The 106308-nt window shown below is 41.7% G+C and overlaps 3 protein-coding genes and 1 long non-coding RNA gene across 5 annotated transcripts in view; 1 reads left to right on the top strand and 3 right to left on the bottom strand.

The window, feature by feature from the left end:
- The first annotated feature begins 10484 nt into the window (after positions 1-10484).
- On the top strand, positions 10485-31093 carry LOC117518821 (prostaglandin E2 receptor EP4 subtype-like). 2 transcript variants are annotated; one of them, XM_034180061.1, is made up of 2 exons: positions 10485-11376; positions 30106-31093. In XM_034180061.1, exons 1-2 carry the CDS (start codon positions 10564-10566, stop codon positions 30439-30441), a joined length of 1149 nt encoding a protein of 382 aa, XP_034035952.1. In that variant the 5' UTR covers positions 10485-10563; the 3' UTR covers positions 30442-31093. The 2 variants fall into 2 exon arrangements, with proteins under 2 accessions (XP_034035952.1, XP_034035953.1); XM_034180062.1 differs by lacking the exon at positions 10485-11376 and adding an exon at positions 20691-21579.
- Positions 31094-39250: 8157 nt separating this feature from the next.
- Positions 39251-41724, bottom strand: LOC117518820. The gene is made up of 2 exons (XR_004563085.1): positions 39991-41724; positions 39251-39931 (listed from the first exon to the last, which is right to left on the bottom strand). It is a non-coding gene; the product is annotated as an uncharacterized LOC117518820 (long non-coding RNA).
- A 111-nt stretch (positions 41725-41835) lies between these two features.
- Positions 41836-98454, bottom strand: slc35e1 (solute carrier family 35 member E1). Its single transcript, XM_034180059.1, has 6 exons — positions 98086-98454; positions 82858-82928; positions 68243-68380; positions 58955-59080; positions 46785-47030; positions 41836-43787 (listed from the first exon to the last, which is right to left on the bottom strand). The coding sequence occupies exons 1-6, from the start codon at positions 98411-98413 to the stop codon at positions 43563-43565; spliced, it is 1134 nt and encodes a 377-aa protein (XP_034035950.1). The 5' UTR covers positions 98414-98454; the 3' UTR covers positions 41836-43562.
- Positions 98455-105641: 7187 nt separating this feature from the next.
- Positions 105642-106308, bottom strand: part of LOC117518114 (mediator of RNA polymerase II transcription subunit 26-like) — a 4225-nt gene continuing 3558 nt past the window's right edge. The window contains exon 3 of the mRNA XM_034179177.1: positions 105642-106308. This exon is cut by the window's right edge and continues 695 nt beyond it. Coding sequence (XP_034035068.1) covers positions 105642-106308 — 667 coding nt within the window.

The raw sequence follows: 106308 nt of genomic DNA, 5'->3' as shown, positions 1-106308 counted from the left end.
CAGAAAAACCCCAACGGTCAAAACAACCCTCTGTGAGCAAGCACTTGGCGACAGTGGGAAGGAAAAACTCCCTTTTAACAGGAAGAAACCTCCAGCAGAACCAGGCTCAGGGAGGGGCAGTATTCTGCTGGGACTGGTTGGGGCTGAGGGGAGAGAATCAGGAAGACATGCTGTGGAAGAGAGCAGAGATCAGTCACTAATGATTAAATGCAGAGTGGTGCATACAGAGCAAAAAGAGAAAGAAACACTCAGACTGCTGGGGGGTTCCCATGATGTACTAAGTCTATAGCAGCATAACTAAGGGATGGTTCAGGGTCACCTGATCCAGCCCTAACTATAAGCTTTAGCAAAAAGGAAAGTTTTAAGCCTAATCTTAAAAGTAGAGAGGGTGTCTGTCTCCCTGATCCGAATTGGGAGCTGGTTCCACAGGAGAGGAGCCTGAAAGCTGAAGGCTCTGCCTCCCATACTACTCTTAAAAACCCTAGGAACTACAAGTAAGCCTGCAGTCTGAGAGCGAAGCGCTCTATTGGGGTGATATGGTACTATGGTACTATATATGCAAATCTCTTCCCATCGTTCTTTGACGAACATTATTTTTAAACATTTTAATAATTTTCTCTTGCCTTTGACAAAATGGTGATCCCCTGCCCATCTTTGTTCTTCAGACTCAACATTTCTTGGATACTGCTTATGTAACAAATCATAATTACAATGACATTGATATTACCTGTTTGAAATAACAGAATTATTTTTTTAACCTCCATTACAAGCCCTAAATTGCCCCATGTCAACTTTAGTTGGAATATGCTGCAGGCTTGAAATGCAGGAATGGATGTACATTAAAATATAATGCAATGTGAAAATACCCTCGGTCACATGAGCATTGTCTTCTTTATAATTTTGCAGTTGTTTATTTGGTATCCTAGTGCACAGTGTGTGTGTGTGTGTGTGTATATATATATATATATATCCTTCTCTGGGCCCGAGCTCATTTGATAATGGACAGACACAAAGTGGCAAAGTGTGCTGTGGTCTGAGTCCGCATTTCAAATTGTTTTTGGAAATCATGGATGTCGTGTCCTCCGGACAAAAGAGGAAAAAGACCATCCAGATTGTTACCAGCACAAAGTTCAAAAGCCAGCATCTGTGATGGTATGGGGGTGTGTTAGTGCCCATGGCATGGGCAACTTACACATCCGCGATGGCACCATCAATGCTGAAAGGTACATCCAGGTTTTGGAGCAACACATGCTGCCATCCAAGCAACGTCTTTTTCAGGGACGTCCCTGTTTATTTCAGCAAGACAATGCCAAGCAACATTCTGCACATGTTATAACAGTGTTACTTCGTAGTAAAATAGTGCGGGTACTAGACTGTCCTGCCTGCAGTCCAGACCTGTCACCCATTGAAAATGTGTGGCACATTATGAAGCACAAAATACAACAACGAAGAACCCGGACTGTTGAACAACTGTCATACATCAAGCAAGAATGTGAAAGAATTCCACCTACAAAGCTTCAACAATTAGTGTCCTCAATTCCCAAATGCTTAAGTGTTGTTAGAAGGAAAGGTGATGTAACACAGTGGTAAACATACCACTGTCCCAGCTTTTTTGAAATGTGCTGCAGGCATCCATTTCAAAATGAGCAAATATTTGCACATAAACAAAGTTTATCAGCTTGAACATTAAATATCTTGTCTTTGTGGTGAATTCAATTGAATATAGGTTGAAGAGGATTTGCAAATCATTGTATTCTGTTTTTCTTTAGATATTACACAACGTTACAACTTCATTGGAATTGGGGTTGTAGCTTTTATTTCCACACATGCGTGTGCACTGGGAACACTGCACATTCTATTCCAAATCAAAACATGAAGAAAAATTGAATTTATTACTTCTCAGAAAGTGGAGAAAAAGGAATATTAGGATGTAAAAAAAAAACAACTTTTTTTTTCTGTGACCCTTATTACACCTGTTAGCTAATATCTGTGCTAATCCTTTATTTTATGTTAGCTATCAAGTATTTGTGTTATTTGTTTGGAAATTCTGACAAATATAAATTAAGTTTTACTTCATGTGTCCAAGTTTCAGACACACGGGGTTCTTCCCATGTTGGTGAGAGCCAGTAACATTAGAAATGTGAGACTAAACCACACCCTTGTTAACACCCACAAGGTATAAAAAGTGTTGTATGACTCATTTTAGGAGCCTTTTCACAAAATGGACACTGTCTGTGAGGGTCCCAGGCCTGGTTTTTAACGTGACCTTTAATAAACTCAAAATGAGAAATACAGTGGTTTGGTTTTTGGTAAGGGGCAGAATCTTGTATAAAAGAACCGGGTAAAAATAACACACCCTTACAGCAGGTGGCCCTTATTTCAGGATGTAGGCGGGTAATGTTGTACATGTTGGTTGTCGTGCATTTCTCTCTAAAACTCTGCGTAAAATGGGTCGTTCCAGACATTGCTTAGACGAACAGCATACTTTAAAAAGTTGATGAGCAAGGGGAAAACATATAAAGAAATGCAGAAAATGAGCTTTAAAGGAGAACTTCCATCCATCCATCCATCCATTTTCATCCGCTTCATCCGGAGTCGGGTTGCGGGGGCAGCAGCTCAAGCAAAGCTGCCCAGACATCCCGATCCACACACACCTCCCCCAGCTCCTCCGGGGGAACCCCAAGGCGTTCCCAAGCCAGCCGAGAGATGTAGTCCCTCCAGCGTGTCCTGGGTCTTCCCCGGGGCCTCCTCCCAGTGGGACGTGCCCGGAACACCTCTCCAGCGAGGCGTCCAGGGGGCATCCGAAAAAGATGCCCGAGCCACCTCAACTGATTCCTTCTGATGTCGAGGAGCAGCGGCTCGACTCCGAGCTCCTCCCGAGTGACCGAGCTCCTCACCCTATCTCTAAAGGAGCACCCAGCCACCCTGCGGAGGAAACTCATCTCGGCCGCTTGTACTCGCGATCTTGTTCTTTCGGTCATGAGCCAAATCTCATGACCATAGGTGAGGATTGGAAGGTAGATCGATCGGTAAATCGAGAGCTTTGCCCCCCTACTCAGCTCTCTCTTCACCACGACGGTCCGATACAGCGACCGCATCACTGCAGATGCTGCACCGATCCGTCTATTGATCTCACGCTCCATCCGTCCCTCACTAGTGAACAAGACCCTGAGATACTTAAACTCCTCCACTTGAGGCAAGGACACTCCACCGACCTGAAGAGGGCAAAGCACCTTTTTCCGGTTGAGAACCATGGCCTCGGATTTGGAGGTGCTGATTTTCATCCCGGACGCTTCACACTCGGCTGCAAACCGCCCCAGTGCACGCTGAAGGTCCTGATTTGATGAAGCCAACAGAACCACATCGTCCGCAAACTGCAGAGACAAGATTCTGTGGTTCCCAAACCAGACCCCCTCTACACCCTGGCTGCGCCTAGAAATTCTGTCCATAAAAATAATGAACAGAACCGGTGACAAAGGGCAGCCCTGGCAGAGGCCAACGTGCACTGGAAACGTGCACTGGAGAATGTTTGTGTAGGCTCTCAGTTGTCCAGGTGGTTTCCATAGTAGAGAAGCTTGAATCTTCGACTGGACTGGGTTGCTTGACGTGAGGACGTTTCGCTTCAAATCACAGAAGCTTCCCCAGCTAAAATTCTTGCTCTGGTAGTCTGACTTCTGTCTTGACACTTGTAGAGAAGAATAAATCAGAAGCCAACAAAAGCTGGAGTTTTTAACCTAACCAGACCCCTCCTACCGAGAGGCCGACTGCTATAGGCTAGTGCCTAAACAATAGCTCTAATTAGCACCTATTGTGCACTAGTTAGCACTCTCCTAATGATGGGATGGAAGCCTCCCCTGATGGCTCCCTTGACGATCCTCCTGATGACGTGACAGAAATTAGTTCACCCTAAGGACAGGATCCCTAGTTACAAACAGAGCAATGTAGTGTATATCAGATGTCAGGAAAACTGTAATGAACACTACATAGGTGAGACTAAGCAACCTTTAAACAAGAGGCTATACCAGCACCGCAGAGAGGTCGCCAGTGGACCTCAGTCTGCAGTTCATCTCCACCTGAAAGACACTAACCACACGTTTGAGGACAAGGAAGTTAAAATCTTAGCCAGAGAGAAGAAATGGTTTGAGAGAGGTGTCAAGGAAGCATTCTTTGTAAAACAGTTGAAACCCAGCCTCAACCGGGGGGCGGGTCTCAGACACGCTTTGTCCCCTGTTTACAATGGGGTACTCAGGTCAAAGCAGTTTCAGTCTTTTGTTCATGGTAATGAGTCATTCACGTCATCAGGAGAGTCGTCAAGGGAGCCATCAGGGGAGGCTTCCATCCCATCATTAGGAGAGTGCTAAGTAGCGCACAATAGGTGCTAATTAGAGCTATTGTTTAGTCACTAGCCTATAGCAGTCGGCCTCTTGGTAGGAGGGGTCTGGTTAGGTTAAAAACTCCAGCTTTTGTTGGCTTCTGATTTATTCTTCTCTACAAGAGTCAAGACAGAAGTCAGACTACCAGAGCAAGAATTTTAGCTGAGGAAGCTTCTGTGATTTGAAGCGAAACGTCCTCACGTCAAGCAACCCAGTCCAGTCGAAGATTCAAGCTTCTCTACTGTGCACTGGAGAACTTGATTAGCATTTTACTGTTTTGTCTGTCCTCTCCGGGAACCATCACCTGGAGAGGTTTGTGTGCTGCTATGAACCTGAGAGCTATGTTGTATGGAGCCTTTGTGCCCCTGCTAGGGTCTCCCATAGCAAATTGGTCTCAGTCAAGAGGCCAGACTAAGAATGGTTCACAAGACACCACAGAACGAGGCAAAAGAAATGTGACCCGGAGGAAGCCCGTGGCCCCCGTCTGGAGCCAGGCCTGGATGTAGTGAGTCAGTGAGTGTCTGGTGAATGGGCTTACCAAGAAGCCCAGTCGGGCACAGCCCGAAAAGGCAACTTGGACCTTTTATCTCCACCCTGTGGGCTCACCACCTGCAGGGGGAACCGCTGGTGTCAGCTCCGGAACAACTCTCCTTGATAGGGGTTGGAACTTATTCTTCTCTGGAGTTGCCCAGGGTGTGAGGCACCTGGCATGTGTGGGGATACTCACGAGTCCCCGGGTGAGCGCCGCTACATTGGAGTTTACCCCGATAGGAGTTTACCCCTGCACCTTCAGGTGGCGGGAGGACTCTGACTGTTGTTTGTGTGCATACACACAAACAGTAGTCTGGAGTATTCAGCCTTCTTGGAGTCCCTGAATGGAGTCCTGTATGGGGCTCCGGTGTAGGATGCCATTGTTCTGCTGGGGGACTTCAACACACACGTGGGCAATGACAGAGACACCTGGAGAAGCATGATTGGGAGGAATGGCCTCTAAATCTGAATGGTCGTTTGTTACTGGACGTCTGTGCTAGTCATGGACTGCCCATAACGAACACCATGTTCGAACATAAGGATGCTCATAAGTGTACATGGTACCAGAGCATCTTAGGCCAAAGATTAATGATCAATTTTGTGATTGTATCATCTGATCTGAGGCCCCATGTTCTGGACACTTGGGTAAAGAGATGGGCAAAGCTGTCAACTGATCACCATCTGGTGGTGAGTTGGATCAGAGGGTGGGGGAGGATTTGGCCAGACCTAGTAAGCCCAAACAGATAGTGCGGGTGAACTGGGAACATCAGGAGGAGCCCACTGTCCGACAGATCTTCAACTCACACCTCTGGCAGAGCTTTTCTAGCATCCCTGTGGAGGTTGGGGGCACTGAACCAGAATGGGCAATGTTCAAAGCTTCTATTGCTGAAGCTGCAGCAGGGAGTTGTGGCAGGAAGGTCTTAGGTGCCTCAAAGGGAGGTAACCCTCGAACACTGTGGTGGACACTGGTGGTCAGGGAAGGAGAAGAAGTCCTTCCGGTATATGTTACCTTGGAGGACTCCGGAGGCAGATCTAAGGTACCAACAGGCCCAAAGGACAGCAGCATCTGCTGTGGGGGAGGCAAAGCAGCGGGTGTGGGAGGAGTTCGGAGCAACCATGGAGAAGGACTTTCGGTTGGTACCAAGGTGCTTCTGGCAGATCATGAGGCACCTCAGGAGGGGAAAATGGGAACCATCCAAGCTGTCTACAGTAAGGATGGGACTCTGTTGACCTCCACTGAGGATGTAATATGCCTAAGTCTACATGAATTTTGTGGACTTGGAGAAGGTGTATGATCAGGTACCCCGGGAGGTACTGTAGGAGTATGGAATGAGGGGGTCCCTTCTCAGGGCCATCCAATCTCTGTACTCACAAAACGAGAGCTGTGTTCGGGTGCTCGGCAGCAAGTCAGACTCGTTTCCAGTGGAGGTTGGCCTCCGCCAGGGCTGCGCCCTGTTACCAATCCTGTTTGAGGTATTCATGGACAGGATATCAAGGCGTAGTTGGGGGGAGGAAGGTTTCCAGTTTGGTGGGCTGAGGGTCTCATCACTGCTTTTTGCAGATAATGTGGTCCTGTTGGCTTCGACCTGTGACCTCCAACACTCACTGGATTGGTACACAGCTGCGTGTACCAATCTGCTGAGATGAGGATCACCACCTTTAAGTCTGAGGTCAGGTTTCTCAGCAGGAAACTGATTGCCTACTCCGGTAGGGAATGTGGTCTTGCCCCAAGTGAAGGAGTTGAAGTACCTCGGGGTCTCGTTCACGAGTAAGGAGACAATGGAGTGTGAGACTGGCTGGAGAATCAGCGCAGCAGGGGCCGTGTTGCATTCGCGCTACCATACTGTTGCGACGAAAAGGCAGCTGAGCCAAAAGGCGAGGCTCTCGATCTACTGGTCAATCTTTATTCCTACTCTCACCTATGGTCATGATGGTTGGGTCATGACCAAAAGAATAGGTACAAGTGGCTGAAATGTGCTTCCTTAGGAGGGTGGCTGGTGTCTCCCTTAGAGATAGGGTGAGAAGCTCGGTCATCCATGTAGAGCTGCTGCTCCATTTGCAATGAAAGGAGCCAGCTGATGTGGTTCGGGCATCTGGTAAAGATGCCCCCTGGGTGCTTCCCTAGGGAGGTGTTCCAGTCACGTCCATCTGGGAAGAGACCCCGGGATAGACCCAGGACTAGATGGAGAGATTATATCTCCACGCTGGCCTGGGAACGCCTCGGGATCCCCCAGTCAGAGGTGGACAATGTGGCCCGGGAAAGGGAAGTCTGGGGTCCGCTGCTCTTGCTGTTGTTCCCACGACCCGATCCCAGATAAGTGGTTGAAGATGAATGAAAAAAAGATGAATGAATGGATGTTTCATCTGTTTTTTGGGGTTGTTTCTGTTTTGAATTGGAATAAAATGTGCAGTGTTCCCAGTGCATTTGCGTGTGTGGAAATAAAAGCTCACTTTTTTAAACACAGTGCTATTATTTTGAACTCAACTGTAGATTCGCTAGTTTGAGGTCATAACAAACTATAGACACCGGTATAAAATAAATAGAAAATAAAGACTGCTAGTAAGTACCTTTTATAGGAACAAAATATTCTCAGTCACTGTTGAAACTAATGATGTTTGTAAGTCATTTTAAATGCATTACCTTTGTAACTTTCTGGAAACCAGGCAGACAGCCTGGACGTGCCATGATTCACTGTGAGCTTGAGGACATTCCGGAGGTCACTGGCACGTCTTAAGTGGGTTGATGTTTTTAGTGTCTGCAGTAGAGATGAGCAGCTGCTTGCCTCGTAAGACGGCCCTGTGGTTTGTCTTTTAAGGTTTGCTGGCAGACACAGATCCCTCACTGCTGCTCGTCATTGTAAACAAAAGTCCTGGTGGAATTGATGAGTGATGGCTGGAGTCTGTGTGGGCTGAGTGCACTGACATGTTCGCTGCTCACAACCGTTTACAGTCACCTCTGTTTGGGATCAAGCTGTGTTTTCAACTTTGGATATAAAGGAAAACCGTGACGGCAACAACACACCAAGCAACATCACTATGGGCCCCTTCACACATAACACGAAAGACGCAGAAAACGGAAGAAAATCCGCGAATCAAACACGAAATGGAGAACCACGAAACATTCCACCTGCTGTCGTGAGGGATGCATGGTCGCACAGGTGTGCACGACACACCGGTGACGGTTACGTTGACACTGGTGCACGTGCACGAACACAGTGCGAGCAGCTGGAGTGTGTGGAACCACATCGCGCAGCTGCTGTGGAAAACATGGGGGCGTCCTGTGGGGTGATTTCCTGCATGGCACGATATTCACCAGCATTGCAGTGCACTGGTGCAGTGGTCAGCTGAAGCAATATGTGTTTTAATTTATTTCCACGCAAGGACAGCATGCCGACGCCCGTGTTTCATGCTGTAGTTATGCGACTTAATATCCTACAAGCCAGTACAGGTGTTCCTGAGCTGTGAGTTGCGTGCACAGATATCTGAACAGCTGCACGTCGCAGGGGGACATGCCCACCTCTGTCAGCGGACCTCGCAGCTGACAGAACAAAAAGGCTCACTCTCTGTTGCTTTGTTCTGTGAGTTTAATTTAATGTATGTATTATGTGTTTGTCCTGCATCTGTCTGTCTGTGTTTTTAATTTGACACCTTGCATGGATGGTCACGTCCAGCTGACAGTCTGCAGTCAGCTGAGAGGCGCTGTGTGCCACACATAGTGGAGTCGGTCATTATTATTATTATTATATGACTGCATTATGAAATATTTATAACAATCGATCACAAATATTTTACTGATCAATATGACCTTTTAATGAAATCTCTAGCTCCATTGTTTTTGTTTTATAGCTATTGGTTGCTGACCTTGACCTTTGGCCAACCTGTTCCATATGTGTGGAGATACTAACCTAAAAAATATTCCTACCATGTCTGGTGAAAATCCGTCAAGCTGTTTTTGTATTTTGATTTTTTTTTTTTTGTTTTGATAATACACACACACACACACACACCACAAATGAATAAATTAATTCATTCTATTTTTTTGTTTCTCTCTTTAGCACATATATAATTTTACTAGCGTGTTGCCCGTGGGGATCCATGGGCTCTAGACTGGGTAGAGTTTATAAAATAGGTAGCTGACATTTTTCAAGGGTGGTAATAAATTATTCAAAGATTCAATGAGTTGGAATGATGGATGAATCCAGAATGTTTTTAGAACCTCAACTGTTTTAAGAGGAAGATCTCAACCCTTTTATTGCCTGTTAATTATATAATTTTATTGTTAATTTACTGTCTTAATGTATTTATAAATTGTTTGGGTTTTTGTTATCATATACACACTATTATTATTTATTTTTTGCCATTTGACTTTTAAATGGACCACAGTGGCAATATTTTCAGTTTTTTTGTAATAAAATCACGCATGCACGCATACACGTACACAGACGCTACTTTGCTTTTAATATATAGATGATTTACCACCCTCTGCTGGAATGGAGTGTGAGTCCAGAATGTAATTAACATCCATTGTTCAGTGTTGGTAGCTAATATCTGTAGTTTCCCCAAAAATCTGTGGTCTCTGACGACACCAGAGTCAGACCACAGGTTGGGAACAAGGGCTCTTGAGCCAGAGGATGCAAACATGAACATTTTCAAGTCACTGAATATGTCTTGGATTTCATCTACGTCAATCATTAAATACAAACTGCATTTCTGTAGTACTGTATGGCAAATCTGTCTGGAGTGTGCAAAAAGGAGACAAGTGAGGGGAGCCACCAAGACACCAGTGACAACTTTGAAGGAGTTATAGATTTATGAGTCTATATGAGTACAGCCTTTGTCTATTGTACCAGCAGTCAGCTTCATGGTGGATTGGAATAGAGGACTTTCATACAAGAAAACGGAGTAGATCAAGGCTTTAGTCTCCCACGTGCCTTCTGGCAGAGTACTCTTTTCAGTTCCACCAGACCACAACTGTTGATACAACAGAATCAAACCCACATCTGCATATAGCAACAGAACCTTCAACATGGGATGTGTTGGTGGAACTACCTTCATTTTCTGGAGTGGACTACATGACTTGCTTGTCTTAATCTTTGACCTTTTTTATCCCAAATACATAGCAAAAGGTGCTGTGTGTCTGTAGCAGGTTTGGATTGAGCTGGAATGATTTTGGAGATAAAGTGCCCAATGTTTTTGTGTGAGTACATGAAAGTTGATGAAAGTGACACTTGAGCTCTTAAGAGCACGTGATGCAGGTCTGCTGTCTCCATCCAGATATGCTTCTTTTTTAACTGGGAGAAAACATTCTCTTTTTGACCTCTGAGAGCCCATCACAGACATTATGCACGGATGTGATGACAGCAACATTTGGCAAACATGACATGGGGAGGAAACTAAGGACTGACGGATAAAGACATATCTATTTCCTCATAACTGAAGCTCATCCTTCCCGCCAGGGACTCGTATGATGCAGTATGTTTGAAATATTCCGCCTGCCTTGCTCTCTAGGCTGTGCGTAAAAATCTTTTGGAATCCACCCCCTCCGCAGGGGCCACAACTCTGTTGACTTCAGAGAGCTCCAGAGAAAATACACCCAGAAGCTCACGGCGGATCACTGGAAGCCTCATAAGCAAACGGCTGCGTGTGGAAGCATCCGACGATGGAAAGCACCAACTTTACGCACGGCTCCGTTTCCACAAACCACACGCTTCTTCAGCATTCTTACCCAAGCGGCATGGAGACGGCCATCACTTTGCCCATTTTAATGTTTGTTGGCGGCGCTGTGGGAAATTTAATTGCAATCATCGTCCTGTCAGTGTCGAAGATGGAGCGAAAATCCTCTGCGTTCTACACGCTGGTGTGCGGCCTGGCGGTCACAGACCTGCTGGGCACGTGTCTGGCCAGTCCTCTCATCATCGCCAACTACCGTGACCAGCACGTGCTTCAAGACCAGCGCCTGTGCGACTTCCAGTCTTTCGTGTTGCTGTTTTTCGGTCTAACCGGACTGAGCATCATCTGCGCCATGGCCGCGGAGCGCTACTTGGCGATCTGCTGCCCGTATACGTACCTGCGGTGGGGAGTGGACCGCTGCTTTGCGCGGAAGTTCCTTTTCTTCATTTACATCAGTCACGTCCTCTTCTGCAGCCTCCCGATGATGGGCATGGCGAGCAGCAAGCTGCAGCCGACCAGCACCTGGTGCTTCATCGACTGGACGATGCACGAAGCTCCGGCCGCCGTGTACTCCTTCCTTTACGGCTCCGTCAGCCTGGTGCTCATCCTGGGAACCATCCTGCTCAACCTGTTGGTGTGCGGCGCGCTGCTGCTGATGCGCCGGAGGAGCGCGCACCGGTGCGTCTTCAGAGCCAGCGTTCAGGAGCACTGGAGGGCGCTGTCCTCGGCCGCAGAGACGCAAATGATCGCAGTGCTGGTGATGACCTCCGCCGTGGTTCTGGCCTGTTCGGCCCCTTTAGTGGTGAGTCCAGCCTGACCTTGTGTGTGTGTGTGTGTGTTTCTGGTTGCACTTTTTACTTTTACTAAAAAAAGATACAGGAGTAAGTATAAACTCAAGTCAAGTCCATTTATGGCACATTTACAAAAAAGCCAATAAACTGGTGGACGACTGAAATCACAATAACAAAAAGGAAATTCAAACAATGCTGATCATAATGTTGAGTAAAAATAATAAATATAAATCATATTAAACACCTAAGACCACAACAGCCAATAAAATCAAATTTCCACAGAAATTAAGCCATCTCAAAAGCTCGAGACAACAAATGCTTTTTCAATGAAATTTAAAAACACCTACAGATGGTGAAGACCTTAGTGGCAAAGACATTCCACAGTTTTGGTGCAGCAATCCAAAAGGCATGGTCTTCTTTAATTTTTTTTTTAGATGCGCCTGTGGTTGTCATTTAGGCAAAGAAAATTTCTAGCCATCCAACATTTCACTTTTTCCATACAGCTGACAAGATGAATGGCTGCACATGCAGCATCAACCCACTCTCACGGCAGTGGGCTGGAGCACGTAAAGCGGAGTGTTGAAGCAAATACAATACAAACTAGAGCTCCAATTTCACAAAATTCAGCCTCGGAAAAAATTTTCAAGGTCCGAGGTCGCGCAGGCAGCAGCTCAAGCAAAGCCGCCCAGACCTCCCGATCCACACACACCTCCCACAGCTCCTCCGGGGGAACCCCAAGGCGTTCGCAAGCCAGCCGAGAGATGTAGTCCCTCCAGCGTGTCCTGGGTCTTCCCCGGGGCCTCCTCCCAGTGGGTCGTGCCCGGAACACCTCTCCAGCGAGGCGTCCAGGGGGCATCCGGAAAAGATGCCCGAGCCACCTCAGCTGACTCCTTTTGACGTGGAGGAGCAGCGGCTTGACTCCGAGCTCCTCCCAAGTGACTGAGCTCCTCACCCTATCTCTAAGGGAGCGCCCAGCCACCCTGCGGAGGAAACTCATCTCGGCCGCTTGTACTCGCGATCTCGTTCTTTCGGTCATGAGCCAAATCTCATGACCATAGGTGAGGATCGGAAGGTAGATCGATCGGTAAATCGAGAGCTTTGCCCCCCTACTCAGCTCTCTCTTCACCACGACGGTCCGATACAGCGACCGCATCACTGCAGATGCTGCACCGATCCGTCTATCGATCTCACGCTCCATCCGTCCCTCACTAGTGAACAAGACCCTGAGATACTTAAACTCCTCCACTTGAGGCAAGGACACTCCACCGACCTGAAGAGGGCAAAGCACCTTTTTCCGGTCGAGAACCATGGCCTCGGATTTGGAGGTGCTGATTTTCATCCCGGACGCTTCACACTCGGCTGCAAACCGCCCCAGTGCACGCTGATGGTCCTGATTTGATGAAGCCAACAGAACCACATCGTCCGCAAACTGCAGAGACGAGATTCTGTGGTTCCCAAACCAGACCCCCTCTACACCCTGGCTGCGCCTAGAAATTCTGTCCATAAAAATAATGAACAGAACCGGTGACAAAGGGCAGCCCTGGCAGAGGCCAACGTGCACTGGAAACGTGCACTGGAGAATGTTTCTGTGTAGGCTCTCAGTTGTCCAGGTGGTTTCCATAGTAGAGAAGCTTGAATCTTCAACTGGACTGGGTTGCTTGACGTGAGGACGTTTCGCTTCAAATCACAGAAGCTTCCTCAGCTAAAATTCTTGCTCTGGTAGTCTGACTTCTGTCTTGACTCTTGTAGAGAAGAATAAATCAGAAGCCAACAAAAGCTGGAGTTTTTAACCTAACCAGACCCCTCCTACCGAGAGGCCGACTGCTATAGGCTAGTGACTAAACAATAGCTCTAATTAGCACCTATTGTGTGCTAGTTAGCACTCTCCTAATGATGGGATGGAAGCCTCCCCTGATGGCTCCCTTGACGACTCTCCTGATGACGTGACAGAAATTAGTTCACCCTAAGGACAGGATCCCTAGTTACAAACAGAGCAATGTAGTGTATATCAGATGTCAGGAAAACTGTAATGAACACTACATAGGTGAGACTAAGCAACCTTTAAACAAGAGGCTATACCAGCACCGCAGAGAGGTCGCCAGTGGACCTCAGTCTGCAGTTCATCTCCATCTGAAAGACACTAACCACACGTTTGAGGACAAGGAAGTTAAAATCTTAGCCAGAGAGAAGAAATGGTTTGAGAGAGGTGTCAAGGAAGCATTCTTTGTAAAACAGTTGAAACCCAGCCTCAACCGGGGGGCGGGTCTCAGACACGCTTTGTCCCCTGTTTACAATGGGGTACTCAGGTCAAAGCAGTTTCAGTCTTTTGTTCATGGTAATGAGTCATTCACGTCATCAGGAGAGTCGTCAAGGGAGCCATCAGGGGAGGCTTCCATCCCATCATTAGGAGAGTGCTAACTAGCGCACAATAGGTGCTAATTAGAGCTATTGTTTAGTCACTAGCCTATAGCAGTCGGCCTCTTGGTAGGAGGGGTCTGGTTAGGTTAAAAACTACAGCTTTTGTTGGCTTCTGATTTATTCTTCTCTACAAGAGTCAAGACAGAAGTCAGACTACCAGAGCAAGAATTTTAGCTGAGGAAGCTTTTGTGATTTGAAGCGACACGTCCTCACGTCAAGCAACCCAGTCCAGTCAAAGATTCAAGCTTCTCTACTGTGCACTGGAGAACTTGATTAGCGTTTTACTGTTTTGTCTGTCCTCTCCGGGAACCATCACCTGGAGAGGTTTGTGTGCTGCTATGAACCTGAGAGCTGTGTTGTATGGAGCCTTTGTGCTCCTGCTAGGGTCTCCCATAGGAAATTGGTCTCAGTCAAGAGGCCAGACTAAGAATGGTTCACAAGACACCACAGAACGACAAAATGAGGCAAAAGAAATGTGACTCGGAGGAAGCCCGTGGCCCCCGTCTGGAGCCAGGCCTGGATGTAGGGCCCGTCAGTGAGTGTCTGGTGAATGGGCTTACCAAGAAGCCCAGTCAGGCACAGCCCGAAAAGGCAACTTGGACCTTTTATCTCCACCCTGTGGGCTCACCACCTGCAGGGGGAACCGCTGGTGTCAGCTCCGGAACAACTCTCCTTGATAGGGGTTGGAACTTATTCTTCTCTGGAGTTGCCCAGGGTGTGAGGCACCTGGCATGTGTGGGGATACTCACGAGTCCCCGGGTGAGCGCCGCTACATTGGAGTTTACCCCGATAGGAGTTTACCCCTGCACCTTCAGGTGGCGGGAGGACTCTGACTGTTGTTTGTGTGCATACACACAAACAGTAGTCTGGAGTATTCAGCCTTCTTGGAGTCCCTGAATGGAGTCCTGTATGGGGCTCCGGTGTAGGATGCCATTGTTCTGCTGGGGGACTTCATCGCACACGTGGGCAATGACAGAGACACCTGGAGAAGCATGATTGGGAGGAATGGCCTCTAAATCTGAATGGTCGTTTGTTACTGGACTTCTGTGCTAGTCATGGACTGCCCATAACGAACACCATGTTCGAACATAAGGATGCTCATAAGTGTACATGGTACCAGAGCATCTTAGGCCAAAGATTAATGATCGATTTTGTGATTGTATCATCTGATCTGAGGCCCCATGTTCTGGACACTTGGGTGAAGAGAGGGGCAAAGCTGTCAACTGATCACCATCTGGTGGTGAGTTGGATCAGAGGGTGGGGGAGGATTTGGCCAGACCTAGTAAGCCCAAACAGATAGTGCGGGTGAACTGGGAACATCAGGAGGAGCCCACTGTCCGACAGATCTTCAACTCACACCTCTGGCAGAGCTTTTCTAGCATCCCTGTGGAGGTTGGGGGCACTGAACCAGAATGGGCAATGTTCAAAGCTTCTATTGCTGAAGCTGCAGCAGGGAGTTGTGGCAGGAAGGTCTTAGGTGCCTCAAAGAGAGGTAACCCTCGAACACTGTGGTGGACACTGGTGGTCAGGGAAGGAGAAGAAGTCCTTCCAGTATATGTTACCTTGGAGGACTCCGGAGGCAGTTGCAAGGTACCAACAGGCCCAAAGGACAGCAGCATCTGCTGTGGGGGAGGCAAAGCAGCGGGTGTGGGAGGAGTTCGGAGCAACCATGGAGAAGGACTTTCGGTTGGTACCAAGGTGCTTCTGGCAGATCATGAGGCACCTCAGGAGGGGAAAATGGGAACCATCCAAGCTGTCTACAGTAAGGATGGGACTCTGTTGACCTCCACTGAGGATGTAATCTGCCACTGGAAGGAACAGTTTGAGGAACTCCTGCATCAGACCAGAGGGCCCTCTATAGTAGGGGCAGAGCTGGAAGCTGATGAAGAATTTTCATCAATTTCCCTGGTGGAAGTCACTGAGGTAGTCAAACAACTCTGCAGTGGCAAGGCCCCAGGGGTTGATGAGATCCGTCCAGAAATGCTGAAGGCTTTGGTTGTGGAGGGACTGTCTTGGGTGAGACGTCTCTTCAACATTGCGTTGCGGTCTGGGACAATGCCTAAGGAGTGGCAAACTGGGCTGGTGGTTCCCATTTTTAAAAAGGGGGACAATTACAGGGGCATCATACTATTCAGCCTCCCTGGTAAAGTCTACTCCAGGGTGCTGGAAAGGAGGGTTCAACTGATAGCCGAACCTCTGATTGAAGAGGAACAATGCGGGTTCCATCGTGGTCATGGAACAACCGGAATTCTGGAGGGTGCCTGGGAGTATGCCCATCCAGTCTACATGAATTTTGTGGACTTGGAGAAGGTGTATGATCAGGTACCCCGGGAGATACTGTGGGAGTATGGAATGAGGGGGTCCCTTCTCAGGGCCATCCAATCTCTGTACTCACAAAACGAGAGCTGTGTTCGGGTGCTCGGCAGCAAGTCAGACTCGTTTCCAGTGGAGGTTGGCCTCCGCCAGGGCTGCGCCCTGTTACCAATCCTGTTTGAGGTATTCATGGACAGGATATCAAGGCGTAGTTGGGGGGAGGAAGGTTTCCAGTTTGGTGGGCTGAGGGTCTCAACACTGCTTTTTGCAGATAATGTGGTCCTGTTGGCTTCATCGACCTGTGACCTCCAACACTCACTGGATTGGTACACAGCTGCGTGTACCAATCTGCTGAGATGAGGATCAGCACCTTTAAGTCTGAGGTCATGTTTCTCAGCAGGAAACTGATTGATTGCCTACTCCGGTAGGGAATGTGGTCTTGCCCCAAGTGAAGGAGTTGAAGTACCTCGGGGTCTCATTCACGAGTAAGGAGACAATGGAGTGTGAGACTGGCTGGAGAATCAGCACAGCAGGGGCCGTGTTGCATTCGCGCTACCATACTATTGCGACGAAAAGGTTGCTAAGCCAAAAGGCGAGGCTCTCGATCTACTGGTCAATCTTTATTCCTACTCTCACCTATGGTGATGATGGTTGGGTCATGACCAAAAGAACAGGTACAAGTGGCTGAAATGTGCTTCCTTAGGAGGGTGGCTGGTGTCTCCCTTAGAGATAGGGTGAGAAGCTCGGTCATCCATGGGGAGCTGAGAGTAGATGCCCCCTGGGTGCCTCCCTAGGGAGGTGTTCCAGTCACGTCCATCTGGGAAGAGACCCCGGGATAGACCCAGGACTAGATGGAGAGATTATATCTCCACGCTGGCCTGGGAACGCCTCGGGATCCCCCAGTCAGAGGTGGTCAATGTGGCCCGGGAAAGGGAAGTCTGGGGTCCGCTGCTCTTGCTGTTGTTCCCACGACCCGATCCCAGATAAGTGGTTGAAGATGAATGAAAAAAAGATGAATGAATGGATGTTTCATCTGTTTTTTGGGTTTTTTTTTTCTGTTTTGAATTGGAATAAAATGTGCAGTGTTCCCAGTGCATTTGCGTGTGTGGAAATAAAAGCTCACTTTTTTAAACACAGTGCTATTATTTTGAACTCAACTGTAGATTCGCTAGTTTGAGGTCATAACAAACTATAGACACCGGTATAAAATAAATAGAAAATAAAGACTGCTAGTAAGTACCTTTTATAGGCACAAAATATTCTCAGTCACTGTTGAAACTACAGATGTTTGTAAGTCATTTTAAATGCATTACCTTTGTAACTTTCTGGAAACCAGGCAGACAGCCTGGACGTGCCATGATTCACTGTGAGCTTGAGGACATTCCGGAGGTCACTGGCACGTCTTAAGTGGGTTGATGTTTTTAGTGTCTGCAGTAGAGATGAGCAGCTGCTTGCCTCGTAAGACGGCCCTGTGGTTTGTCTTTTAAGGTTTGCTGGCAGACACAGATCCCTCACTGCTGCTTGTCATTGTAAACAAAAGTCCTGGTGGAATTGATGAGTGATGGCTGGAGTCTGTGTGGGCTGAGTGCACTGACATGTTCGCTGCTCACAACCGTTTACAGTCACCTCTGTTTGGGATCAAGCTGTGTTTTCAACTTTGGATATAAAGGAAAACCGTGACGGCAACAACACACCAAGCAACATCACTATGGGCCCCTTCACACATAACACGAAAGACGCAGAAAACGGAAGAAAATCCGCGAATCAAACACAAAATGGAGAACCACGAAACATTCCACCTGCTGTCGTGAGGGATGCATGGTCGCACAGGTGTGCACGACATACCGGTGACGGTTACGTTGACACTGGTGCACGTGCACGAACACAGTGCGAGCAGCTGGAGTGTGTGGAACCACATCGCGCAGCTGCTGTGGAAAAAATAAAAACCAGCTGGTACGTATGGAACAACATCGCGCCGCCAATGTGGTGAAAAAGAAATAAAGAAAAAAAAGCTGGAATGTGTAGAACCACATCACGCTATGGAGAAACAAAAAATTAAAAATACATGCCACCCGCGGGATTCGAACCTGCAATTTACAAAAGCTCTGATTAACAGACAAACTTTACCACGACACTACCATCACTGTCTTATAACAGGAACGTAAAATGCCTAAAATCAACAAGAAGATAAACATATTAAAAAAAGAGAAATTAGAAGATGTAGAGAAAGAAGAAGTCGTTAATTACGACAAAAAAGCACTGTAATAACTGAAAAAACATGGTGGCGTCCTGTGGGGTGATTTCCTGCATGGCACGATATTCACCAGCATTGCAGTGCACTGGTGCAGTGGTCAGCTGAAGCAATATGTGTTTTAATTTATTTCCACGCGAGGACAGCATGCCGACGCCCATGTGTCATGCTGTAGTTATGCGACTTAATATCCTACAAGCCAGTACAGGTGTTCCTGAGCTGTGAGTTGCGTGCACAGATATCTGAACAGCTGCACGTCGCAGGGGGACATGCCCACCTCTGTCAGCGGACCTCGCAGCTCACAGAACAAAAAGGCTCACTCTCTGTTGCTTTGTTCTGTGAGTTTAATTTAATGTATGTATTATGTGTTTGTCCTGCATCTGTCTGTCTGTGTTTTTAATTTGACACCTTGCATGGATGGTCACGTCCAGCTGACAGTCTGCAGTCAGCTGAGAGGCGCTGTGTGCCACACATAGTGGAGTCAGTCATTATTATTATTATTATTATTATATGACTGCATTATGAAATATAACAATCACAAATATTTTACTGATCAATATGACCTTTTAATGAAATCTCTAGCTCCATTGTTTTTGTTTTATAGCTATTGGTTGCTGACCTTGACCTTTGGCCAACCTGTTCCATATGTGTGGAGATACTAACCTAAAAAATATTCCTACCATGTCTGGTGAAAATCCGTCAAGCTGTTTTTGTATTTTGATTTTTTTTTTTTTTTTTGATAATACACACACACACACACACACACACCACAAATGAATAAATTAATTCATTCTATTTTTTTGTTTCTCTCTTTAGCACATATATAATTTTACTAGCGTGTTGCCCGTGGGGATCCATGGGCTCTAGACTGGGTAGAGTTTATAAAATAGGTAGCTGACATTTTTCAAGGGTGGTAATAAATTATTCAAAGATTCAATGAGTTGGAATGATGGATGAATCCAGAATGTTTTTAGAACCTCAACTGTTTTAAGAGGAAGAACTCAACCCTTTTATTGCCTGTTAATTATATAATTTTATTGTTAATTTACTGTCTTAATGTATTTATAAATTGTTTGGGTTTTTGTTATCATATACACACTATTATTATTTATTTTTTGCCATTTGACTTTTAAATGGACCACAGTGGCAATATTTTCAGTTTTTTTGTAATAAAATCACGCATGCACGCATACACGTACACAGACGCTACTTTGCTTTTAATATATAGATGATTTACCACCCTCTGCTGGAATGGAGTGTGAGTCCAGAATGGAATTAACATCCATTGTTCAGTGTTGGTAGCTAATATCTGTAGTTTCCCCAAAAATCTGTGGTCTCTGACGACACCAGAGTCAGACCACAGGTTGGGAACAAGGGCTCTTGAGCCAGAGGATGCAAACATGAACATTTTCAAGTCACTGAATATGTCTTGGATTTCATCTACGTCAATCATTAAATACAAACTGCATTTCTGTAGTACTGTATGGCAAATCTGTCTGGAGTGTGCAAAAAGGAGACAAGTGAGGGGAGCCACCAAGACACCAGTGACAACTTTGAAGGAGTTATAGATTTATGAGTCTATATGAGTACAGCCTTTGTCTATTGTACCAGCAGTCAGCTTCATGGTGGATTGGAATAGAGGACTTTCATACAAGAAAACGGAGTAGATCAAGGCTTTAGTCTCCCACGTGCCTTCTGGCAGAGTACTCTTTTCAGTTGCACCAGACCACAACTGTTGATACAACAGAATCAAACCCACATCTGCATATAGCAACAGAACCTTCACCATGGGATGTGTTGGTGGAACTACCTTCATTTTCTGGAGTGGACTACATGACTTGCTTGTCTTAATCTTTGACCTTTTTATCCCAAATACATAGCAAAAGGTGCTGTGTGTCTGTAGCAGGTTTGGATTGAGCTGGAATGATTTTGGAGATAAAGTGCCCAATGTTTTTGTGTGAGTACATGAAAGTTGATGAAAGTGACACTTGAGCTCTTAAGAGCACGTGATGCAGGTCTGCTGTCTCCATCCAGATATGCTTCTTTTTTTAACTGGGAGAAAACATTCTCTTTTTGACCTCTGAGAGCCCATCACAGACATTATGCACGGATGTGATGACAGCAACATTTGGCAAACATGACATGGGGAGGAAACTAAGGACTGACGGATAAAGACATATCTATTTCCTCATAACTGAAGCTCATCCTTCCCGCCAGGGACTCTATGATGCAGTATGTTTGAAATATTCCGCCTGCCTTGCTCTCTAGGCTGTGCGTAAAAATCTTTTGGAATCCACCCCCTCCGCAGGGGCCACAACTCTGTTGACTTCAGAGAGCTCCAGAGAAAATACACCCAGAAGCTCACGGCGGATCACTGGAAGCCTCATAAGCAAACGGCTCCGTGTGGAAGCATCCGACGATGGAAAGCGCCAACTTTACGCACGGCTCCGTTTCCACAAACCACACGCTTCTTCAGCATTCTTACCCAAGCGGCATGGAGACGGCCATCACTTTGCCCATTTTAATGTTTGTTGGCGGCGCTGTGGGAAATTTAATTGCAATCATCGTCCTGTCAGTGTCGAAGATGGAGCGAAAATCCTCTGCGTTCTACACGCTGGTGTGCGGCCTGGCGGTCACAGACCTGCTGGGCACGTGTCTGGCCAGTCCTCTCATCATCGCCAACTACCGCGACCAGCACGTGCTTCAAGACCAGCGCCTGTGCGACTTCCAGTCTTTCGTGTTGCTGTTTTTCGGTCTAACCGGACTGAGCATCATCTGCGCCATGGCCGCGGAGCGCTACTTGGCGATCTGCTGCCCGTATACGTACCTGCGGTGGGGAGTGGACCGCTGCTTTGCGCGGAAGTTCCTTTTCTTCATTTACGTCAGTCACGTCCTCTTCTGCAGCCTCCCGATGATGGGCATGGCGAGCAGCAAGCTGCAGCCGACCAGCACCTGGTGCTTCATCGACTGGACGACGCACGAAGCTCCGGCCGCCGTGTACTCCTTCCTTTACGGCTCCGTCAGCCTGGTGCTCATCCTGGGAACCATCCTGCTCAACCTGTTGGTGTGCGGCGCGCTGCTGCTGATGCGCCGGAGGAGCGCGCACCGGTGCGTCTTCAGAGCCAGCGTTCGGGAGCGCTGGAGGGCGCTGTCCTCGGCCGCAGAGACGCAAATGATCGCAGTGCTGGTGATGACCTCCGCCGTGGTTCTGGCCTGTTCGGCTCCTTTAGTGGTGAGTCCAGCCTGACCTTGTGTGTGTGTGTGTGTGTGTTTCTGGTTGCACTTTTTACTTTTACTAAAAAAAGATACAGGAGTAAGTATAAACTCAAGTCAAGTCCATTTATGGCACATTTACAAAAAAGCCAATAAACTGGTGGACGACTGAAATCACAATAACAAAAAGGAAATTCAAACAATGCTGATCATAATGTTGAGTAAAAATAATAAATATAAATCATATTTAACACCTAAGACCACAACAGCCAATAAAATCAAATTTCCACAGAAATTAAGCCATCTCAAAAGCTCGAGACAACAAATGCTTTTTCAATGAAATTTAAAAACACCTACAGATGGTGAAGACCTTAGTGGCAAAGACATTCCACAGTTTTGGTGCAGCAATCCAAAAGGCATGGTCTTCTTTAGTTTTTTTTTAGATGCACCTGTGGTTGTCATTTAGGCAAAGAAAATTTCTAGCCATCCAACATTTCACTTTTTCCATACAGCTGACAAGATGAATGGCTGCACATGCAGCATCAACCCACTCTCACGGCAGTGGGTTGGAGCACGTAAAGCGGAGTGTTGAAGCAAATACAATACAAACTAGAGCTCCAATTTCACAAAATTCAGCCTCGGAAAAAATTTTCAAGGTCCGAGTCAAGTTAGAAGTGGCTTTTCATAAGCTAAGTTAGATGTGATCAAATGTCAGCAGTATGTATTTAGTTCATGCACTTGAATCAAAAATTTTTTTGTGGTGTTAGGCTTTTTTCACCTTTTCCGGTTTCTGAATTCTTTATCAGATCATTTTCACAGAACATTGGCTATCTCTGCTAGGCACAATTTGTCATTGCTTTTTTGGCACTTGGTTTGTGACTGATAACTGGAAGACAAAAAGTAAGTCCCTTCGGCTGCTCCCTTGTTTGCACTCGGGGTCGCCACAGCAAATCCAAGGTGGAGCTGCATGTTGAGTTGGCACAGGTTTTACGCCGGATGCCCTTCCTGACGCAACTCCACATTACATGGAGAAATGTGGCAGGGGTGGGATTTGAACCTGGAGCCTTCTGAACTGAAACCAAGTGCATTAACCACTTGGCCACCACTGGAAGACAAACAGGCAAAAAACTGGAACCTCCATTCAATTTTGGTGATGTAGGTAAATCCATAACAGAAAAATGAGAGTGACGACTGAGATATAATGCAGCGGGTCAGCAGCGGCTGTATTTCCTGAGGAGGCTGAGGAAATTTGGCATGGCACCCAAGATCCTCAACAACTTCTACAGTTGCATCATTGAGTCAGTCCTGACCACCTGCATCACTGTGTGGTACGGCAGCTCTATTGTGTGGGACCGCAAACACCTGCAAAGAGTGATAAGGACTGCGTCTAAGATCACCAGGACCCCACAACCCTCTCTGCAGAGCATCTACCACCACAGAGTCCACAGGAGAGCTGTCTCCATCATCAAAGACCCCACTCACCCCAAACATGGACAATTCACACTCCTCCCCTCAGGCCGCAGGTTCAGGACTGTGAGATGCAGAACCACCAGGTTCAAGAACTCCTTCTTTCCCACAGCCATTAGACTGTTAACCCTCTGGGGCCGACGCCGTCATATACGATGGCTAAGACCAAGCTTTACTAAATTATAAATAACTTTTTAATGATATGAGATAGAAACTTACTTTTTTTTTGCTGAAAAGTTAACTCCGCGGACTTTTGAGCCAGCCATCGGCCATCTTTGTACTCCTCATAGAAGCTGTGTGATGACATGCACAATGTAAGTGTCCAATCCGAATTGGTTCACCGTCACATGGTTTTCCAAAATCCAATCGTAGGGCAGATTTACCTCACGTGAAAAGCCAAAGATCGTTTTCAGGAGTGATGTGTTACTAGTTGGCCCATTTGAATAGCCCCCTAGGTGCTCCACTGAGTACATACTATTAGTACATACTGCGCCATTACGCACAGCGAAAGTGAAAGCAGACGGAGAGCCTCTGATGACAATCTCACGTGCTCAAACAAAGAGTGTGTAACTATCAGGATTGCTCCACTAGTTTGCATGTGAATGTTACTGGATAACTCTGTTGCTTTCTCTGCATAAAGCACTGTTTACCATATCAATGGACAACAAAACACATAGACCATTTTGTATATATTGTTTAAAATGTGCATTTGTGTTTATTGTTTGAACCTTTTTGTTGCGCAGTCTTTCACACAAGCCCTCAAATTACCTTTATAAAGTGTCAAAACAGTTGTTTATTATAGTTTGCTGTGTGTCTTGAATAAATGTGTGTGGACAATTATTTTTCGCTTTATTTTTTCCTTGCCTATTTTTGATTGTAAACCTTTAGTACACTTATAAAACACAACAAAACATATATATTCTGAAAGCACAGGTTGTCCTGAAAAAAAGAGACATAAAACTTGATTGTGGGATGCAGGGAGAGCTGTTGACAGCAATAATAAAACATTTATGCCAGGCAAGTGAACTGTCCAAAAAATGCCCTCGGACCCCCGAGGGTTAAACAGCTGACCCCCCCCCCCCCCCCAAAGGACAGAGCCCCCCCCTCACTGGTTACTTTATCTCCTATTGGACACTTTACTATATTATGGGCACTTAATTCTATTGCACTACAATACCTGTTAACTTGAATCCATTGGCTCAATTGCACTAAATTGCACAAAACCATTTACTGCTGAATGTTGCACAAAACAGTGAATGTTGCACACTGATGCACTATCATGTACATATGATGTAGGCCATCACACAAGCATATTTTATATTTCCCTTCTTACAGTGTATATTTATTTTTATTACATTATTAAAAAAAATTTTTTACATTTCTTGTTATATTCTATTGTTCTTATCAGCATGCTTATTTTATGTTATTTTTTTCCCCCCACGTATATTTAGATATTTTATTCTACTTAGTTATTTATATTATATATATATATATATATATATATATATATATATATATTTGGGCATCCAGTTTGGGCAGCAAAGTAAGAATTTCATTGCACAGGGAAACATGTTTCTTTACTGTGCATATCACAATAAAAGCTCTGAATCTTGAATCTTGAATGTACACCAAATCTCTACATTCAGTATTAAATTCAAATGTCCACAAAATCCACAATCTGGATCAGATCTGGATCAAATTTTTTCAGGTGATAGTGAGTGCCAGTCTGCACCTCACATTCAAATATGAGACTAATTGGGGCATGTTTGATTAAGATATAATCTAAAATATACATTAAATGGGGTTTTCAATGTTAAATTTAAATGGCCACAAAATCTGTAATCTGGATCAGATCTGGATTAAACTTTGTTACTCAATAAAGGATACCATCCTACATAATGCTCTCAAATATGAAAGAAATTTGATCTTTTTGACAGAGTTATGAATTTTTGAAAATTTGTTCAATGTTAACGGTAGGGATGGGTATTGATGAGATTTTATCGATATTGATGCCATTATCAATTCTGCTTTATCGATCCGATTCCTTATCGATTCCCTTATCGATACCTCTTGTGAATTTTCTGTGTACTAAAAGTAGGCTTTACAGGTTTTCTATGTCAACAACATTTTATTGAGTCTTAAAGTAAATAATTATGAAACTGGTCACTGTATCCTTGATCTCTGGACATAAATAAAAATAAACAAATTGGTAGTTTTTGTCAAAAGCATTTCCTTTCAGACATTTTGGCATGAATGTTTCTCCATACCTCTGAGCTGAGCTCAGCCTGCTGCTGCATGTCAGTGCAGGATGTCTCATTTTGGGAGGAAAAAAATGTTTTGATCGATTGCAGTTTGTTTGTCTGGGGCTATTCCAGACAATAAACTGCAGTGAGTGCAGCATCCATTTTGGTGAGAAAAATCCCCAACTTTCCTTATTCAAATTCATTCCAGTAGTATTCTGCTCTTACTAGGATGCAGCAGTTTTTTATCTTGGCAGATAGCTCTGGAGGAAATCACTGAAGAAATTAACAAATTGAAAATATGGTTTGACCAAAACAAATTGTCATTAAACTTAAATAAAACAGGGATGAAGTGGAGGTGTCACTAGGTGTTCACAGGAAACAGTTATTTATTTCTATATTTATGTTCATTGTTAGTTGGTTTTATATTTTCTGTTGTTGTTATGTGTCGGACGCAGGACGGAGAACCGACCAGCGTTTGAAGGACCCAGTATAAAATAAGCAGAGCACGGTACAAAGGATAACTGAATTTAATAACATAACAGTGATGTGAAAAAAGTACAAACAAATAAGTGCGCGGTCTGGCGAGGTGGATTAGCAGTGCACTCCTAGCAGCACAAACGGTCCGGAGCCAGAACCAGTTCGGACCCAAGGACCCCGCCGACAACCCCCAGGTGGCTGCGACAAACCGAGTCTGTGAAAGAAGAAACCATCATGTAAGTCCACACTCCACACACAGAGACCACTCAAAGGTGTACATAAACAGCAAACACTTCCTGGCTTAATCACTAATCAGCTTCCCACCCTGCAGGCATGGAACACCCAGTTCACATTCTCAACTGCAGTGCAAGCTGATCAAACGACTAACATAACAGCTCAATATAATAAGGTGTGAGGGACACCACATTTACTGACTGTACTTATGTTAGTCACAAAACCTAACGTACCTCAGGAAGTGTGCTGACGAGCGTGAGACCTCACCCCCTCCTCTTTCACAGACCATGGCATCAAACCTGGACGGTCTCTGCATCCATAATGATGAGATGGCTCTCAAGACGACGATCTCACCCGTCTGGTCACAAGGTCGAGTCTCTGGCAAATACACACTGTGTACTCCAGACTTAAATGCCACCATGCTCCAATCCGTGTAGATGCACCACAGCTGTGAGTCCTGACGAGCTGCACATGATCAGCCTCAGGTGATCAGGGTGAGGTCCTGATAACTCAGCCACACAGCCACTCAGTCCTAAACGCGTGCCACCTGGAAGGAAAAACAAAAGACAGAAACAGAAGGCAGAAACAAAAGACAGCCAGGCACCCCCAACCATACAACAGTTGTGTTTTTAATCAGGTTCTTTTTGTCTCTTTCTCTAAAACTGTATTGTAGCATTATTAGTTATTATTACTATTGTTGTTGTTGCTATTATTATTATTATTATTATTATTATTAATATCTAAACAAAAATAAATGTAAAAAATATTACAATTTGTAATACATTTGACTCTTTTATGACAACAAATGCTGAGCCATTAATTATTATACAAACAACAAATGCACACAAATGTGCTGATATGCCAACAGCTTAACATTGAAAATGCCATAGACATGCTAATGCATTAGCATTGGTCCTGTTTTTAAGTTATAAAATACATCTATCAACTGTTTCAGCAGACCATAACAGGTCAGTTTAACATACAAAGGTAAAAATTAGTCACAGACATATGCTCTTTAGGGTTTTAGCGGGGAAAAATTAAGATAAAGCGAAATAAAACAAAGAACCAACAAAGCAGCGAGTCATGCTTCATTGCTTCAAGCTTCAAAGAAGAGCTGCAGAAACGGTTGATTACAGACCCTGCAGGGGTTCTGTAACCAACATAGAGACATGATCATTTTCCCGACAAACACCCCCAAAAACAATGGCTGCTCTGAAGGACTGATAAGGGATTCGTCAAGCAAAAAGGCTATTGATGTCGGTGGATGGAATCATTTCTTAACAATACCCGAAAAGAACCGGTTCTCGATACCCAACCCTAGTTAAAGGATAGGGACTTTTCTAATTTTCCAAGATTTTTGGGGGACTTTGACCTTTGACCTTGAAAATTTAATCAGTTCTTGCCTATCAGGATATGAATCCTATGTAAAAAAAATTCATAAGGATCTACGAAAGATTGTGCACTCAGGTTGTTCGCAAACAAAATGGTAAATGGACTGCATTTATACAGTACTTTCCATCTGCATCAGAAGCTCAAAGCGCTTTGCAGTTATCACACACCGATGTCAGGGTGCTGCCATGCAAGGTGCTCACTACACAGCGGGAGCAACTAGGGGATTAAGGACCTTGCTGCAGCCGACCGGTCAGACTGGGGTTTGAACCAAGGATCCTCTGGTCTCAAGCCCAACGCTTAACCACTAGACGATCACCCCCCATCACAAACAAACAGGGGCTAAAACATCCATCCATCCATCCATCCATCCATTTTCTTCCGCTTTATCCGGAGTCGGGTCGTGGGGGCAGCAGCTCAAGCAAAGCCGCCCAGACCTCCCGATCCACACACACCTCTCCCAGCAACTCTGGGGGAACCCCGAGGCGTTCCCAAGCCAGTTGAGAGACGTAGTCTCTCCAGCATGTCCTGGGTCTTCCCTGGGGCCTCCTCCCAGTGGGACGTGCCCGGAACACCTCTCCAGCGAGGCGTCCAGGGGGCATCCGGAAAAGATGCCCGAGCCACCTCAACTGGCTCCTTTCAACATGGAATATCAGTGGCTTGACTCCAAGCTCCTCCCGAGTGACCGAGTGGCGAAAACATTATATATAACTGAATTAGGTAATAAGAGCTGTTTAATGACTGTTTTAGGCACATAATCAAATATTACTTTGAAATCAAAGAAAAAAGGCCACTTTAAAAAGTTATAAAGAACAATTTACTGTGAGTTTTGGTTCTGTGTGACAAAACTGTGTGGTGGGTGTTTGAGTTTTAAAGATGAAGGTCAGTCAAAGGTAAAAAAAAAAGTTCATCACATGCTGAAGAATCATGTTTTTTGCTGTTGTTGTTGTTGTTGTGTGTGTGTGTTTCCTTTTTGACAAGTTCAGCATTATCCTGCGGGATGGATCTTTTCCTACATTTGAGCTTGACCTATAACTTCTGACAAAAGAAGTCATTCTGAACAGTTGCATGGAGAACAGCATTTTGGGGGTGGGGGGGGGGGGGGGTTGCAGAGTAATTCAATTAACATGTAATTTGCAACCAGATAAAGGTGCACTCAAGGTGAAAGGTCACATGTGGTTTTTAGAACCACATTGAACCAAGCTGCCATATGCTTTTGGTTCTGTTTTGAAACTTTTTACTCACTCACTCACTCATCTTCAGCTGCTTATCTGGGTTCGAGTCGTGGGGGCAACAGCTCCAGCAGGGGACCACAGACTTCCCTTTCTCAGGTCACATTAACCACCTCTGATTGGGGGTTCCTAAGGTGTTCCCAGGCCAGTGTGGAGATATAATCTATCCACCTAGGCCTGGGTCTTCCCCGGGGTCTCCTCCCAGCTGGATGTGCCTGGAACACCTCCCTTGTGAGGTACCCAGGTGGCATCCTTACCAGATGCCTGAACCACCTCAACTAGCTCCTTTCAACATGAAGGAGCAGCGGCTCTACTCTGAGCTCCCCACGGATGACCGAGCTTCTCACCCTATCTCTAAGGAAGACAACAGCCACCCTCCTGAGGAAACCCATTTCGGCCACTTGTACCCGTGATCTAGTTCTTTCGGTCATGACCCAACCCTCATGACTATAGATGAGAGCAGAAACAAAGATTGACCAGTAGATTGAGAGCTTCACCTTTTGGCTCAGCTCCCTTTTCACAACAGCCTCATTCTCTGGCCAATCTCACACTCCATTGACTCCTCACTCATGAACAAGACCTGGAAGTACTTGAACTCCTTCACTTGGGGCAAGACCTCATTCTCTACCCATAGGTTTCTCGCTGAGAACCATGGTCTCAGCTTTAGAGGTGCTGATCCTCATCCAAGCCGCTTCACACTCAGGTCACAGGCTGATGAAGACAACAGGACCACATCATCTGCAAAAAGCAGTGATGAGACCCTGAGCCCACCAAAGTGGTAACCCTCCTCCCCCCGTGACTACACCTTGATATCCTGTCCATGAATATCACAAACAGGAATGGTGACAAAACCTTTTAACCAAATGCTTCTCAAATGTGTTATTAATGTTGTACTGTAGGTTATGTCATTACAAGTGTATAATATTAAATACATATCAATAAATATTTACATATTAGTATTTAAAAAATCCTGACAAAATCATAATCTTTCTGTTAGTTATATGCAAACTTGTGCTTCTGTGATTTAATGATCTTTTCTGTGAATATGCTGCCTGTATTGAGACAGTTGTTATAGTTTGTTTAAATGCTTTATGTAAGTTATCATGGGGTTAATGTTAACGTTGTTATTCATTTTTTATGCTTGTGACATGTAGAAATAAAACCTTGGATTTAAAGTGAAAAACGGTTTTAAAAATGCATTAATTGATCCAGATTACTGCAAAATGAAAATTTGTTTCTTGTTCTTCTTTGGACTGCTCCTGTGAGGGGTCACCTCAGCAGGTCATCCTTCTCCATCTCACGCTCTTCTCTGCACCTTCTTCTACCACACAATCCAACTGCATGTCCTCTTTCATCACATCCATGAACCTCCTCTTTCACCTTCGTCTTCTCCACCTGCCTGATGGTTCCATCCTCAGCATCCTTCTCCTCATATACCCCACATCTAATCTCACCCACTCTCCTGATAACAGTGACAATGTCTTTTCTTTTTTTTTTTTTAAGGTCCGAGTGTTTGCCAACCAGTTAATGCAGAAACTGGATGACAAAGCTGATCTGGCTGCCATCCGAATTGCCTCGGTTAACCCCATCCTGGACCCCTGGATCTACATCCTCCTCCGGAGGTCTCTGTTTCGGCGGATATTGAATTACTCAAAACAAGTCGGCAGCACTCGCAGAAATTCCCCCACAACAGCCCACAGAAATCTGTTTTACACTAATAGCATGAGGGACAGCCATGTGCTGGACGAGCTGCTGTCCAACAGCAGTATGGTCACTCAGCTGCCCGCCACCATCACCTTCACGCCGTACGACATCACACATAAAGACACTCCACTCTGAACACACACCTCAAGAAGGCTCGGTGCTTCTGGCCTCAGTGGGCAGCGAGCTGATGTTGGGCTGCAGACACTGTTTCAGAGCCATCGCTGGTGCAGTAACACCCATGTGGCCTCAGAGGACCTGCACGTCTCCGGTGAGATTATTTATTAGATTACATGCAACAAACTCTTCCTGCAGCAGCAGAGGACTCCCAGTCCTGCTGATCATCTCACGTCCAGACTGAATTAGCCAAATGAACTACGTAGGAACAGCAGACGGACAGATGTGATTAGTTTGAGGGTGTGGAGAATGTGATCGCTGAGCGGTTTGTGAGGTTCATCTTGTTTACACACCTCAATGTTCACATACACAAACATAAATCTTTAAAAAGGCTGACCACAAATGAAAAGCAGAACATCCCAACTCACAGCGTTACTATATACGTCCCAATACACACTCGACAACATGTTTTCTCTGAACATTCCTCCAATATATATCAATCAGTGCCTAATCAATACAAAAATAAAACTTAAAAAACACATTTCTTTCTTTAAGGTCATTGCTGCAATTCATCATGACCTCAGACTGCTGCAGCTTCTGATCTGTTTACAGAAACAACATTCTAGATCTCTTTGGAATCAAATTATATAAACGTACTGTATGATCATGAAAATACTTTGCAAATTATTGTGAGGTGTTAGCCTTAAGTAAGTACACAGGTACTCAAAACCACCATAACCACATGGCAGTGTGACAAACATCATGTTTTCAGTCATTCAACTGGTATTTTTTCAGAGTTGATCAAACATATGTACATATAAATTTTAATAAAGCAATATATTAAAATAAACAAAGGCAGCAGACACTCTGCTTTCTGTGCACCTGATCGCGTTGGATCCTAGAAGTGAAGGGTGGTAGGTCCTGACTAGTACTTGGATTGGAGACCTCTTAGGAAGTGTGTGTATTTCTCCAGGTAACACTCGTTGCGTCAGGAAAGGAATCCAGTGGAGAACTTGTGACAAATGTGGACCTGTACTTGGCACCGCTGTGGTGACCCTGAACAAAGAGGCAGCTGCAAGGTGGACATTTATTTCAAAATAATAATCATCGTCACACTGTAAGTGGAATCGCCCAGGTGAGGTCAAATTTGGCAAAGGTCAATCATTGGGGAGAAGGTCATTGAAGGTAAATTTTAAGTTTTTCACTCTGATGTCCACCAAACATGGTACACATGAGTAGGGTTCTGGAATTGCCCGAGTGAGGTTCCACGTCCTTTTCTTTATTTCAGCTAAACTTGCTATATCAGTGAAGACTGACCCCAAAATTACCCTTAAAGTTGTATGGCTTTTCAAATTTCACAAAACTGACAAAATCTAAGCAGTATAAGATTGGTTTATTTTTGAAACGTGTTGCAAAATTACAGTTCATTTTAATGAAGAGAACATATTTACCTGGGGGGAATTCCATAAGGAATATTTTATTTTCCTTTTAATGCCATTTGCAGGAGGAAGTGCGTGTACACATGCATAAGGTTTTGAAATTACCAGAAGTTACCTTTGACCTTGCATGATGCAAGTACACGGGGCATGCACGCTAATGGCCGCAAGATATCTTGTAAATCACTTTAGAGGTGTTTTCTGGTTACAAAAACAGCATTTTTGGATTTAGGACTGTTTATTTATTGATCATTTTTACAAAATATAAGAGACACATATTAGATTTATTCAGAAATAAGCTGTTTTGGAGCATTCTCCAACATGTTAAATTATTTTGTTTGAGCAAGCAGCCAGCTGGTGTCACTGTGCCTCTCTACTCTGATTGGCTGTTATCTTGCGCTTCCCAGCATCCCTTCACAAGTCGGGGAACTCCCACATGATCTATGACATTGCTATGGTCTCTGTCATAAATTGTATGGGTGGCTACTGAGTGTAGTTCAAAACTTGCCATCTGTCCATTTGAATTTTTCCCTTCAGGAGAACTATTTATTAATCATTTGCAGATGATGTGAATTTTGATCATATTGGCAATGTCATGGATCCCTTATTTAAATATTCATAAATACAATGATACTGCTGTCAAACAAAAGTGTTTTTATGATTTAAATCTTAAAATAGAACGCAACACTAAAATACCCTCAGCCGAAAGAGCATTTGAGTATTGTCTTCTTTATAATTTGCAGCTGTTTAATTGGAATCCCAGTGCAGTGTGTGTGTGTGTGTGTATATATATATATATATATATATATATAATACAAATAATGAATGTTTATGAGTTCAATGGTACAAATATTTCATGAGGTGAAATATTTACTATAGCAGTCATACGACTGGAGTTATGCTGAGCACAGACGGATGGACGCAAAGTTTTCGTAATACCCTATGGCTATATTTGATGGCTTTGGGTAAAAACCCAAAGGCTGTACATCTTTAAAGAATTCATTCTGACAAAGGCATTTTGACTTTCAACCTGATTCATACCAAATGTGGCACTCACTTAGATGGTTTCCAGAACTGCTCTGACAAGTTCAGCCAGAGGTTGATCATTTGGGTGAAGGGCAAGGTCAGCCAGAGGTAAAATGTCACATTACCATAATGCTTACTCTCTTCAAGCCATAGTCTGCTTTTATTGGATTGGAAACCAGCAGGAGAACTGGTATTGTCACTTGAACTCCTCCCAATAACAGATGGATGATTCTCTGCTCAGACTAAACCTCAAACACCATTTTAACGGCACATTTCTGGCCTCCTGTGGGTACTAACCTCACTGAATATGCATTTTACAGCAATAAATGATACGGTCCATAATTTTGCAAGACAAATTGCCAATGTAACAGTATTTGAATTGTAATGAAAATGTAACATAAATGTGTCCACAATCATATTTTTTAACTGAATATTTATTGTATGTTTTTATTAAAACAGCTGATAGTTGATTTGACAATAAGGTGTCCTCTCATGTTTGTATTTCCAGCAAATTTTGTAATAAATGTGAGCATGAGTGGATTTTCTATTTTTATTTTGGATAGAAATTACGGTCAGTCCTCGCCCCGGTTCTGGGTAAGCGGTTGAAGATGAGTGAGTGAGTCTTTCTGGCCTTCTTCACACCGAGATACAACTCTTAACGCTTCCACTTTTCACCTTCAAAGTTACATTTGTTTTAAAATTTAAGAAAGTGGTCTCCTACAATTTCTTATAAATTTGGGTTGTATGTAATTATGGTTTTACTGTTATTGATTGAAAAGTTTATATATATATATATATATATATATATATATATATATATATATATATATATATATACACTCAGTTTTAACTTGATAATTGATCAGACTTTTTTTTCCTCATAAAATAAATAAATTCACATTTTTCTTTTGTTGGAATAAAAATGGAAGTTTTATCACCAACACCAACAATTTAAAGCCACAGTGTGTAGAATTTAAGAAAGACAGCATTCATAGCATCTTTTCATTAGAGTATCTGGTCTGTTTTGTACCTCTGGCAACAAAGTTGGGCAGAGGTTATGTTTTCGCCAGTTTGTTTGTTTGTCAGTCTGTGAATAGCTTGGACCCCACAATTTTTCATATATCATTATGACATTTTTACAGAGGATTTATATCCTGATGGGCAAGAACTGCTTCGGTTTTCAAGGTCATAAGTCAAAGGTCAAAATCAGCAAAAAATCCTTATCTTTTAACATTGAACAAATTTTCAAAAATTCATAAATCTGCCAAAAAAGATTTCTTTCATATATTAAAGTGTTATGTAGGATGGCATCCTTTATCAACTGACAACAGTTTGATCTGCCTCTGATCTGGGGTATAGATTTTGTGGCCATTAAAACCTCATTTAATGTATATTTTACATTATATCATAACCAAACATGTCCCAATCGCTCTCATATTTGAAAGTGAGGTGCAGACTGACACTCACAATCGCCTGACAATATTTGATCCAGATCTGATCAGGACTGTACATTTTGCATTATATCTCAATCAAATGTGGCTCAATCACTCTCATTTTTCTGTTATGGATTTACCTACACCACCACCAAATTGGATGGGGACTCCAATTTTATGCCCATTTGTTTGACTTCCAGTTATCAGTCGGAAACCAGGTGCAAAAAAGCAATGACAAATTGGGCATAGCAGAGATAACATTGGTTACACCTGCAAAATATAGCGAAGATTCATCCCATCCTGTCTGTGACTGATGCGGAGACCCTGATTCATGCATTTGTTTCTTCTAGATTGGACTACTGCAATGTTCTATTTTCTGGTTTACCACAGTCCAGCATTAGGGCTCTCCAATTGGTTCAAAATGCTGCTGCCAGACTTTTGACAGGAAGCAGAAAGTTTGACCACATTACACCCATTTTGGTGTCTCCTCACTGTCTTCCTGTCCCTGTGAGATCAGATTTTAATGTCCTGCTACTAACCTGTAAAACTGTTCATGGACTGGCACCTCTCTACTTAGCTGACCTGATTAAACCCTACGTATCGGCTCTGTGTTCTTAGGGTGCAGGACTACTTTGTGTCCCTAGGGTGTCTGCGGGTCACAGAGCTTTCTCTTATCATGCCTCTGTTCTGTGGAATGATCTCCCTGCATCAATAAAACAGTCAGATTCTGTAGAGACTTTCAAGTCCAGACTTAAGACGCACTTGTTTTCCCTTTCATATGGCTAGAATACTGGCATAGTATATTACTATGCTGTTTACCCTTTTAAATGAATTTTATTCGGAAATGGAGTGGGCCACAGACTCAACTTTATCTAAAGTCTGGGTCTGTTAGTGAAGCTTAGGGCTAGTGGCCGGCGATCACCAGTGTTTTCTTCTGTTTTTCTTGTTGCTTAGTGCTGACAAATAATACTGTATTTGTTGTCTTTCCAATGCATGATTCTGTTTTTTTCTTTCTCTTTGTTTGAGGTGCGGCTCCATCCAGAGATGTGAGTGGGTGTCTATTTCTGCAACCCTCCTCTCCTAGGCACTGGCAAAATTTCCTGTATATTTGTTTTGTAAATTTTTTGTCAATTGTGTTGGTAGCATGGCCCAAGCAGAGGGTCACCCCTTTGCACCTGGTCTGCTTGAGGTTTCTTCCTCAAATCATCAGAGGAAGTTTTTCCTTACCACTGTTGCCTGTGTGCTTGCTCTAGGGGTTGGTAAGGTTAGAACTTACTTGTGTGAAGTGCCTTGAGGCAACTTTGTTGTGATTTGGCCCTATATAAATGAAAATAAATTGAAATGTTCTGTGAAAATTATCTGAAAAAGAATTCAGAAACTGAAAGTTGAAAAAAAAAAAAAAACCCCCAACATCACAAAAAACTTTGATTTGAGTGCACAAACTAAATTGAATAAATGAAATATTTTTTCAAGGTAAAAATCTGTGGAATTGGAAACTAGTGTTGGCGGAGGTCTGCACTCTACGAGCGTGGTGCTCTAGTATAAGTTTAGAATGAGACCTTCATACCTACATCAGTGCTACCAGAGCTGATCTGAAATTCATGGGCACAAAAATGAGTGGAACCACAAATATTTTTAATGATATTTGGGTCATTTGGAGGCAGGTCAGTGAAAATAAATTGACAATATTAGTCAAATATTATCTAAAGGTTAAGGTCAAAGTTTAAGAAATAATTGTTTTCTAAAATCGTGAAAAGATGCAGCGTGAGGCTGCCACAGAGATGTGCGTGATTGGAGTACAGAAGTGGAGACTGTGTGGGATAAGTTGAAGATGGGATCATTTAAAATAAAAAATAGCATACTTTAAAAAAGAGAAATATTTGTAGAAGTTGTTTATGGCATCAGCAATGCTGGTTAAGTTCTGTGTAATTATGATACAATTTTGCAGTTCAGGCACATTTTTATCTCTAATAATGTTTGCGGCTGGACTAAATTAAAGCACATCCATAACTGATCTACACAGGAGACCACAGTGTTGACACAATAACCTAAAAAGGACATACTTACTTCATGTTTTGCATTTTGCAGCATGACTGAAAGACTGAAGAATAAAGAAGAGGAATCAGTGGTTGCTCTCTTTTATGCAGTGCTAGCGCAGGTTAAAGAGGAACTATGCAACTCTGGTCAGTTTCTCACAATTTTGTCAGTTTTTTTGGGGGGGGGGGGGGTGTTCACATTCTTCTCTACACTGCTCCCCCTATAACTCCACAGTACGTATGTCACAGAATTGTTTAAGAACTCACTGCCGGCCCTCCCCCCACTGTCCATGTACATTTGTTTTCAACGGAGCTGTCAAATGCAATCCACGGAGCCAAATCAAGAAAGCGACAACACAGAAATAGAGAACAGAGAGTTTCTTCCAATATACAAGGTCTGTTAGAAAAGTATCGGACCTTTTTATTTTTTTCAAAAACCTGATGGATTTGAATCACGTGTGCTTACATGAGCAAACCTTGAACCTTCGTGCGCATGCGTGAACTTTTTCACGCCTGTCGATTGCATAATTCTCTGGTAAGCAGCCTTTGTGTGAGATGTGTGTCGTGCGCTTGTTTTGTCATTCCAAGGAAAAAGACGGAACGACTGGAGCAGCGCCGCATCAAATTTTGCCAGAAACTGGGCGACAGCCAGGTGGAAACCATTCGGATGATTCAGACGGCTTTCGGTGACGATTCTATGGGCATCACACAGATTAAGGAGCGGTACAACCGCTTTAAAGACGTCCGCACAATTGTGGAGAGCGAGCCGTGCTCCGGGTGGCCATCAACATGCTGAAATGACGAGATCATTTCCAAAGTGAACAATGTGGTGATGCGGGACCGTCGTGTGACTGTCCGAGAAATTGCGGAAGAGGTGGACATCAGCACTTTTTCGGCACATTCCACTGTGACAGAAGATTTGGCCAAAAGAGTGGTGGTGAAATTCATGCTGCTTCTGACGGTGGAGCAAAAGCGCCTCCGTGTTGAAGTCTCACAAGACATGCTGTAACATGCCCACCTCTTCCACAATTTCTCGGATAGTCACATGACTGAAAAGTCACCGAAAGCCGTCTGAATCATCCGAATAGTTTCCACCTGGCTGTCGCCCAGTTTCTGGCAAAATCTGATGCGGCGCTGCTCCAGTCGTTCCATCTTTTTCCTTGGATTGAAAATCCGCCGAGCGACGACACACACCTCACACAAAGGCTGCTTACCAGGAAATGATGCAATCGACAGGCGTGAAAAAGTTCACGCATGCGCACGAAGGTTCAAGGTTTGCTCATGCAAGCACACGTGATTCAAATCCATCAGGTTTTTGAAAAAAATAAAAAGGTCCGATACTTTTCTAACAGACCTCGTACTTACAGGTGCAGCAGCAAGAACACCAGGTCTGCATCTATTTTACATGCATCTCTATCTTTCAGCTCGTTATTCCAAGAAAGCTGGTTGTCTGTCAAATTTGCATTTCGTTGCATAAATCGGCAGTTCCGCATCCCGACAATATTGTGCTGTAAATACAGCGTGCACATGCAAATTTTAAATTTTTGAAATTGATAAGACACTTATTGCTGTTGTATTTTTATGTAAAGACAAAACTTGCATGGATTTTCTTTGGTAGTGGAGCTCATCTCGGCGGGTGAGGTGTTCCATCGAGATGAGCTCCACCACGACAAGCCCACCTCCCCCACCGAAATAAACCCACGTAAGTTTTATCTTCACATACAAATACAGTAATAAGTGTCTTTTCAATTTAAAAAAGTAAAGATTTGCATGTACACACTGTCTTTAAAGCAGAATAGTCGTTAGATGATGTGGAGTTCATGCACAGTTGTGTGGTAAAGACAGGTGGCTCAACTCCACGGGTGAGGTGTTAAAGTCCATGGTAGTGAGAGATGCACATGCACATCTCGACGCGTAGTTCATCTCCTTAGGACACCAGGTTTGCCATGACAATGAACATGTAAGAAATAACACCTTTGTTGTGTTTTTCTTAAAGCTACTAGCTTGCCGGTGCTTCATTACGAGGGGCGTGTACGTGCTGTTTTAGTCCTCTTAAGAGATTGAGATTTGATTTATTGTCACTGTCATTACACGAGTGCAACAACAACGAAATTGTGTCCACACTCCAATGAGTGGGGCGGGGGCGCAGCAACATGTGGTCGCGCCGCTGCCGTCAGCTTGGGGGGGGCATGAGCAGGGAGTCCCAAGCTGAAGCAGTTTGTGTTTCACCTGAGACCTGAGGCTCTTACTGAAAGGACACCAAATCGTCGTTGCTAAAATTGCAAGGCTTGTTTTCTGCCACAAGTCATTTAGTGATTACAATTACTACAAAACTGTAAAATTAACTTAAAAATGTTGTATAGCTCCTCTTTGATAATACTGAGAACACTAACTTTGTGAAATACACGTTGCTCATCACGAGAAGGCAAGGAAACATGAATCCCTGTCACCAAAGAATCAAAAGCATGAAAGGAAACAAAATAGTTACCTGTGACAGCATAATGCAATCTGCAGCCTCACCCCAAGAGGACACTAATCCTTCACATTGTGGCTTTAAAGAGCTGTCTCTCATACATCAGAAGCTCGATGATGTCTGAGGTCCACCTGAAGGACTTTTAAAATCCACACCAGGCTTTTGTAAGAAACGAGGCTTAAAAATCACTGAAGACATGCAGTTTGGTGAAAATTCTCAATGGATTCATCACTACTCCCTTCAAATTACACATTCACTGCTTTTGACTCATCTGGGAAATGTACATTACAGAGTCTTTTGTCATCTTATTCTTACATGTGTAACTGCACTTGCTTTTGGCAACAAACATGTTCTGCACAACCTGCAACATGACAGACACACATACAGTACAAGTGTCTGAATACTTAAAAAAAAAAAAAATCATGATTGCCCATAATGCATTTATTTCTCCCCGACATTTAAAAATAGCATTTACTAAACATAAGTGAGCATGACTGTACACGGCTGTGCCTCTGTACATTTCATAGCTTGCTTGACACCATAAATTAAAAACATATATACATACATGAGTGAAGTAAAAATTCTCTCAAGATCCTTTAAAGACGCACAAAAATATGTATACAAGTTTTACAAAGCAATCTGCAGAGTCTCCAGTGATTAACATTTACAAATCAGTTTAACCTTAATACAACATAAAACCATCATCTAAATCTAGACTCAAGAGTTTGTAATCAGAGGATTTCCAGTTACATGGCTCACCATGAACCCCCCCCCCCCCCCCCCAATCTTCATCACAAGAAAAAAGTAAATAAATCACTGCCTCTGTTACTGCAAAGAAGCCAGCCATCCTATCATGCATTACTACTAAAAAAAAAATATATATATATATTGTACATTAGGCAACTTTCTAAAATACATCAACAAAAGCAGATGAAGAAATTAAAACTGCAGCAATGGATGTGTAACTAAATGCATTCAAAATGTAATAGTTTCCCTTTTCGTGGTCAAATTACATTGATTTGTGAAAAAGAAAAAAATGTGTGAAGCCTAGTGTCTCTGGTACGACTATAAATCCACAACGATTGAAGAATGACTAAATATAATAATCTACTTCAGATTTTTCTACTTTAAAAAAAAATAGTAGCAACAAAATGTTTTCAAGATACCAAAAAAATTCTGGATGTAAATTTCCCATATTCACCACAAACTACTACATTTATTTATGTCTAATAATTTGAACTCTGAAATACAGCATAGATGTCACAGCCATGATAAATGCTGTTCTCAACTACATTTTTTTTGTACTGTTCTGACTGGTCAGTGAATGAATAATCTTATTTTTTTTTTTTTGATTAGGTTAATGGGCTTGTCATTTCATTTTCTTGCAGAGCTGTCATAAAAAAAAACAACTTCAGTATGAAAGATATTTTAGGTTATCTGGTAAATCAGTAATCATTGGGGTAAGAAATCCTGCCTGACTTAATGTGATCATGTGACCCAGTACAAGTTTAAGTTGTGTTCCATTTCTTTCCCCCACCCAGGATACATCTTTAGATTACATATACATCTGAAGATGCTTCTCACCTTCATTCAGCTGAGGTGACTGCAGCCTTGGCCAGGAGGGGTCGATGTCACCCATCGTTCATTAGGTGTTTCGACTCTCATCCGTAAAACCCTCCCGATGGTGGGTCGGCAGCCAAGTCAGTGCCCCATCTTCCCCTCCTGGCTTCCAGCTTAACTCTCTCCTGCTCCATAAGCAGCAAGAGACTCTTTCTGTTGCCCCCCACCCCCATCCTGCAAGCTGTTGCCTTTCTTTTCTTCCTTATCATTCCAATGGCTGTGAGCATTTTCTTCACTGACTGAGCAGGGAATCCTCTACAACCGACCTCAATCTGGAACAGCCGTGCTTTCCAACCTTCCCCCCTGCAGTCGTGCAGAAGATCTTGATATTTGGCACATTAAAATAATAATAATTCAACTACTCTACCCAAAATTTCATTTTCATGTGGAGATATCTGTGTGCACCTACTCAAGTAGCTACAGCTGCAAGACTGAGTTTAGCAATAAATCAGGACAGACAGACAAGTACACAGTTATTTAAGCAGCACTCCAACCACATAAACATTACTGATAAATTCCAGTGGTCCAGTGAGACACAATACAACAAAATAAAAGTCTACCATGGAAACCTTCACAGTGATAAATGAAAATATTCAATTCTGACTATTTTGATTTGCTCAACTCAAAATACAGTTAAGGGTATATCTGGTTTGTCCACAAGGGGCAGAAAAACATTAAAAACCAAACAGCTTGTGTTAACCTTTAACCACAAATCATCAGTTAATTGCATAAATGATACTTAAATATTTTAAAATTGAAGTACACAGCAGATAATTAACTGTTTTTAGTTTTCTATCATAATTTAGTGTTAAAAAAAAAAAAATCAATTCACAAATGCCCATCAGTTTTCCAAAGCAAAAGGACATATGTTATCCAAAAGCTAGATTTTACTTATTTAATACTGGTTACAACCCCATTTAGAAAACTGAACCAGTTTCAAGTGTTTAATGATTTTTTTAAAGTGACAAATATCTGGTTTAAAACCTAATTTCATGTCAATGAAAAGCAGCTTAAACCGCAGTATAGAATTGTTTATGACCATTTAAATTAGGCTATCTTCAGAGTAGCCATAGATAAAATTTTAATTGGGTTACACAAGAAATAATTGCTCTTCATGCTAAACAAATAACGTGACAGTGTCTGTTCAGTCTTTCATAAAATGTTAAACTATTAATAAAATACAGACTAGAACATGTTTGTCCTTATTAAATATATGACGACTGAATTTGAAAACAAATACATAACCTTAAATACAAGGTTAACCTGGTACACTTAAAAAAAAAAAAAAAAAAAAAAAAAAAAAGTGCACTGACCCTAAAAAATATTTTTGAATCAGCTGATCTGAGATGGAATATGTGACTGCCACTGGGGGGTTTCCTCTCTGTTTTTTCATAAAGTCATGAAAACTGTGCAAAGACAGCAGTCTATGCTGCAAAGTCAAAAGCAAATGACTGATATTTTCTAAATGAAACAGTTCAAGCACTGAGAAGATGTTTCCTTCATAATAAATTATCTATTACATGCTTTCTGACAAGAATCAAGTCTGATATCCACCTGCTATTACAATTTAATCTTTAATTGCACAAAGTATTCCTGTGATTTCACACGAGTCGACTCATACAACCCATGAAGTCTATAACCAAAAGACAATTAACAGTACAGTTAAACCTGCAAAACACATTTTGTTGTTTCAGAAGGTGCAAACGTATGACAGACCTCTACTTCAGATATAAATGTGACAGAACTGCTTTGGTTCAATGCCCAAAAATCACCCACCAGAGGAGATAAACTTGTCAGACTGGGACATTTTTTTCTGTCAAATCGTCAAAAGGAACTTATGCAACCCGTGCCCATTAATCATTACTATGCACATAGCTATAGAATGGTTTTGTAGAATATTACATGGATACGATTACTCTATGAAAGACTTTTTTTTTTTCTTTTTGGATGTGTGTATATATAGGTCACTGATAATTCTAGACAACAGAACCAGTCTCGGGTTTGTTTTTGGAATCCATTTACAATTAGACTGAAGTCCACGTGTTTTCAATAATGATTTCAATGGTAGTTGGATGCACTGTCATGACTCCACTGATCAAAATGAGCAGCACAATGAATATGTAGACCAGTCAGGCTCCTGGAGACCACCTGGCCACTTCCACCCAGTGCTAACTAAATTAACTCAGGTGTGCTCAGCCAATCAAGACCTAGGAAACATTCACGTCAATTAATCAGCTGTGTTTGCTGATGTGGACAGTGGGGGGCAGATGTTTTCTAAGAGCAGGACTGCTGACCCATCACAGATTTTGAAATGTTTGTCAGGCACTTGTAATAATTCAAATTAAAGTGAAATGTTGTACCTCCTCGAACAATGACAAGTGGAAACTTAATGCAGGCTGAGAAAAAGAATGAAGCTTTAGCAGCAAAATTCTTGTTTGTACTTTAGCATTTACTTAAAACAATACCTGACAACAGTTTGCACTAATGTAACAAAACTACTTTTTCCCTATGAGGATTCCCCCACCCCAACAACAACAAGAATTTGTTCACTATATTACAAGTGCCTCATAAAGAAAGAAGACAATGAAAAAAGAGAATGGAAGAAAAAAAAAAAAAAAAAAAAAAAAGCCTAAACCACAGGGTTAAGGCACTCCCTCCAAAATATCCTTCATTACAAAGCGTGAGACACTCTTGTTCTGGTGCCAGTGAAGCGTTCACATAAATACTCAGTACTTCTGAACAAAACTGATGGTTGGACATGAAAAGCAAAGTGAGGCAGACAGTGAGGTGCACGTCCTTCCTTATTTGCATCCTGGTGTGGTACACTCCAGTGTTCCCAGATCATGGCTTAATCACTCACCAAAAAGTCTCAGAATGGTCGATATGCATGTTGTTTTCTCACATACCAGCCGACATAGTCTGTACCAAAATAATAAACAAGTGAAGCTGAAGTTTTAGGCAGAGTGGGACATGGGAGAGGTCAAGTCACAGGCCCTTCCTCTGCTCCTGTCATTTCCCCGTTCCAAAAACAGCACTTCAGTCACTGAAATGGCCGATTTGAAGAAACTGCTGCAGTGACAGCACCAACACAGTACTGTGCAGGGCAGTGACCCGTCCTTTAGACCACATACTGGTGGTTGTTGCCGTAGTTTGTCGTGTACGTTTGCCGGCTGTACTGGAAGTAGTCGGTCAACACGTTGTTCCGGCTGTGCTGAAGCTCTGAACTGTGGGAGAAAGGCACTGACCCGTTGGCTTGGATCTTATCCAGTGCTGGGTTGTCAAAGGACAAGTCCTGCTTGTGGCTGGGCAACAGCTGCTTCTGCTGGTTAGCGTCATACTTGGCCTGTTGGCAGGAAAAAAAATGAAAAGGAACGAAAAAAATGAGAAAACTGACTGTAGATGAGTAGGTACTACAAAGCTGACTTTAAAAAGTCATCTTACCATTCTGCATCAACCCCACTGCAATCGACACAGGTATACCCCCCCCCCCACACACACACACACACAACCCCCCACCTTGGACCAATATCTCTGCTATTTTGGAATTGTGGGATAACTTGGGCCCACAGGTTGAGCTCGCCGGACTACTTTCGCCACCCTGCTCAGCGTGCCGCTCTCATTGGAGCAACAACACACAGAATGTGTCTCTTCCCAGATAGATCTCTTTCAGTGCAACTTCTTGTTTTGACTTTAACATGAAGTTAACACCCGTCTTTCATCGCCAACTGTAAATGGTAATCAAAACATTCCAATCGTATCTTTCTGAACTCTTCCACATCAAACTCCATCGTGTCAATGTTTACAATGTGCTTTGCTCATAACTTTTAAGTTTCTTAAATATTTATTATGGCCACTCTCAAAACTTCAGTTATGTTTATAATTTTATTACTGGTAAATTTTAGAATTAATTTAGATGAGATATACTCATTATCTCACAGGAATATATCACAATTATCTGGGAACTACTTTTTGCGCAGGAATTCATCAAGCACGTCAGTCGCAGGCGCGCACTAACACAGAATACCCAGAAACTGGACAGTTGTTCGGCCATAACGAGAGCGTCCACTTTTAGCTTGCAATAAGCTAAGTTAGTGGTGCTTGCGAGAGTGTGACAACCCCCTTTAATCACAAGGTGCCATTTATGAAAAATGTGAAGCTTTAACACACAAAAGCCAAGCTAGCTGCTCATTATTTATGTTATTGTACCAGTGACCTGCAAAGCTTGAACACTGGTGAAAAAAAACCAAACTACATTACACAGACAGACAATTGTATGTGGCACCCACTATTTTCTTTTAAGTTTGACTCCAGACCCCCGCTCCGTGAAGCATTTCAAACAAGAGGTCGGGCAAGACACGTGGTCCAAAACAGTAGGTCTGATTCAGGCACTGCACAGTCCAACAACAACATCATGCTGACCATCAAGATTTATACCTTTTTAAAATGACACTTTGCCTTTAACAAAACAGATGTTTAGTGTGAATCAGTAGCTACTGAGGAGTTTTAATGGCTCCAATGGATCATGCAAACAGTGCACTGCAAAAAGGGGCGTCTAAAAACAAGATAAAAACACTAAATCTGAGGCAAATTATTATTAAATTGTTGTATGGACAGATAATTTCACTTAAGATGCCACCCCTGCTAGACCTATTATGAAGATAGGAGTAAAAAAATCTGTGGGTCAGATGTTGGACTCTGTAAAGTGATGCATTCTACAAAAAGCTCTGAGTACTAATTGATGCTGGGTATTTAACAGTAGTTTTCAAGACTACACTGCTGTCAGCTCCGGTAAGATAAAAGCTTTAAAAAACAGCTGATTACAGTGCTGTCAAATCACTTAACAAAAAGTTACTTTACAGAAGATCGTGAACTGCAGATGCACCGAAATGACTGACAAAATGAATCGGGCAGCACAGTCTCGTTTGAAGGCGGGCGCTAAAGGGGTAAAATATGACGCATATGATGTAATTTCCCTATTCTGGGGACAAACACGGCACTTTCTCTGAGTTTTTGGGCAAATTACACACAGTGAAAATGCAAAGCAAAAGCGACAATGCAGTAGAAAGTGGACGTGTTGCGGTTTGTTTATGACCCGGAGCTCAAACGTGTGGAGGCGGCTGTGCAGGCGAGAGAGCGTAGTGACTCTGGTTAGCTGTGTAGGTGAACACTTACCAACACGACCTCTCCCATTCGCCTCGTTTTCCCTTCTACACTGGGAACTGAAAAAAACTGCACTTTCGCAACTGCTTCAGTGATTGCAGCCAAATACAAAACAGTACACCAGTACTGAAAATTTCATGGAAAAATTCCGCACGGTTCCAGAGATATGCATGAAATTTACCCCCAAAATAGCACTTTTTTCATCAATTTTGTGTGACATTGATATTTAGCATTATGATTTAAAGCTGAATGTTAAAGAAATAAAATTGTATTTTGTCAGTTTGTTTGTGCTTCATACTAACACACAGTAATACATTTTTGTAAAGGTAGAAATGTCATTTCCTAGAAAAAGCATGTTTCTAAAGCAAGGTAAAACTGTTGCAAGTGTAACGCTGAGAATAAGTCCTTGATTTATTTGTGTCAACACCTTAGCTATATCTCCTACTCTGCTTCAATAGAATAATTACATTACTTGTTCAATAATACCAGGAACTAATGGACAGAATTTCTTTGTTTCAGGCTTCTGTAGACTAAAGAAGATACCTCCAACTGTTGTCGCAAGCATTACGCTCTAGCACATTATAGTATATATATGCACTGATAATTTCTAGCAATGACTGAACCGAGACCAATAGAAATATTGAACCTCTGATATATAACTACACCTAAAATGATAATTCACAAAAATGACCACTTTTAAATTTTGAAGGTTATGTCACACTTTGGCTTCATTATTTTTGAACTAGGCCTTAGGGTTCAAATGAGACTGCGCTATCCTATTAATGTGGTGGAGTTTATAAACAACAACAAAAAAACCCAACACTATTCTGGCCTGACGGGGGTTCCTGTTGGCCTGGTGTGTCACCAGGCATCAAACTGTAAGGAAAATATTGCTTTCTATTGGCAAAATTCTAAAACTAGTCATTCACAAACTATAACAGCACACAGGCTTTCAGACATACTGCAAAAGGACTTGGGTTGTCAAATTTATGTCAGCATCAGAAGAAGAAATATAAAGGGCGACATGCAAAACAGTTTTCAGATAAAAACATAACCCTCTGTCATGAAGTGTCATTTGTGGATATAAGAAGAAGAAACTTCATTTCTCCACAACTATGCTTCTTGCCTGTGTTTATTCCTCCTACCTGACTTGCTAAGATCCATCCTCAGTGTTGCTCACCTTGTTATAGAGGAAGACCCCGACGATGGCCGTCATCATACCCAGGATGTTGGTGAGGGTGACGGGATTACGCAGCATTAACAGTGAGATGCTGATGACCATGATCCTCTTGGTGGCATTGGCCACTGCGTAGCTGAGTGGGCTGACGAGGTTGAGCACACTGAAGGCGATAACATTCTGAGCAAAGTTGCAGAAGCCGCTGATGAGCAGGAGGGTGAGGGTCCGAGTCGATCCTGATATGTCCGACTTTCAGGAAGACAGTGAGGACATTGAGGTGGTCAACCAAGACTAATCTGAGTGTTGCCTTTGGTGCATATATACAGTGAGGAAAATAAGTATTTGAACACCCTGCAGTTTTGCAAGTTCTCCCACTTAGAAATCATGGAGGGGTCTGAAATTTTCATCTTAGGTGCATGTCCACTGTGAGAGACAATCCAAAAAAAATCTGGAAATCACAATGTATGATTTTTTTAATATTTTATTTGTACGTTACTGCTGCAAATAAGTATTTGAACACCTGTGAAAATCAATGTTAATATTAGGTACAGTAGCCTTTGTTTGCAATTACAGAGGTCAAACGTTTCCTGTAGTTTTTCACCAGGTTTGCACACAGTGCAGCAGGGATTTTGGTCCACTCCTCCATACAGATCTTCTCCAAATCTTTCAGGTTTGGAGTTTCAGCTCCCTCCAAAGATTTTCTATTGAGTTCAGGTCTGGAGACTGGCCAGGCCACTCCAGAACCTTGAAATTCTTCTTACTGAGCCCCTCCTTAGTTGCTCTGCCTGTGTGTTTGGGGTCATTGTCATGCTGGAAGACCCAGCCATGACCCATCTTCAATACTTTTACTGAGGGAAGGCGGTTGTTTGCCAAACTCTCACAATACATGACCCCATCCATCCTCCCTTCAATACGGTGCAGTTGTCCTGTCCCCTTTGCAGAAGAGCACCCCCAGAGTATGATGTTTCCACCCCCATGTTTCACAGTTGGGATGGTTTTCTTGGGGTTGTTCTCATCCTCTAAACATGGTAAGTGGAGTTGATTCCTAAAAGCTCTATTCTGGTCTCATGACCTTCTCATGACCTTCTCCCATGCCTCCTCTGGATCATCCAGATGGTCACTGGTGAACTTCAAATGGGCCTGGGCATGTGCTGGCTTGAGCAGGGGGACCTTGCTGCCCTGCAGGATTTTAAACCTTGACAGCATCATGTGTTACTAATGTAATCTTTGTGACTGTGGTCCCAGCTCTCTTCAGGTCATTGACCAGGTCCTCCTGTGTAGTTCTGTGCTTTCTCAGAATCATCCTTACCCCACAAAGTGAGATCTTGCATGGAATCCAAGACCGAGGGAGATTGACAGTCATCTTGTGTTTCTTCCACTTTCTAATAAATAATCATAACAGTTGTTGTCTTCTACCAAGCTGCTTGCCTGTTGTCCTGTAGCCCATCCCAGCCTTGTGCAGGTCTACAGTTTTGTCCCTGGTGTCCTTAGACAGCTCTTTGGTCTTGGCTATAGTGGACAGGTTGGAATGTGATTGATTGAGTGTGTGAACAGGTGTCTTTTATACAGGTAACAAGTTCAAACAGGTGCAATTAATACATGTAAAGAGTGCAGAATAAGAGGGCTTCTTAAAGAAAAATTAACAGTTCTGTGTGAGCCAGAATTCCTGCTGGTTGGTAGGTGTTCAAATACTTATTTGCAGCAGTAACATACAAATAAATTATATTTTATATATATATATATATATATATATATATATATATATATATATATAAAAATCATACATTGTGATTTCCAGATTTTTTTTTTAGATTATGTCTCTCACAGTGGACATGCACCTAAGATGAAAATTTCAGACCCCTCCATGATTTCTAAGTGGGAGAACTTGCAAAATCACAGGGTGTTCAAATACTTATTTTCCTCACTGTATATACATACACATACATACACACAGGCACATACATATAAACTTAATAAGTAGTCACATTATGAGGTCTTTAATCTAACTGATGTGTGTGTGTTTTGTGTGTATATATATATATATAAACTTAATAAGTAGTCACATTATAGGGTCTTTAATCTAACTGATGGAGGGAACAAGAAAATTCTGCAGTTGAGTACTGCTATTGAGGTGGGCGCCATTACTGAGGTATTACCTAGATTTACAGAATTTGATAGCATCTCACTAGGCGTGCTGATGAAACCCGTAACGTCTACAAAAAACACAACCTGCTTATTTGATCATATACCAACAAAACTGTTTAAGGACCTGTGGCCCACTCTTGGGCCGACTGTGCTGGAAATGATTAATCTCTCATTAACCTCTGGATCTGTTCCTAAATGTTTAAACTCTGCAGTGATTAAACCATGACTTATGAAATCTAACCTTGGCCCTAGTATATTGACAAACTATAGGCCAACATCAAATCTATCATTTTGCTCTAAAACTCTGGAAAAGGTGGTTTCACAGCAGCTCGTGGACTATCTTACTGAGAATAATCTTTTTGAGCTACTGCAGTCTGCTTTTAGAAAATATCACTCCACAGAGACACTCTCACTAAAGTGGTTAATGATCTTCTGCTTGTAATGGACTTGGACACTACTATGGTTCTGGTGCTGTTAGATCTTAGTGCTGCATTTGATACTGTAGATCATCATATTCTACTCGATAGGCTAGAGAATCATTTTAGGATTACTGGGAGTGCCCTTGCATGGCTGACGTCTTACCTAACCAGTTGTTCTCACTGTGTTTTGTACAATAACACTACAGCACCCACTGGGCACATATTGGGGCGTTTTTGGGATTACCTTTCATTGCTATGCTGATGATACTCAGTTATACATGCAGATAGCTGCTGGTAATCTCATCCACATAAAATCCTTAGAAGATTGCCTTGCATCAGTGAAAAACTGGATGTCTAACAACTTCCTACTTTTAAACTCTGATAAGACTGAAATGATGGTTCTTGGTCCAGTGAGACATCTGCATCAATTTGACCAGTTAACGCTTAAGGGCCTTTCACGTTGTACACTATATCAGGCAACACCTCCCAATAAGTCGTGATGCCAGACGCTTCGCTCTGGCTGTTTCCACAACCCGAAAAAAAAAAGTGGAGCAATCGCCATCTTTGAATTTGCATTGGCTGAACCACAAAAAAGCTTTATTCTCCCATCACCCTGCTGGGAGAAGCTTTTTTACCCCCCCCCCCATCTACTTTTCGGAGTGACGCCGACCGAGGGAGGACTGACGACTTTGTGGGATAGCGACTGAACCGTGACAGCGGGCCGACCCGCACAGAGAAGACGGGGTTCAAGCATCATCCCTGGGCAGAGCGAGGCAGGCAGCTGGGGTAATGGAGCAGACCCACTCAGTCTGAAATTTCCTACTTTTTGGATATATGCGAAATCCCAGTTTGATCAACAGAGCTTAGTTCTGCAGCTTTATCGAGGTGACAATAATATAAAAATCAAATGTGACGTTTACTGCACTGCTGTGAAGGTTTAATGATCGGCTAATGTTAGCTTAGCCTTTCAGCACAGTTGATCTGAGTGAATACTTTAATTTGTAAATGGTTCAGTCTTTTTTTTTTTTTTTTTTTTACCAAATAAAGCTACAGCTTTTTCGGAGACCACAAAAGCTCAACTTTAAATAACCTTTTTTTTCCCTGGGCATTTTTTCCTGTCGTTTTTTTTTTCCATTTTATATATATATATATATATATATATATATATATATATATATATATATATATATATATATATATATATATATATATATATATATATATATATATATATATATATATATAAATAAAACTGTTTTTATATTTATATACTCAACAAAAATATAAACGCAACACTTTTGGTTTTGTTCCCATTTTGTATGAGATGAACTCAAAGATCTAAAACTTTTTCCACATACACAATATCACCATTTCCCTCAAATATTGTTCACAAACCAGTCTAAATCTGTGATAGTGAGCACTTCTCCTTTGCTGAGATAATCCATCCCACCTCACAGGTGTGCCATATCAAGATGCTGATTAAACACCATGATTAGTGCACAGGTGTGCCTTAGACTGCCCACAAAAAAAGGCCACTCTGAAAGGTGCAGTTTTATCACACAGCACAATGCCACAGATGTTGCAAGATTTGAGGGAGCGTGCAATTGGCATGCTGACAGCAGGAATGTCAACCAGAGCTGTTGCTCGTGTATTGAATGTTCATTTCTCTACCATAAGCCGTCTCCAAAGGCGTTTCAGAGAATTTGGCAGTACATCCAACCAGCCTCACAACCGCAGACCACGTGTAACCACACCAGCCCAGGACCTCCACATCCAGCATGTTCACCTCCAAGATCGTCTGAGACCAGCCACTCGAACAGCTGCTGAAACAATCGGTTTGCATAACCAAAGAATTTCTGCACAAACTGTCAGAAACCGTCTCAGGGAAGCTCATCTGCATGCTCGTCGTCCTCATCGGGGTCTCGACCTGACTCCAGTTCGTTGTCGTAAGCGACTTGAGTGGGCAAATGCTCACATTCGCTGGCGTTTGGCACGTTGGAGAGGTGTTCTCTTCGCGGATGATGCAAAGGAGATGTGTTGCACTGCATGAGGCAAATGGTGGTCACACCAGATACTGACTGGTATCCTCCCCACCATGAAACAAAACTGCACCTTTCAGAGTGGCCTTTTATTGTGGACAGTCTAAGGCACACCTGTGCACTAATCATGGTGTCTAATCAGCATCTTGGTATGGCACACCTGTGAGGTGGGATGGATTATCTCAGCAAAGGAGAAGTGCTCACTATCACAGATTTAGACTGGTTTGTGAACAATATTTGAGGAAAATGGTGATATTGTGTATGTGGAAAAAGTTTTAGATCTTTGAGTTCATCTCATACAAAATAGGAGCAAAACCAAAAGTGTTGCGTTTATATTTTTGTTGAGTGTATTATATAATATTTTTTATTTGTCCCAATCAGGAACATTTGCTGTGCAGACAACCTAAATGCAGATGCACTTCAAAAACTTCCATTGATAAGCTGAACACCATGAATTCCAGTTGGAAGAAAACATCTCTGCTTTTCAAAATAGGAGATAAGTGTCGTCAACAACACCACCAGAGGTTAAAGCTGCAGAAGAGACCTTCATCTGGTCCCAAGAATCCAGCATAACATCACCTGCTTCTAAATAAAAGGCTCTTAAAACAGCAACTATGCTATTATTTTTAAAAAAGCCGTTTCATTTTATATTTTAACAATAAATGAATGGATCATTAAAAATGTCCACGAAATCAAAGTTAAGTCAAAAGACATTTGTACAGGTAGAAGCTCTCCACTTAACTGTGCACAATTTTAAAACATTCACAATCACTAGTCAAATTCATATTTTATAAATTACTTTGTCCTGATCACAACATTAAAGGCAGTCACAAATTTTGTTGAAGTTGAAATGACTTAATTAAAAAAAAATTCATCATGACATTTATGTCCCAGAAATCCTACTTTACAATCACACTACAATGGATTGTTAAATTATCTCCTGTTGCATTTATAATAAACATTTGTATTTATTTACAGTGCCTGATTTTCTGGTTGAAATGAGATATGAATAATCTACCGGACTTAAAAAAAAAAAAAAAAAGTACAAATTTCCATGTTATTTTATTTTTCTAAAAATAAATGTCCAAGGTTCCTTATGTTAAACAAAAAATTATCTAATATGAAATAACAGGTGGTTTTAATTTACGGATCAAGAAAGGTTTCTAAAGAACCATATACTTATTTGCTATTTTAATTACAAGTGTTCTAAACTTTTTTTTTTTTTTTTACAGTAATCAGAAATTTTGAGGTAAACAAAAAGAACATTTGCAAGGATTTTTCTCCAGAAAACTGCTCTATAAATGAGCAGTCCTGTGACACGTTTCTGTTTTGTAGAGATCAGTGGTTTCTGCCACGAGTCTTCCGTGTTTTGGCCCGACGCGTCATTTCTATTGGACAGCGCGAAGCTACGTCACAGTTCAGAGTGGCGAAAGTTGGATTGGGTTGAACTTTGACCGCAATAGCCTGTCGACAAGCGGAAATGCGCGCTCCCGTCAGAAGTGTCGGTTTAGCTCGGTTTTTGACACCTCTAAAAAGCAACGCCTCTCCTTGAAAATAATGCTTTTTAGACCAATTCGTGACGCCTCTGATGCCTCCAACGCGTCCGGTGTGAAAGGTCCTTTAGCCTATGCTCATTTGTCAGACATCACACTGACAAAGTGAGGAACCTTGGGGTAATTTTTGATCCCATGTTGTCCTTTGACCTCCACAGAGATATTACAAGCACAGCTTTCTTCCACCTGCGAAATATAGTGAAGATTTGTCCCATCCTGTCTATGGCTGATGCTGAGACACTGATTCAAGCATTTGTTTCTTCTAGATTGGACTACTGCAATATTCTATTTTCTCATTTACCGCAGTCCAGCATTAGGGGTCTCCAATTGGTTCAAAATGCTGCTGCCAGACTTTTGACAGGAAGCAGAAAGTTTGACCACATTACACCCATTTTGGTGTCTCTTCATTGGCTTCCTGTCCCTGTGAGATCAGATTTTAATGTCCTGCTACTAACCTATAAAATTATTCACGGACTAGCACCTCCGTACTTAGCTGACCTACTTAAACCCTGCATACCGGCCCAGGCTTTGCGTTCTCAGGGTCCAGGACTACTTTGTGTCCCTAGGGCAGTGGTTCCCAAAGTGGGCCGTGTGCCCCTTCTGGGGGGGCACTGCGTCATTGCGGGGGGGGGGGGGGGGGGCGTGACAAGGCTAAATACAAACAATATACTTTGTGTTGGACAGCTAGCAAACCATGGCAAATGTCAGCGGACCTCCAGGGAAACATAAGGGTAACAATGACACCGCAACAGATAATACTAAAGCATAGTCAAGGAAATATGACGATTCATATCTCGCCTTCGGTTTCACATGTACAACGGTGGGTAATGAAGAGAGACCACAGTGTGTGCTGTGCCTCAAAGTGCTAGCTTCGGACAGCATGACGCCAAACAAGCTAAAGCGTCACTTAGAGACCTTACATCCTGCACACACACAGAAGCCTGTGGAGGTCTTCAGGAAAAACTTCTCAGCTGTTGTGCACAACAGAATATGTTTACAAACGCAGCTGTTTCTACATCAAATGCGCAACGTACCTCTTATAAAGTAGTCTACAGAGTTGCAAAATGTAAAAAACCACACACCATCGCTGAGGAATTAATACTGGCTGCAGCTATTGATATGGTTTCCATGATGATTGATGAAACAACTGCCAATAAACTAAAGACTATACCTCTATCAAACAATACCATTGCAAGGCGCATCTATGACATGTCAAAAGATATGGAGGAGCAGCTCAGTGACAAGTTACGAGACAACCGTTTTGCTCTGCAGGTGGATGAAGCCACGGACAGCAACAAGGACTGTTTATTAATAATATATGTCAGATTCATCGAGAGTGAGGATTTGAGGGAGGATTTGCTTTTCTATAAACCTGTAAAAAACAGGACCACTGCAGATGAGTTGTTTATCATTGACACTTACTTGAAAGATGCTGATTTAAAATAGGAGGACTGTGTGGGAATCTGCACAGACGGTGCTCAAGCAATGGCTGGGAGACGGGGAGGGCTGCAGGTGCTCATCAAGCGCGTCTCCCCGGACGTGCGGTGGACGCACTGCATGATACACCGAGAGGCGCTCGCTTCCAAACAGCTAAGTCCTGAGCTGAATGATGTTATGACCGACGTTATTGCCACAGTAAACTTCATCAAAACACGACCTGCTAAAGCCCGGATTTTCTCTGCATTGTGTGAGGAGATGGGCTCCGACCACACAGCTGTACTGTTCCACAGCGAGTCCTGGTGGTTGTCACGGGGGAAGGTTTTGTCCAGGGTGTTTGAATTGCGGGATGAGATAAAAATCTTCCTGGAGGAGGAGGGTAGTGAACTTGCCCACAAGTTTAAAGATAACAACTTCCTCTTGAAGCTTGCATACTTGAGTGATATGTTTCAAAAACTTAATCTGCAGATGCAGGGCACTAAGACACACCTCCCACAGCTGGCAAATAAAATCAGATCATTCACAAGAAAATTAGGGATGTGGGAGCAGCGAGTTACGGGGGGAATATAGACTCATTTGAAAGCTTGAAGTCATTCATTGATTCGAACAAGCTGCAGAACACAGTGATCCCATGCATGAAAAATCACATCTGTGCCCTTAAAACACATTTCCAAAAGTATTTTCCAGTGCAAGATTCATCAAAATATGACTGGATCAGAGACCCCTTCAGTGCAACTCCAGCAGATGACTTTAGCACAGCAGAGAAAGAGCAGTTCATCACCCTCTCTACTTTTAAGATTAGGCTTAAAACTTTCCTTTTTGCTAAAGCTTATAGTTAGGGCTGGATCAGGTGACCCTGAACCATCCCTTAGTTATGCTGCTATAGACGTAGACTGCTGTGGGGTTCCCATGATGCACTGTTTCTTTCTCTTTTTGCTCTGTATGCACCACTCTGCATTTAATCATTAGTGATTGATCTCTGCTCCCCTCCACAGCATGTCTTTTTCCTGGTTCTCGACCTCAGCCCCAACCAGTCCCAGCAGAAGACTGCCCCTCCCTGAGCCTGGTTCTGCTGGAGGTTTCTTCCTGTTAAAAGGGAGTTTTTCCTTCCCACTGTAGCCAAGTGCTTGCTCACAGGGGGTCGTTTTGACCGTTGGGGTTTTACCTAATTATTGTATGGCCTTGCCTTACAATATAAAGCGCCTTGGGGCAACTGTTTGTTGTGATTTGGCGCTATATAAAAAAATTGATTGATTGATTGATTGATGTCACCTCAGATTCAAGGATAGGACTGGAGTTCAAGTCCAAGACATTGTCTGCATTTTGGATTGGATTGGAGAAGGAGTACCCACTGCTGGGCAGGAGAGCCTTGACCACACTCCTCCCTTTTGCCACATCCTACCTGTGTGAGATAGGTTTTTCTGCTGTTGCCTCCATCAAGACAAAGTACAGATCAAAACTGGACATTGAAAATGAACTGAAAGTGGCTGTCTCACAGCTGCACCCAAGACTGGGGAAGATCTGTGACACAAAACAAGCCCACTGTAGCCACTGACTTATTGCAGGGCTGGAAGAAAACATATTCAAGATGTTCAATGTTTTATTCACAGGGAAATGTTCATCCTCAGACATTCAGAATTTTAAAAACAGTTAAAAGCTGTGGTTATTATTTCTACAAAAGTTCAAAGTTTCATTGAGGTTTATTCTATAAACAATAGCAGTTTGTGACTGAGTGTGTTTGTCATACATTTACATGTTGATGTGTACGGTCAGGGGTAGGGGGGGCCTGAGACAATTTTGACTGGCCAAAGGGGGGCCTGGCAGAAAAAGTTTGGGAACCACTGCCCTAGGGTGAATAAAAAGTCTGCGGGTCACAGAGGTTTCTCTTATCGTGTCCCTGTTCTGTGGAATGATCTCCCTGCATCAATAAAACAGTCAGATTCGGTGGAGACTTTCAAGTCCAGACTTAAGACACACTTATTTTCCCTTTCGTATAGCTAGCATACTGGCATATGTCACTATGAGTTTTACCCTTTTAAATTCATTTTATTAGGAAACGGGGTGGGCCACAGCCTCAACTTTATCTAAAGTCTGGGTCTTTTAGTGAAGCTTGGGGCTAGTGGCTGGCGATCACCTTAGTATTTCTTCTGTTTCTCTTGTTGCTTAATGCTGACAAATTATACTGTATTTGTTGTCTTTCTATCACCTGGTTGTTTGCTCTAGGGGTTGGTAAGGTTAGACCTTACTTGTGTGAAGCGCCTTGAGGCAACTTTGTTGTGATTTGGTGCTATATAAATGAAATTAATTAAATTGCATTTATATAGCACTTTTCCATCTGCATCAGAAGCTCAAAAAGCTTTACAATTATGTCTCACAATCACAGAGACACACACACCAATTACAGGGTGTTGCCATGCAAGGCGTGCACTACATTAAGGATTAAGGATGTTGCCCAAGGGCCCTTAGCAATTTTCCAGTCTGGCTAGGTTTTGAACCGAGAGTCCTTTGGGCTGAAGCCCAACATCCAGAAGAGACCCAGAAGAGCAAAGACGAAACCCAAAAAATTGCTGCTCTGGGTGTCACTGTGTTGGCACCACTTACGCTGCCTACATCACAACCAATCCATAAATGGATTAAGAGGTGGAGCGTAGCTGACACCATTTATGACCTGGGAAGGACGAGTGCAGCCTGAACACATCCCTATCTTTGAATCTGAAGCAGCTAAGCCAAAAGGCTAACATCTGTTCAGGTGTTTTTCCAATCCAATTTTTGAGAACTGGGTTGTGATGGCTTTTTAAATCATTGATGGCTTTGTATGAGTATTAAAAACTATGACCTGCTTATTTTCTTCATAATCGTGGATTAACTGGAGCTAATCTCATTAAGATACAGATAGCTGGTAAAAGGGCTAATGCCTTCAGCCTCCAAAATGAAATCACAATAATTTCACTCGACGGCAATAGTGGTGCACAGATGTTTTAGATGAGCTGTGAGGAGAAGTAACCACACAACAAGCCATATTATTAGATATTTGGAATAAAATGCTAAAAATGACAGAGCGAACGATGCTATGAACGTGGCTCATGTTGTACTAGCTGTCACTCAAAGGTACTATAAGCCTAACTTTGCAGATCTTCATAGCTTAAAATGTTTTAAAGGAGTCATTATTATTATTATTATTATTTTTTTTTTTAAAGCAATTCTCCCTCTATATAGTTGTCATGAAGGGAGAAACTAGCCACAGACACTAAAACAGTTTTTTGTACCAGGCTGTAATCATATTTATTTATGCTCTGAAGTTGAACTTTTTAACTTAGGCTTCAGTAGGAACCTGCTCACTTTGGTGCCAACTTCAAACGGCCAGTCAAGGAACTACAATTTTTCAAGTTCCAAATGTGCCTCATTTAGGACAGTCAAAGGTTGGTTGTAATCACTGCCTGATCTTTGGGCCCTCCGACTATTTGGTTCCTGATGTAAGCATTTCTATGGGTCACAATGAGGTATTGGAACCACAACAAAAGGCACATTGCGGACTAAAACTGGAAGTACAACCCCAATTCCAATAAAGTTGGGACATTGTGTGAGATGGAAATAAAAACAGAATACAATGATTTGCAAATCCTCTTCAACCTACATTCAATTGAATACACCACAAAGACAAAATATTTAATGTTTAAACTGATACTTTTTGTTTTTTGTGCAAATATTTGCTCATTTTGAAATGGATGCCTGCAACACATTTCAAAAAAGCTGGGACAGGGGCAACAAAAGACTGGGAAAGTTGATGAATGCTCAAAGAACACCTGTTTGGAACATTCCACAGGTGAACAGGTTAATTGGAAACAGGTGAGTGTCAAGACTGGGTATAAAAGGAGCATCCCCAAAAGGCTCAGCTGTTCACAAGCAAAGATGGGGCGAGGATCACCACTTTGTGAACTGTGTTTCTCAACGTTCAATTGCAAGGAATTTAGGGATTCCATCATCTACAGTCCATAATATAATCAGAAGATTCAGAGAATTTGGAGAACTTTCTACAGATAAGTGGCAAGGCCGAAAACCAACATTGAATGCCCATGACCTTTGATCCCTCAGCCGGCACTACATTAAAAACAGACATCATTGTGTAAAGGATCTAACTGCGTGGGCTCAGGAAAACTTCAGAAAATCATTGTCAGTTAACAGTTCGTCGCTACATCTACAAATGTAAGTTAAAACTCTACCATGCGAAACGAAAGCCATACATCAACAACGTCCTTAAACGCTGCCGCCTTCTCTGGGCCCGATGTCATTTGAAATGGACAGACACAAAGTGGCAAAGTGTGCTGTGGTCTGATAAGTCCACATTTCAAATTGTTTTTGGAAATCATGGACATCGTGTCCTCCGGACAAAAGAGGAAAAAGACCATCCCGATTGTTACCAGTGCAACGTTCAAAAGCCAGCATCTGTGATGGTGAGAGAGACAGAGACAGAGACAGAGACAGAGAGAGAGAGAGAGAGAGAGAGAGAGAGAGAGAGAGAGAGAGAGAGAGAGAGAGAGAGAGAGAGAGAGAGAGAGAAAAAACAAACTGTGACAACTCACCAAGTCTCCATTCACAAGGAACACAGAGAGGTCCACCAGAATCCAAGTTGGCAGCATGAAGATCACAGCATTGAAGCCCAGGATGTTGAGTAACCTCAGGTGATGCACCCTCGTGTCACGCAACACCTTTTGGGGGTCATGAGTGGGGTGGTGGGTGTAAACAAAGAAATGCAGAGTATAGTTAAAAAGAACTTGTAATTAATAACAATCAGTGTTATGTTTGTTTTACCCCACCCCTGCCATATTCCTCCATGTAATGTTGAGTTGCATCAGGAAGGGCATCCGGCATAAAACGTGCCAAATCAACATGCAGAGCCACCTTGGATCTGCTGTAGTGACCCAGAGTTAAACAAAAAAAATAAGGGAGCAGCTGAAGAGACTTACATAGTGTTAGGTTTGTTTTAGCTTAACATCATTGTTCTGTGTAAATGAAGCTTCATTATCAATTTGTCAGCAACATTTTATAGAAGCTCTTATCTTGAAACTGTAAGTCGTAAGTAGAGTCTAGCCGACCCACATATTTTTATTATTCCGATACACAACTGCTGATACTGATTCAAATACAAAAGTTTTTGCTGAACATGTTAAACCTTATATGCCTTTTCGTGCCTTGAAATCACAGAACGTGAGCTTGCCCAGTATTAACAGGTTAAGAAGAAGTAAGCAAGTTTTTGATCCTGTGCCTACTGTGCCACTACAATGAGAACAGTTTGCCTGTTCATATAAAGTACTTCAACTAACTCTTAAGGCAAATCTTAAAATTTATTTTTCTTCTGTTCACCATTAGTTATATCATTTTATCTTAGTTTAACTATACTTCCTGTTTATCTGTATTTGACATTTAAAATAAACTGAGTGATACAGCATGGGAGAGGTCTTGCATAAACAAAGGCTGACTGATGAACGCTGTGGTAGGCAGAGTTAGTCATTGCAGTGCACAACTCGGCTCACTTGACTGAAGTCGCTGTCCCCAGAGGGTATTCAGTCTTTAAACTAAAAAATGTCTCTTAAAACAATGAACAGAGACTTACTGTTTATCTTCCCAGATTGCCTTAGGATGCACGAAAAAAAACAACTAAACTTTTAAAATAAATTTTCATGGGAGAGAGGAAGTCACTCCCCTGAAGCTACATCCATCCCTGGAGTTTCATGAGATTAAAATGCTGTGTGTCCATCCAGAGCCAATGTGTGCTGTGTTATGCACAAACTATTTGAGCATGTGAGGATGAGCACTTGGCACATCACACTGCTTTACACACAAAAAACATCCTATGTATGTTTCTGCTTGTGCATGGGTGCATTTGTCATGTGTGTGTTTTGTAGCAGACAACACAGACACACACAAAATAAAGTAATTGAACATTGGTGGCGGGTTTCAGCCACCAGAGGGCGTTCTAATAAAGAAATACAAGGTTATACAGCATTTTTCATTAAACTTATGACCATCATAAATAACAGTTATGATCAATAAAATTTCCTTTCTGCTCAACACAAAAAAAAATTAATAATTCATCTTTGACACATGAGTCTCACACATTTTACCTTGCCTGGCAGAAAACAAAATCAATAATTGATAATAATTAATCAATAATTGATTTAGTTTTCTGCCAGGGAGAAAAGAAGTGATATAGTCCCTGAGGCCTGTTGGTGCCGGTGCTCAACTCCGGATTCCGTAGCATCAAGAAAATCAGGGTCTACGACTCTCCCGTGACAGGACACCAGTCCAAAGCAGGTTACCGACCCAGCTGAGGAGTAGGTAACTTGTTCATCAAAAAAGTACAGAAATCATACTTTTTGCCAATAGTACTACTAGAACTTTTCAGGTTATTTTTAAATCCAACACCCTCACGATTCAGAAGTGCAAAGCTGTGGCTTTACAATATGATATAAACTGGAGTTATTAAGGTTGTTTTATTCATGAGTTAATTCTTGCATTTCATTTTTGTATTCAATTCTGGTTCATGATCCTATTATTGTGCATTTCTGTGCACGGTGTGCATGTGTTTAGTGAACCCACTTTAAGTTGTGTCTATGTGGTACGTTACTAAAATACCACAGTTGTTACGTTAGATATTAGACTTGCTTTTGGGTGGTCTAAAACAAATGGTTTCTTCTGTCTGATCATTTCTTAATAACATTTACATTTACTCTGATGGACTACCCAGCAGTGGGGAATACGTTTCATTACACTAGAAGTCTTTCAGAAAGCGCTGTAACTAGGTTTAAGGATACGATTCCTTCTTTATGTTCTCTAATGCCATATACCAACACAGTGCAGAGTAGCTACCTAAACTCTGTAAGTGAGATAGAGTATCTCGTCAATAGTTTTACATCGTCATTGAAGACAACTTTGGATGCTGTAGCTCCTCTGAAAAAGAGAGCTTTAAATCAGAAGTGCCTGACTCCATGGTATAACTCACAAACTCGCAGCTTAAAGCAGATAACCCGTAAGTTGGAGAGGAAATGGCGTCTCACTAATTTAGAAGATCTTCACTTAGCCTGGAAAAAGAGTCTGTTGCTCTATAAAAAAGCCCTCCGTAAAGCTAGGACATCTTACTACTCTTCACTAATTGAAGAAAATAAGAACAACCCCAGGTTTCTTTTCAGCACTGTAGCCAGGCTGACAAAGAGTCAGAGCTCTATTGAGCCGAGCATTCCTTTAACTTTAACTAGTAATGACTTCATGACTTTCTTTCCTAATAAAATTTTAACTATTAGAGAAAAAATTACTCATAACCATCCCAAAGACGTATCGTTATGCAGTGATGCCGGTATTTGGTTAGACTCTTTCTCTCCGATTGTTCTGTCTGAGTTATTTTCATTAGTTACTTCCTCCAAACCATCAACATATCTATTAGACCCCATTCCTACCAGGCTGCTCAAGGAAGCCCTACCATTATTTAATGCTTCGATCTTAAATATGATCAATCTATAGTTGGCTATGTACCACAGGCTTTTAAGGTGGCAGTAATTAAACCATTACTTAAAAAGCCATCACTTGACCCAGCTATCTTAGCTAATTATAGGCCAATCTCCAACCTTCCTTTTCTCTCAAAAATTCTTGAAAGGGTAGTTGTAAAACAGCTAACTGATCATCTGCAGAGGAATGGTCTATTTGAAGAGTTTCAGTCAGGTTTTAGAATTTATCATAGTACAGAAACAGCATTAGTGAAGGTTACAAATGATCTTCTTATGGCCTCAGACAGTGGACTCATCTCTGTGCTTGTTCTGTTAGACCTCAGTGCTGCTTTTGATACTGTTGACCATAACATTTTATTACAGAGATTAGAGCATGCCATAGGTATTAAAGGCACCGCTGCGGTGGTTTGAATCCTATTTATCTAATAGATTACAATTTGTTCATGTAAATGGGGAATCTTCTTCACAGACTAAGGTTAATTATGGAGTTCCACAAGGTTCTGTGCTAGGACCAATTTTATTCACTTTATACATGTTTCCCTTAGGCAGTATTATTAGATGGCATTGCTTAAATTTTCATTGTTACGCAGATGATACCCAGCTTTATCTATCCATGAAGCCAGAGGACACACACCAATTAGCTAAACTGCAGGATTGTCTTACAGACAAAGACATGGATGACCTCTAATTTCCTGCTTTTAAACTCAGATAAAACTGAAGTTATTGTACTTGGCCCCACAAATCTTAGAAACATGGTGTCTAACCAGATCCTTACTCTGGATGGCATTACCCTGACCTCTAGTAATACTGTGAGAAATCTTGGAGTCATTTTTGATCAGGATATGTCATTCAATGTGCATATTAAACAAATATGTAGGACTGCTTTTTTGCATTTGCGCAATATCTCTAAAATTAGAAAGGTCTTGTCTCAGAGTGATGCTGAAAAACTAATTCATGCATTTATTTCCTCTAGGCTGGACTATTGTAATTCATTATTATCAGGTTGTCCTAAAAGTTCCCTGAAAAGCCTTCAGTTAATTCAAAATGCTGCAGCTAGAGTGCTGGCAGGGACTAGAAGGAGAGAGCATATCTCACCCATATTGGCCTCTCTTCATTGGCTTCCTGTTAATTCTAGAACAGAATTTAAGATTCTTCTTCTTACTTATAAGGTTTTGAATAATCAGGTCCCAGGTATCTTAGGGACCTCTTAGTACCATATCACCCCAATAGAGCACTTCGCTCTCAGACTGCAGGCTTACTTGTAGTTCCTAGGGTTTGTAAGAGTAGAATGGGAGGCAGAGCCTTCAGCTTTTCAGGCTCCTCTCCTGTGGAACCAGCTCTCAATTCAGATCAGGGAGACAGACACCCTTTCTACTTTTAAGATTAGGCTTAAAACTTTCCTTTTTGCTAAAGCTTATAGTTAGGGCTGGATCAGGTGACCCTGAGCCATCCCTTAGTTATGCTGCTATAGACTTAGACTGCTGGGGGGGTTCCCATGATGCACTGAGTGTTTCTTTCTCTTTTTGCTCTGTATGCACCACTCTGCATTTAATCATTAGTGACTGATCTCTGCTCCCCTCCACAGCATGTCTTTTTCCTGGTTCTCGACCTCAGCCCCAACCAGTCCCAGCAGAAGACTGCCCCTCCCTGAGCCTGGTTCTGCTGGAGGTTTCTTGCTGTTAAAAGGGAGTTTTTCCTTCCCACTGTTGCCAAGTGCTTGCTCACAGGGGGTCGTTTTGACCGTTGGGGTTTTTACGTAATTATTGTATGGCTTTGCCTTACAATATAAGGCGCCTTGGGGCAACTGTTTGTTGTGATTTGGCGCTATATAAATAAAATTGATTGACTGATTGATTGATTGTGACTGATGAAAGGAACGCGTACAGATTAATCCAGTTGCATTTGCCACCACAAATGCGTGATGTTTAATAAATAGAAAGATCCATTTGCTTTTCCCCAGTTTCACTCAGGGATGCTGCAACTGATCCAAGATGCTGAGGTCACTAACCCTGTTCATGGAGAGCACCTACCCTGTATGTTTTCCATGTCTACCTACTCAAGTCACACCTGATTTTTTTTTTTAAAGGTGCTGTTTTCCAGGTCTTGATTTGCCGAGCACACCTGATAGAGTTAATTGCCTGGGAGTGGAACAGGAAGAGTTAGAAACCATGCAGGGCAGGGGCCCTCCAGGAACAGGGTTGGTGAACCATGGTCTACATGTTGATTTGTCACAAACTTTATGCCTGATGCCCTTCCTGACACAACTCTACATTACATGGAGAATAGGCAGGGGTGGCCTTGAAGTGGGAACCCTTCACACTGGAAACAAGTGCACTTAACTGCTTAGCCACCAACCCTGCTGTGTAATAATGGAGCACCAACCTCTGCCAACACTAGTTTCCAATTCCACAAAATTTTACGTCGCCACTTTAGATCAGAGGGCTCTGATCTAAAGTGGTTGTCTTTGGTTCACCACACCCAGGGATATATGTGAAACCTAACACCATATTACAGTGCAGGCAGCAAGCAGCATTTTGCCTTGAATAAAGGCGTCCCTCGTTTAGGTGCTGGGCCTGAGCACGTCTTGAAAAAAATAAATGCCTGGATGTTTAATGAAGGAAATGTGGTAAGTAGGTGTAGAAAAAGGATGGATGGATGTTGTTCAGGGTCCCACAATAATCATTCTGACATGACTTCTAAGGAGCAGGTAGCTCAGTGGGATAAGGAGTTGGGCTAACTGTGTAAACCTGGGTTTAACTCAGTCATGCCAACTGTCCTTGAGCAAGCAGATAAAATGGGTAAGATTTGCATGCACAAGAACATGAGGCTTCATTTTTCCAATGACAGCTGCAATAGTTTGCAAAATAAATAAACCACACAAATTGTTCAATAAAACTCCACCAAATTATACATTAATAAGCAATGTTGCCACAGTAACTTTGAAAAGTTACTTTATTAGTTACTTTATACAGTTAATTAGCAGCTGTGGACAACTTTTTGGATGAATGCAACTGATAAAGTAACTAGTAATCTAACTTGGTTATTTTTAAGCTTGAGTACTCAGAAAAGTAGCTATTAGTTACATTGCTGATTACTCAATCTTAAGAGTAACCAAGTTAGATTACTAGTTACATTAATTATTAGTTACAAGTTGTCAGCAGCTGCTAATAAAGTAACTGCATAAAGCTGCTAATGAAGTAACTGTATGAAGTAAAGCCCCTTTCAAACCGGGGTGGCATACAGTGACATTGTGATGCGTGTACAGTACGCTGGAAAATTGCACATATTTGGCGTAGTCCTTGTGTAGGCTGGTGTGTGATTGCGTGTGTTTGCATTCGTAGTCTTGCTTACAGTTGCATTACTGCCACGTATGTAGCCATCACTGCTATTTTCAGCCTCTGTGGACGTGCACTCCGTTCTCAAAATGGTTCATGAAAAGCAAACGGCACTCACGTTTTGCGACATACAGCGGGACACACTCCCGTCTCGTCACGGCTCGTAACATCGCATCACAAAGTTCAGAGTCCATTGTGTGCCCCCCCCTCCCCCAAAAAGAAAATATTGACATTTAAACTCACATACTTAAACATCACACTTCTTGTTTGGGCATAAAAGAGAGAGAAAGAGAGAGTCCTAATCTTGCTTACAGTTGCATTACTGCCACATATGTAGCCATCGCTGCTATTTTCTGTCTCTGTTGACGTGCACTCTGTTCTCAAAATGTTACTTGGACGGACTCGCGTTGCACGCAGGGGGAGAGGGAGAGAGAGTGCAGAGAGAAGCAGTGGAAATCACTGTTTTCTGAGTGGCACTTGAAAACCTTGTAGCAATTTACTTGAGCATGAAGGTGTTAAAAGCTTTTTAAGCCAGCAGCAGCAGCAGACAGTCGTGTGAGAACAAGTTTGATCCACAGAGCTGTGACATGTCCCTAAGTAAAGCAGGAAAACCAGTGTTATTGCATTTCCTTCTGAACAATGTCTGAGCCGGTTAATTATGCATGAGACAGTCCTTTTGTGCGCACGTGCCATGGCACGTGCGCGGTCGCTGGCAACCGCACACACATTGCGTGCATGAGAAGTGGAGATGGACAGTTAAGCTGGATGTGGATATGTTCTCCCGCTGATGACTGGTCCGTGAGCAGGAGTTAGTGGACTTTATTAACGCACCACAATCGTGACAGACTGGAGGAGGCGAAAAATGAAACAAAGTGACGCAAAGCAGAGCTGCTTCTGGTGGCCGCATGTGTGACCCGCTGTGAGAAGTGAACGCTGGACATGTCCTCCTGCTGGAGATCGGTCCGTGAGGAGTTAACCTGGATGTGGGCATGTCCTCCCGTTGGCGATCGGTCCATGAGCAAGAGTTAATGGACTGTTTGGCAGTCCAAACAGTCCATTGACAGACTGGAGGAGGTGAAAAACAAGCAAAGTGAAGCAAAGTAGAGCTGATTTTGGCGGCCGCACACGTCCCGCCATGAAAAGTGAACAGGGGACCGTGGACATGTCCTCCTGCTGGCGATCAGTCTGTGAGGAGTGGACAGTGGACATGTCCTCTGAATGTGCAAGCTTGGCTCGCCTCTTCTTCTTCCATGGTTTTGAAGCTTCACTGCCAGCAAAGTCCAGCGGGATGAATAAAATACAGTGGCTTGCAAAAGTATTCAGCCCCTTGATATTTCACGCATTTTAATTCATTTATGGCATTTCAGATACAAAAAGTAAATCAGGCTTCTCAATATAAAAATTTCAAAAATTATCTTCCTTCAACTTGAACTGACAGTAAATCTCTACAAGTTGATATAAATTAAGTAAAAACATAAAAGCCAAGATGATGGGTTACATAAGTAATCAACCCCTTTGGTATAATACCTGTAAATAATCAGTTTTATTGCCATTTTTCTTCAGACAAGTCAGGGGATGGATACACAAACATTTCCAAGTCATTGAATATGTCTTGAACTTTATTTCCATCCGTTATGAAGAAATACAAACAGTATGGCACTCTATGGTAAGTCTGTGTGGAGTAGAGAGTTCTCAAAAACTGAGTGACTGTGCAAGAAGGAGAGGACTGAGGAAAGCCACCAAGACACCCAGGCAACCTGGAAGAAGTTACAGGCTTCTCTTGCTGTGATTGGAGAAATTGTGCATAGTGCATGTTTTGCATTTTGTATCCCCAGTTATACAGCTTCATGATGAAGTGGTGTGGAGGAGGACTTTATTAAAAAGAAGACGTGAAACTTCAGCTACAATTTGCCATAAAAAGACGACGTGAAACTTCAGCTACAATTTGCCAGAAGGTACATCTGAGATGCAAGCCTAGATTTGATGTTTTGGTGAAAGAAAACCCTCCTCTACACCACTTCATCATGGCAGCTCCCTCTCTAGTAGGGTGAAAGCCTAGTCAGTAAGTCACATCGGCCACAGAATGAAGGCCAATTATCGACAAAACTAAAATCGTGTTTTGTACAAAATTGTGCCAGCCACCTATTAAACGATAACAGCCTGCTAAAATCCTCATCACCACCCCGGGTGGTGATGAGTGATGTAAAGTTCAAGACATATTCAGTGACTTGGAAATGTTCATGTATCCATCCCCTGACTTGTCTGAAGAAATATGGCAATTAAACTAATCATTTACAGGTATTATACCAAAGGGGCTGATTATTTATGCAAACCATCATCTTGGCTTTTATATTTTTAATTAATTTATATCAAGTTGTAGAAATTTAATTTCAGTTTGAGTCTAAGGAAAATATTTTTAGAAATGTTTATATTGAGAATCCTGATTTACTTTTTGTATTTGAAATGCCATAAACAAATTAAAATGCGTGAAATGCCAAGGGGATGAATACTTTTGCAAGCCACTGTATATCAATCCAGGTACGTACTGATAAAAGGATCTTTCGCTCTGGCGTGTAGAATTGCGGAGGCTTGGCATACAGTAGCGCACTGTTGTGTAGATTTACAAAACAATTACAGTGTGTTGTGTAGACTTGCTTAAAAACTATGTACTTTCTGCGTCCAGTGTTCCACGTAGAAACAAAATTAAACATGTTTCATTTCTTGCATCCTCCTCGTGTAGCCCTCAGCATACTGCTGTGTAGGGGAGCAAAACCTCTGTGCAGAGCTGCTTAAAGTGGATGTAGAGCTGCTTAACTCAGTATAGACGGTACGCCGCAATACGCAATTCTATGTTGGCCCCGCTGGGAAAGGGGCTTAACTAGAAAAGTCATTTTTCAAAGTGACTGTGGCAACATTATTAATAATGTATTATAAAATTTATGTATTATAAAATTACACCAATGTAATTTTCTTTGTTGTCAAGTGTGTTGCCTTCCTCAGAGCACAGACATGTCGGTATTGTGACTGGTTTTACCTTTTTGGAGTAGATGTTTTGCAGAGAGAAGCAAAGCGTGGCAGCCAGGGCACTGATGAGGCCTGAAACATCAAAGGAAAGCTCAGTCACTGTGGCCAGCAGGACTCCGCCAATGATGGGAACCAGAGATATATACACCTACCAGGAGGAAACAAGCACACACAGACACAAAAACAGTGAAGCCAGCAGTGCAATACACACCTGAAGGGTGTTTGTTGCAGAAAGTACCTCTGCCAAGGCCTAAAAGACTTAATCTAAAACTCTTTAAAGAACAAACTGTCATAGCATTTACTGCAGACAGTCTTATTTACGGTATTTTTACAATAAAGTGGTAGGCTGCATCACTGGAGGAGATGAATCCGCCTACCAAGATAAGGTGGAACAACTGACAATGTGGTGGAGAGAAAATAATGTGCTCCTAAACACATCTAAAACCAAGGAGCTAATCATAGACTTCAGGAGAAATAAAATAGACATTCAGCCCATTATCACTGGCAGGACCTGTGTGGAAAGGGTTAGGTACTTCTGTTTCCTGGGAGTCCACATACATGAGAAACTGACCTGGGACAGGAACACCACACATTTGGTAAAGAAGACACAGCAAAAACTCCACTTTCTAAGAATCCTCGGGAAAAATAACATAAAATAGAGATTGCTCGTGTCTTTTTACCGCTCTACCATGGTGAGCATCCTCACATACTGTCTCTGTACATGGTTTGCCAGCTACACGGTGGCAAACAGGAAAGCGCTCCAGAGGGTTACCAAAATGGCATTGATCATTGGGTGTCGTCTACCCACACTAGGGGACTTCCTTGGCTCTTACTGTCTCAGGACAACACCATCCTGAAAGACTCATCCCACCCTGGCTACTCTCTGTACGAGCTACTGCCATCAGACAGATGGTACAGGGCCATTAAAGCAAGTACAAATAGACTGAAAAACCGTTTCTACTCAAGTGCTGTTGTAGCTTTGAATGTCACTGGAACTAAATAGCCAGGTCACATGCCGCACTTGAAATGAGTGAAATATTTGTTGATGTGCAACATCCACTGCCACTGAAATATCCACAGTTTTGTACATACTTTTGTCTTTTTTATTTGGACTCTCTTTTTGCTACTACATACTTATATTTTTTTCGTTTGCGCTCTGGACATACCTTTTTCATTCTGTTCAATTTTATGTTTATGTTCTTTTCTTCCCTAGGTCTTTCAAGTCTGCATGTGGTTTTCTCAGGTTTATATTTGCACTGAAAGGCTTGCACCTTACCTTTCGCTGTACCTGTTACAATGAAAATAAAGAATATGAATCTGTATCTCTGTATAAACGTTTGGGAGAACCTGTTCATTGGTTCTTAAGTAATCTGCCAACAAACCATCAAACACACAACCTTCTTAGTGGAGGTAACACATTCTGCAACACTGCTCTACAGCTAATGAGCAACACAAACTAATGGTAGCATATAAGGATATCTGTTTAAAAAAAAAAAGATATATCACAATCAAAAAAAAGTTGCTGTAACATAAGAGAGTAAAAGCCCGATAGACAAATGTCCTAATTATACTATGAAGGCATCACTTGTTACCACTAAACCATAATGCTAGAATATGTATATTGTGCACAATATGGGCAAATCTCTATATACCCACCAACACAAAGTCAAATCAAAGAGCAAGTGCAGTAGGGTGGCCCGTATATGATGCTAAAAATTTGTTATGAGAAATGTTGACCCCTCACCCTCTTATTTGTTTCACTATTGGTAGAAAATAATATATCTGAAACTGTATCCTAATACAGAGTAATTTAGGGTATGCTCAATCCACTTATGTTTTCCAGTTTTCTATTTTTCAGTTACATCAAGGTTTAGTCGGTGATGGGTGTTGTAGTTTCTTCCATTTATGATTTACTAATGACTATGGCCACTTTAAACAAGCAAGAGGAAGTATACTTGTTAGGAAGAAAGAACTGCCTGACAAGGGTGCAAGCTGCCGTCTATTGGTGATGTACTCAGAGTGTATTTGTACAGAATGGGGCAAAAGGGCACTAAGAAACAATGCAGCAGTGCTGACTGTGAAGGAGGTACAACACTTTTGGGAAAGGGACCGGATTCCCGTTCGACCCTTCCAGCATGCAGTTAAAGGCTCTAGAGCAGTGGTGTCCAAAGTATTCCAGAAAGGGCCAAGAGGGTGCAGGTTTTCTTTGCAGCCACTTACAGAAGTAAAATCACCTGCGGCAAAGAAAACCTGTACCCTCTTGGCCCTTTCTGGAATACTTTGGATACCAATGCTCTAGAAGATCTTTTCGGAAAATGGGAGGCTTTGAACAAAACAAGGGGTGAGAAAATTAAATGCAAAAGACAAAAGAACAGTTCAAAGAGACATTTAATTATCTTTTTGATATTGCCCACCAAGATGCACTAAAGATGATCACCATTGAGGAAGACAGAAATATCTGGAAGTACAGTGTGAGTAAGGCAGGCACAGAAGTACGATAGGAGTAGACATAAAGCTGGCAAAGCAGCAAGTTGCAAAACAAAGGAAACATAGGTGGAATGAGAAACAGTGACACAAAGCTGATCTAGTTGGCATAAGTGGCATCTTAGAGGACGCCACCTCTAGCTCTTCTGCTGGAGAGAGCAAGACAAAACTTATTATCTCCTGTATATTATTGCACTGGTTTTTGCCATGTTTAACAGCATTTTGTGTGTATGTATTAAAGTCTACAATGTCTTATGCGGGCAGTATATTTATTTTCAGTTGTGTTGAGCACATTTATTATATATGAAAGTCTACAATGTCTTATGCGGGCAGTATATTTACTTTCAGTTGTATTGAGCACATTTATTATATATGAAAGTCAACAATGTCTTATGCGGGCAGTATATTTATTTTCAGTTGTGTTGAGCACACCCTAAATAAACTCAAATTGAAAATATATTTGGTATACTTGAGTTTTTCATTAAGGTGGTTCATTTAGAGGGGTGAGAGCAAAACATTTCAAAAATCACCAAATAATGGCCACCCTAATGTGCAGGCACCATGCCTCACCGCATCCATAACACTACAGACATGCTGCAACATGTCATCAATGTTGGTCTGAATTCCTATCTCTCTTGAGGTGTCCCAATTTTTTTAGGAAGCTAAAATTCAGCCTCTCAACCCTGCAAAGTGGGGAAAAAGAGAAAACCTAAAGGAACTGCTGCAATTGGTAACAAATTAATTACATTTGTGCAAATTAAGTTAACAAGATAGCATAATATACTGTAATCTTTAATTTGAATCAACCTTATTTATCTAGTGCCACAAAGTAAATCTTTTTAAGTTGGTTCAACAATTCCTTTTTTGCAGTCCAAGATCAGTTTGTGCAAGTTATGATAATTTGCCTCATTTTGAGAATATAATGTGTAAATGAACCAATCTGAACCTTATGTGGAAACATAGTTCAGGTACTGACTGGTAATTTGATATACTCTTGTTTAATCTAATGGACTTTCAGCTCCTGAGTGTATTCTGCTGATCCTCAAACAGGATCTCTACACATCCAAACGCGTCATCAACACGTATGCTCCCCACCTACAGACGGGCTCAACAGCAAGCTGCTATCTGGAAAGTAAATATAACAAGTTTACATGAAGGCTTCTTATTCAAAGTCCCTAAGTCTGAAATGTCCCACTGTCACAATGGAAAATTTATACTCCAAAGAATGAATAAAACAGACAAAGAAACAAAATAAAACAGAGAACATATTGATCCAGTAAAGATGCTTTAAGATGCTGTTTGCACTTCAAAATTTTCGTGGAGGTCACCTGTTTTTCTAATAATAATTATGACAGAGTAAATTTCACATAAATGTGCTGCAGAAACTTAGGCCAGGTCTGTTCAACCCTGTACATGGAGAGCAACTGCCCGGTATGTTTTCAAATTCTCCACATTACACTCTCTACTAATTATTCAGTCAGGTGTGCTTAAAACAAACAAGAGCAAGCCAACACCAGAGTTAAACAATCAGAGGCGAGTTGAGCAAGTAGCCCTGGAATCATTCAAGACAGGTGCTCTTCAGGTACAGGGTTGGACACACCTGTTAGAGTTCACATCCTGTTTGGCTGAGCACCATTCACTGTCCACCCCAAAGCCTCTGCTCCAAACAGCAAAAGTGTATACCTGACTTCTTCGCACAAGACATAAAAAAGTAACCAGCATTTGTGTGACCCCCCCCCCCCCCCCTTCAAAAAAAAACATCAGCCACTGAGCCAGTGCATTTCGAGTGCCAGTCCCACCCCAGCTAAATGAACAGGGTAGCATCAGGAAGGCCATCCAGTGTACAATTTGCCAAACTAAACATGCAGATTACCAATCTAATTTCCATACTGGATCTGTCGAGGCCCAAGTGCTATTGTTCAACGGGGTACCGACGGAAATAGAGCAGCACAGTCTCATTTGGGGTGGGCGCTAAAGGGGTAAAATATGACGCATATGACGTAATTTCACTACTTCTAGGGTACAAACCACAGCATTTTCATTGGGGCTTTGGGCAAATTACACGTAAAGTGAAAACGCAAAGAAAAAGTGACGATGCTGTGGGAAAGTAGACGTGCTGCGGTTTATTTATGATCCGGAGCACAAACGTGTTGAGGCGGTTTTGCAGGCGAGAGAACGGAGCTACTCTGGTTAGCTGTGTAGGCTAACACTTAACGACATGACGTCTCCCACCTCCTCCGCCGGGAACTGGGGGGGAAAAAAAACAAACAAAACTTTTTGCGACTGCTTTGGTGACTGCAGCCAAAAACAAAACCGTACATCCATGTGAAGTGTGTATATAATGTGTATATATTAAATGGAGATCCCCATAAGTGGTCAAATCCCACGCTATCACGGAGACTACAGTCTGCTATTGGCTAACTGTTGGACGAAGCTGGAAGTGCAGAAGTGAGAGTCCCGACTTTGAATGTTGGCAGTACGAGGTCTATTAGAAAAGAAACTGACAGTTTTATTTTTTTTAAAAACTATATGGATTTGAATCACGTGTGATTACATCAGCCAAGCTTGAACCCTCGTGCGCATGCGTGAGTTTTTTCACGCCTGTCGGTGACGTCATTCGCCTGTGAGCACGCCTCCGTTGGAAGACTTAAGGACAAGTTGGAACATGCCCTGCTGTTAAACAATTTCTCAGCTACTCACTCAACTGAAAGCCACCAAAAGCCGCCTGGATTTTACAAATGGTTATCAACACGGAGGTGTTTTTCCTGTGGCAGGCGCGCCGAGCCGGCTGCGAGCCGACGCGCCAATGCGTCTGTACGTCTTTCATAAAAAAAAAATCTCCTTTAACAGTGGAATGTCCGGATAAACTGCTGATTTCGACCTCTTCTGAAAGTTCTCTGTTCTCTCACGACGTCCTGGGTCAACAGAGGCTTAAATTTGGAGGTTTTCAGCTTGAAACAGGATGACGACGTCGCCTCTGAGCGCTGCGCGACGTTCCGCTCCATGGGAAGTCCTTACAGCGATAGAAACAATCCAAAATCTCTCATCAGCCGTTAAAATTTTCACTGAAAACCAGCTGAATTTCTCGAATGGTGTCCACTCGGATGTGCCTCACAGTTTTTGAAAAAAATTTGATCAAGCACAGCTCCAGACTCTCAGCAACTTCTCAGACAAAGGAATTCCGACGAGGGGGCTGGACTACTCCTTCCACAAGGCGTGCTCACAGGCGAATGACGTCACCAACAGGCGTGAAAACTCTCGCATGCCCACGAGGGTTCAAGCTTGGCTGATGTAATTACACGTGATTCAAATCCATATGGTTTTTTAAAAAAATAATAAGGTCGGATACTTTTCTCACAGACCTCGTATGACTGGAAAAGGGAGAGAGTTGGCTGATATGATGGAGAGGACAATGGGAGATATACTGCATGTACAAAAAGACTGAGTAGAAGGGAAGTAAGACCAGAAGCATCAGAGGTGGTTTCAAGTTATTGTATAATGGTGTGGATGGGCGGAGAAATGGTGTTGGGGTCATTCTAAAAGAAGACTATATTAAGAGTGTGTTGGAGGTTAAGCGAGTGTCTGACAGGTTGAGGAGTGTGACGTTGGAAATTTAAGAGGTGATGATGAATATCATCAGTGCATATGATCTACAAACAGGTTGTGAGCTGGAGAAAGAAGATTTCTGGAGTGAGTTAAATGAGGTGGCAGAGAGTGCACACAACAATGAAAGAGTGGTGATATTTTCATAGTACATACATACAACAAGATCTGTCCTCTGCATTTAACCCATCCTAATTACACAATTAGGATAGCACAAGCAGTGGGCGGCCACAGTCCGGCACCTGGGGACCAACTCCAGATGTAGAAACACTGCCTTGGTCAGGGGCAGAGAAAGGAGCAGACCATAAATAAGCATGTTTTTGATTGGTTCTGTGCTAGGACCAATTTTATTCACTTTATACATGCTTCCCTTAGGCAGTATTATTAGACGGCATTGCTTAAATTTTCATTGTTACGCAGATGATACCCAGCTTTATCTATCCATGAAGCCAGAGCACACACACCAATTAGCTAAACTGCAGGATTGTCTTACAGACATAAAGACATGGATGACCTCTAATTTCCTGCTTTTAAACTCAGATAAAACTGAAGTTATTGTACTTGGCCCCACAAATCTTAGAAACATGGTGTCTAACCAGATCCTTACTCTGGATGGCATTACCCTGACCTCTAGTAATACTGTGAGAAATCTTGGAGTCATTTTTGATCAGGATATGTCATTCAATGCGCATATTAAACAAATATGTAGGACTGCTTTTTTGCATTTACGCAATATCTCTAAAATTAGAAAGGTCTTGTCTCAGAGTGATGCTGAAAAACTAATTCATGCATTTATTTCCTCTAGGCTGGACTATTGTAATTCATTATTATCAGGTTGTCCTAAAGGTTCCCTGAAAAGCCTTCAGTTAATTCAAAATGCTGCAGCTAGAGTACTGACGGGGACTAGAAGGAGAGAGCATATCTCACCCATATTGGCCTCTCTTCATTGGCTTCCTGTTAATTCTAGAATAGAATTTAAAATTCTTCTTCTTACTTATAAGGTTTTGAATAATCAGGTCCCATCTTATCTTAGGGACCTCATAGTACCATATCACCCCAATAGAGCGCTTCGCTCTCAGACTGCAGGCTTACTTGTAGTTCCTAGGGTTTGTAAGAGTAGAATGGGAGGCAGAGCCTTCAGCTTTCAGGCTCCTCTCCTGTGGAACCAGCTCCCAATTCAAATCAGGGAGACAGACACCCTCTCTACTTTTAAGATTAGGCTTAAAACTTTCCTTTTTGCTAAAGTTTATAGTTAGGGCTGGATCAGGTGACCCTGAACCATCCCTTAGTTATGCTGCTATAGACTTAGACTGCTGTGGGGTTCCCATGATGCACTGAGTGTTTCTTTCTCTTTTTGCTCTGTATGCACCACTGTGCATTTAATCATTAGTGATTGATCTCTGCTCCCCTCCACAGCATGTCTTTTTCCTGGTTCTCTCCCTCAGCCCCAACCAGTCCCAGCAGAAGACTGCCCCTCCCTGAGCCTGGTTCTGCTGGAGGTTTCTTCCTGTTAAAAGGGAGTTTTTCCTTCCCACTGTCGCCAAGTGCTTGCTCACAGGGGGTCGTTTTGACCGTTGGGGTTTTTACGTAATTATTGTATGGCCTTGCCTTACAATATAAAGCGCCTTGGGGCAACTGTTTGTTGTGATTTGGCACTATATAAATAAAATTGATTGATTGATTGATTATGAGGGGAAACCGGAGTGCCCGGAAGAAACCCACACAAACACGGGGAGAACATGCAAACTCCACACAGAAAGGGCAGGAAGCGATCCCACGACCTTCTTGCTGTGAGGCACTAGTGTTAACCACTAAGCCACTTTGCCGCAAACCATGCAGTTGATGAAGGCAACAGATGTGATGAAGTAATGGGTAAACATGGTATCAAGGAGGGGAATGTGGATGGGAAAATGGTAGTAGATTTTGCAAAAAGAATGCAAATGGCGGTCAAGAATATTTATTTCAAGAAGGAGGAGCACAGGGTGATGTATAAGAGCAGAGGAAGGGGCACAGAGGTAGACTACAACCTATGTAGGGAATGCAACCTAATGCCGCGTTCACACCGGCGCAACGTGAGCGACAGCAGCGACAGGTTGCCATGTAATCCCATGGAAGGATACGTTGTGGCGCCAAGCCACTCAGCACGATGCGATGGACGCAAATGAAGCGACGCGAGTGAAGCGATTTTGAGCGATTGGCGCATCTGTGGCGCGATATTGTATCGCGTCACGTCGTGTCGCCCTCCACCCCAAGCTGAAAAATCTAAACTTTTTCATCTTGTCGCGCTGCGATGACCAATCAGGGACTGAATATGTAGTGACGTGGAGATGTCTCGAGTTTGACTGAGTGGGATGAGAACATGCCCTGTCTCTGGTAGCCAGCCTGTGAGCAGGACTTATGTCCCTTTTGTCCTTTATTTCACAATTATGACAGAGTTTGAGGGAAGAGCGAGCGGCAGCCCTACAGCAGGGGCAGCGGAGTTTTTTTTTTGTTGTTGTTACGTGCGCGCATGAGCGAATAATCCGTGAAGACTACACAGATGTATAATAAGACAAATGGTGACTGGTTTCTAAACACAATTATGATAGTTTTTTGGGGAAGAGCGAGGAGCAGACCCACAGCAAGCAGCAGAGTTTTTTTTTTTATTGTTTACATGTGTGCGCGTGAACGGGACAGGAGGTCCTCAAACTGGGTCCTGCAGAGGCGGAAGGACCGCTGAAAGCAGCCGTCATCCACATGCAGCTCCAGCAGCAAATAATGATACTCCCCAAATTGGGAACGTCTCATGAGGTTTGTCAGCTTTCCACAACAACTCGCTCCATGTGATCAAGGTCCGTCATGTTAACTTGACGGACAACCGGAGCCGGCGAGCGGAATGGAAGCTCCTCCTATTTGATGATGCACTGGGGCGAATTTTCGCAGCGAAAGCAGAGCGACACACCGGGCGATGGTGGCACATCCGTCGCCACGTGACCAACGCAAATTTGTGGCGTCTGGTCATGCCTGGTGTGAATGTGGCATAAGAGAAATAGTAGACTAAGGTGGTGGCAGGGGAGAGTGAAGCTGTACAGAATGGGATGGTAGTTTGCAGGATTACTTTATGGGTGAAGAAGAACACAGTGAGAGCTGAACCAAGGAACAGATGGTGGAAACTGAAGGATGAAGACTGTCAAATGAAATTCAAGGAGGAGGTGAGACGGGTACTAGATAGAAGTGAAGTGATTCTGGGCAATTACTACAGATGTGGTGAGGAAGACAGCTAGAAAGGTACTGGGTGAGACATTTGAAGAGAGGATAAAGGCAAGGAGACTTATTGGTGGAATAAATATGTACAGGAAATTATAAGGAGAAAAAGGCTGGGGAAAAAGAATTGGGAAATTCAGACATGATTGAAATAGATAGGAATATAAGGCAGATATACAGTGCCCTCCGAAAGTATTGGAACACTTGGTATTTCACACATTTTAATTTGTTTGTGCCATTTCAAAAAGAAAAAAAAAATTAAAGTTATCTTCCATAAACTCTAACTGAAAGTAAATCTCTACAACTTGATATATATTAAGTAAGGAATGGATTAAACAACGAGAAGCCGTGCATTATACGGTTTGAATGCATGACGCGGAGTCTAAAACACCACGATGCAAAGCGTCCGCGAAGTGCATTCAAACCGTATAATGCACGGCTTCGACTTGTTTAATCCGCTTATACCATGGTCCCACACAGTGAGCTAACACACAAATATTTATTTAAGTTAACAGAACTTGATAAAATTGTGTAAGTATTTGGGACTATTTTATACCAGTCTCAAGATATTTTGTCTCTGATGCACTTACCGAGTCTGCGGGCTCGCACCGCAGCAGGCCACTCACACAGCCCCCCTCTCTGCTGTGTGGAGCTGCGGCCAACTCTGGTAACAGGTCCAGAAACTACGCTCGCTGTTTTGATGCGGAGCGCTCCGGCAGCCTGCAAGGATAGAACCATTCTCTTCTTCTTTCCTGTCTTCAATCTTGTCCAGTTCGTTGGATGTTAAATCTTTACGCCGTTGCTTTTGCTGTTGTTCTTGTTTGCTCTCCTCTTCTTTCCATTCCTCAAACATTTTATTTTGGCCAAAAATATTAAAATTCACTTGGAAATCCATGTTATCACGTTTCTGTCATTCACCTGTCAAAACACAGCTGATCTGCGCCAACTGATTTGTGCATTGCTATGGTGACGACCAGAGCGGAGTGATTAGAACAGTGACTTAACTCGCCGAACTATGTGTGTGTATACACGAAAATAATGCATGCCATTTAGACATGGAATTCTCACTGACCATGGTATAATTACAAATAAAGCAATGCTAAAATACCCTTGGCCGTATGAGTATTGTCTTCTTGATAATTTGCAGCTGTTTAATTGTTATCTCAGTGCAAACTATGCACACATATTATATATAAAATATTAATTATACATTTATTGTAATTTACAATAATTATTTAGATCCTATTTCATTTACAATTTGTACATGTTCAATCAAGCCCTCTCTTTTGTCATGTGATAATTTTACATGGCTCTAGGCTCTGTATTTCACAATGGAAATAAGCGTTTATGCTTTATTGCATTATCTGTGTACAAGGGCGCAATTTAGAACCAGACATTGGGGGGACAAAGTGCGAGGCCCGCAGGGCCAAAGTCCATAGGCCAGGGGCTTCTGGGGGCCGCAGTTTCTAGATAAGCTCAGATGCATTCTGAGCATCCAGAACAGTTATTTTAATGTTTTGAGAAGACCATAAAGTGGACACCATTTGACTTATGCAATTTGAAACTGTGGATATAAGTACTTTATTCTGAGAATAGCCAGCATTGATTTTATTAACATCCTGGTGTAAATAAGGTATCACCACATGTGTAGGACTCAAAAAGAATGATAGGTTGAGTTTTCATTTAAAAAAAAACAACTGCAATGTGGTAAAATGTATTCATAAATATGAAAGAACAGGCTCTTAATTATTAACTATCGCATACTGTATTTTTTTCTCAAGATTTGTTTTTGCATAAGTTTGAAAAAACAACAGATCATAAGTTTAGGATAAATTACTTATCATGAATTGAATTTCTAACTTTCAGAATTTAGTAAATTAGCATATGGTCCACTGATACTTATGTGTAGACACTAGTCCCTAGAGGCAACTATTTTTGGTTTCAAATCTGGGCAAATGCAGTCCCAGAAAATTCCGAATGTGACAAACAAGAAACAGGTGTTGTAAACAAGTCAATGCTGCTAAAAATACAAACTTGCAGAAACAAAGATACTATTCTGACATGGTTTTCCACATAAGACTGACATGGTTTGCACATAAGACTGGCACAGCATGTTTCAAGTACACACATATGTCAGAAGGTGGGGGGACATAACATATTTTGTCCCCCCTGGTTGAAAAGGTGGTGGGGGGGAACATGTCCCCCCTATCCCCCACCAAATTGCATCCATGTCTGTGTATCATTGATACATTTAACTCTGTATGTTTATATTGATGTTGCAGAACAAACTCAATCATAAACAATATTTTATTTGCATTTTAACAGCATCTGCAGGAGGGTGTGCGTGTGTGCATACATGAGCTTTTGACAAGACCGGAAGTTAGCAGAAGTTCATGTCCACGAGATGACTTGTAAATCACTGCAAAGGTGTTATCAGGTTACAAAAACAGCGCTTTCAGTTTTAGAAGTGTTTATTTGTTGGTAGCTTTGACATAATATATGAGAAACATGTTATATTTACCCATAAACAAAGCGGTTTTGGAGAACCAGAGAGACCAAACACTGATGGATCTACTGAGATTGGCTGTCACCCCCACCCCTCAAAAAACAAAAATAAGCCAGACCTAAAACTGCAGTGGTGACCAATGTCATTGGTGCTTGCGCCCCTGGTGCTGTGAAGCTGTACGAGGTCTGTCAATAAAGTAACGGTCCTTCTTATTTAAAAAAAAAAACGATATGGATTTCATTCATATGTTTTTACGTCAGACATGCTTGAACCCTCGTGCGCATGCGTGAGTTTTTACACGCCTGTCGGTTACGTCATTCGCCTGTGAGCACGCCTTGGTAAGGAGTGGTCCCACCTCCTCGTCGGATTTTCATTGTCAGGAAATGGCGGAATGAAAAGGACTTTTTCCATCAGAATTTTTTCAGAAGCTGTTAGAGACTGGCACCTGGAAACCATTCGAAAAATTTATCTGGCTTTCGGTGAAAATTTTATGGGCTTCACAGAGCATAAGGACTGTTACTACAGCTTTAAGGACTGCTTTAAGGACGGTCGGCGCTTCTGAAAAAATTCTGATGGAAAAAAAGTCCTTTTCATTCCACCATTTCCACACAATGAAAATCCGATGAGGGGGCGGGACCACTCCTTCCCAAGGCGTGCTCACAGGCGAATGACGTAACCGACAGGTGTAGAAAAACTCACGCATGCACACGAGGGTTCAAGCATGTCTGACGTAAAAACATATGAATGAAATCCATATCGTTTTTGAAAAAAATAAAAAGGACCGTTACTTTATTGACAGACCTCGTATAGCCACGGAGGGACACATAAGTCTCCACACACATACAAGTCGCTGCATGCACATGTGGATCTTCCACGGCAGGAGTGCAGCAAAAGTCACGTGTACGAACGCATCCAATCTTGTGGCCTGATTTTTATAGATCACACATTTACAGATTGATGTACACATTTACTGATCTGTCTGCACATACAGATCAATGTACACATTTGAATATTTATTTTGTACATTTGTGGATCTGGTTACACGCACACAGATTGAAATACACATTTGCAAATACTTTTGCTACAATCATGGCCCCATAAAAGAGCATATACTGAACTGTACATGACGTTGAGCACTCAGAAAGACTTCTGTGGCTGACATTTCTCCAAATCAAAAGACAGAAACTTATAGCTCATACGGAGTTGTCATGGGTGTCTTGGTGGCTTTCCTCACTAGTCGTCTCCTTTCACGGTCACTCAGTTTTTGAGAAATGTCTCTTTGTATTTGTTAAAGATTGATGTGAATGAAGTCCAAGACATAATTCAGTGACTTGGAACTGTTCATCCCCTAATTGTCTAATGAGAACTGGCTGCAAATTTGATGATTTAGTTGTGATATACATGCCATTCTTTTGACTTTTATATTTTAATTTCATGTATGTCATGTTACAGAGTTTAAAGAGCAATATTTTAGAAAATTTTAAATAAAGAAGCCCGAAATATGATTTTTAAATATGATGTCATTACAAAGTTTAGATGTGTAGCAGGTCAAGAGTTCAAAAACTTTGGAGCACCACTGTATGTTATCCAGTTGTGGAGATTCCAAAAGTAAATAAATACATTAATTTAAAAAGACATGAGGCAGAGCTGAAAACACTACAATTTTCTTTTTCAGTGGCTGAGCTGGACAGGATTAGGAATGAACATATTCGAGGGACAGTGCAGGTAGGACGCTTGAAGACAATGCCAGACAGGTGAGATTGAGATGGGTGGACATGTACAGAGGAAAGACCCAGATTATAAAGGGAGCAGGATGATGAGGATAAAGCAACCAGGCAGGAGGAGAAGAAGGAAGCCACAAACAAGGTTTATGAATGCACTGAGGGAGGACATGCAGGTGGTTGGTGTGATTTATGTGACAAAATAATAAAAAAGGACAATATCTCAGTGAGTAATCAAAGAACTGACCAAATTGTGAATGTATTCATCAGCTGATACTAGGGGTGCCGGGGGGGGGGGGGGAATCGATTCACGTCCGAATCGCAATTTTTATTTATTACGATTCTGAATCGATCCAAAATGTCCAAGAATCGATTTTTAAAAAGCATTTTTTTAAACATTTTCTTACTTACTCGCTGCGTGTACTGTTTGTCAGGCATGGCGGAGGAAGAGCTAATTCAGCCAGCACCGTCTTTGCTGAATGCAAATGTTTGAACGCATTTTGGATTTTATTATTTGCTGCGTAAGAAGGAGCTTGACATGACTTGTGCAGTGTGCAAAATCTGAAAAATGAAAGTCAAGTACTTCGGAAACACTTCAAATCCGCAAGCCACATGCTACGCTATGACCCGGAGCTAAAAGGAGCAGAGCAGCGGTATCTGCCGACGCTTTGCTAAACTGCCAGACAACTCTGAACAAGCAAAGCAGATGAGTAAATTTACATCTAGAATCACTTGATTAACCTTGTAAAGCTGAATTTTCTTAAACATAAACATTTTTTAAGTAATATAACTATTTCTCAGAGCTGTTTGAATCGAAAATCGATTCTGAATCGAATCGTCATCCCAAGAATCGGAATCGAATTGAATCGTGAGTTGTTGTACAATTCACATACCTAGCTGATACGGTCACACCTGAATGTGACCACCACTCATTCTACCAGTGCAGATTTCCACAACAGGAAATGTAATCCAGGCATGACCATTGTTACATCACCACTCCTGTCTCTCAATAATTGATAAATGGGCTAACAGACCGCTGTTCTTGATTGCAATGTCAAAGCTACTTACCTTTGTAGTTTGCTTTTCCCGCATGATCAATCTTGATAACAACACAACCCATATTGGCATTGTAGCTTTGACTGTGAAAATAACAGAAGAGAAAGTGTTAGATTGAAAATTTCAACAGGCAGCTTTGGTGGTGACCTACAATAGCATGTAGGAAAAACTAGCTGGCTTGGAATGTCAAATAATTTTAGTTAACTTGTATTACTCTGACATCAGATGCAGACCTCTGTTACACACAACAGTGTTACTCATCCCTTAATGTCCACTGCACTGAATCACTGGATAATTTGCATTATGCTAGGATTTTCACTGTCTGATGACTACTTAACTTCCAGGTGCAGCCCTTCACTACCTTGCAAATCTCTTGTCAAAATTTAACAGAAAAGCTGAAGCGAAGGATGGTGAGAACAGTCAGTCAACCCACAGACCTGCTTCAAAGACCTACAACATGATCTTGCTGCAGATAGTGTCTCTGTGCATCGTTCATCTATACAGCGCACTTTGCACAAACAGATGATGTATGATGCTGTCATGTAGAGGAAGCCTTTTCTGCATACACGTCACAAACAGAGTCGCTTGAGGTATGCTAAAGCACATTTGGACAAGCCAGCTTCACTTTGGAATAAGGTGCTGTGAACTGATGAAATTAAAATTGAGTTATTTGGACATAACAATGCTTGCTACCTACAGTAAAATTTGGAGGTGGTTCCACCATGCTGTGTGGCTGTGTGGCCAGTGCAGGTCCTGGGAATCTTGATAAAGATGAGGGTTACATGGATTCCAGTCAATATCAGCAGATTCATGAGAACAATGTTCATGAATCAGTGTCAAAGTTGAAGTTGTGCCGGGGCTGGATCTTTCAACGAGACAATGACCCTAAACACTGCTCAAAATCTACTAAGGCATTCACAGAGGAACAAGTACAATGTTCTGAATGGCCATCTCAGTCCCTAGACCTGAATATGATTGAAAATCTGTGGTGTGATTTTAAGTGGGCTGTCCATGCTCGGAAACTAATAAACCTGAGATGTTTTGTAAAGAATGACTCAAAATACCTTCAACCAGAATCCAAACTCTCATTGAAAGCTATAGGAAGTGTTTAGAGACTGTTATTTCTGCAAAAGGAGGATGTACTAAATATTGATGTATTTTTTCTGTTGGAGTGCCCAAATTTATGCACCTGCCTAATTTTCTTTAAAGAATTATTGAACACTTTCTGTAAATCCTATAAACTTCAATTCACTTCATCACTGTGTTTGTCTGCTATATGATATATCTGCTATATCATATATTTAACTGAAATTGTTGATCCAAACAACTAATGATTACTAAAGGAAAATCATGGAAATCATCAGGGGGTGCCCAAACTTTTACATACAACCGTATATAGCGCTTTTCAATCTGCATCAGATGCTTAAAGCACGTTACAAATAATGTCTTACATTCACCCCAATGTCAGGGTGCTGCCATACAAGGTACTCACTACACACCGGGAGCAACTAAGGGATTAAGGACCTTGCCCAAGGGCCCTTAGTGATTTTCCGGTCAGGCTGGGATTTGAAATGAGGATCCTCTAGTCTCAAGCCCAACGCTTTAACCACTAGACCATCACCTCCCCTTCTTGTGAAAGACTGGGCCTATGCATCTCATTTTCTTATACAACTAACTTCGATTCCATGGATGTAACAAACCTTTGGACAGACTTTGAATTTTATTGTGAAACCTCTTATATACTTGCTGTACGTAGGAGAAAGAAAGAACAGCAAGGTTTGGTTCTTGTGAAAAATGTGCAAAAAATTTGATAATAGGACAAATGGTTCATGAAATATATGGTTATTTGAAAGTGTTTATTTTTGCTGTTTAGTTTCAATTTGGCCACCAGGTAGCAGCCTACATCCAAAATGGCTTGCCACACTGCACTCAAAACTTACAGAGGCCCCTTTACCCTTATGGGAGCAAATTCTACAAGTTTCATGAAAATCTGAGAAAGTTGCCAATTTACCATATTTGGCCTCTTCGTGAAGTGGTCCAACAAAAATGGTGCAAAAAAGGTCAAGACCAAAACTAGCCACAAAATTCTCTTTACCACTGAAGCTAGTGATGCTGAGTGACAATAATATGTATATGTTGCAGACATGACGAGCGAAGCTCTTAAGCATCTCACCATGTCATTTAGGTACTTCAGATTTTTTTTTTTTGAGTAAATGCTTAGGTGGAGCATGGCTAAAACCTTTCAGCTTCTGGGGGAGCTCCGTCCCCCAACCCCCCCACCTTTTTAAGCATTTTTCTTTTTTGCCTACAATATGGCCAAATTATCATATTACAATAGTCATATCAATATGATATAAGATATGACTATGATTTCACACAAAGTGCAGCAACAGTGAAAATTAAACATTCTTAAACAAAACAGTAATAATACCACACTCATTTTGCACTCATCATAAGCTTAGGCTACAGCGCCCTCCAAAAGTAATGGAACACTTGGTATTTCACACATATTATGTTAGAAAGATTATTAAGATTATAAAATCAAACCTTCACTGTGCCTTGTTATAGAATCACTACGATGACTGCTCCAAGATGACGGCCGCATTTCTTGCGCCTCAGCAACTAATGTGGCATCTACTCCTCTTTATAAGGTCTATGTTCGTCTACCGTCAGGGTGTGGCTTTTTACAACAACGGCTTGTGGCTTTTCCCCACTGCAGAGATTTTTTTTTGTGCCCTCTCCAGTTTGTGCCTTCATCTACCATCAGTTTGTGGCTTTATATGACAACGGTTTTTCGCTTTTTCTCCACTGGGGAGATTTTTTTTGCCATTTCCGGTTTGTGCCTTCTTCTACCACACTGTGGCGCTCTGCTAGAATGAGCCATATTTCATCACTTTTGACTTGGGGCGCATGTGGAAATCACTGTGCGAAAAAGTGGTAATTTCGCATTTTGACGAAAAAAGCGCCCCCCTATACTTGTGCGCCCAAGGTCAGCTGCCAAAAATTTCATCAAAATCAAAGTAAGAGGTCCAAATCTATCATCACATGCATAAAAAACCTTGGCTGACTAAGGGCTCAGGCCACACCACCCCTGTACACCTATGGGCTGTGCCCTGAGTCAGCTGCCAAAATTTCCATACCCAATAGACTAACAGAAATGAAAATCAATTTGGCTCATTCAGGTGGAAATATGAGCATTCGAAAACCTAAATTTTGTAATTTTGCCATTTTGGCTTATTTTGACCCCAAATTTCAAGGACATCATAAAAAATAAATAAATAAATAAAAAAAAGTGATTTTTGCTCATTCCTAACATATCTACCCATAAAAAAATTGGGACAAAAAAAAAAAATTGGGATAAATCATCACCCGACTCTTATAAAAAAAAATGTCTCTTAAGTTGAAATTTCTACATAAAGATTGAGTGCCATTACTGGCAGTTAACCCCAAACACTGAATACGCAATTGCGTATAACACCACAAATCCTTGTGATTTTTTTTTTTTTTTTTTAACAAAAATTGCAGGAGACATAAAATCAGTCAGTGGTTCTGACCTAGTATGGAACTGCTAGTTTTCCGGATTTAATGTTGTCAATATACTAAAATACAACTGAATTATGAGAGGAAGCTGAGATTTCCTGAGTTGTAAGCTGTGTGTGCATTTTGGCACTTCATAAACCTTCGGTCCATCCACTGACCATCAAGCTGTTCCTCCGAGATCACTCTAGCACTGGGACATGCAAGATTGACAGAGAAACTGCGGAAATCCAATGTGCGCTGAGGACTTCTGGAAGCATTATATGGATGAAGTCTGGAGAATGTTCCTTGTATGACTAATCAAGCTTTGACCATAGGTTCCCGTTTCTCTTCACCATTTGGATGTCTTTAAAACCATTGGTCGTGGCGACCACTGTAGTGTTAATTTTGTCACCCATTTTTCAATTTAGTCTTAGTCTTGTGTCAAAGTTCATTCTTAGTCTTAGTCACATTTAGTCATTCACACGTCATTTTTGTTAGTCGTGTCAACATTTTAGTCCACTTTTAGTCAAATGAGAACTCAAGGTATTTTAGTCAAGTTTTAGTCAAAACATTTTAGTCTTTTTCTATTTATTTCAGAGATCATTTTTGTTTATTCATTCCAGTTGACTTGTGTTCCACAGCTGAAATATTGATTAAATGGCTGGAATAACAAACATCGTGAATGAACTGAATGAATGAATCTTTAATGCAACTTTGCTAAAAGTGTCTTGTTTGTTGATTCAATGCACATTTACAAATGATGCACTTTTTCTGATGTTTTATATTTATTACAAACACCAACAAAATAAAATAAAAACTGGTGTTAAATAATATCTCTTACAGCTGAGCAGATTCAGGGATATAAATGTAAAATGATACTTTGGCCCCGATCTCCCCTCCAATACTCGCGCCTGGAGCGCTGAGACTTTGACACCGGGATAAGTTCTCCCCGATGGAACGGAGAATGTCTCATTTTGGGGAAAAACAGCTTTGGTAGGTTGTAGCATGCTGTCTGTTTTACAACTTTTGGAAATAGGTGTCATTTGATTTAAAATGACAATTCGCTTTGAAGTTATTGATTGCAGAATGAATAAAAATTGTCCGTGTAAAGCGGTGGAGGATTCTCACAGAAAAAGAGTCCCGTATAGAGACTTTAATCAGCAGAAAAGGTGAGTTACAACTAACATCTTTAATTGTGGACACGGTGCTTCTAATCAGAACCTGCGGGTCCATAACATGTTAACCTAAAACTATCAGTGGGTGCAGTGAGAACATACGTAATATAGCCTCCAGAACAGTAGAACTGCTGGCACAAACACATGACAGCTGACTGGATGTTGCGTTTCTTCTTGTGTAGTAGATGACAACGAGGAGGGAGTTTCTGTTTATTTTTTATTTCTTGCACAACATTTTCGTCTTGTCTTTATTCGTCAACAACCCACATTTACACCGTTTTAGTCTGTTTTTAGAACAATGGTGGCGTCTTGTTATCGTCTCGTCTTAGTCATGGGAAAAAGGGTTGTTGATGAAGATATTGTGTCTCGTTTTGTCTGATGAAATTAACACTACACCACTGTTTATCTTTGCTTAGCAGCAACCTTTCTGTCTGTGTGAAAATTGTTATTTTGCTATTGTATGCCAAATGCAGATGATCATCCCACTGAGTTTGGTCTACTTGAGGCTTCTTCCTGCAATTAAATAAACAAACAAACAAAAAAAAAAAAACAAGCGCATTTTTCCTTAGGGAAGTGTTCCTATGTAGCTGTATTCATTCAAATTCTATTCATACGTAGCACAGTCTTGTTATGGTTAAAGTTAGGTTGTGGTTAACGTAGTTTACAAATCTACAGATCAATAGCAAATACATGTGGAAGTACATAACCTTATGATCGGGCCCGGCCTCGGAAGATGGTGGAGGGAGCAGACGCATTTTAACTGACCTCCAGAGCAAAACCTGAATAAACATAAACTGGACCACCATTCATCACCAAGATTAACCTTCTGACCAACTTGGACAAACAATAAGCCTCACCGGGACTGGAACAAGTAAAAACTTTATTAAATTAACGACTTTTAATGAACTGATAGCCAAAGCTAATAAGGGAATGGCTAATGCTAACGGTAAAGCTAAAGCGCTTGTTGTCCATGACTACTGTGGGCTGGGAATGGAAATTGAAACAGACGCCAAAGGCGCAAAAAACACTATCTTCACCCTCGAAGCCACCACAACCCACAAAAAAGATTAAACCAAATGATGCCGTCCCGCCTTCACCATCGGAGCCGCCTTATGTAGCTACACTTTTGGCGGCAATCCAGACCCAGTCAAACAAGTTCCTAGGGCTACGAGCACAGATTACAGACATGCAGAAAGAGCTAAAGGAAAACACACTGACCCTTACCAACCTCACTAAATCTGTGGAATACAATTCCTCACAGATAAAAGACTGCAAGAAAGAGAACACAATGTTGGAAAATGAAATAAAACAACTGAAAGAAAAATGCACAGCTTGAGCAAAGGGCAGCTGAGTTTGAAAATCGTACAGCAGAAATTGAGAGGTACAAAAGAAGATGGAATCTCAGATTAAATGGATTTAAAGAAGAAAAAGAAGAAAACACAAGGGATCTTGTTGCAAGTCTGCTCACAAAGATTACCCCACACTGGAAGGAAAAAATGGGCTTAATTCTGGACTCTGTACATAGATTGGGTCCCCCCACAACCAACCATCCACATCAGATCATCATGCAGTTCACCCTAAGAATCTACAGGGACGAGCTTTGTAGAATGACAAAGAACCACCAGATCTGCAAAGACCTCGGCATCCACTTTGTAGAGGATCTCATCAAAGAAGACCGAGAAGCAAGGAAAGCGGATTGGCCCAAGGTGGAACAAGCCAGAAAGGAAGGTCAAAAGACTATGTTCCGTGGGCCCTATGCTTATATCAATGGTCAGAAGGTTATGCCTTAATTCATATGGTCCTACAGGCATAATATTTTCTAAATATTCAGGCTATTGCTACCACCTCTTTGTTGGTAACACTTCTGATACTGTTATTGACTGTTCAATTGTTTACATCTAATTCTTACTGTTTAATATTCTATGTTTGAATTGAAAAACTATTTCTTTTCTATCTATTAATGCAAGGGGTCTTAGAGACTTAAAAAGGAAAAGCTTATTTTTATTTTGTAAAGGGAAAAAGGTGCAATTATTTTTCTTACAGGAGACTCACTCAAAGGAAGAAGATGTCACATTTTGGACTCAACAATGGGGCGATAAAGCCTACTTTAGCCATGGCACTATCAGATCTGCAGGAGTAGCTACTCTTCTAAAGAATTTCACTGGCCAGGTAATATATAATGATGCAGATGTGAATGGCCACTGGCTCACTATCGTGGTAAATATTGATAATATCAAATTTATTTTGATGAATGTCTATGGATACAATAATCTAAGTGAAAACAAACAATTGATGGAAGAATTAAATTCTCTTTTGAATCAACTTAAAGTAGTACATTCAACTGAGAATATATTGCTGGGAGGAGACTTAAATTTGGTAAAAGATGATTTTCTTGATAAAATTCCTTCTAAATACTCCTCAGCTCATCCTAATAGGGTATTCCATACTTTTTGTAATGAACTTTACCTAACTGATGCTTGGAGACATCTTAATCCTGACCTAAAGCAGTTTTCATGGTTTAGCCCAAACTGTAACTCAAAATCTAGAATTGATCACTGGTTAATTTCAAATAATTTAGTACACTTTGATTACAGCTGTAATATATCGGCTGCTCCCTTGACAGATCATAGTGTGCTATATTTTGAAATTAAATCCAAAACCAAATCTTACTCAAATAAATATTGGAACTTCAATTCAAATTTGATCAAAAGTGAGGAATACTGCCAGCATATTAGATCACTTATCAGTGATATTATATCTAATGAAGAGCTTAATACCCCAATCTAGAAATGGGAATTCCTAAAATTTAAAATTCGCGAATTTTCAATTTTTTACAGCAAAAAAAAAAAAAGAAAAAGAAACGGGAACTTGATCAGAAAGAATATGAAATTATTAACCGATTAAATATCCTCTGCAACAAACACAATCAAATGAAGATGATAAACAAATGATTTTTAAATCTCCAATCTTCGTTAGATGAAATGTATATTGACAAAGCTCAAGGAGCTTTTGTTAGATCAAGGGCAAAAAGGATAGAAGGAGAGAAGAACTCTGCTTACTTTTGCGACTTAGAAAAAAGATGCCAAGAAAGAAATGACACAAAATCCTTATTAGAGGTGCACCGATCAGGATTTTTTAGGCCGATCACAGATCACTGAAATCTGCCGATACCGATCAAGGCCGATACCGATCAAGTACATATTTGGATCATGCCCAAAATAAGAATATAGGTCTAATGTATAGGACTATTTTTGCATTAAAACTTAATGATGAAAACAAAAAACATGCATTCAAATAAAGACACTAGAATAAACTGCCAACTTTTGTTTTATTACACTGACTTTGTTCTACCAGCAAGCTTTTTTTTTTTCCATGTTTCATGTTGCTCAGGTTACAGCCTATAGAGAATACGTTGAGAATGTAAAATACAGTCCACATTCTATGGGGTTAAAATTGTCTCATTAATATTTGTAAATGCACACAGGGTGATCTATAAATAATCATTGATTTGCAAATGTGTTCAGATATTCACAAATGCAAATTTCATATTTGTAACTTGTAAATTGGTCTTTGCAAATAATGTTGTATTTGCAAATATAAAAATTAATTTGTAAAAAAAAAAAATTACATTTGTTAAACTGGAAATTGTACTTGTAAATTGAGTTTCAGCATTTGTGGATCACCAATTACATGCATTCATCGCTTTCCTCTGTGACGTAATTTTGAGACATTCTTTTCGTGAAATCCACAGATCCACAAACAAATGCCTACTGATTCACAAATACACACTCATGCACACTGGATATCCACTAGATGGCAGTGTGGTTCCATTCATTACACAGCAGTCTATTTAGATCTCTCAGAGCCATTTGACTCATTTTTACTTCTGATATGAGCTGGACGGACATGGACTACATTAGATGATGGCGACTGCTCTCCTTGTCCGTCCAGCTCATATCAGAAGTAAAAAGGAGTTTACGTCACGGAGGAAAGAGTGTCATGACAGGACCAAGCGCTCCCTGCACTACTGCCTGCACTGTTGCGATCGGTCCTTTTGATCGGCGCATTTTGCCGATCACCGATCAAACCGATCAAGGCGTGATCGGCCGATAATGATTGGTGCCCGTTTGATCGGTGCACCTCTAATCCTTATTAATTGACAATAAGGAAGTCACTGATGAAAAAATTATATCCCTAGAATTTTTTACATTTTATAAACAACTCTATAGTTCAAAATTTTCTGAAACAGATTGTGAATCTTTTTTAAACAGAGGCTGTTACTAACATTCCAAAAACTAATGAAGATTATAAAAAAAACCTGTGAAAGCCCCCTTTCTCTTGCTGAACTTGATACTGTAATTGGCAAATTATCTCCCAATAAGGCGCCAGGCGCCGATGGGATTACTGGGAATTTCTATAAATTTTTGGGGAAAAACATAAAACAACTACTTTATGATGTATTTGTAGAACTTTTTGAAACTTGCTCACTCCCAACAACTATGACACATGGGGTTATAATCTCAATCCCAAAACCGAACAAGGACTCCAGGATAATAGAAAATAGAAGACCTATTACACTCAGAAATTCAGACTACAAGCTTCTGGCATATATTTTTGCCTCTCGATTACAATCAGGTTTGTCTGATATTATTGCAGAGACGCAGTCTGGTTTCTTAAAAGGTAGATCAATCCATAATAACATTAGACAGGTTATGGACTTAATTGAATACACTGAATTAATTGAGGATCACAGGTTTATTTTCTTTTTGGACTTCTACAAGGCCTTTGATTCTGTAGAACACCCCTTTATTATCTCTGCACTTGAACATTTTGGGTTTGGTATAAAATTTAGAAATTTAATTGGTGGTTTATACAAGAACATAAAACAGCTCAGTTCTTCTCTCCAAAGGCTCTACTTCAAGCTTTAGTATAGATGTTGGTATTCCTCAAGGATGTCCGATTTCTCCCTATATTTTTCTTTTAGTCACAGAATTATCTATTTATATCAAAAATTGTAATGACATCCAGAAACTAAATATCTTGGGTAATGGAATAGTTATCAGTCAGCCAGCAGATGATACAGCATTATTTCTAAAAAATGAACATCAAATCCAAATATCCATTGACAAAATCTCCAAATTCTCTAGCTTCAGGATTATATTTAAATTTTAAAAAATGTGAACTTACGAGACTAGACATTAGACATAACTTCGTATGTCTATTCATGACTCTCCTCTAAAAGAAATTTGCAACATCCCTATTAAAACTGAAGTTAAATATCTAGGTATCCAGATCTCTAAAAATCAGAATGTAAACCAGTTGGCCAATATAGAAAATAAATTAAAAGAATGTAAATCAAAATTGAATATATGGATACAAAGGGACCTCTCAATACTAGGACGCATTTACCTGACCAAAATGGAAAGCTTATCCAGATGTATTTACCCACTTTATTCAAATGCCATTTCTAATAAGTTAATTAAATCTTTTAACCAAACAAATCTAAATTTTATATGGAGGAACAGGCCACACTATATGAAGAAAAGCCACATGGTGAAAGAACCTAGTGAAGGTGGCCTGAAAGTAATTGACCTAGAGTGCCTTAATGCAATCCTAAAAATCAACTGGCTAAAGTCATGGATTAAACAACAAAATTCACTGTGGTATTGTATCCCAAATTTTATCTTTAACAAACTGGGAGGTTTGAATCTTCTACTTGTATGTGATTTTGATATTAACAAGCTCCCGGTATCCCTATCAGAGTTCCATAAAAAATCTTATTGTACTGGAAAATGCTATATGTCCACAACTATTCTCCACATTCAACAATAATATGGAATAACAGATACATTCTACATCGCAACACATCATTTTTACAAAGACTGGTTTGAGAAGACTATTTGGCCTATATCACACCTAATGAACAGTGAGAGAAAGCTGATGAATTACAATCAATTTTGCTTAAAACATGATTTTAACCACTCGTACTTGGACTTTATACGTTTATATAATGCACTTCCCAAAGGATTTGTTTTCCTCTCAGCCAACATTGTAGCAAACCAAATTATACACCCCAGTATGCCTTCTTTATCAGTACAGGGTAGGGGTGTGCAAAATAATAGTCATGACGATGCATCGCAATACTAATTTTCGCGATCTACTGCATCGATTCTTGACGCCAAGTATCGATTATTAATTTAAAAAATGAATAAATAAAATTGTATGAATGGTTGGTGAACATCAGCCAAAAACAAGTGGAATACAACTTCCAGTCCAGTAGATGTCACCATGGAGGTGTTGACGCCCGCTGCCTTCGTGCCAACAGCATTTCCAGCCGCGGGATACTGCGACGCGTCTCTTAAAAACAACATGGAAGAAACAGAGAAAATCCATCCGCCTCCGTCAAATTTTAAATCTGATGTTTGGGCGCATTTTGGCTTCAAAAACAAAGAAGGTAAACAAGAAATCGACATGACAAACGTACTTTGCAGACACTGTAACACGGCAATGAAATACTGTGGGATCGCAACAAACTTAAAGGCAGACATGCGGAGGCGCCATCCAGAAAAACTGCAAGAGCAGCCAGCACCGCAACCAATGATAAGACAAACAACCTTTGATTGCAAACTAGCCCCTTTATCTACACGTGCCAAGAAAATCACCGAGTCGATTGCTAAGTTTATTTGCCAGGATTTACGGCCGTAGAGCGTGGTAGAGAACAGTGGGTTCAAAAAAATGATAAGCACACTCGAGCCTCGCTATGTGACCTCGAGCTGAAAACAATTCACAGAAGTAATGGCCCCAAAGATGTATGAAGAGGTAAAGCTACAAGTTAAAAAATCCCTTGCCTCCGCAGAAAGGGTTGCCCTAACATGCGATGGGTGGACTTCGCGAGCCACGGAGTCATACCTCACCATAACATCGCACCACATTGACGAGGGCTGGGAATTAGTTTCCCATGTGTTGCAAACCAGGGCTTTGTTTGAGTCCCACACCGGCACCAACATTGCCCAGGTGCTGAGAGCGGCACTGGAAGAATGGGAGTTAACTAACAAAGACCCTGCAATAGTAACGGACAACGCATCGAATATGACCATCGCTGCACAGCTGGCCGAAATGCCATGTTTCAGGTGTTTTGCTCACACACTGAATTTGGCATCCCAGCATGCACTGAAACTCCCCACTGTCACTAGATTGCTAGGGAGAGTAAGACGGGTGACAACTTTTTTCAGACGCAGCACTGTTGCGTCCCACGTACTGCGTGAGAAGCAAACTTTGCTGAACCTCCCTCGCCACAAATTGATTACCGATGTCGCCACTTGCTGCACAGCGTGCACGACATGCTGGAGCACTTTTTAGAGCAACAGCCTGCCATCCACACTGCGCTCCTGTCTGCCGAAATACACAAGTCTGAGAAGGAAATCTGCACACTCACCGAGTCTGACATAACAACTGCTGAGGAGGTTGTCGCTGCCATAAAACCTATGAAAGTAGCTACACTCGCAATATCAGAGGAGGCCAGTCCAACGCTATCTATTGTAGCGCTACTCCATTCCTAACTCGTCCATGAGCTCCAAGACAATCCGAGTGATTCCACCTTGAAGAGGGAACTTATAACCACAATGTGCCAGGATCTTATCAAGAGATACTTAAATGAAAAGGAGGCTCTGTATAAAGCCTCGGCTCTTGATCCCCGTTTTAAGGCCTTACCTTTCCTTTCCGAGGACGAGAGGGAAGATGTCTACAATGGAGTAACTGCAGAAGCTGCCAGGGCCAAGTGGGCATTACAGGTAACATTAACAGCAATACAGTTAAAATTTATTTTAAAAATATGATATATAAATTCATATCTTCACAGTTTAAAAAGCATAAATAAGTAATAAATAAATATTTATAACTAAATTCATGAATAAATAAATCCATCGTAGGTAAATGCAGTTGTCATTGGAAATGTTATTGCGCAAGATAAAATCATTCACAATTCTGAAGATTGTGTTGATTTACTGTTTTCCAGCAAAGCACAAGTGGACTTCAGACAGAATCAATGGAGGATGGCAGCCAAAACCCTGACCAAGAAGACATGTCTGCTATATGTTCATCAAAAACATCCAAACGCTGTTCTCTAGCTGACCTACTTGGACAGACGTATGCAGCAGGTTAGTTTAAAAATATGTTACCACAACATGCTGAAAGAAATATTCTAAGTGAGTGTCTTGTTTCCTAATTTGAGGATGCTCCACAAACTATACATGCATATGGCATTTAAATATAATGTAAAGTAATATAACAAATAATATTATGATGATGATAATTTAATGTACTGAGTAATATAGTATATATATATTTTTTATTTTGATTATTGCCTTGTCTTCCCATAATGCAGGTGCTGCAAAGAAATTGAAAACTGCTGAGGACCAGGCAAAAGACAAGATAGCAAGATAAAAGGAGGAAGCACCCCTGGCACTTGGTGATAATCCACTTGACTGGTGGAAAGAACATGAGAGCTAGTATCCTTTCCTTTCATGAGTAGCAAAAAAACATCTGTGTATTCCAGGTACTAGTGTCCCCTCGGAGAGAGTTTTCTCTACCGCTGGGGACATAATCACTGCCAAAGGGAGTGTAATTTCCCCTGATCACCTGGACCAGCTTCTATTCCTCAACAAAAACGTAAAAAAGCACTAGGAATACCATTGTATCTATTGCCTATATATTACTAGTTCATATTACCACTTGTTCATTTGTTTTTTGAGTGGACACTGGACACATGCAATTGATGCATTTCGATGCAATGGATGTTTACAGTCTTTAATTTTTTTTTATAGTTTTATAAATGCTATGCACTTTTTTGTCTCATCAGTGTGTCCTCTTATGTTTGTGAAATGATATTGCTATAATGGCAGCTACCTCCAAAAGGGGAAATGTCAAACGTTTGAATGTTTTCAATTCAGTGGTTTAAAGGACCACTGACTGAGGCCAAGTAAACAGCAGTGATAATTCTTATTTTGTTAGTTTTAGTTTTATAAATCCTATGCACTTTTTGTCATTATTGTGTCCACTTGTTGAAACAGTAATATTTGTTTTAATGGCAACTGCCTCCAAAGTCATTTCAATAAATTCAGTTATGAATTGAGTTGCTCTGAGTTATGTATCAATTGAAGACACTATACAGATCATACACAGCCAGTCAGCCACTGGTAATGGCTGTATTTTTTTTTTACATTTTCACTGAAGTATGTTGAAAATATCGCAATGCACTGCAATAATTCAAGTATCGTGATGCATCGTGATAGAATCGCATCGCGGCATGTGAATCGTGATTTGAATTGAATCGTGACTTCTTTGCCAATACCCACCCCTAGTACAGGGCATTCCAATTCTAGACCAAAATTGTAATAATTATTTCATAAGAAGTTGTCTAACAGAAAAAATGTTTCCAGGATTACAAAATAAAAATGATATAATGAACAAATTTGAAAAAAAGACAATAACAAAACTAAGAACAATGTATCTAACCTTTCCTATAGCTCCTAAAGTGAAGGAAACACTTTAAAATTATGAATAACATTTACCCATCCAAAGAATTACTTCAAATGCGCTTCAAAATCCAAGAAAATGTATGCTCCTTTTGTGAGAAAGATATTGAAAGTACTGATCATCTTTTTTCTTCTGTGATATAGTCCAATTATTCTGGTACGATATACCATAATGGATCAATACAGCAATCTTATCTTCTCCAGTCTCACTAAATAGAGATATTGTTATTTTTGGTAGTCCTATGAAATCTAAAAAAGAAGAACTCTGTACGAATTTAATTTTATGTCTTGCCAAGTTTTTTATCCACAAATGTAAAATCCAAAAATGCTCCCCGAACTCTACATTCTTCACAAATAAATTTAAATTATACATGAAATCCTTGAAATGTATGAATGAACCTAAAGCAGTGAAAATGTATTCCTACTTGTCTGATTGCCCCCTGGACTCCATGGACTGAATACACTATGAGCTCCTTGCTATTTAATTATTTTATTTATCTTGTTAATTATGACACACAGCCATGTTTGTTATATAAAAAATAATAAATAAATAAATAACCTTATGATCACGTGACCTATATTGACCAATGAGAGAGACGCTACGTATTACTCGAAGGGTAGGGTTCAACGAATATATTGTTTAAAAAAAAACACGAAATTCTGAACTGAAGCAAAAAAGAACTGTTGCCTAATGTAAAAAAAGAAGGTATTCCCAAACTAATGAAAAAAGGGGGATGTCTGCTAAAATGATACAGATTGAGGAAGCAGCGTCGGCAGGACTCGCCCCCTGACGTAAATTCTGTAATTAAGGTGGTTAGCTGCCATTTCAATATGAAGCCAATTGATATATTTTCATGTTTACAGCCACAGAATGACTCTTGTAACCGGGGCTCACATGCTAACGTCAGCGGCCCCTTGTCTTAGCTTTAGCCAACTAAGCTAATACCAGCGGACAGTTATGGACACATCATCAAGTAAGCCGAGATGAGTCGCACAAAAGAGGCTGTACTTACCGGTGTGCGCATAGGAAACTGGCACTTTCCATATGCTGAAATGAGCCGACACTGATGCGAAGTATTTCCCAAAAGCTAAAGGCAGGATGTACCAGCGGTAGTACCTGCTCGGTAGTTCTGTTTTGGGGACTCCCCATGTCCGCAACAACGGCGGCAGGAAAGCAATGATAGAAAGAATGTGAAAAAGAGACACCGTGACGGGATACGGGAATCCATTAAGGATGATTTTATTGACGACGTTGCCCCCGGAGCTGACTGTATACCAACACACACAGAGCGAAACTATCCGGATTCCTTCCCTGACAGGGGTTCGCTCGACCGCAGCCATCTTCAGCACGGAGTGACGCGTGTCTGGCAGCTGTTCACCGCATTGTTGTCAAGTGCAGGAAACACAATGGCTACTGTCGGCCGCGACCTTCAAAATAAAATCCACGCATGAAGAAAGCGGAAGGCCTGTTTCTTCACTCCTATAATTTTCTAAAATATTTAAAAAACTGTTTATTAGGAGATTGGACAAATTTATTCATAAACACAACAAAAAGAAATATATAGTAGGGGTGTTCATCAATTTAAAAAATTTGAGACACTAAATCACGATATATTAATCAAGAAGTTGGAACACTGGTATTAAGGGCGGTCAGCAAGTTTTGGATGTCCTGCAGAACTGGTATCGAAAATGATCAGAAGAAGTTACTTGTAGATGGTGTCATCGAGCAAACGGGTTTGGCCATTCACATTCTGTTGATTTGTGAAATCCAAGCTTCCATCTTCTGACCTCCACACTTCTGGTCTTCCTCCTCTGCTGCCTGTTCAGACTCCATTGTTCACTGAAAAGCAACACGTTTGCACCACGTTTGCTGGACAGTTCTGCTGAGGATGCTCATCTTGACAATCATACAGAATAATCTTCCTCATTCAAACCTCCTGTGTCTGAGTCTTACACACCTCTCTGCAGCTTCTCTCCCCCTGCCATCCCCTCATTACCCCATCCCCGTAGAGACGGTGCCTGCTCCCAGACCACCAATAACCAGTAAAAATCTATTTAAGCATGAAAATTCAAAAAGAAAAAATAATATAGCACCTTCAACTGCACTACAGACTAAAACACTTAAATGTGGTTTATTAAACATTAGGTCTCTCTCTTCTAAGTCCCTGTTAGTAAATGATATAATAATTGATCAACATATTGATTTATTCTGCCTTACAGAAACCTGGTTACAGGAGGATGAATATGTTAGTTTAAATGAGTCAACACCCCCGAGTCACACTAACTGTCAGAATGCTCGAAGCACGGGTCGAGGAGGAGGATTAGCAGCAATCTTCCACTCCAGCTTATTAATTAATCAAAGACCCAGACAGAGCTTTAATTCATTTGAAAGCTTGACTCTTAGTCTTGTCCATCCAAATTGGAAGTCTCAAAAACCAGTTTTATTTGTTATTATCTATCGTCCACCTGGTCGTTACTGTGAGTTTCTTTGTGATTTTTCAGACCTTTTGTCTGACTTAGTGCTTAGCTCAGATAAGATAATTATAGTGGGCGATTTTAACATCCACATAGATGCTGAGAATGACAGCCTCAACACTGCATTTAATCTATTATTAGACTCAGCTGGCTTCGCTCAAAATATAAATGAGCCCACCCACCACTTTAACCACACTTTAGATCTTGTTCTGACATATGGCATAGAAATTGAAGACTTAACAGTATTCCCTGAAAACCCCTTTTTGTCTGATCATTTCTTAATAACATTTACATTTACTTTAATGGACTACCCAGCAGTGAGGAGTAAGTTTCATTACAGTAGAAGTCTTTCTGAAAGCGCTGTAACTAGGTTTAAGGATATGATTCCTTCTTTGTTATGTTCTTCAATGCCATATACCAACACAGTGCAGAGTAGCTACCTAAACTCTGTGAGTGAGATAGATTATCTCGTCAATAGCTTTACATCCTCATTGAGCACAACTTTGGATGCTGTAGCTCCTCTGAAAAAGAGAACCTTAAATCAGAAGTGCCTGACTCCGTGGTATAACCCACAAACTTGCAGCTTAAAACAGATAACCCGTAAGCTGGAGAGGAAATGGCGTCTCACTAATTTAGAAGATTTTCATTTAGCCCGGAAAAACAGTCTGTTGCTCTATAAAAAAATCCCTCTGTAAAGCTAGGACATCTTACTATTCATCACTAATTGAAGAAAATAAGAACAACCCCAGGTTTCTTTTCAGCACTGTAGCCAGGCTGACAAAGAGTCAGAGCTCTATTGAGCCGAGTATTCCTTTAACTTTAACTAGTAATGACTTCATGACTTTCTTTGCAAATAAAATTTTAACTATTAGAGAAAAAATTATTCATAACCATCCCAAAGACATATCTTTATGTTCGGCTGCTTTCAATAATGCTGGTATTTGGTTAGACTCTTTCTCTCCGATTGTTATGTCTGAGTTATTTTCATTATTCACTTCCTCCAAATCATCAACATGTCTATTAGACCCCATTCCTACCAGGCTGCTCAAGGAAACACTACCATTAAGTAATGCTTCAATCTTAAATATGATCAATCTATCTTTATTAGTTGGCTATGTACCACGGGCTTTTAAGGTGGCAGTAATTAAACCATTACTTAAAAAGCCATCAGTTGACCCAGCTATCTTAGCTAATTATAGGCCAATCTCCAACCTTCCTTTTCTCTCACAAATTCTTGAAAGGGTAGTTGTACAACAGCTAACTGATCATCTGCAGAGGAATGGTCTATTTGAAGAGTTTCAGTCAGGTTTCAGAATTCATCATAGTACAGAAACAGCATTAGTTAAGGTTACAAATGATCTTCTTATGGCCTCAGACAGTGGACTCATCTCTGTGCTCGTCCTGTTAGACCTCAGTGCAGCTTTTGATACTGTTGACCATAAAATTTTATTACAGAGATTAGAGCATGCCATAGGTATTAAAGGCACTGTGCTGCAGTGGTTTGAATCATATTTATCTAATAGATTACAATTTGTTCATGTAAATGGGGAGTCTTCTTCACAGACTAAGGTTAATTATGGAGTTCCACAAGGTTCTGTGCTAGGACCGATTTTATCCACTTTATACATGCTTCCCTTAGGCAATATTATTAGAAAGCATTGCTTAAATTTTCATTGTTACACAGATGATACCCAGCTTTATCTATCCATGAAGCCAGAGGACAGACACCAATTAGCTAAACTGCAGGATTGTCTTACAGACATAAAGACATGGATGACCTCTAATTTCCTGCTTTTAAATTCAGATAAAACTGAAGTTATTGTACTTGGCCCCACAAATCTTAGAAACATAGTGTCTAACCTGTTGTGTGTTGGGGGGTGTGGCTGGATATTTTGGTGTTCTTTTCTTTTCTTTGCTCTCCAGGTGGCATGAGAACTGATTTGTCTGTGGAGAAGGTGCTGGCTGAAGAATCCTTCACCCTCATCAACATCATGTGCAGCACCTGTGAATGGTGCTCACATGCAACCTTAAAGACTTTCAGCTGAAGCAGATAATTGGATGGCGTTCTGCATTTAAGTCATGTGTGATTCAAGCAGAACTGCCGGGAACTCGACCTTGTGATGTTCGTTTGTGAGACGCTGAGGACCGCGCCTGGGTTTGACACATCGAGCCCGTGAAGCAAGGAAGGGTGAGGGACACATGCTGTCAGCACACATCAAAGGTGATTAAGTGTTTGACTAATTGTTGATAGTAACTTGGTATTTTGTTACGCAGTATACTTGAATTGTGATGAGGATTGTGCAGCTTGCTTCTCACTGCTGTGGCATGCGGACAAGTGGTCCTCCACCTGTTGTGAGAAGCTGCTCATTTGCATAAAGCTTAAAATACAGACCTACATGTGTTGCTGATAGTGTGTGTCTTTTGAAGGCTATTAGTTGTAACTGCTGACTTACCTCACCTCTTCTATGCTTCGCAGAGAGTCGGTTTGTCATGTCCACCTGGGGGGTGTTTGACGGTGGTAGTGGGTCCAGGAGCGCCGGGCTTCGATCCTTTTGGGCGCTGGAGAGCGTGCCAGCCTTCACTCCACCAGAAGGACGCTATTTCAGTTCTTACACTTTATTATGCACCAGTGGGTGAAATAAATATATTGTTTTTGTTATTGGAACCGCTTTCTGGTTATTTTTAGCGCTGGGTTCCGTCTGACGCAGGTCCGCTCCTCAACCCGCGTCGACACATAACATAACCAGATCCTTACTCTGGGTGGCATTACCCTGACCTCTAGTAATACTGTGAGAAATCTTGGAGTCATTTTTGATCAGGATATGTCCTTCAATGCGCATATTAAGCAAATATGTAGGACTGCTTTTTTGCATTTGCGCAATATCTCTAAAATTAGAAAGGTCTTGTCTCAGAGTGATGCTGAAAGGCTAATTCATGCATTTATTTCTTCTTGGCTGGACTACTGTAATTCATTATTATCAGGTTGTCCTAAAAGTTCCCTGAAAAGCCTTCAGTTAATTCAAAATGCTGCAGCTAGAGTACTGATGGGGACTAGAAGGAGAGAGCATATTTTGCCCATATTGGCTTCTCTTCATTGGCTCCCTGTTAATTCCAGAATAGAATTTAAAATTCTTCTTCTTACCTAGAAGGTTTTGAATAATCAGGTCCCATCTTATCTTAGGGACCTCATAGTACCATATCACCCCAATAGAGCGCTTCGCTCTCAGACTGCAGGCTTACTTGTAGTTCCTAGGGTTTGTAAGAGTAGAATGGGAGGCACTTCAGCTTTCAGGCTCCTCTCCTGTGGAAACAGCTCCCAATTCGGATTAGGGAGACAGACACCCTCTCTACTTTTAAGATTAAGCTTAAAACTTTACTTTTTGCTAAAGCTTATAGTTAAGCCGTGGTTACAACCCGCCGTAATTGCACGTGCGTGCAGTCTACTTGCAAAAACGTGGGCTAAATTTGGAGATCCGTACTTCGTATGTACTGCCTCAGTACGAATTTAGGAGCACGCAGACACACGCAGACACGCCGTAGAGGTTTTAGTGCATGCAGAACTTTCGCTGCGGAGTTTCATTATTATTCCGTTGCCTTTTAATTATTTTGCTGCTTTGTTTCCAAACACTGGAAGTGGCTTGTCATAGTGGAGTTGCGTCAAGAAAAACTTGTGCCAATTCAACATGCAGATCCACCTTGGATTTGCTGTGGCGGCCCCAGGTGCAAACAAAGGAGCAGCCAAAGGGACTTACTTTTATTATTCACCACAGAGAGTCTTCGTTTCTTCAGCATTCTGGTTGCAATGAAAATAAATCCCATTAATGATCCATCAAGACAAAAAAGAGTGAAACTTTATATTACACTTTGTAGACTCCATGTAGAGGAGGCAGGGCTGTGTGACAGCTTACCTGCTCTCTATGACTACTGCTGGTGGTGGAAACACAAGCCAAGCCAGACTTAGCTGTTCTGAAACGTACCATACTATGCTGTACCAACCTGGACCGCTCGGTGGAAATGAGGCTGAAGACTACCCCTGTCTTCCTGTTACTCCTCCTCCCCTGAGTGAGGAGTTGTACAGTCTGATGGTCTGAGGGACAAAGGAGCTTTTCAGTCTGTTGGTTCTGCACTTGGGAAGGAACAGTCTGTGGCTGAAGAGGGTCTTCTGGTTGTTGATGACTGTGTGCAGAGGGTGACTGGCATCATCCATAATGTCCAGCAATTTGTCCAGTGTTCTCTTCTCTGCCACCATCTACAGAGAGTGCAGCTTGATGCCAACCACAGAGCCAGCCCGCCTGACCAGTTTGTCCAGCCTGGATGTGTCCTCCTTGGATGTGCGTGGACTTGGCCTAGACTTCCCAAAGTCATTGACCAGCTCCTTTGTCTTTGAGGTGTTCCTGTATTCCTCCCCTCTGTCATCCCTGATGCATCCAACGATGGCTGTGCTATCTGTGAACTTCTGGATGTGACACAGCTCAGAGTTGTAGCAGAAGTCAGAGGTGTACAGGGTGAAGAGAAGAGAGGCCATTACAGTGCCCTGGGGTGCTCTGGTGCTGCTGATCACAGTGTCAGATGTGGTGTCCCTCAGCCTGACATACTGTGGCCTGTCAGTGAGGTAGCTGGAGATCCAAGTGACCAGGCAGGGGTCCACTGGCATCCTGTTCAGTTTGTCCTGGAACACAAGGACAAGGACACAAGGAGTACTCTGAAGAGGTCTGTCATCCAAGTACTAACTTAGGCCCCACACTGTTTAGCATCTGAGATCTGACAGGATCAGGCTTTCACAGAGCACACTGGCTGAAGCGTTCAATATCATCATATACTGTTAGATAGGCTTCAAAATGGTTTTGGTATTATTGGTCAGGTTCTATCAAGGTTGACATATTTATTCAACTGATCTCAGTGTGTCTCTGTATAACATTATGTTGAAATGCTTGTAAAATATGGGGTACCACAGGGTTCTGCATTTGACCCTCTGTTATGCTGTTTTTACATAGCATCTCTTGGACAAATTCTGCAAAGTTTTGGAATTCCTTTTTTGCTGTTATGCTGATGAGCTCTTACATGCCAATTACTGCAAATAATCTCTCTCAGAGATTTTTAGAAGACTGTCTGGAATCAGTGAAAAACTGAATATCTTGTAATTTCTTACTTTTAAATTTGGAAAAGATTGAGATGATGGTCATTGGTCCTGTAAGGCAGACACGAGTTTAATCAGTTAACATTAACACTGGAGATACATGTCATTCATCATATAGTAATAAAGCAAAAATTTTTGGGGTGATCTTTGATCCCACACTGACCTTTGACCTGCACATTAGAGAAATTACAAAGAAAGCTCTTTCATCTACATATCACAAATATTCAATTAGATCTTATTAAATTTTATGCACTTTCCCATTCGTCTACAGATGTTATCAAGTCACAGAGCTATATATATATATATATATATATATATATATATGTGTGTGTGTGTGTGTGTGTGTGTGAGACTGCTGGGATAGGCTCCAGCCCCCCGCGACCCTTAGTTGGACTAAGCAGTTGAAGATGAGTGTGTGTGTGTGTGAATTCAAGTGATCCAAGCTATTTTAACCATAATTTCAAATTTCCATTCTATTAAATAAATAATAGTTGTAAATAGTCATTGTCAGTGACAAATTATGGGGATTAGTCTTAACAACACATCTGCGAAAACTACAACACAACTAAAACTGTGCCATTTCTGATGATGAAAACTTTTCATCCTTTCAATAGTCTGTAACCCACTCCAGAAAGTATGATAATTGCACATGCTCGCGCTTGCATTGGCTGATCTCCATGAATGGAAAGTCATTTCCTATTACTCTGAGTATGCTGGATGGGAATAAGCAATCAAAGTCTGAGCACAGATCCTATACAGCAGGAACTTATTTATTGGTTCACATAAGAAAATACACAGAGCAAACATATAATCTATGATTAACCGAGGAGTTCCATCATTTTGCTTTAGTCTTGATTTAACCATGGCAAGATACTGAAAAATGAATTTAGCCTTAAACCATTCATAGCAGCAGATTGTGAACTGTTGTCACCTATCTAGACCTGAACTTACTACCATTTAGTACAGTGAAACATAAGGTAGTATGTGCAGGCTGCTGTCATCACCATGTACATCTAATGACATGGACTGTGTCCAGTCAAACCAATTCCCCATGAAGTCATAGCAACCATTAACTCCAGACCAGCGAGTTGTGTGTAATCTGTTGAGGTCATCTCTGTTGACCTCTCTGGTTGTCCCTGGTAAGTCCATGGCTGGAAGGTCTGAAGCCACCTCATGAGTTTTCTTTAAGATTTTACACTTGGGGGCTTCCTCCTCCTTCAAGTGCAGTTCCATGAAAGTCTGTGCAAAAGGAGTCTGGACACCCATTATATTTGGCATGGTGCTTTCCTGTGTTCTGCTAGGGTATGGCTGGAGACTTTTGCTCCTGTTCAGGTGTGTCCATGGTGTCCGCTGGTAGGTACTGAGGGGAAAATGGGCACTTTGGTTCAGGTGTGGTGAGCAGGAAGGCTTTGCTGACTCACAGAGTTGGATCTCCTCTCTCTGACACATGTCAATGGAGGGTTTGCACTCCCATCTTACTTGTTCAGATGTTGGTGTCCTTTCTTTTAATTTGCCTGATATTCTATCCTCTGCAGTCTGTCTGTCTAAATTTAACACACGGTCATTATGCTTGCATTTCTGTAGTTTCTTTTCCTCTGTTCTCTCCACAGGACCGCCATCTTCA

Source organism: Thalassophryne amazonica, chromosome 10, assembly GCF_902500255.1.
Source record: "Thalassophryne amazonica chromosome 10, fThaAma1.1, whole genome shotgun sequence".
NCBI lineage: Eukaryota > Metazoa > Chordata > Actinopteri > Batrachoidiformes > Batrachoididae > Thalassophryne > Thalassophryne amazonica.
The sequence above is the reverse complement of the archived record's forward strand: the minus strand, read 5'-3'. Positions and strand labels throughout refer to the sequence as shown.

What these genes read in the sequence shown, in the direction of transcription:
- LOC117518821 (XM_034180061.1), top strand. Translation starts at nt 10,564, where the DNA reads ATGGAAAGCACCAACTTTACGCACGGCTCCGTTTCCACAAACCACACG. An exon ending in CCTGTTCGGCCCCTTTAGTG is followed by an intron (nt 11,377 to 30,105) that starts GTGAGTCCAGCC and finishes TTTTTTTTTAAG; the next exon opens with GTCCGAGTGTTTGCCAACCA.
- slc35e1 (XM_034180059.1), bottom strand. Translation starts at nt 98,413, where the DNA reads ATGGCTGCGGTCGAGCGAACCCCTGTCAGGGAAGGAATCCGGATAGTT. An exon ending in GGGAAAAGCAAACTACAAAG is followed by an intron (nt 68,381 to 82,857) that starts GTAAGTAGCTTT and finishes TCCTCCTGGTAG; the next exon opens with GTGTATATATCTCTGGTTCC. An exon ending in AAAACATCTACTCCAAAAAG is followed by an intron (nt 59,081 to 68,242) that starts GTAAAACCAGTC and finishes GACCCCCAAAAG; the next exon opens with GTGTTGCGTGACACGAGGGT.